Source organism: Nomascus leucogenys, chromosome 23 (assembly GCF_006542625.1).
Source record: "Nomascus leucogenys isolate Asia chromosome 23, Asia_NLE_v1, whole genome shotgun sequence".
In the NCBI taxonomy this organism is placed as follows: domain Eukaryota; kingdom Metazoa; phylum Chordata; class Mammalia; order Primates; family Hylobatidae; genus Nomascus; species Nomascus leucogenys.
Genome location: NC_044403.1, coordinates 25,762,536 through 25,874,393, shown reverse-complemented (window position 1 = coordinate 25,874,393; position 111,858 = coordinate 25,762,536). Strand labels below are relative to the sequence as shown.

General features: G+C 51.8%; 8 protein-coding genes and 1 pseudogene across 22 annotated transcripts; 7 read left to right on the top strand and 2 right to left on the bottom strand.

Moving 5' to 3' along the window:
* The first annotated feature begins 6,115 nt into the window (after positions 1–6,115).
* CD4 (CD4 molecule) lies at positions 6,116–40,005 on the top strand. 6 transcript variants are annotated; one of them, XM_004092147.2, is made up of 10 exons: positions 6,116–6,249; positions 16,465–16,581; positions 16,701–16,865; positions 33,266–33,424; positions 33,912–34,145; positions 35,207–35,554; positions 36,276–36,476; positions 37,589–37,710; positions 38,015–38,082; positions 38,478–40,005. In XM_004092147.2, the coding sequence occupies exons 2-10, from the start codon at positions 16,533–16,535 to the stop codon at positions 38,506–38,508; spliced, it is 1,377 nt and encodes a 458-aa protein (XP_004092195.1). In that variant the 5' UTR covers positions 6,116–6,249; positions 16,465–16,532; the 3' UTR covers positions 38,509–40,005. The 6 variants fall into 6 exon arrangements, with proteins under 6 accessions (XP_004092195.1, XP_003273799.1, XP_004092197.1 ...); XM_003273751.3 differs by lacking the exons at positions 16,465–16,581; positions 16,701–16,865 and having other exon boundaries at positions 33,266–33,402; positions 38,478–39,997; XM_004092149.2 differs by lacking the exons at positions 16,465–16,581; positions 16,701–16,865 and having other exon boundaries at positions 38,478–39,997.
* Positions 40,006–40,726: 721 nt separating this feature from the next.
* Positions 40,727–46,602, top strand: GPR162 (G protein-coupled receptor 162). The gene is made up of 5 exons (XM_003273754.4): positions 40,727–41,077; positions 42,645–43,942; positions 44,662–44,851; positions 45,374–45,531; positions 45,834–46,602. Exons 2-5 carry the CDS (start codon positions 43,076–43,078, stop codon positions 46,383–46,385), a joined length of 1,767 nt encoding a protein of 588 aa, XP_003273802.1. The 5' UTR covers positions 40,727–41,077; positions 42,645–43,075; the 3' UTR covers positions 46,386–46,602.
* An 812-nt stretch (positions 46,603–47,414) lies between these two features.
* P3H3 (prolyl 3-hydroxylase 3) lies at positions 47,415–59,247 on the top strand. Its single transcript, XM_003273753.4, has 15 exons — positions 47,415–47,974; positions 48,883–49,035; positions 49,379–49,580; positions 49,662–49,793; positions 50,238–50,374; positions 50,845–50,934; positions 52,613–52,665; positions 52,763–52,830; positions 52,946–53,070; positions 56,322–56,423; positions 56,762–56,912; positions 57,069–57,186; positions 57,351–57,426; positions 58,394–58,534; positions 58,691–59,247. The coding sequence occupies exons 1-15, from the start codon at positions 47,477–47,479 to the stop codon at positions 58,859–58,861; spliced, it is 2,217 nt and encodes a 738-aa protein (XP_003273801.3). The 5' UTR covers positions 47,415–47,476; the 3' UTR covers positions 58,862–59,247.
* A 94-nt stretch (positions 59,248–59,341) lies between these two features.
* Positions 59,342–66,756, top strand: GNB3 (G protein subunit beta 3). Its single transcript, XM_030804939.1, has 11 exons — positions 59,342–59,819; positions 60,268–60,420; positions 60,645–60,731; positions 60,976–61,014; positions 62,356–62,462; positions 62,560–62,623; positions 62,749–62,911; positions 63,018–63,084; positions 63,163–63,364; positions 64,951–65,167; positions 66,154–66,756. Exons 3-11 carry the CDS (start codon positions 60,675–60,677, stop codon positions 66,258–66,260), a joined length of 1,023 nt encoding a protein of 340 aa, XP_030660799.1. The 5' UTR covers positions 59,342–59,819; positions 60,268–60,420; positions 60,645–60,674; the 3' UTR covers positions 66,261–66,756.
* Positions 66,757–68,178: 1,422 nt separating this feature from the next.
* On the bottom strand, positions 68,179–71,273 carry CDCA3 (cell division cycle associated 3). Of its 5 annotated transcripts, none has more exons than XR_001114709.2 (6): positions 70,565–71,273; positions 70,176–70,352; positions 69,810–69,939; positions 68,931–69,224; positions 68,688–68,778; positions 68,179–68,564 (listed from the first exon to the last, which is right to left on the bottom strand). XR_001114709.2 is itself a non-coding variant. In XM_012502300.2 (6 exons), exons 2-6 carry the CDS (start codon positions 70,293–70,295, stop codon positions 68,409–68,411), a joined length of 732 nt encoding a protein of 243 aa, XP_012357754.1. In that variant the 5' UTR covers positions 70,296–70,352; positions 70,565–71,273; the 3' UTR covers positions 68,179–68,408. The 5 variants fall into 5 exon arrangements, 4 of the variants coding, with proteins under 4 accessions (XP_012357754.1, XP_012357755.1, XP_030660800.1 ...); XM_012502300.2 differs by having other exon boundaries at positions 68,688–68,794; positions 68,931–69,149; XM_012502299.2 differs by having other exon boundaries at positions 68,199–68,564; positions 68,688–68,794.
* Positions 71,274–71,460: 187 nt separating this feature from the next.
* USP5 (ubiquitin specific peptidase 5) lies at positions 71,461–86,051 on the top strand. 2 transcript variants are annotated; one of them, XM_003273766.3, is made up of 20 exons: positions 71,461–71,633; positions 74,732–74,857; positions 75,093–75,159; positions 75,355–75,488; positions 75,643–75,788; positions 76,045–76,229; positions 76,964–77,058; positions 77,755–77,948; positions 78,811–78,882; positions 79,475–79,562; positions 79,690–79,815; positions 80,274–80,427; positions 80,763–80,937; positions 81,766–81,854; positions 82,486–82,608; positions 83,133–83,276; positions 83,353–83,498; positions 84,043–84,196; positions 84,587–84,671; positions 85,407–86,051. In XM_003273766.3, exons 1-20 carry the CDS (start codon positions 71,523–71,525, stop codon positions 85,498–85,500), a joined length of 2,508 nt encoding a protein of 835 aa, XP_003273814.1. In that variant the 5' UTR covers positions 71,461–71,522; the 3' UTR covers positions 85,501–86,051. The 2 variants fall into 2 exon arrangements, with proteins under 2 accessions (XP_003273814.1, XP_003273815.1); XM_003273767.3 differs by having other exon boundaries at positions 82,486–82,677.
* A 791-nt stretch (positions 86,052–86,842) lies between these two features.
* Positions 86,843–90,273, top strand: TPI1 (triosephosphate isomerase 1). The gene is made up of 7 exons (XM_003273755.4): positions 86,843–87,098; positions 88,299–88,422; positions 88,534–88,618; positions 88,693–88,825; positions 89,123–89,208; positions 89,488–89,575; positions 89,704–90,273. Exons 1-7 carry the CDS (start codon positions 86,873–86,875, stop codon positions 89,820–89,822), a joined length of 861 nt encoding a protein of 286 aa, XP_003273803.1. The 5' UTR covers positions 86,843–86,872; the 3' UTR covers positions 89,823–90,273.
* Positions 89,926–97,050, bottom strand: SPSB2 (splA/ryanodine receptor domain and SOCS box containing 2). Of its 4 annotated transcripts, XM_030804937.1 has the most exons (3): positions 92,679–92,770; positions 91,670–92,418; positions 90,380–90,754 (listed from the first exon to the last, which is right to left on the bottom strand). In XM_030804937.1, exons 2-3 carry the CDS (start codon positions 92,331–92,333, stop codon positions 90,627–90,629), a joined length of 792 nt encoding a protein of 263 aa, XP_030660797.1. In that variant the 5' UTR covers positions 92,334–92,418; positions 92,679–92,770; the 3' UTR covers positions 90,380–90,626. The 4 variants fall into 4 exon arrangements, with proteins under 4 accessions (XP_030660795.1, XP_030660794.1, XP_030660797.1 ...); XM_030804935.1 differs by lacking the exon at positions 92,679–92,770 and adding an exon at positions 96,891–97,050 and having other exon boundaries at positions 89,926–92,418; XM_030804934.1 differs by having other exon boundaries at positions 89,926–92,418.
* A 7,479-nt stretch (positions 97,051–104,529) lies between these two features.
* Positions 104,530–106,324, top strand: LOC115832932 (annotated as a pseudogene). The gene has a single exon (XR_004028345.1). The product of XR_004028345.1 is annotated as a 60S ribosomal protein L13 pseudogene (transcript).
* The last annotated feature ends 5,534 nt before the right edge of the window (positions 106,325–111,858 follow it).

The following is a 111,858-nucleotide window of genomic DNA, read 5'->3' as shown; positions in this document are numbered from 1 at the left end:
GTTGCACCTGGGGCTTTCAACTTTCCTACAACCCTGGCTGCCCTAGGCCTCTCAGATCATCCAGTCTCCAGCACTCTATCTGTAGCCTCTGACACCGGCTTCTCTCTCCTCCCCATCACTTCTTCCCCTGGCTTGGCCTCCTCCCATTCTACAGCCTAGAGATGCAAGATGCATTCAGCAAAAATAGTCTCTGGAACTCCCCCTGTTCCATGCTTTCAGACATGTGATGGGGGCAGATAGCTTGACTTCCATTTCTTCTTCTGTAAAGTGAGGATAGTAACAGTAACACCTACCAAAAAGGTCCGGCATATGCAAATGAACGTGAAAGTGCTTGGAAAATGGAAAACCATTCTATAGATGTGAGGACCATGGTGCTGCTGAGCCTCAGAAGCTCCAGATGAGGGAGTGGGCCTCATACCTCCCTCCACTGCTAAGGGAGAAGACTTCTCTTAGCTGTCATCCTGGCCTTTCTTCTTCTTTTTTTATTTTTTATTTTTTTTTAGAGGTGGGGTCTCGTTATGTTGCCCAGGCTGGTGTGCAGTGGCTATCTACAGGCACAAGCCCACTACTGATTAGCATGGGAATTGTGACCTGCTGTGTGTCCAACCTGGGCTGGCTCACCCCTCCTCAGGCAATCTGGTGGTTCCCCACTCCCGGGAGGTCACCATGCTGAAGCTGAACCTAGTGCAGACACCTGACCTGCACAGTGCACCACAGCCCAGAACTCCTGGGCTCAAGGCATCCTCTCGCTTCAGCCTCCTGAGTAGCTGGGACTACAGGCACTCGGCACCACGCCCCGCCTGGACCTTCTTTTTTTGGTTTGTTTGTTTTTGTTTTTGTATTTTTAGTAGAGATCGGGTTTCACGGTGTTAGCCAGGATGGTCTGGATCTCCTGACATCATGATCTGCCCGCCTCGGCCTCCCAAATTGCTGGGATTACAGGCATGAGCCACCACGCCCGGTCCTGGACCTTCTTAATGCAGAAGAGAGGCAGTGCAATGAGGGGGACCACGCAGAGATTGGGGTCCAAGTGGGCGAATTCAAATCCCGGTTCCACCAGCTGTGGTTACTAGCTCTGAGACCTTTGACAACTGAAACTCTTCGGCTAGGCACAGTGTGACTCATGCCTGTAATCCCAGCAGTTTGGGAGGCTGAGGTGGGTGGATTGCTTGAGCCCAGGAGTTTGAGATCAGCCTGGGAAACATAGCAAAACCCCATCTCTAGGGGAAAAAAAATTTAGCTGGCTACAGTGGCATATGCCTGTAGTCCCAGCTACTTGAGAGGCTAAGGTGGGAGGATAGATTGAGCCCTGGAGGTTGAGGCTGCAGTGAGCTGTGACCGTGCTACTGCACTGCAGCCTGAGTAACAGAAAGAGACCCTGTCTAAGAAAACAAAAAACTCTTCAAGCCTCAGTTTCCTCATCTGTATGGCCTGGGCAATAATACCTATGCCTTATCACTCTCGCGAGGATTAAATAAAAGATACATCCACGTAAAGCACACAACAATGCCAAATGTTTACTATAAACTCACACTCTCTCTTCCTTTTTTCTTTCCTGTTTGGAAACCCCAGAGAGAGAGCCAGGTTCTCAGGGCCATTGACTTCCAGGCCACAGACTCACAGAGCTGGAAGTTCTCACACTGTCCATCTGGTCTGGAATCTGCAAACCGGTGGGCCCAAAGCTAGAGCCAGCCCTTGGAATGCTCTGTTTGCTCTACCCAGTGTCACAACAAGTTGAAAAAATTTGTTACCAATATTAAAATCAGGAGGTATTACATAAATGTAATATAAACATAAATGTCTGGTTTTCACCTTCTCCAGAAATTTTGGCAGAGCAGGCAACTCTAGGCTCACATGCCAGTATAGCCTCTATGGTCAAATCACACAGCTATGCAGGGAGTGGCTGCCCTTAACTAGCTGAGGCAGGTCCCCCAGTCCCTACCCTTCCCTATTGCTCACCACCAGCGTGCCTCTCTCATTTGCACTACCCAGGGGGCTCCTGTAAGCATCTAAATTTGTAGCCCTGCTCTCCTGCTCTTGTCCATACTTCTCTATTTATCCATTCAAAAATTATTTGGCCTGGTGCAGTGGCTCACGCCTATAATCCCAGCACTTTGGGAGGCGGAGGCAGGAGAATCACTTGAGGTCAGGAGTTCGAGACCAGCCTGGCCAACATGGTGAAACCCTGTCTGTACTAAAAATACAAAAATTAGCCAGGTGTGGTGGCAGGTGCCTGTAATCCCAGATACTCGGGAGGCTGAGGCAGCAGATTCGCTTGAACCCGGGAGGCAGAGGTTGCAGTGAGCCGAGATCGTGCCACTGCACTCCAGCCTGGGCGATAGAGCAAGACTCTGTTTCCAAAAAAAAAAAAAAAAAGAAAAGAAAAAAGAAAAAAAAATGTTATTCAATAGCCAGGAGTTGCAGGGGGCAAGAATGAAGAGTCAGCATTTAATGGGTACAGAGTTTCATTTGGGGAAGATGAAAAATTTCTAGATGGTCGCAAAACCATGTGAGTGTACTCAGTCCCACAGAGCAGTACATTAAAAAATGCTTAAAGTGGCCGGGCGTGGTGGCTCACACCTGTAATCCCAACACTTTGGGAGGCCAAGGTGGGCAGATCACTTGAGGTCAGGAATTCGAGACTAGCCTGGACAACATGGTGAAACCTCGTCTCTACTAAAAATACAAAAATCAGCCGGGCGTGGTGGCGGGCACCTGTAGTCCCAGCTACTCAGGAGGCTGAGGCTGGAGAATCGCTTGAACCCAGGAGGTGGAGGTTGCAGTGAGCCTAGATTGTGCCACCGCACTCCAGCCTGGGCGACAGAGCCAGACTCCGTCTCGGAAAAAAAAAAAAAAAAAAAAAGCTTAAAATGGAAAATCTTATGTTGCATGTATTTTACCGCAATAAATTTAATATCAATAAAATTTAATATATTAGGAAAATATTAAACAAGTATTAAGGGTCTTCCAGGGCCAAGGCATCTGTGAGGGTGCTGGGAGCATAGTGCTAACTAAGACAGACACGGTCACCCCTCTGGCCTGTGAGCTAGACACTAAGCAGCGAATAACTTCATTGCAACTGGAAAATTGCTACAAAGGGAGAAGCACAGGAGACTGGGAGATCTTATCACAAGGAAAACTGATTTCAGCTGAGGAACCTGAGTAGCCTCTGAGACTCTGGGGAGGAAGTCCTGTGCAGGAGGATGGTAGAGCAACAAAATATAAACAGCCCCAATCTTGGCCCTGGAGGACGGCGTGCTGCTCCCTCGCCTCTGCGCCACCCACCTCCACACTTCCTACATGTGAAAAATAACTTCAATCTTGTTGAAGCCTCTATTAGTTTGGGTTTTCTTTTGCTTGTAGCAGAACCCAGTGCTTCCTGATAGACAATTCTCCCAGCTGAAAGAAGGTTCTTTTGTGATAAGATCTCCCAGCACCTTGTGCTTTTTCCTTTGTAGCACTTGTCGAATTGTAATGAAGTTGTTTATTGTTTAGTGTCTATGTCATAAGCTGGAGTGGTGACCATATCTGTCTTATTCAGCATCACATCCCCAGCCACCTAGCAGAGTGCCTTGGGCTGGTACACGCTTAACTACACACATGAATGAATGGAGCAGGGCTCAAAATGTCAATGCCTGCCAGAGCCTGCCAGGTAATGTAAATGAGAAAAGCAGGCTGGCTGTGAACAACAGGGAGGGTGTTTGCCATAAGGAAGAAGGCCTGAGGAGGATACATTTTCCCCACTTTGAGGAACAACTCTGAGGTTGCACGTAATACTTTCACTTCTATCTATTAACCAAAATTGAGTCACTTGGACACATCCAGCTGTCAGCGAGCTGCGAAGTATTTTATTTTCTTAGCTGAGTAGCTAAGAGCTCAGCTAAAAATTGAGGGTTCTATTACCAAGAAGGAGAAAATAGACTTTGGGGACAGCTAAAGCGATAGCTGAGACCTGAAGAATGAATAAAAATTACCTAGATCAGTGGTTCTCAGAGTTAAGTGTGGTCTGCAGACCCTTGGGAGTCCCTGAGACCCTTTCAGGGGATCTTCAAGGTCAAGCTATTTTCATAAAAAAATACAGGACGTTATTTTCCTTTGTCACTATGTTGACATTGCAATAATGTTGAAAAAGCAATCTGGATAAAACTGCTGCCTTAGCATAAATGAAGGCAGTGGTGCCAAACCATATGATAGTCATTGCATTCTTCACTGCCAGGTACTTACAGTAAAAAAAGAAAAAAAATTAATGCCACTTTTACTTAAGAATGCCCTTAATGAGGCCGGGCACAGTGGCTCATGCCTGTAATCCCAGCACTTTGGGAGGCCGAAGCGGGCAGATCAGGATCACCTGAGGTCAGGAGTTCAAGACCAGCCTGGCCAATGTAGTGAAACCCTGTCTCTACAAAAATACAAAAATTAGCCAGGCATGTTGGCAGGTGCCTATAATCCCAGCTACTCGGGAGGCTGAGGCAGGAGAATGGCTTGAATCCAGGAGGCAGAGGTTGTAGTGAGCCGAGATCATGCCGCTGCACTTCAGCCTGGGTGACAAAGCAAGACTCTGTCTCAAAAAAAAAAAAAAAAAAAAGAGATCGAGACCATCCTGGGCAACATGGTGAAACCCTGTCTCTACTAAAGCTACAAAAATTAGCTGGGCATGGTGGCACATGCTGGTAGCCCCAGCTACTTGGGAGGCTGAGGCAGGAGAATTGCTTGAACCCGGGAGGCAGAGGTTTCAGTGAGCCAAGACCACGCCACTGCACTCCAGCCTGGGCAACAGAGTGAGACTGCCTCTAAAAAAAAAAAAAAAAAAAAAAGAATGCCTTTAATGAAGCAGTAAATACTAATTTTATTAAATCTCAACCCTTGAGTACGGTGTGTCATGAAATGAGAAGCAGCACACAGTGCTATATGCTACGGATGAAGTACAATGCTGTCAAATAGGGGTACTTGTGTTAATTGTTGGAGTCGCAAGCTGAACTAGCCTTTTCTTTTCTTTTCTTTCTTTTCTTCTTTTCGAGACAGGTTCTCATTCTGTCACTCAGACTAGAGTGCAGTGGCGCAGTCACGGTTCACTGCAGCCTCAAGCGATCCTCCCAACTTGGCCTCCTAAAATGCTGGGATTATAGGCATGAGCCACCACGCCCAGCCCCACTTTTTTCAGGCTGGCAAATGCACACTCACATGTGCATCTTTAAATGATCACTGGGGCTGTGGTATGGAGAATGGTGACCAATGAGGAGGCAGCAGCTGTTGTCCGGGCAAGGGATGATATTGGCGTCTTGGATTGGAATGGTGGCAGTAGTGGTAGTGCAGAGTGACTTCGGGAGATTTTGGAGCCATTTAGAAGGTAACATCCACAGGAATTGGTAAATAAATACATGGGAGAAGTTGGGTGAAGGGGGTGTCAAAGATTACACCCAATTTATTTTGCTTGGGCAAGTTGGTGGATGGTGAGCCCCTCACTGAGTGAGAAGCCTGGAGAAGCAGGTTTGGAGGGTGGTAGTATGCAGGTGGTATGCTTAGTTGGGGATGTGTTGAGTTTGCTATGTCCGGTGAGCTTCCCAGTGGAGATGTCCAATGGGCAGACGGATACTCACATCGAGAGTTCATGGTAGATATGGGCTAGAGGAAAGCACCTGAGGCCCAGCCAGAGATGCCTAGAGGAACAGAGCCTGGTTAACTCAGATATTCCCTGCTCAGCCCACGCCCTCTCTTCCACACTGGGCCACCTATAAAGCCTCCACAGATACCCCTGGAGGCACCCACTGGACACATGCCCTCAGGGCCCCGGAGCAAGGAGCTGTTTGTGGGCTTGCCACTGCTGTTTCCACACACCCCCAACTGCCTCCCCCTTCTTCTTTCCCCACAGCCTGGTCAGACATGGCAGTACCACTGATGGAATCTTTCTTGCCATCTTTTTCTTGCCGCTTAACGGTGGCAGTGACACTTTGGCTCCAGCCTCTGCTTCTGCTGAACTTTTTCCCTTGACTTGGGCATTTTCACTTTGACATGTTGCCTGAGAGCCTGGGGGCTGGGGACCCCAGCCCCACCTGGTGACGTTGGGGGCCGGCCCAGGCCCAGGGTGTGGAGGAGCCTCGCCATCGGGCTTCCTGTTTCTCTTCATTTAAGCACGACTCTGCAGAAGGAACAAAGCACCCTCCCCACTGGGCTCCTGGTTGCAGAGCTCCAAGTCCTCACACAGATACACCTGTTTGAGAAGCAGCAGGCAAGAAAGACGCAAGCCCAGAGGTAAGATGGTCAGACTCGGCTTCCTTCCCCGGAGCTGAGAGGGAGGAGAACGTGGGGCAGATGTACAGGAATGTGCTCTGCCCAGTTGTCTGCCCACAGCTCTGGCCACTTTCTCTTGCATTTCTCTTGGAACTGGTCATGACCAGCGATTTCCCACTGGAACTGTGAGCTTCCAGAGGTCAGGGACTGTGCCAGACTCCTCTCTGCAGCCCCAGTGTCCAGAGCAGTGAGCCTCAGTGTCCAGAGCAGTGGGTGCTCCTTAGAGGAGTATTGACCTAAATGGCAAGATCAGAGAGGGAGTGAGGACTGGAGACTATCCCAGGCTGGCTGGGAAAGGCGTGGAAGGCAACTAGTCGTGGGCAGTGGAGGAGAGAGGACTGGAAGAGGGGAAAAGAGGAGAAAAAGAGTGAAGAAGGGGAGGGAAAAAATTAGAAAGAATAAATAAATATAAGGTGGGAGGAAACCTATAAAAAAGAAATGATGAGGAAAAACGATAAAAGCAAGAAAAAGAGCAAAAGAAGTGGAATCCAGTCTAGAGAAAATTCTTGCAAAACCAATTTTCCTAACGGCACAATCTCCAAAAATTGACACCAAATATCATACTTGCAGCATTTCATAAGTCACATGATCTATGTAATAGTCTCTTTTAACTATCTTTTGTGTTTCTGTGTGTATTTTTTAATTTTTGTCTACTTTTTTGCTCTTTTAAGATTTTTGAACAATGTCTAAAGGCACTTCTACTCTAGTTAGCTTTAAAACGATTCACGAAATAGGAAAGCTAAAATTCTCAGAAAGTGTTGAAACTGAGCTTTTGTGTATGAATTGCCTTGAAAGTTGCAGATACATATCTTTAGATAAATATGTCATTTAAGAAATGGATTCGAAGAGAATTGGTGGTAGGGGTCTCATGAGGCCAGGAGAGTTACAGAAGGATGTGCAGCCCCTCCTGGGCCTGGCAGGGTGTGAGGGAGAGTGAGGACTCACTGTCCCTCCTGACGGGAAGCCCTGTGCCACCTCAGCCTCTTCGCCCTCAGACCTTTCCAGCCCCTGAGACCTCATGGCCTTGAAGCCGTGCTATCCCCAGTGTCCTCTGCTTTCCCCTCATAGGCTTCTTCTGCGAGAGAGGTTTCCTGGGGTAAGTTCTGATCCCTCAACATGGAAAGGCCCCATTCTCAATAATTCAAAGATTTCACTCTGAGTGGGATAGTGCTTCCTGAATGCCCTGCTCTTGTGGGGGACATTTTTATCGGGGCAAGGCCAAGAGTAGGGCCTGATGAGGGAAGTCACTGCTACTTCACATTTTGACCAATAATTCCTTGTGCTGTATCAGATGCTGTAGGCTGATACAAAATGGCCGCCGCCCTCAAGGTCAGATGAAAGAGCCCCTGAGGACAGCGTTAGAGACACTCGTTATATGAGAGGTCTATACCTAGATCAAAACTCCTCCCACCACTGGTGCTAGACAGAGCTTGGGGGCAGCCCTAGGCTCTGACTCGCAGTAATGGCGGGGTGGTGCTGAGGGCAATTGGCTAGACCAATTGTCTTGCACGTTTTATTTTTTATATTATTTTTGAGACAGAGTCTCGCTCTCTTGACCAGGCTGGAGTGCAATGACGTGATCTCCACTCACTGCAGCCTCCACCTCCTGGGTTCAAGCAATTCTCCTGCCTCAGCCTCTCGAGTAGCTGGGATTACAGGAGCCCAACACCACACCCAGCTACTTTTTGTATTTTTAGTAGAGACCAGGTTTCACTATGTTGGACAGTCTGGCCTCAAACTCCTGGCCTCAAATGATCTGCCCGCCTTGGCCTCCCAAAGTGCTGGCATTACAGACGTGAGCCACCACACTGGGCCAGTCTTGCACACTTTCGACACTCAATAAATGTTTGTTGAATGAAATAACTGTGATGGACCGGGCGTGGTGGCCCACACCAGTAATCCCAGCCCTTTGAGAGGCTGAGGCAGGAGGATGGCTTGAAACTGGGAGTTTGAGACCAGCCTGAGCAACATGGTGAAACCCCCATCTCTACAAACCTCACAAAAGTTAGCTGGGCATGGTAGTGTGTGCCTTCGGTTCCAGCTACTTGGGAGGCTGAGGTGTGAGGATTGCTTGAGCCTGGGAGACGGAGGCTGCAGTGAGGCCTGACTGTGCCACGGCACTCCAGCCTGGGCGAGAGTGAGGCCCTGTCTCAAAATAACATTGATGAAGGTGGGGAATCAGAGGTAGACGGGCAGGGGTCTGGGTTTGCAAGGCTCTGAGTTTGAGCTCTGTTCTGTACCTTTGAGGGGATGAGGGGAGGAGGGTGGGCACGGTTCCCCCGATGTGGGTGTCTGAGGCAAAGAAGAGGATGGTGGAGGTTGCAGCCACCAACCACAAGAGTTCCTTAGAGGGGTCACAGTCTCTAGGAAGTTTATAGGAAGCTAGTCAGCAGTAGAGAGGGTGAACGCGGTGGGGCACATCCCGCGGCTGGGCTTGAGTGGGCTGCTTGGGGGTTATGGGGAGAAGATAAAAGTGCCTGTGGGACCACAGACTCTCGCTGTGGTGGAGCTGGGCCCTCTTACCCTCCCAAGCCTCGCCCCTCATCCCATCCCTGGGGGCCAGGGGTGAGGGCGGCAGGAACCTCAAGGCTCTGAGAAAATGCGTGGTGTGTGTTGCCATTTTGGTCTCATCTCTTTCTCAGTCTCTCTTTGCCTCACTTTGGATCTATGCTCTGTGCATCTGTCTTGCTTCTCAAAATTTCTTCTTTTCCTCTTTTTTTGTACTACCCTGCGCTTTGTGTGTGATTGTGGATTGTGTGTGCGTAGCTGTTGCTTTAACAAGCTGCTCCAGGTCTCTCTCTCCCACATCTTTCCCTCCCCTCCTCCCTTGAGGCCTCTGTGCACTCTGGGGAACTCTGTCCATTTCCCTTTGTCCATGGTGTCCCTCCCACCCTGCAGCCGGCTCCCTCACATCCACCCTGGGCTGCAGGCGTGCTCAGCAGGCTCCCCACAGATCAAAGCTTGTCCAGGGTCTGCATTGCTGCCAAAGGCCAGGAGGCCTGTGTACAGACTGGAAGGAGCTAGAGCTTAGTGGCAGCTGGAAAGGGGAAGTTGAAAAAGGAGAATAGGCAAGGGGCATTCCAGGGGAGCCCGGGAGAGCCAGCACGGCCTCCTGGTATATGAGGCAAAGAGGAAGACAGACACAGACACAGGGAGCTGCAGGCTGGGGGCATAAGCTGGGGGCTGGGAAGCATAGATACAGAAATGCACAGATGTGAGCTGAGAAGCAAGCAGAGAGAGAGAGAGAGAGAGACAGAAAGAGAGAGAGAGACGTGCCAGGGCTTGAGGGACCAGAGAGCCCTCCCAGCCTCTCTCGGAGTGCTGGTATACAGGATGCTACCGTACTAGGGTAAGACACCTCTGGGGACGCTGAGTGTGGGAATCAAAGGCCAGATCTCTCGGGTGGCAGCGGAAGCCCAAAGCACCAAAGCAAGCATGCTGGAAACCCACAGCCTCCTCCACTTAGCAGAGCCTTGGGGTGAGATGAGGCAGAACAGGGAGCTGGAGGCAGGGAGGTGGCTGTCTGCACATACCTCAGGACCATGGAGCTGGGGGAGTCAAGACAGCCACCATATGGGGAAGGGTCAAGAATGCCTCTAGTCTTCCCCAGGCATCTTATCAGGGTAAGCTGAATTTGGACCCCAGAGAAGGGATATCTTATATGGAGACTTCCCCTCTTTCATCCCCTGCTCACCAAGGACCCCAGTCAGTCTGGGATGAGGGACAGTGGGACCCACTCTTTGGTATGAGGCTACTCCTATTCTACTCTTCTCACTGCAGCCTTCCCCTAGATGCCTCCCATGCTGCATGCTAACCTGTAAACACTTCACCATGACTGGTGGCTAGTCTCCCTTCCTCCTTTCTCAGAAACCTCCTTCCTGACCTCTTTTCTTCCTACTTCCCCGGTTTAAGCAAAATTGTTATCTCACTCTGTCGCCCAGGCTGTAGTGCAGTGGCACTACAAGTAATCCCAAGTAGCTGAGATTACAGGTGCCCGCCACCATCCCCAGCTAATTTTTTTGTATTTTTAGTAGATACAGGGGTTTCATGATGTTGGCCAGGCTGGTCTCGAACTCCTGGGATTATAGGCATGAGCCACCACACACGACACCCGGCTTCTTTCTATCTATCTATCATCTATCTATCTATCTATCTATCTATCTATCTATCTATCTATCTATCTATCTATCTATTATCTATCTATCTATCTAATCATCTATCATTAATCTATCTATCAATCTGCCTATCACCTATCTATCTAATCTATCTATATCTGTCTATCTATCTTTATATATCTATCTTATCTGTTGATCTATCTCTTTTTTTTTTTTTTGAGACAGAGTCACTCTGTCGCCCAGGCTGGAGTGCAGTGGCGCAATCTCGGCTCACTGCAACCTCCACCTCCCGGGTTCAAGTGAATCTCCTACCTCAGCCTCCTCAGTAGCTGGGATTACCCACCACCACTCCTGGCTAATTTTTGTATTTTCAGTAGAGATGGGGTTTCACCATGTTGGCCAGGCTGGTCTCCAACTCCTGACCTCAAGTGATCCACCCACCTTGGTCTCCCAAAGTGCTGGGATTACAGGCATGAGCCACCATGCCTGGACATATATCTATTTTTTTTTTTTTTTTTGAGACTGAGTCTCGCTCTGTTGCCCAGGCTGGAGTGCAGTGGCGTGATTTCAGCTCACTGCAACCTCCGCCTCGGTTCAAGTGATTCTCCTGCCTCTGCCTCCCAAGTAGCTGGGATTACAGACGTGCGTCACCATGCCCAGCTAATTTTTGTATTTTTAGTAGAGATGGGGTTTCACCATGTTTTGGCCAGGCTGGTCTCGTTCTCCCGACCTCAGGTGATCCACCTGCCTTGGCCTCCCAAAGTGCTGGGATTACAGGTGTGAGCCACTGCATCCGGCCTTATATATCTGTCTTGTCTGTCTGACTGTCTAATCTAATTCATCTATTTTATCTGTTTATTTTATCTATCATCTATTTATCTAATCTATCTGTCTGTATGTCAGTCTTTTTTTTTTTGAGACAGGATCTTGCTCTGTCGCCCAGGCTGGAGTGCAGTGGCGCGATCTCAGCTCACTGCTGAACCTCCGTCTCCTGGGTTCTAAGCGATTCTCCTGCCTCAATCTTTGGAGTAGCTGGGATTACAGGCCCATGCCACTGTGCCCGGCTAATTTTGTATTTTTAGTAGAGAAGGGTTTCACCATGTTGGTCAGGCTTGTATTGAACTCTTGACCTCAGGTGATCTACTCGCCTAAGCCTCCCAAAGTGCTGGGAGTACAAGTGTGAGCCACTGTGTCTGGCCCTAAATGTCTGTCTGTCTCTATCTATCTATCTATCTATCTATCTATCTATCTATCTATCTACCTATCATCTATCTATCTATCTAATCTATCTTTCTGTCTAACCTAATCTATTTTATCTATCTTATTCATCATCTCTCTAATCTGTCTGTATGTCTATCTAATCTATCAATCTATCATCTAATCTATCTAATCTGTCTATCTAGTCTATTTTATCTATCTATCTATCCATCTGTCCATCCATCTATCTACCTACCTGTCTATCTCAAGCACCTACCATATATTAAGGCTAAGGCCTGGCTACCTCCTCTTCCAGGCAGATGGAGTAACTGGAGGCAGCTAACAAAGATGGAGTCACTTTTCTTATCTTCTCCTAAACCTCCGTGGGAGGACCAAGCCCCCACACCTTCTGAGTGCTCCATTCCGCTCCATGGATTGTGTCTTAGTGGCCAGCAGGAAACACAGTCCACCTCCCATGGTTCAAGAGACTGTAAAAAGGGGGTTATTCACAGAGGTTAAGGGAATCAATCAACTTGTTGAAGCACAGACGCTATTAACAGCAGGAAGAGTCCTGAAGAAGTGAAAATGGTGTTTCTGGAACCCAGAGAGTGCTTGTGCTCTGGATAAGGGGCCACCCCACAGAAGCTGTGGAGGGGCAGGGCTGCAGGTGGGGATGAACACACAGCTATTGACAGAAAATATGCCCAGGGCAGGGATAGAGTAGGGAAAATATCCCAGCTTCTTTCTTCCACCCTTCCATCTCATCTCTGACAAGCACTTCCCACTGGCCAACCCCTGGTGCTGGAGGGCAAGAGAGCCTATGAGCCATGTGTGGCTGTCAGCCCCTTGGTGCAGAGCCACAGACAGGGTGGAGAGTGGCTGGCAGGGCCCTGTGGGGATGAACAGCATGGATTGGGGTGACTTGGCTTCATCCAGGCCAGGGCTGGGTGTGTGCATACACTTCAGTGACCCATTTTAGAAACAGAATTAATATGGTGAATACAGAAAGAAGAAATCAGTGACTTTCCCTCCTCCATACAATTCAATTTGGCTTAAGTTAACCAAAGCCATCCCAAGTCCTCTCTCTATGTCTCAGCTGCTGCCAGGCTTGTGGTGGCCACACAGCTGGCTAGACTGTCATCTCTGTCCTAAAGGGGCTCAAGCTGGTGGAGGAGAGTTGAGAAACCAAATCACTACACACAAAGTAGAAGGTGGAACACACCCAGGAGCATGTCAACGGGGTGCCGTGGGAATTCAGAGTAGGCAGATCGTCACCAAGCTTCAATGGCAAAGATGCCACTGAGGGAAAGAAGGACCAAGCTTGGAAGAGAGAGTAAGTCTGGAGGCAAGATCTTGTCTCACCAGCAGGGACCAGGTCCATGGTGACCCCTTCCCCAGGCAGTCACCTCTCTGAGCCCACTTTATATCCTGGGCCTGGATTCAAAGACACTTGAGCCCTGCTCCAGCCTTCCTTTGAGGTGCTATCTTGGTGCCCTTCCTATAATCACTGCTCCAATCCCATGTCATCTGGTCCCCAGTTACCACATCAAGCTTCCCAAAGCTCTACAGAGACCATGGCACATCTCTGCTAAAAAATCAGCAGTGGGTCCCATCACCTCCAGGACAAAGCTCCAGCCCTTCGACCTGCCTGTCCATATTTGCAATCACGGTCTGCAAAAATTAGCTGGGTGTTGTCATGAAAGGATCACTTGAGCCCAGGAGTTCCAGGCTGCAATGACCTATGATTGAACTACTGCACTCTGGCCTGGGTGACAGAGTGGATCTAAACTAAAAATAAAAAGATTTACAGTCAAGCCCCAAATGCTTTTCCCATACCTTCTTCCACCATCACCTCCCTGAGCCCTCTCTTTCCTCCAAAGCCTCCTCGCACATCCCTACCACCTTTGCACACCTCAGAATGGGGATGCCTCTCCCCTTTCCTTTCCATCGAACTTATGGTTTTCAAACTTGAGCATGATCAGTTACCTGGAGATTTGTGAAAACCCAGATGACTAGACCCACCCCTAGTTTCTGATTCAGCAGGTCAGGGGTGGGGCCGAGGATCTGCATTTCTAACAAGTTCCCAGGTCATGTTGCCGCTGCTGCTGATCCAGGACTTTGGGAATCGCTCCTCACATCTACAGCTGTCCATTCAGAGCCTCTCTGCCCTGCCCCCTCCACCCCCAGTCTCGCCTGTCTGCCAAGAGCACAGGAAACTCCCCTTCATCCAAACCCCAGACCAACGCCTTCTGCTTGGCCCACTGAGAGGCCTTGTAGGGTTGGTCTGATATTGGACAGAGAAATGGCCCTCTGCTCTTTCTTCCCTGACCTCTCTGAAGGGGGCCTGACCCTCCACACCTGTGGGTATTTCTCGCAAGGTAGAGATGAGAGACTGAGAAAAGAAATAAGACACAGAGACAAAGTATAGAGGAAGAAAAGTGGGCCCAGGGGACCGGCGCTCAGCAAGTGAGGACCTGCACCGGTGCTGGTCTCTGAGTTCCCTCAGTATTTATTGATCACTATCTTTACTATCTCCGCGAGGGGAATGTGGTGGGGCTATAGGGTGAAGGTGAGGAGAGGGTCAGCAGAAAAACATGTGAGCAAAGACTCTGTGTCGTAAATAAGTTTAAGGAAAGGTGCTGTGCCTGGATGTGCTAGATTTATGTTTAGCTTTACACAAACATCTCAGTGTAGTAAAGAGTAACAGAGCAGTATTGCCGCCATGATGTCTTGCCTCCAGACATAAGGCAGTTTTCTCCTCTCTCAAAGTAGAATGTATGATCGGTTTTACACCGGGTCATTCCATTCCCAGGGACGAGCAGGAGACAGATGCCTTCCTCTTATCTCAACCGAATAGAGGCCTTCCTCTTTCATTAATCCTCCTCAGCACAGACCCTTTACGGGTGTGGGGCTGGGGGCCTGTAAGGTCTTTCCCTTCCCATGAGGACATATCTCAGGCTGTCTCTGTGGGGGGAAACCTGGACAATACCTAGGCTTTCTCGGGCAGGGGTTCCTGAGGCCTTCCACAGTGCATTGTGTCTCTGGTTAATAGAGAATGGAGAATGATGATGACTTTCACCAAGGATACTGCCTGCAAGAACTTTTTTTTTTTTTGAGACGGAGTCTTGCTCTGTCGCCCAGGCTGGAGTGCAGTGGCACGATCTCAGCTCACTGCCACCTCCACCTCCCGGGTTCACGCCATTCTCTTGCCTCAGCCTCCTGAGTAGCTGGGACTACAGGCACCCACCACCACGCCCGGCCAATTTTTTTGTGTTTTTTTAGTAGAGATGGGGTTTCACTGTGTTCACCAGGATGGTCTCTATCTCCTGACCTCGTGATCCGCCTGCCTCGGCCTCCCAAAGTGCTGGGATTACAGGTGTGAGGCAAGAACTTTTTAAAAGCACATCTCGCGCAGCCCTAGATCCATTAAACCTTGATTCAATACAGCACATGTTTTTGTGAGCACAGGGTTGGGACAAAAGTTACAGATTAACAGCATCTCAAAGCAGAACAATTTTTCTTAGTACAGATCAAAATGGAGTTTCGTATGTCTTCCTTTTTCTACATAGACACAGTAACAATCTGATCTCTCTTTCTTTTCCCCACACCTCTCACACTGTATCAGGCCCCAGTCCTTGGGAATGTCACCTTAGAACTGTCCCACACATTCCCACAGCCACTTGGCTCAGGCCCTTTGCTCACCAGGATGGTTGCAGTCCTGCCTCTGGTGCCTCACCTCCAGTTATTTCACTCAGCAGCTGCCGGGGTCCTCATGGCAAATCTAATAATCTTCTTCTCTATAGAAAAACCTCTGCTGGCTCTCTAGTGCCCAGGATCCAGTCCCAGCATCTCAGCACGGCCTTCAAGCATTTCCACGTCCTGGCCTGGCTCCACGGTCTCCCCACCAATTTGCCACCTTCTCCATGCATCCTTTTCTGATCCCCTCCTCACTCATCCCAGCAAAAACCCCCTCCTGGCCTGGGCATAGCATTTCGTGGTGTGTATCTCAGAGCATCCAGTTAGGCATGTGCAAGTTTAGTTAGTTACTGGCTGATGTTGTGAAGTCCCGAATTGTTGGTGCCACAAACAAAAAATGGACATGACACACACAAATAGCAAAGCAGCAAAAGTTTATTAAGCACAGTACGATCCACTATGGATTGAGGATGACCTGCGAATGGTATCAGCATCGCTTTGCTGTATTTCGTGGCCTTTTCTATGTGTTACTATATGGGGTCATCTTGAGGATATCTTTTCTCTGTAGTCCATGCGCATCTTTTTTTTTTTTTTTTTTTTTTTTTTTTGAGAAGGAGTCTTGCTCTGTCCTCCAGGCTGGAGTGCAGTGGTGCAATCTCGGCTCACTGCAACCTCCACCTCCCTGGTTCAAGTGATTCTTCTGCCTCAGCTTCCTAAGTACCTGAGACTACAGGTGCATGCCACCACGCCCGGCTAATTTTTGTATTTTTAGTAGAGACAGGGTTTCACCATGTTGGCCAGGCTGATCTAGAACTCCTGACCGCAAGTGATCCACCCACCTCAGCCTCCCAAAGCACTGGGATTACAGGCATGAGCCGCTGCACCCAGCCTAGTATATGACCATCTCTTAGGAGCTGCTCCTAACTGGTTTGGTTTGGATCTAGCTCCTTATTCACTTATTTATCTTCTGTTTTTGCTCACTTGCCTCTTTCTCCTGCTTCTGCTCCTACTCATTCCTTCCTTAATCCAATCTCCAATTCCCTCTGCTATTCTCCTGCCTCAGGTTCACTAGGCTGGCTGCAGGGTCCTGAGGGAGAGGTTGTGTATCGCCCCTGTATACTCCGGGTCCAATAAATGTTTGCTGACTAATGAATGGTATTTCCCTCAGGCCCTGCCATTTCTGCGGGCTCAGGTCCCCACTGGCTCAGGCCCCCTGCCTCCCTCAGCAAGGCCATAATGAACCCGGGAATCCCTTTTAGGCACTTGCTTCTGGTGCTGCAACTCGGTAAGTTCTCAGACCTGGGGTCTCAATGCAGATGGTGTGGGAGGAAAGGCAAAGGTGGAGGATGGGGTAGAGGGGGACAGCGGCGGCATTGAGACCTGACTCTTTTCTTTTCCACTTAGCGCTACTCCCAGCGGCCACTCAGGGAAAGAAAGTGGTGCTGGGCAAAAAAGGGGATACAGTGGAACTGACCTGTACAGCTTCCCCGAAGAAGAGCATACAATTCCACTGGAAAAACTCCAACCAGATAAAGATTCTGGGAAATCAGGGCTCCTTCTTAACTAAAGGTAGGGTTGCCTGGCTCCCCATCCAGGGAGGAAAACACACTATGGATTGAAAGTCCTTGGTATCTGAGATCTGCTCTTAGTTAAACTCTGGGATCCCAGAGGGCTTGGGTTGACAGAAACTCAGTGGCATTCTTATCCAGAGTTTCTCTACACCAACTGCTGGTGGCCCAGGGAAAGGTGGCATGTGAATTTCAATATTTTAATATTTAATATTCATGAACTTATTTTAGTGGGTTTTAGAACAATCACTATCACTTAAAACCCATGATTTCTTGAGTATTGTTGCTACAGACCTATGTAGCTAATACTTTGCACAGTGACTCATATCTATAATCCTAGCACCGTGGGAGGCCGAGGACGGAGGATTGCTTGAGTCCAGGAGTTCAAGACCAGCCTGAGCAACATAGTGAGACTCTGTCTCCATGAAAAAAAAAAATTTTTTTTTTTTTTGAGACAAGGTCTAGTTCTATCACCCAGGTTCCAGTGCAGTGGCATGATCTCGGCTCACTGCAATCTCCACCTCCCAGGCTCAAGTCATCCTCCCACCTCAGCCTCCCAAGTAGCTGGGACTACAGGCATGCACCACCATGCCAGGCAAATTTTTGTATTTTTTGTAGAGACAGGGTTTCACCACGTTGGCCAGGCTGGTCTCGAAATCATGAGCTCAGGTGATCCACTCACCTTGGCCTCTCAGAGTGCTGGAATTACAGGTGTGTGTCACTATGCCTAGCCAAAAAAAATTTTTTTAATTAAAAAAAAAAGGCCGGCTGTAGTGGCTCATGCCTGTAATCCAGCACTTTGGGAGGTTGAGGTGGGCAGATCACCAGAGGTCAGGAGTTCAAGACCAGTCTGGCCAACATGGTGAAACCCGGTCTCTACTAAAAATACAAAAATTAGCCAGGCGTGGTGGTGCAGGCCTGTATTCCCAGCTACTCAGGAGGCTGAGGCAGGAGACTCGCTTGAACCTGGGAGGCAAAGGCTGCAGTGAGCTGAGATTGCACCACTGCACTCCAGCCTGGGTGACAGAACAAGACTCCATCTCAAAAAAAAAAAAAAAAAAAAAAAAAGCTGCAGATTTATTATTATTATTAGTTTATTTATTAATTTTTTTGAGACGGAGTCTCGTTCTGTTGCCCAGGCTGGAGTGCAGTGGCGTGATCTTGGCTCATTGCAACCTCCACCTCCCAGGTTCAAGTGATTCTCCTGCCTCAGCCTCCCGAGTAGCTGGGACTACAGGTGCATGCCACCATGCCTGGCTAATTTTTTGTACTTTTAGTAGAGACAGGGTTTCACTGTGTTAGCCAGGCTGGTCTTGATCTCCTGACCTCGTGATTCACCCGCCTGGGCCTCCCAAAGTGCTGGGATTACAGGCGTGATCACTGTGCCTGGCCCAGAATTATTTTTTCTACTTTTTTTTTTTTTTTTGAGGCAAGCTCTCAATCTGTTGCCCAGTCTGGAGTGCAGTGGGCATGATCTTGGCTCACTGCAAACTCTGCCTCCCAGGTTCAAGCGATCCTCCTGCCTCAGCCTCCTGAGTAGCTGGGACTACAGGCGTGTGCCACCATGCCTGGCTAATTTGTGTATTTTTAGTACAGACCGGGTTTCATCATATTGGCCAGGCTGGTCTTGAACTCCTGACCTCAAGTGATTCTCCCACCTTAGCCTCCCAAAGTGCTGGGATTACAGGCATGAGCTACTGCACTCGGCCTTTTCTCCTGATTTTAAAAGTATTATATGCTTATTACAAAATATTTGGTCAATGAAGAAAAGAATATGGAAGAAAATCAAATGCATGCATACTTCTACCACTCAGAGATATCCTCTGCTAACATTTTCATTTATTTTCTTCCAATCTTTTTTTCTTTTTTCTTTTTGAGACAGGGTCTCACTCTGCTGCCCAAGCTGGAGTACAGTGGCATGACCAAGACACATCGCAGGCTCAAGTGATCCTCCCACTTCAGCCTTCCCGGTAGCTGGGACTACAGGTGCAGGCCACCATGTTCACCTAATTTTTTACTTTTTGTAGAGATGAGATTTCACCATGTTGCTCAGGCTGGTCTTGAATTCCTAGGCTCAAGTGATCTTCCCGCTTTGGCCTCCCAACGTGCTGGGATTATAGGTATGAGCCACTGCATGTGGCCTATTTTCTTCCACTGTTGTTCGGTGTGGAGAATATTATATACATAATTACGTAAATGATATCATAGTATATATACCTTTTATCCTACTCCTTCCTTTAGTTATATCACAATGACACTATCAATTATTAGACTTTTTTTTTTTTTGAGATGGAGTCTCGCTCTGTCACCTAGGCTGAAGTGCAATGGCACGATCTCAGCTCACTGCAACCTCTGCCTCCCAGGTTCAAGCAATTCTGCCGCAGCCTCCCAAGTAGCTGGGACTACAGACACGTGCCACCATGCCCAGCTAATTTTTTTATTTTTTTAGTAGAGATGGGGTTCCACCATGTTAGCAGGATGGTCTCAATCTCTTGACTTCGTGATCAGCCTGACTTGGCCTCCCAAAGTGCTGGGAGTACAGGTGTGAGCCGCTGCGCTCGGCCTAGACTAACTATTTAAAGTAATCCGGCAATGTTTAATGAATACAAAACTCTAAAACCCTTAGACCTAATAATATCTATTTTGGAAAGTCTACTTGACAGAAATAAAATTGTGAATATTCTTTTTTGTTGTTTTTTTGAGACAGAGTCTCATTTGGACGCCTAGGCTGGAGTGCAGTGGCATGATTTTGGCTCCCTGCAACCTCCACCTCCTGGGTTCAAGTGATTCTCCTGCCTCAGCCTCCCGAGCAGCTGGGATTACAGGTGTGCACCACCATGCCTGGCTAATTTTTGCATTTTTAGTAGACGGGGTTTCACCATGTTGACCAGGCTGGTCTGGAACTTCTGCCCTCAAGTGATCTGCCCACCTTGGCCTCCCAGAGTGCTGGGATTACAGATGTGAGCCACTGCGCCTGACCAGTGAACACTTAATAATATCTGTGGAAAGGTGTTGTTATAAGAATTGCTTGTGGGGCCGGGCGTGATGGCTCATGCCTGTAATCCCAGCACTTTGGGAGGCTGTGGCAGGCGGATCACGAGGTCAGGAGATTGAGACCATCCTGGCTAACACAGTGAAACCCTGTCTCTACTAAAAATACCAAAAAATTAGCCAGGCGTGGTGGCGGGCGCCTGTAGTCCCAGCTACTCGGGAGGCTGAGGCAGGAGAATGGCGTGAACCCAGGAGGCGGAGCTTGCAGTGAGCTGAGATAGCGCCACTGCACTCCAGCCTGGGTGACAGAGCGAGACTCCATCTCAAAAAAAAAAAAAAAAAAAAAGAATTGCTTGTAATATCAAAGAACAGAATTCAACCTGAATGTCTATTAGTGAGGGAAGAGTTGAAGTATGGTACAACTATGGGAAATTCAAGAAAATGGAGTAGATGAATGAATTAGTCTCTTAGGAATGCCACAGCAAAATACCATAGACTGGGTGGTTTAAACAACAGAAATTTATTTATCACAATTCTGATTTCAGGATGCTAGCATGCTCAGATTATAATGAGGGATCTCTTCCTAGCTTGCAGGCAGTTGCCTTCTTGCTGTGCCCTCACATGGCAGAGAGAAAGAGAAGAAAACTTTCTTTTTTTTTTTTGAGATGGAGTTTCGCTCTGTTGCCCAGGCTGGAGTGCAGTGGCCTGATCTTGGCTCACTGCAACCTCTGCCTCCTGGGTTCAAGCGATTCTCCTGCCTCAGCCTCCCGAGTAGCTGGGATTACAGGCACATGCCACCACACTCGGTTAATTTTTTGTAGTTTTAGTAGAAACGAGGTTTCACCATGTTGGCCAGTGTACTCTAGAACTCCTGACCTCAAGTGATCCTCCTGCCTTAGTCTCCCAAAGTGCTGGGATTACAGGCGTGAGCCCCCACGCCCGGCCTCCTTGTGTGTGGGCGTTTTGTGTTTGCTTGTTTTTTTTTCTCAGACAGAGCCTCACTCTTATTGCCCAGGCTGGAGTGCAATGGCATGATCTCAGCTCATTGCAACATTCGCCTACCAGGTTCAAGCGATTCTCCTGCCTCAGCTTCCCAAGTAGCTGGGATCATAGGTGCCTGCTACCATATTGGGCCAATTTTTGTATTTTTAGTAGAGACGGGGTTTCGCCATGTTGGCCTGGCCAGCCTTGACCTCCTGACCTCAGGCGATCCATCCATCTCATCCTTCCCAAGTGCTGGGATTACAGGCGTGAGCCACCGTGCCTGGCGAGAAAGAAAGCTTTCTGATGTCTTTTCCTATAAGGACACTAATCCCATCATGATGGCCCCACTCTCATATCCTCATCTAAATTGAATTACCTCCCAACGGCCACATATCAAAATATTATCACACTGAGGGTGAGGGCTTCAACTTATGAATTTGTGGGGGTACTCAGTTTGGTTCATAGTGTTCTGCACTGCCCCCTCAAATTTATGTCCTTATTACACGAAAAATGCATTCATTCCATCTCAATAGCCCCCAAAGTCTTAACTCATTCCAGCATCAACTCCAAAGTCTAATGTCCAAAGTTTCAGCTAAATAGCATCTAAGTCAGGGCTTGGTGGCATGCACCTGTAGTTCCAGCTACTCAGGAAGCTGAGGTGGGAGGATTGTTTGAGCCTAGAAGTTCGAGACCAGCTTGGTCAACATTGTGAAACTCGTCTCTAAAAAAAAATCCATCAATAAATGGAATTTTAAAATGTCATCTAAATCAGGTATGGGTGAGACTTGAGATATGGTTCATCCTGAGGCAAAATTTCTTTCCAGCTGTGAACCTGTGAAATCAGGCAAGTTATGTGCATCTAAAATACAATGGTTGACAGCCATAGGATAGACATTCCCATTCCAAAAGGCTCACTGGGATGGCAGTGTTATCGCCATGGTTCTCCATATCATTTTCACAATTTTACTGTAAATCTAAAACTGTTCTTAAGAAGTTTGTTACAAAAAGATATCCAAATAACCCCCAGGAAGGTAGGAAAAAGAAACAAGAAAACAAAAAAAAAGCAGAAAACAACAATAAAATGACAGACTCAAGCCCTAACATATCAATAATTACATTCAATATAAATGGTCTAAATACATCTATTAAAATACAAAATTGATAGAGTGAATTAAAAAGCATAACTCAACAATATGCAGTTTACAAGAAACTCACTTCAAAGATAATGATATAGGGCAGGCCACAGTGGCTCACTCCTTTAATCCCAGCACTGTGGGAGGGCGAGGCAGGCAGGTCACTTGAGGTCAGGAGTTCGAGACCAGCCTGGCCAACATTGTGAAACCCCATCTCTACTAAAAATACAAAAAAAAATTAGCCAGGTGTGGCGGTGCATGCCTGTAGTCCCAGCTACTCGGGAGGCTGAGGTGGGAGAATCCCTTGAACCCGGGAGGTGGAGGCTGCAGTGAGCTGTGATTGTACCACTGCACACCAGCCTGGGTGACAGAGTGAGACCCTGTCTGAAGAAAAACAAACAGGTTGGGCGAGGTAGCTGACACCTGTAATCCCAGCACTTTGGGAGGCTAAGGCAGGCAGATCACTTGAAGTCAGGAGTTCGAGACCATCTTGGCCAACATGGTGAAACCCTATCTCTGCAAAAAATACGAAAATTAGCTGGGTGTGATGGTGTGAGCCTGTAATCCCAGCTACTCAGGAGGCTGAGGCACAAGAATTGCTTGAATCCAGGAGGTGGAGATTGCAGTGAGCCAAGATCACCCCACTGCACTCCAGCCTGGGTGACACAGCAAGACTTTGTCTCAAAAAAAAAAAAAAAAAGAAAAAGAGAAAAGGAAAAACAAACAAACCAATAATAAATAAAAAATAGGCCAGGCACAGTGGCTTACGCCTGTAATCCCAGCACTTTGGGAGGCCGAGGCAGGCGGATCATGAAGTCAGGAGTTTGAGACCAGCCTGGCCAACATGCTGAAACCTCGTCTCTACTAAAAATACAAAAATTAGCCAGGCGTGGTGGCGGCCGCCTGTAATCCCAGCTATTCGGGAGGCTGAGGCAGGAGAACTGCTTGAACCCAGGAGGTGGAGGTTGCAGTGAGCTGAGACTGTGCCATTGCACTCCAGCCTGAATGACAGAGCGAGACTCCATCTCAAAAAATAAATAAACAAATAAATAAAATATAAATAAATAAATAAAGGCCAGGAGTGGTGGCTCACACCTGTAATCCCAGCACTTTGGGAGGCCGAGGCAGGCGGATCACAAGGTCATGAGATCGAGACCATCCTGGCTAACACAGTGAAACCCCGTCTCTACTGAAAATACAAAAAGTTAGCTGGGTGTGGTGGCACGCACCTATAGTCCCAGCTACTTGGGAGGCTGAGGCAGGAGAATCACTTGAACCCGGGAGGCAGAGGTTGCAGTGAGCTGAGATCGCGCCACTACACTCCAGCCTGGGCAACAGAGCAAGACTCTGTCTCAAAATAAATAAATTAATTAATTAAATAAAAAGCACCAAAAAAAAACAAAAACAAAAACAAAAACAAAAGATCCACCCTACTACAACTAACATTATATTTAATGCTGAAAAACTGAATTCTTTCTCCCTAAATGCAGGAATAAGACAAAGATGTCTGCTCTTACTACTCTTATTCAACATAATACTGCAATCCCTTGCCAGTGCAATAAGGCAAGAAAATGAAATAAAAGGAAAACTGATCAGAAAGGAAGAAATAAAACTGTTCCTATTTGTGGATGACATGATTACATAGAAAATCTCGAAGAATCTGTAAGAAACTTCTTAGAATTAATAAATGAATTCATCAAGGTTGCAGAATATAAGATAAACATAAAAAAAACCATTGTATTTATATATATTAGCAAGGAACATGTGTACACAGAAATTAAAACTACAATACCATTTATAATTGCTCAAAAAGGCCAGGCATGGTGGCTCACACCTGTAATTCCTGCACTTTGGGAGGCCAAGGTGGGAACATTGCTTGAGCCCAGGAGTTCAAGACCAGCCCGGGCAACATAGTGAGACCTTGTCTCTACAAAAAGTAAAAAATTAGCTGAGCATGGCTGGGTGCAGTGGCTCATCCTGTAATCCCAGCACTTTGGGAGGCCAAGGCTGGCAGATCACGAGGTCAGGAGATCGAGACCATCCTGGCTAACACTGTGAAACCCCGTCTCTACTGAAAACACAAAAAATTAGCTGGGCGTGGTGGCAGGCTCCTGTAGACCCAGCTACTCGGGAAGCTGAGGCAGGAGAATGGCGTGAATCTGGGAGGCGGAGCTTGCAGTGAGCTGAGATTGTGCCACTGCACTCCAGCCTGGGTGACGAAGTGAGACTACGTCTCAAAAAACAACAGCAACAGCAACAACAAAATTAGCTGAGCATAATGGTGTATGCCTGTAGTCCCAGCTACTGGGGAGGCTGAGGTGGGAGGATTGCTTGAGGCTGGGAGGGCAAGGCTGCAGTGAGCCATGATCACACCACTGCTTTCCAGCCTAGGTAGCAGAGCAAGACCCTATCTCAAAAAAATAAAAATAAAAATAAAAAAGAAAAGAAAAGAAAAAGAGAGAAAGAAATACTTAGGTGTAAATCTAAAAAACATGCATAGGGCCAGCTGCGGTGGCTCATACCTGTAATCCCAGCACTTTGGGAAGCTGAGGCTGGTGGATCACGTGAAGTCAGGAGTTTGAGCCCAGCCTGGCCAACATGGTGAAACCCTGTCTCTACTAAAAATGCAAAAATTAGGCAGGTGTTGTGGTGCATGCCTGATCCCAGCTACTTTGGAGGCTGAGGCAGGAGAATTGCTTCAACCCAGGAGGCAGAGGTTGCAGTGAACCGAGATTGCGCCACTGCACTCCAGCCTGGGCAGCAGAGTAAGAGTTTGTCTCAAAAAAAAAAAAAAAAAGCATTGAATTTGTATGCTAAAAACTATATGATGCTGATTAAAGAAGTCAAAGGAGATCTAAATATATGGAGAGACATGCTGTACTCATGGATTGATGGATTGGAAGACTCAACGTAAGAAATATATCACTTTTCCCCAAATTAATATACAAGTTTAATCCAATTCCTATAAAAATACCAGCAAGAGTTTTTGTAGATATAAACAAGTTGGCCAGGTGTAGTGGCTTACACCTGTAACCCTAGCATTTTGGGAGGCTGAGGTGGGAAGATCACTTGAGCCCAGGTGTTCATGACTGCAGTGAGCTATGATTGTGTCACTGCATTCCAGCTGGTACTTCAGCCTAAGTGACAAAGGGAGACCCTGTCTCAAAAACAAAAACAAAACCAAAATAATTTTGCTTTGCAAAAACCCTATTAAGAAGAAGAAAAGAGGCTGGGCACAGTGGCTCGCCGCTGTAATCCCAGCGCTTTGGGAGGCTGAGGCAGGCCGATCACTTCAGTCCAGAAGTTTGAGACCAGTCTGGGCAACATGAGGAAACCCTGTCTCTACAAAAAAAAAAAAAGAATATATATATATACACACACATACACACACACACACACACGTACACACACATACACACACACATACACACACACGTACACACACACATACACACACACACACATACACACACATATATACACACATACACACACATACACACACACATACACACACACATACACACACATATATATGTGTGTGTGTGTATATATACATAGCTGGGTTTGGTGGAGTGCACCTATATTCCCAGCGACACAGGAGGCTGAGGTGGGAGAATCACTGAGCCAGGGAGGCAGAGGTTGCAGTGAGCCAAGATGTTGCCTGCTTGCCTGGGCAACAGAGAGAGACCCTATCTCAAAAAAGAATAATAATAATAAGAAAAGACAGTTTACAGAATATAAGAAAATATATTCACAATCCACATACTCAACAAAGGACTGGTATCTAGAATGTTATAAACAACTCTCAAAACTCAAAACCAAAAAAAAAAATTCAATTAGAAAACAGGCCAAAAAGGACATACAGTTGGCAAATAAGCACATGAAAAGTTGTTCAACATCATTAATCATTAGGGATATGTACATTAAAACCACAACAGGCTATCACTAAACCTATCAGAATGGCTAAAGTAAAAAATTGGAACACCACCAAATGCTGATGAGGATGTGGAGAAACTGGGTCATTCTTCCAGTATTGGTGGGGGCCTAAAATGGCAAAGCCACTCTGGAAAACAGTTTGATAGTTTCTTATACAACAAAACATGCAACAACCCAGCAATATTGCACTCCTAGGCATTTATCCCAGAGTAGTGAAGACTTATGCCCACACAAAAAGCTGCACACAAATGTTCATAGCAGATTTATTCATGGTAGCCAACAACTAGAAGCAATTTAGATGTCCTTCAACTGGGGAATGATTATATCCATACCACGAAATACTTTTTAGCAATAAAAAGGATGAATTATAGTACACACCACAACCTGGATGAATCTCCAGGGAATTATGCTGAGTGAAAAAAGGCCAATCTCAAAAGGTCATATACTGTATTAATCCATTTATATAACATTCTTAAAATAACTAATTATACAAATGGAGAACAGATGAGTGATTGCCAGGGGTTAAGGGGCTCAGGCATGGGGAGGGGAAGGGGTATGGCTACAAAAAGCAACAACCTTATGGCGCAGGAAATGTTCTGTATCCTGATTGTGTCCATGTGAGCATCCTGGTTGTGATCTAGTACTGCAGTTTTGCAAGATATTACCATTAGAGTAAACTGGATAGAGGGTACAGAGGATTTCTCTGTATTACTTCTTACAACTGCAAGTGAATCTACAATTATCTCAAAATAATAAGTTTAATTTAATGCCAGACGTGGTGGCTGACATCTGTAATCTCAGCTCTTTGGGAGGCTGAGACAGGTGGATGGCTTGAGGCCAGGAGTTCAATGGCTTGAGGCCAGGAGTTTGAGACCAGCCTGGCCAACATGGTGAAACCGGTCTCTACTAAAAATACAAAAATTAGCTGGGCGTGGTGGCACGTGCCTGTAGTCCCAGATACTCGGGAGGCTGAGGAAGGAGAATTGCTTGAACCTGGGAGGTGGAGGTTGCAGTGAGCAGAGATCACGCCACTACACTGCAGCTTGGGCGACAGAGTGAGGCTCTTTCTCAAAAAAAAAAAAAAAAAAAAAAAAAAGGCAGGCAGGCAGGGCCAGGAAAGTATATAATTTTTGTAGTTCAAATGACTACCCTAAAAAGTGAAGACTGGCCAGGCGCAGTGGCTCACGCCTGTAACCCCAGCACTTTGGGAGGCCAAGGCGGGTGGATCACGAGGTCAGGAGATTGAGACCACTCTGACTAACACAGTGAAACCTCGTCTCTACTAAAAATACAAAAAATTAGCTGGGCGTGGTGGCACCTGGCTGTAGTCACAGCTACTTGGGAGGCTGAGGCAGGAGAATCACTTGAACCCAGGAGGCGAAGGTTGCAGTGAGCCAAGATCACACTACTGCACTCCAGCCTGGGTGACAAAGTGAGATTCCGTCTCAAAAAAAAAGTGAAGATTATCTTTTTTTAAAAATTTTTATTCTTTTCCTTCCCTACTTTGTGAGATAATTTTCTTCTTTTTAAAAAGCCGAGAGCTTACTTCTGTAAGTAAAGATTATCTTAAAACAACTTAGAAATGTATATTACTAGTATTTTCTATTTCATTATAAGTTATTTGTAAATATTGATTTTGGTGCTAACCTAGAATTCCATCAAATTCATTGTCCTGTAATATATGGCCATTATCATTTTGTCTAACATTGTATCCTATTAACAATGCTATAAGTATTATTTTTGTACCTAAATTATGGTTTGCATTTTAAAATTATTGTTTTAAGGATAAAGTTCTGGCTGGGCGCGGTGGCTCACGCTTGTAATCCCAGCACTCTGGGAGGCCGAGGCGCGCGGATCACGAGGTCAGGAGATCGAGACCACGGTGAAACTCCGTCTCTACTAAAAATACAAAAAAATTAGCCGGGCGTGGTGGCGGGCGCCTGTAGTCCCAGCTACTCGGAGAGGCTGAGGCAGGAGAATGGCGTGAACCCGGGAGGCAGAGCTTGCAGTGAGCCGAGATTGCGCCACTGCACTCCAGCCTGGGCGACAGAGCAAGACTCTGTCTCAAAAAAAAAAAGATAAAGATCCAGAAATGAAATTAAGGATATGAACTTTTTGAGCACACCTTGTCAGTTACTGAGTAGTATTATTTAAAACTTTTGGGGGGGGCAATTTTATAATTGAAAAATATATCATTGTTTTAATTTGCATTTCTTTCACTGCCTATGAGATTAAAACAATGCGCCACTTTCTAAAAATTCTTAAGTCTTTTGTGTTGATGCTTTTGTTCTGTTTCTATGGATCTCATCTCCCTTCAGAACAGCTCCCCGTCCCAACTGCCTGATTTCTAACAATGACAGTATCACCCTCCTTATTCCCCCAATTTCTGAAACACAGAGTCATGTTTTTTTCTCTGCTTCAATCCCTGGTTTCCCATCGTCATCAATTATGACTATTCCTTGCTTTCAAAGTGTTTTGGGCCGGGCATGATGGCTCCCACCTATTGTAATCCTAGCACTTTGGGAGGCTGAGGCCGCTGGATTGCTTGACCTCAGGATCTCGAGACCAGCCTGGGCAACATGGTGATACCCCACTTCTACAAAAAATACAAAAGTTAGTCGGGAGTGGTGGCACATGCTTGTAGTCCCAGTTACTTGGGGGGCTCAGGTGGGAGGGTCTCTTGAGCCCACGAGGTAGATGTTGCAGTGAGCCGTGATTGCGCCACTGCACCCCAGCCTAGGTGACAGAGTGAGACCCTGTCTCAACAAAAAAAATGTTCTAGTTTCATTCTCTTCTTTGTTCCCATGGGAATGCCACCATCACCAGCCAAGGCTCACATACCTCCCACCTGGATTACAGTGAGCTTCCGGGTAATTTGGTCTGCTACTAGTCTCGCCTACTTGGATTTGCCTTCCCCCTGCTGCAGCATTGCCTTCCAAAGCCATGCTTTGCACATGCCACATCCTAGCCCATTAGACTAAGCCTGGAAGCCTCTGCAGGACGTTCACCCTCTCAGCGCCACTGCTCAGTTTCCCAGTGGAAACCTCTGCACCCAGGAGGTTTCCCCACAGCTTGCCTGTGCTGCCTTTCTGGAGCTTTTCCCCCTTCCTGTAATGTCCTTGCTGCTCCCCATCTCTAGTCCATTGCCTATACCTCTTTTTTTTTTTTGAGACGGAGTCTCTCTCTCGTCCAGGCTGGAGTGCAGTGGTGCGATCTCGGCTCACTGCAACCTTTGTCTCCTGGGTTCAAGGGATTCTCCTGCCTCAGCCTCCTGAGTAACTGGGATTACAGGCATGCACCACCATTCCTGGCTAATTTTTGTATTTTTAGTAAAGACTGGGTTTCACCATGTTGGTCAGGCTGGTCTTGAACTCCTGACCTCAGGTGATCCACCTGCCTCGGCCTCCCAAAGTGCTGGGATTACAGGCGCGAGCCACTGCACCTGGCCATAGGCCTATATCTCTTTTAAGTCTTCATTCAATACTGGTTGTCCCATGAATTTGTCCCAGACTTACTCATATGCTTAGACCTTTCATATTATCTTGCCATAGCTTTTTCAAAGTATGGGACAGCATGGACAAGCAGGCCATGGTTTTCTGTTTGAGAGAAGCAAGGAGGCAGAGTTATTTTAGGAGGAGGGTTATACATTTCATTTTGAACCAATTGCGTTTGGGGTGATGGCAGGATATTAACATAAACTTATTTCTTGGACCATTGGAAATGTGTACCTAGAATTGAGGAGAGAGGTCAGGGCTGGCAGTAACAACTTGGCCACCATCTGCGGAGCTGACTGGGGATGCGGTGGAATTTAGAATGTCTGTAGAAACGGGGAAGAGAACCAAAGACAGAGTCTGGGACAACACCTAAATGTAGATGTCAGAGCAAGAGTTCAAGACGAAGAAAAACGAATCATACTTAGAAATGGAGGGGAGGAAGAACAGAGGCAGAGCAAAGTGGGGCAGAACCAGAGTAGGCCACGCTTTTAAGAAGTTTGGTAAAGGAATTGTGAAAGGAATGTAGTTGAATTTCAGGGTAAGCAGGGGAATTAAAGCAGTGTGTAGATCCAAGGGAAACAGCAAGTAGGGCAGGAACCACTGAAGGAACAAATAAAGGGGGAGGTTGGGTCCAGGTTGTCTTGAGTAGGGACGTTTTTTTAAAAAGTGTGAAACTGAAGGTGGATTGGGTGCCTGCCGTGCTCCGAGGAAGCTTGGGGCAACTGTGTGCTGAGGCTGCGAGGTTGTCTGGAAGGGGCTCCTGGACAGTAAGGGCTGAGCAGTGGGGAAGAGGACTGTGTGGTCTGGAAGAGGAGAGAAAGTAGAGTGAGTGGCTGAACTGGTATCCAGGCTCCCACGTCAAGGCAGAAAGAGGGAGAGGGCCTGGGCATCTCAGAGAGGCAGAGGCAGTACCAAGCAGGGTGAGAGGCTTTAGTCTTAGCCACCTTTGCCCCATTCCTCCAAATATACATTCTAAAGTAAAAACAAAACAAAACAGAACTGTTTGCTATGTAAATTTAGCTTCTAAAGCCCTGTTCTACAGAGATTTTGGAGCTTCCACTGCACCCAGAAAATGCACAGCTAAAGAGAAAACTTCCCTTGGTGATGGTTATTAGATTTTACAAGAGGCCAAAGGAGACACATACTTATGCCAGAAGAACTTTCCAGAGATAGCATTGCATAGCGAAACAGCCTGAATTATTATTTTTTTAAAACGATTTTCTTTTATTTTCTTTTTTTTTTTTTTGAGACAGAGTCTCACTCTGTCACCCAGGCTGGAAGTGCAGTGGCGTGATCTTGGCTCACTGCAATCTCCACCTCCCGGGTTCAAGCAATTCTCCTCCCTCAGCCTCCTAAGTAGGTGGGATTACGGGCATCCGTCACTATGCTCCGGCTAATTTTTTTTTTTTGGTATTTTTAGTAGAGACGGGGTTTCACCGTGTTGGCCAGGCTGGTCTTGAACTCCTGACCTCAAGTGATCCACCACCTTGGCCTCCCAAAGTGCTGGGATTTCAGGCGTGAGCCACCACACCCGGCCAAAAATTTCTTTTCTTTAAGATGAGGCCTCACTCTGTTGCCCAGGCTGGAGTGCCACGTCACAATCATAGCTCACTGTAACTTTGAACTCCTGGGCTCAAGCGATCCTCCTGCCTCAGCCTCTCAAGTAGCTGGGATTACAGGCATGTGCCACCACACCCAGCTAATTTTTTTAAAATAAATTTTTTTAGAGACAAGGGTCTCGACTGGCTGCCCGGGTAGGTCCCAAACTCCTGACAGGCTGCATTTTAATCCTAGCTCCACCACTTAAGGGAGTCAAAATTCAAAAGGTAGAAAAGGGCATATAGGCTGGGCGCAGTGGCTTACACCTGCAATCCCAGCGATTTGGGAGGCTGAGGTGGGCGGGTTGCTTGAGGTTAGGAGTTCGAGATCAGCCTGGGCAACATGGCAAAACTTGTATCTAGTAAAAATACAAAAATTAGCCAGATGTGGTGGTGTACACCTGTAATCCCAGCTACTCCGAAGGCTGAGGCAAGATAATCCCTTGAACTCAGGAGGCAGAGGCTACAATGAGCAGTGATCGAACACTCGACTCCATAAAAATAACAAAAAAGAAAGCAAGCTGGGTGCGGTGGCTCACGCCTGTAACCCCAGCACTTTGGGAGGCCAAGGTGAGCGGATCACCTGAGGTTGGGCATTCGAGACCAGCCTGACCAACAAGGAGAAACCCTGTCTCTACTGAAAATACAAAATTAGCCGGGCTTGGTTGCGCATGCCTGTAATCTTAGCTACTCGGGAGGCAGAGGCAAGATAATTGCTTGAACCCGGGAGGTGGAGGTTGTGGTGAGCCAAGATCGTGCCATTGCACTCCAACCTGGGCAACAAAAGTGAAACTCCATCTCAAAAAAAAAAAAAAAAAGCAAAGGGCATATAGTGAAAAGCTTTCTTCCTACATGAGTATTCACTTCCTCTTCCTGGAGGCAACCAAGGTTGTGTGTGTGTGTGTGTGTGTGTGTGTGTGTGTGTGTGTTTTGAGACAGAGTCTCACTCTGTCACCAAGGCTGGAATGCAGTGGTGCGATCTCACTGCAAACTCTGCCTCCCAGTCTCAAGCGATTCTTGTGCCTCAGCCTCTGATTTTTTTTTTTTTTCTTTTAAACAGGGTCTCATTCTGTCGCCCAGGGTGGAGTGCAGTGGCATGATCATAGCTCACGGCAGCCTCGACCTCCCGGTTCAGGTTATCCTCCCACCTCAGCCTCCGGCGTAGCTGGGGCTACTGGCATGCACCACCACACCCAGTTAATTTTTCTTTTTTGAGACAGAGTCTCACTCTGTCACCCAGACTGGAGTACAGTGGTGCCATCTCATTTGTTTCACTGCAACTTTTGACTTCTGGGCTCAAGTGATCCTCCCACCTCAGCCTCCCAAGGCGGCTAATTAAAAAAAACTTTTTTTTTTTTAGAGATGGGGTTTCGCCATGTTGCCCAGGCTGATCTCGAACTCCTGGGCGCAAACAATCCTTCCACCTCGATCTTTCAAAGAGCTGGGATGAGAGATTTCCGCCATGCCTGGCCTCCTTTTCTTTTTTAGTTTTTTTTTTCAGACATTATAGCTCTTTTTAATGGCCTCATTTTCTTATGTTTAATTCGAGAAATATTCTTTTCAAATATAAAGAATATACTTTCTCCCCCTTTAAAAACAATTAGTAGACTATTTAATATCTTGCTTTATTCAGTTCGTGATGTTTCTTAGATACGGTTCCAAGTTAGTATACAAAGCACTTCCTCATTCTCTCTTATGGCTACATAGCAATCCACTGAATGGGTGAGCTATGATCTATTTAACCTATTCTTTATTGATGGACATTTGGTTTTGTATATACATTTGTAATTCTGATATATATTACAAATCACCCTCCAAAGAAATTGTACTGGTTTATTCTCCTACAATGTGTGAGAGTTGGGTAATTACTTAATCTCAGTGTGTGAGAGTTTGGGCAATTACCTAATCTCTCTGAGTCCCAGTTTCTCTATCTGCAAAATAAACAAAACAGTGTTGACGGTATCTATTTCTCAGAATTATTGTGGAGATTACTGAGATGATGCATGTGAAGTATTTGGCATATAGGAGTTGGTGCTCTCCAAATAAGGATATGATTTTATTTGTATTTGTGAGCTACTGTCCCAGCCAGGTAAATGGATATGATGAGACCTCCTTGCCAGACCGGGTTTCTCTGATTAGAACGAGGAGCAGATGTTGCAGGAAATTAGCAACTGATATCAGAAGAGCTGTGGGCATTCTCTTGCCAGAGATGCCCTGTCTCCAGGGCACCTCAGCCTCCCCCATTATGTCTTCTGCTCCCAGGTCCATCCAAGCTGAGCGATCGCGCTGACTCAAGAAAAAGCCTTTGGGACCAACGAAACTTTCCCCTGATCATCAAGAATCTTAAGATAGAAGACTCAGATACTTACATCTGTGAAGTGGAGGACCAGAAGGAGGAGGTGCAATTGCTAGTGTTTGGATGTGAGTGGGGCAGGTGGGGATGAGCATACCTCCTGCCTAGTTCCCTTCCTCACTACTCCCACCCCTGCACCAAATCCAGCCTAAGCTGGTGATACCGCAGCAGCCCCAAGAGGACCAGGCTGTCAAACTGGCCTCCAAATCTCTTAAAACCCTTCTTGATCAGGTGGGGGATGCTGGTGGGCGGAGGAGGGAAGAGGCCTTGGGAAAAGGAAAGAAAAGGGAAGGAGGCAAGGGAAGGAGGGAGAGAGACTGGGGAAGAGAGGATGAGGGGAGAGGAGGAAAGAAGAGAGAGAGGAGGGGAGAGGAGGAAAGAAGAGAGAGAGGAGGGGAGAGGGAAACCCTATCTAGGCTGGGGGTGGGCAGCTGGGTGCTGGGAGGAAGGAGAGGCTGGGACGGGGATAATGAAGAGATGTTCTTGGTTTCCTGTCGTCTGCCCTTCTCCTTGGGGATGGTATGTGTGTGACACAGCTGGCCTTTCCCTCCACAGTGACTGCCAACTCTGACACCCACCTGCTTCAGGGGCAGAGCCTGACCCTGACCTTGGAGGGCCCCCCTGGTAGTAGCCCCTCAGTGCAATGCAGGAGTCCAAGGGGTAAAAACATACAGGGGGGGAAGACCCTCTCCGTGTCTCAGCTGGAGCTCCAGGATAGTGGCACCTGGACATGCACTGTCTTGCAGGACCAGAAGAAGGTGGAGTTCAAAATAGACATCGTGGTGCTAGGTAAGGGAAGCCCCTCTTCCCGCAGCCTCCTCCCTGCCCCGGGGGGCTGACAGCCCCTCCCTCTGCTCTGACTGCCCTGCTTCTGGGTCTGGCGCTGGGAGGTCAGCAGTGGAGAGGACTAGGTCCCTAGAGCTGAGGCCTGTCTCGAAGACTCACTGGGGCCCTCATCCTCAGGGGGCTGATTGACAGCCACCCCTCAGTGTGGTGGACATGGAGAAAGGAAAGGCTGGGGAAGGTAAGGATGCTAGAGGCCCGAGTCTGCTTTGGGGGCCCCAAAGGAGGAATGTCAGGGAGCTTGCTTTCTTTGTTGCCTCAGCTCCCCACCCCTCCCAAGTTGGCAAATCCACTTACTCAGGGACACTAACACCAGTAAGCCAACCCTGATGATGTTTTATGTTGTACCTCTGGACCTCTGAGCCAGGCCACTGTGGGGAGATCAAGGTCCTACCCCAGATCCTGTCCCCTGGGTGCTTATGTGACTTAAGGTAGACATAAGGTACTGTACCAGTTTAGTGCATGTACCCTGATTGAAATCCTGGTTCTGCCACAACCATGTGACCTTAGGTGAGTTACTAAACCTCTCTGCACCTTGGTTTCAGCCTCTGTGAAATGGGGATGATGTAACTGCTATAGTGCCTACCTTGTATTAAGTTGAGGACTGATACACATAAGGCACTGAAAATGGTGCCTGGCACAGAGTAAGCCCTAGTTAAGTGTTCGCTCTTATTTTGTGAAGGGTGATGAATATGCCTCTAAGGAGTGGAAGCCAAATGGCTTCTGTAGTCCAGGAATCCTAAGGACAGCAAGGATCCCCTGTGGCTGGGCTGCTCTGTGATGGCTTCCGGGAGGAGGGAGGTGGTCCGCTGTAGGAAAATGCTGGGTGGAAGAGGGGAGAGAAGGCTGGAGAGGTAGGAAGGAACTGAAGTATCTGAAATGACAAGGTGGGCGTCTGAACTCGTCAGGTCCCCTTCCATCTCCCTGCTGCCCCCGCATGCAGACCCCACTGGTGCACCCTCATCTTCCTATCTCCTCACCCAGGGTCTCTCCCTTCCCACCTCCAGCTTTCCAGAAGGCTTCCAGCACAGTCTATAAGAAAGAGGGGGAACAGGTGGAGTTCTCCTTCCCACTCGCCTTTACAGTTGAAAAGCTGACGGGCAGTGGCGAGCTGTGCTGGCAGGCGGAGAGGGCTTCCTCCTCCAAGTCTTGGATCACCTTTGACCTGAAGAACAAGGAAGTGTCTGTAAAACGGGTTACCCAGGACCCTAAGCTCCAGATGGACAAGAAGCTCCCGCTGCACCTCACCCTGCCCCAGGCCTTGCCTCAGTATGCTGGCTCTGGAAACCTCACCCTGGACCTTGAAGCGAAAACAGGAAAGTTGCGTCAGGAAGTCAACCTCGTGGTGATGACAGGTGAGGGGCCAGGCCAGGGAGGGGTGGGCAGGGGAAGGAGGTGGAGGGGCCTGGCCCAGGGCTCCCTCTGAGGCAAGCCAGGCCCCAAGAGGCGATGCCTAGGCCCTGGTCACCTGGATGAAGTGAGGGAGGGCCCTCTGGATTTGGGGCTGGTTTTGAACTGAGACATCCATGAGCCAGCCTGGAGCTGGCTTCACTGAAGATCCCCAAAGCACTTGGGCTAAGAACCAGGGTTCCAGTTCTGCCTGTGACCAACCCTCTGTGACCCTGGCTAAGCCCCCTCCCACTTCAGGCCTGCTTCCTGTCAAATAAGGATAATGAAATCTGCTCTCTGTATGATAGTAATGATGATGATGTCAAGCTCCAAATTGAGTTTCTGGCTTCCTTATCTCCTTATCGTCATAACAACTCCACAAATAATAATGGCTAACACTTCATGCTCAGCACGTGCCGGGCCCCATCCAAACACTTTACATGTATGCCTGCCTTTACTACTATCCGGGCGCAGGTTGTTAAGTCACTTGCCCAGAGACACACAGCTGCTAAGCAGTGGAGCTGGGATTCAAATCCAATACCACTGGACCCCAAACGCTGTTTTTCCTCATATGACTGCATGAAAACCTGCTCTAAAAGTCTAAAAGAAGGCCACCCATATACAGTATCATTTTAATTGTTCTGCTGAATCTCAGGCCTTCAATCTCAGCCTCTCGTTCCTCTGCAGCCACTCAGCTCCGGGAAAATTTGACCTGTGAGGTGTGGGGACCCACCTCCCCTAAGCTGATGCTGAGCTTGAAACTGGAGAACAAGGAGGCAAAGGTCTCGAAGCGGGAGAAGGCGGTGTGGGTGCTGAACCCTGAGGCGGGGATGTGGCAGTGTCTGCTGAGTGACTCGGGACAGGTCCTGCTGGAATCCAACGTCAAGGGTAAGGACGCAGGTTCCAAGGCCTCTGCCTCCTGCACTGCGGGACCTTCCTGTGGTTGGCAGAGACCACCCAGAGTCCCGGCCTCCCAATGCCTGAGTTGGGGGGTTATGGGTATGGTGTCCTCTGTGGTCCCAGGGTGCTTTGGAGGCCCCAAAAGAAGGCATAAAAGTGATGAAGTGAGGTGGGGTGTGGTCCTGGGCTCTAGGCTGCCAATTGTAGTTCTACGAGTTCCCACTCCCTCAGGTCTACAGCCTAGGAATGGGTCCACCTGAGCAAGAGCCCCCCTCCCTGGCTCCTGGCTTTTCTCCAAATCCAGACGCACTTACACACACACTCACACACACACTCTCACACACGCACACACTCCCATACACTCTCACACACATCACTCACACACTAACTTGCACACACTCATACACACACTACACACACATCCACACACACACACCCACACACTCCCATGTACTCATACACATGCACTCACACACATACCTCACACACTCATACACTCACACACGTACTCACACACACTCATACACACTCACACATGCACACACTCTCACACACACATTCACGCACATACTCTCACCCACCCACACACTGTCATACATGCAGGCTCACACACTCTTATACACTCACACACATCCACACACACATGCATGCATTCACATGCACACACATTCACACACACATGCACACACATATGCATGCACAGTCACACACGCACACACATTCATACATGCACACACACTCACACATTCACACACACATGCACACTCACATACATGCACACACATTCACATACACGCACATATTCACACACAATTCACACACATGCACACACACACACGCACTCACACATGCACTCACACACACAGCCCAGGGTCTAGACCACTGCTTCCCTCTCTCCAGAGTGCCCTGGATATGGATATGCCCAAACATAAAACCGATTCCCCAGCACTGGCGGCCTTTGAGAGCCCCCAGGCACCCCGCCCCTCTTCCCCAAGCCCAGGATCAAACCAGAGACTGGCCAGGAGGGGTTGCGGGGCAGTCCTCAGTCCCCTGGCCCGTGGAGGAGGGTGGTGCATTGAGCACATTTCTCTCCCTTGCAGTTCTGCCCACATGGCCCACCCCGGTGCAGCCAATGGCCCTGATTGTGCTGGGGGGCGTCGCCGGCCTCCTGCTTTTCATTGGGCTAGGCATCTTCTTCTGTGTCAGGTGCCGGCACCGAAGGGTGAGTGACCCCACACCTGGTCCCCACAAGGCCCTCAAACCCCTGAGTCCTGTACCAGGAGATCCTGTATATGGGACCTGATTTTGGCCCAGCTCCCTCTGCCCACCCGTAAGTTCCCTTGCTGCCCTGTCCCAGATCCCACTCGAGGGAGAGACAGGAAGGAGCAGAGAGTTAATTCCAGGATAGATGGCCTGAGCCATGTAACTGCTTCTCCTGTCCCAGCTTCCCCCACTCCCCCCGCCAAGGGGCACCTCCCTTCTGGAGGCCTGGGACCCTCGTGACTCCCTTTCTTGTCCCTGGACAGCGCCAAGCAGAGCGGATGTCTCAGATCAAAAGACTCCTCAGTGAGAAGAAGACCTGCCAGTGCCCTCAGTAAGGATCTGGGAGGAAGGGTTGGGAGAGGGGAAAGGGGGACAGGGAGGGAGTGAGAGAGGAGGGGGAGGAAGGGGAGCAAAGGGGGGCAGGAAGGGAGGATGGAGAGGAGGAAGGAGTTGAGGAGGGAGAGTTGGGAGGGGTGGAGGCAAGGAGATGGGGGCTAAAGGGGTGTGGCGGAGAGAATAGAGGGGTGGGAAAAGATGGCCAGGAGCTAGAAGAAGGCAGAAGTGGCAGGGTGGAGCTGAAGGAGCAGCAGGCCAGGGCCTTTCTGGGCTAGTTCTGCAGCTGTGGCCCAGAGGCTAGCACTGCGCTGGAAAGGCCATTGGAGGTGCTAGAACACAAAGGGGTTGCAGTGGGGACAGACCTGCTCCCCTTCTTCTTTGTCCCTGCAGCCGGTTTCAGAAGACATGTAGCCCCATTTGAGGCACGAGGCCAGGGAGATCCCACTTGCAGCCTCCCCAGGTGTCTGCCCCGCGTTTCCCGTTGGGCTCATGGCCTGCGGACCAGATGAATGTAGCAGATCCCAGGCCTCTGGCCTCCTGCTCGCCTCCTCTACAATTTGCCATTGTTTCTCCTGGGTTAGGCCCCAGCTTCATTGGTTGAGTGTTGCTCTCTATTTTCCAGAGCCTTAATCACACCATTCTCCCCGCCGTTTCCTTTTTCCTTCAAGCCCTAGCCCTTCTCTCATTCTTTCTCTCTGACCCTCTCCCCACTGCTCATCTGGATCCCAGGGGAGTGTCCAGGGCCAGCCCTGGCTGGCATGGAGGGTGAGGCTGGGTGTCTGGAAGCACGGAGCATGGGACTGTTCTTTTACAAGACAGGACCCTGGGACCAAGAGGGCAGGAACTTGCACAAAATCACACAGCCAAGCCAGTCAAGGATGGATGCAGATCCAGAGGTTTCTGGCAGCCAGTATCTCCTGCCCCATGCTGCCCGCTTCTCACCCTATGTGGGTGGGGCCACAGACTCACATCCTGACCTTGCACAAACAGCCCCTCTGGACACAGCCCCATGTACACGGCCACAAGGGGTGTTTCACATCCTCTGTCTATTTGAGACTTACAAAAATCCTACAAGGCTGGCAGTGACAGAACTAAGATGATCATCTCCAGTTTACAGACCAGAACCAGAGCTCAGAGAGGCTAGATGATTGATTACCAAAGGTCATACAGCTAGCAAGTGCTGGAGTCGGGACTAACCCAGGTCCCTTGTCCCAAGTTCCACTGCTGCCTCTTGAATGCAGGGACAAATACCACACGGCTCTCACCAGTGGCTAGTGGTGGGTACTCAGTGTGTACTTTTGGGTTCACAGGAGCACAGCACCCATGGGAAGGGCCCATCTCAGAGAATTTATGAGCAGGCATGAAGGCCTCCCTGTCTAAAATCCCTCCTCCATCCCCCGCTGGTGGCAGAATCTGTTACCAGAGGACAAAGCTTTTGGCTTTTCTAACCAGAGTGCAGGCTGGGAGCACAGGCACTGTAGGAGAGAACGCCCAGTGACCAGCCACTGACCCTGTGCAGAACCTCCTGGAAGCGAGCTTTGCTGGGAGAGGGGGTAGCTAGCCTGAGAGGGAACCCTCTAAGGGACCTCAAAGGTGATTGTGCCAGGCTCTGCGCCTGCCCCACACCCTCCCTTACCCTCCTCCAGACCTTTCAGGACACAGGGAAATCAGGGTTACAAATCGTCTTCTTGATCCACTTCTCTCAGGATCCCCTCTCTTCCTACCCTTCCTCACCACTTCCCTCAGTCCCAACTCCTTTTCCCTATTTCCTTCTCCTCCTGTCTTTAAAGGCTGCCTCTTCCAGGAAGACCACCCTATTGCTGCTGGGGCTCCCCATTTGCTTACTTTGCATTTGTGCCCACTCTCCACCCCTGCTCCCCTGAGCTGAAAGAAAAATACAATAAACTTACTATGAAGAAGATGCTCTGTGTGTGTGTGTGTGTGTGTGTGAGAGAGAGAGAGAGAGAGAGACCCCTTCTCTGGGGACCAGGAATCTTCTGGTCTTTGGGGTCGGACCCAGAGGAGAGGTTGCTGGGCATGCCCCAGGAAGGAGATGAAGTTTCCCTGGAGAGGGAAAAATTCTGTGGAGGCTGGCTATCCACCTCCACAACCCACAGGGCTCTGTGTGGGCCTGTGTGTGTGTGAGGCTGAGACTCTGTAATTACACGTGTGTGATATATCGTGGGGGAGAGACTCAGGGTTGTGTGAGCTCTCCTGGTGTATGTGTGTGGCAGAGAAAAAGGACTATGAGAAACTGTAACATGTGTGTGCAAATTGTATCCCCAACATGTGTGTTTGTGTTCCAGGAGGAGGAAGCAGAGTGTGTGTGTCTGTGTGCATGCATGCGCCCACATCCTTTTAGCTTGTGCACACCCACCCCCAACTCCACAAGCAGCCCCAGTTTGCACCACAAGCCCCCTCACTCCCAAACCCAAGGCCCAGCCCTCACACAGATACACACAGTGACACACGCTTCCTCCTCCCCGAACAGCTAGCTCTTCAGTCCCCAACAACACCAGCTGCCTCTTGGAGCTTGTGTTCGTGTTGAAAAACGGGAAGGGGTGGGGGTAGGACATGAACCATTTCACCAATGAAGCTGGTTCCCAGCCATCCTCCTCACCGCCCTCCCTCTCAGCGCCTTCCTTGCCCCTCCTCCCCGAGTCACCACCGTCCAGTTCCCCACCCTACACTCGTTTCCTGCCCCCCCCACCCCCCACAAAGCTGTCCTGCAGTCCCTCTAGCCTGGGCTCACTGGCAGGATGACCCAGGGAGAGAGGGTCCTGGAGAGTGACAGGGGCAGAGACCGAGTGAGCCTCTGGCTGAGCCTGGGAGGCCGGGACTGAGGGGGAGGAGGGAGGCCCGGGGGAAGGGAGGGAGGGAGAGAGGAAAGGAGGGAGGAGGGCGGGCGAGCTGGAGCCGGCAGGCAGTGGGAGCCCGAGAGAGCCGCGTCGGGAGTGCGGTCTCCATGGCAGTGCTGGGCGCAGTCAGAGGTAAGACGACCCCTGCCCTGTCCCCCCGTGTTGCCTCCCTTTTCCCCCCAAGCTGCCTCCTCTCCCCTAGGCCGGCCCCTCCTCCCCAGCCACCTGCTGTTTCTGCCCTGGAGAACCTGGAGGGGGACAGGAGGGAGGAGCCGCCTGACCTTACCCCTTCACCCCAAAGGGCGAGGGACCCCGTTGGCCAGGGAACCTCCGAGATCCCTCTTCCCACCTTCCTCTGATCTCTCCCTGTCCTTCACCTCCCTCTCTCTGTCCTTCACATCTTTCCTGCCTCCTTCCCTCTCTGATTCCCTATCTCTTTCGTCCTGAGCCCACCAGCTGGGCCTGGGTGGAGGTGGGTGGGAAGGGGTCCAGGGCTGTAGGAGAGGACACTGGGGGCTGCTCTTGGCCAAGTCCTTCCACCTCCCTCTGGCTGGCCATTGCCATGGCAACTAGGGTGTACTGGGCTCCGGAGGGAAGCCAAGGGTGGGGGTGGACCAAGACCTCTTGGGGAAAGCAAGGGTCTGAGCTGCTTCCATGGGAAACAGACCCTTTCACTGCTGTGCCCCATTTTTACCCCACTTACCCTAAAGCCATCATGTGCTGCCTTACAGCCCCACTCTGTTCAGGGTTTCATCCGATTCCCTTACCCCCCTTCCCAGGGCTCACTGAAGCTCAGCATCACGCACTAAAACTGGGACCATCCTTCCTCCCATGAGAGGGAAACTGAGGCTCTGGGCCAGGGAGGAAGAGTCAAGGTCTCCCGAGGGGAGTCAGCACCTTATTGAACATTTGGCTTTTCTTCTCAGCCTCCTATTCCCTGCTCGCTCCCTCCCTCCCTCCTCCAGTCCCTCCTCCCACCAAAGCCTCCTCTCCAGGGGGTTTGAGCTTTTCCTGCTATTTTCAGATACTACCACTTTGCCCCCTCTTTCTCTTCTGCTCAAACTCTCCTCCTTCTCCCTAGTTCCCCCTCTTTCCATTTCTGGATGCTTCTGATGTCAGCGGTTTCCCCGCCTTCAGGTTCCCTAGCACCCTCTTCGGTCCCAGACTCCTTTCTCCCATTTTCCCAGATCTGGGTAGCTGGAGGGTGATCACCCAGGTTTGGGGAAGTAGGGGCTAAGCACCAAGACCCCCACATCCAGGAGACCGGCAGGTAGGGGAGGAAGGCTGTAATGCTGTATCCCAGTTCACTGTGAACGCTCAAGAGGAAACCAGTCATGTGTCTCCCATCAGTAGTTCTGAAGAGACATTTAGGGCCTTGAAAATAGGGGTGGATTAGTGCTGAGCAGGGGATGTTCTAAGAAGGAACCTGGGGGTTCCAGCGGGACGAGAAAGGGCTAAAGGAGACAGGGAGGTGGGAATGAATACTTTCTTCCCTAGAGGTCTGGAAGAGTGCGGCTCTCATCTGTGTGGGGTGTTTAGCTGTCAGATTTAAGGCAAAGGAATGTTCTGAATGACCCTCAGGGCCCTAGTCATCAGTCATGCCTATAGTTTCAAGAAAGGGGGCACAGGAGCCTGGTTGGAGACCAGCCCAGGCCCTACCTTTGCCCTCTCCCTCCCACATCTCATCTTTCCCTTGCAGCCTGTCCAGGGGGCTGAGCCCCACCCCCAAATCCCTGGGACATCCAGAAGATTCCTGACTGGTCAAGAACCAGAGAAAAAAGAGACCTGGAAGTCCCAGCATGGGGACCAGAACCCCCTAGCCAGCCTCATAGTTGGGAAAGTAGCCAGCTTGCCTGCCCCGTCAATTGCAGGGATGCTTAAGGAAGGCCCCGCCCAGTATGAAAGCTGAGGATTGCCTCTGCTGACCCCCAGTCTCCTCCCCTGCCCTCTACATCTGCCCTCAGCTGGGTCGATCATGCAATGCTGAGCACTGGGGTGAGCCTGGGGGCGGCCTGCCTGCCGACAGGGCAAGGACTGTGGGGATCATGGGCGTATTTGTGAGTGGGGCTCCTGGGTGAGACCTAGCCCCCACCCCCACGGAGCTCAAGGGGGTGGGGGGCTGAGGATAGGATGGCTCGGGGTGGGGCGGGGGCAGAGGAGGCCTCCCTGCGCTCCAATGCATTGTCCTGGCTGGCCTGCGGGCTCCTGGCGCTGCTGGCCAATGCCTGGATCATCCTCAGCATCTCGGCCAAGCAGCAGAAGCACAAGCCACTGGAGCTGCTGCTCTGCTTCCTAGCGGGCACACACATACTCATGGCAGCTGTGCCCCTCACCACCTTTGCTGTGGTGCAGCTGCGGCGTCAGGCTTCCTCCGACTATGACTGGAACGAGAGTATCTGCAAGGTCTTCGTGTCCACCTACTACACCCTGGCCCTGGCCACCTGCTTCACGGTCGCCTCACTCTCCTACCATCGCATGTGGATGGTGCGCTGGCCCGTCAACTACCGCCTCAGCAACGCCAAGAAGCAGGCACTGCATGCCGTCATGGGCATCTGGATGGTCAGCTTCATCCTCTCCACACTGCCCTCCATTGGCTGGCACAACAATGGCGAGCGCTACTATGCCCGCGGCTGCCAGTTCATTGTCTCCAAGATCGGCCTCGGCTTTGGCGTTTGCTTCAGCCTCTTGCTACTTGGGGGAATTGTCATGGGGCTGGTCTGTGTGGCCATCACCTTCTACCAGACACTGTGGGCCCGGCCCAGGAGGGCTCGGCAGGCCCGGAGAGTGGGGGGTGGTGGGGGGACCAAAGTGGGTGGGCCAGGGGGCTTGGGTACCCGGCCAGCTTTTGAGGTGCCAGCCATTGTGGTGGAGGATGCCCGAGGGAAGCGGCGGTCCTCGCTGGATGGCTCGGAGTCTGCCAAGACATCCCTGCAGGTCACCAACTTGGTCAGCGCCATCGTCTTTCTCTATGACTCACTCACAGGGGTGCCCATCTTGGTGAGATCGGGGTCCTCCCCACCTGTTCTCCCCAATATCCAGGCCCCAGCATCATCACCTGACCTCCAACTTCATCAGCCATACAGCAGCTCCGTCATCTCTCCTCCAGTTCCATCATCCATCTCCCTCTCCTCTGTCCATCCCCCACTCCATTTGTGGCCCCCATCTTGATCATCTGTCTTTTAGTTCCCACCACCCTGTCTACCCCAGCTCCAGCATCTGCTTCAGTTCCCACTCCTCAGCTCCATCACCGTCCTTCAGTTCCACTACCCGTCCTCCAGCTCCGTCATCCATCCTGCAGCTCCACGGTTCCGCCGCAGACCTCTCATCCAGCCGCTGGGCTCCACTCTCCATTCCCTCCTTCCCTCTGGATGCCACATGGTCTCTGAGCACTCTTGGGTGGAAACTCCACAGGGCTCACCCCACCACCCCATCTAGTCACTGTTCCTGGGTTCCCCTCTGTCTCTACGCTTCCTGGTCCACCTCTGTTCCTCTCCCTCCTGACCGCAGGTCTTTGTCTCCAGCACTCTCCCTGACCTTCCTCTGAGTCAATCCCTTCCCTCTGTTCACTCCATCTCCACCACCGGCTTCACCTCTGTTGGAGCACAGGGATCAGGCATTACTTTCTGAGGTCTTGCCCACCAGCTGCACTAGGATATGGGGTTCAGGTGGGCTCCTCAGCTCTGGCCCTGACCCAGCCCGCTCCCGCCCTTCCCCAGGTGGTGAGCTTCTTCTCCCTCAAGTCGGACTCGGCGCCCCCCTGGATGGTGCTGGCTGTGCTGTGGTGCTCCATGGCACAGACGCTGCTGCTGCCCTCCTTCATCTGGTCCTGCGAGCGCTACCGCGCCGACGTGCGCACAGTGTGGGAGCAATGCGTGGCCATCATGTCTGAGGAGGATGGAGATGACGGTCAGAGGAGGGGCTGGGCTTTGGCTTTCCTGGACATCTATCTATTCCCTTGTCTGCCGCGCCTTCTCAGCCAGAGGATGGGCTGCCCTGGAGTGCCCCCTACTGGACAGAACCTGCACCACCCTGGGCTCCCCTTTCCCTAAGCAGGCACCCTGCTGTCCACTCACTGCTTCCTGCAGCACTCAGGGCTCCCTTCACTGGGCCTAGGCTCCCCTCCAGAAGCCCACACTGCCCAGCTCTGGCACTATGGGCAACCTGAGCTTCCCGAGAGAGGCCCCCCAGCTATAGGGACGGCTCTTGGGGGAGTGCAGGTAATTGTTTCAATAACTTCATCTATATGTATGAAGCACTCCACTCAGGATTTAGCACTGAACGCAGCAAATGCTAGCCACTCTCACTGTCCTCTTGGAACATACGCGCTAATGGGAACTAAAGGGGTCTCTGGGAGCTTATAAAGGCAGTGGCGGGAGGCCGGGGTAGGCATTCCCTACCTGTAACCACTCTGCCCATTTTCTCTCCTAGATGGGGGCTGTGACGACTATGCAGAGGGCCGAGTTTGCAAAGTTCGCTTTGATGCTAATGGAGCCACAGGACCAGGGAGCCGGGACCCTGCCCAGGTGAAGCTGCTGCCTGGAAGGCACATGCTCTTCCCTCCTCTTGAGAGAGTCCACTACTTACAGGTATGGAACTGGGGGATACACCTCCTACCCTTGGTGCCCCTAATCACTTTTCTCCAGTGTCTGTTATGCACCCCAATCCCCGCTTCCCTAGCCCTGGCTTTCAGGGCACCATAGAGCTGGGTGAAAGAAAGCTATAGCAAGAGAGGCATCCCTTCAGACCTCGTGGGGCCAGGTTTGCCCACCGGAGCAAACGTTTTGAAGAAGGTTAAGAAGGTGGCACCATCTTCCGGAGTCCCCACTTGGTTCCTGCATCTGCCTCTGTCCCTGCAGCACCTTCAGGTCTCACCCGCTCCTCTTCCCAGGTCCCCCTATCCCGGCGTCTGTCCCATGATGAGACAAACATCTTCTCTACCCCTCGGGAACCAGGCTCCTTCCTGCACAAGTGGTCATCCTCTGATGACATCCGGGTCCTCCCAGCCCAGAGCCGGGCCCTCGGGGGTCCTCCTGAGTACCTGGGACAAAGACACAGGTTGGAGGATGAGGAGGACGAGGAGGAGGCTGAAGGTGGGGGGCTGACCAGCCTTCGCCAATTCTTGGAGAGTGGGGTTCTGGGGTCAGGTGGGGGACCCCCACGGGGTCCTGGCTTCTTCCGGGAGGAGATCACCACCTTCATCGATGAGACACCTCTGCCTTCTCCGACTGCCTCACCGGGGCACTCTCCTCGTCGGCCCCGGACACTGGGCCTCTCACCCCGCCGACTCTCCCTTGGGTCCCCAGAGAGCAGAGCCGTTGGACTTCCTTTGGGACTAAGTGCAGGGAGACGCTGCTCCCTGACGGGGGGTGAAGAAAGTGCAAGGGCTTGGGGAGGATCCTGGGGCCCAGGCAACCCCATCTTTCCCCAGCTGACCCTGTGAGGCCAAGCAGGCCTGCTGAACTCAGAAGAGGAAGCCTGAGTGAGTAACACCTCATTCTGGCCGAGAGTAGGGCAGCTGCCTCCAGACTCTGGGGAGACGGGCGCTAGATTTGGGGCTCAGAAGGCCCTGCTCTCTCCCATCCAAGTGACCAGATGCCCTACTCACCTTCCATCACCCCTAGCAATATGTATTAAAGTCTGAAGTGTTGCCATGGGAACCTCAGTGTCCAATGTACTGCGGTGGAAAGGGGCTTGGAGGGTGGAATGGCTCACAGAGGACACGACAGAGCAGGGGCAGCAGACAGAGGCACAGAAGGACACATGGAGAAATGATCACATGCTCCACCAGGCAGCCTCGCACAGGGAAGGCTGGGGGGACATATCCTGCTGGGGGCGAGGCTTGAGGATACACATGTCTTTGCTGGTTTGGGGTGTGAAGGATCTCTGTTCAGATTTGTTGAGGTGGTTTTAGAGCGTGGCTCCAGCCCCAGTGTCCAACTCTCCTTCTAACCCCAAATCCATCCAGGGGCTCACTTTATGGGCAGGAAAGGGTTTGGGGCTGACATAGTGTCCCGGGCCTGGACACCTCCTCCTTGCTGCATTTTAAAGCTCTTTCTTCAAAGCAGCGCAGGGGTGGATGAGTGTGTGTGGTGGGGAGTGGGGGGGTCGGCGTCCACACTCCTTTTTCTGGACCCAGAAGCGTCTGTGGAGGGAACACAGCCCCAGTAGTTACCTCCAGACCTCAGGGGCTGAAGTCACCCCTGCTCCTCCATGGATGCCCAGGCCTGCTCCAGTTCCCGCCTTTTGCCCTCCTCCTCCCAGTTTCTCCCTCTTATTCCACACTAGACCAGCTTTGTCCACTCAGCACTCTTCTGTCTCCATCTTTCACATGGGCCTCTCCCACCATCGGGTCTCACCCCATCTCTCTCTCTCTCTCTCTCTCTCTCTCTCTCTCTCGGCCTCCCTCATTATTTCTCCCTCTCCCTCCGCCTCTCCATCTCTCCTTCCTTCCCCTCCCTCCCGCTTCCCCCCTTTCCTCTCCCTCCCTCTCGGCTCCCGCATTTCCCCTCGGCGGCCGGCGGCTCCGACACCATGCTCCGGCTCCTCCGGCCGCTGCTGCTACTGCTGCTGCTGCCTCCCCCGGGGTCCCCTGAGCCCCCCGGCCTGACCCAGCTGTCCCCGGGGGCGCCCCCGCAGGCTCCCGACTTGCTCTACGCTGACGGGCTGCGCGCCTACGCGGCCGGGGCTTGGGCGCCGGCCGTGGCGCTGCTGCGGGAGGCGCTGCGGAGCCAGGCGGCGCTGGGCCGGGTGCGGCTGGATTGCGGGGCGAGCTGCGCGGCCGATCCGGGCGCCGCGCTGCCCGCCGTGCTTCTCGGGGCCCCGGAGCCCGACTCCGGGCCGGGACCCACGCAGGGGTCCTGGGAGCGACAGCTGCTCCGTGCTGTGCTCCGCCGCGCAGACTGCCTGACCCAGTGCGCAGCACGGAGGCTGGGCCCCGGGGGCGCGGCACGGCTTCGCGTGGGGAGCGCGCTCCGGGATGCCTTCCGCCGTCGGGAGCCCTACAACTACCTGCAGAGGGCCTATTACCAGGTGGGGAGCGGGCCGGGCAGCTCCGAGGGTCCTAGCCCTCACCACGACGCTGTCCTACTTTGCGTTGCCCAGGAGTAGGCGGAATGCTGTTGCCCGGGGCTGGGGAGCGTCCGCGGGCCTCTGCGTAGGAGCTGGCTAAGCGACCGCGAGGACCTGTTGAGATCGCAGAGGAGCAGCCGAGGGGGAGTGCGAGCAGAGTGGGAATGGGGCGGGGAGGTGGTGAGGCGGGACGGGAGCAGATCGAAGATGGAGGGACAGGGCCGCCTCTTCCTAGGAATGAAGCGGAGGCGGTGGGGGCGAAACCGGCTCTCGTACTGGAAGTGTGCGTGGGTGTGTGTGTGTCGGGGGTGGTGGTGAGTGTGAACCTTCGCTTGGGGCAGGAGGTAGCTTCGGAAAGGAAGGAGCAGACGGAGGCAAGGTTGGGGGCCTCCGAGGCCAGACCTCTGCGGGCGGGGAGGGGACAGCACGCGCCGCAGCCGCCGGTACCGCAGCAGTTGCCTACGTGGCTGGGGAAGCGGGGCGCCGGTTGTACTCACCTCAGCTCAGGGTCCTAGAGACCTGCGGGTTTTGCTGGTTGCTGAGGTCTCCCCCACTTCCCCACCTCACTTAAGCCATCACTTCCACCTGGTCTCCCAAATTGAGGTCCTGAAGTCCTGAGGCCCATGTCCCACCCAACTCCGACATCTTTAGACCCCCTTTCCTTTGGTGCCAGCCTTCTGAGAGTCCCAACGTTCTGGCCTCTAGGGGGTCTGCAGTTTGGGCGGTGGGCGGTTCTGATTGGCCAGTCTTCCATGAGGCTCTTGGGCACCCAGAGTGTGTGTCTGGGGTAGGGTGGGCAGGCTGGCCAGGGGTCAGAGGTCTGCCCCCCGTCCCAGGGCTCTGATGCCCTCCTCCCTCTGCCTCCTCAGTTGAAGAAGCTGGATCTGGCAGCTGCGGCAGCACACACCTTCTTTGTAGCAAACCCCATGCACCTGCAGATGCGGGAGGACATGGCTAAGTACAGACGAATGTCGGGAGTTCAGCCCCAGAGCTTCCGGGACCTGGAGACACCCCCACACTGGGTGAGACCCCCAGCACCACCCCTGTCTTGCCCCCAGCCTTTTCCTGGCTGGATGCACAGGCCTCACTAAACTGCGCGTTGTGCTGCTTGAGCATACAGAGATGGGGTAATGATCCTCAGCGACCCTGGCTGGGAGTCCCTCTCTAGGACTTCATTTCCTTCCTGGATGATCACTGAAATCTGATGTTCCAACATTATGACTCTGAGGCCCACCCTTATTCTTCTCCACGGTGAAGAGGGACATGGAGTCCTTGCCCCAAATGAGACCAACACCCCTCTCCTCCCTACCTCCCAGTTTGGCAACCCCTGGATCTCAGGTGACTGACTGCTGCCTTCCCCAACAGGCAGCCTATGACACTGGCCTGGAGCTACTGGGGCGCCAGGAGGCAGGACTGGCACTGCCCAGGCTAGAGGAGGCTCTGCAGGGGAGCCTGGCCCAGACGGAGAGCTGCCGTGCTGACTGCGAGGGGCCTGAGGAGCAGCAGTGGGCTGAAGAGGAGGAGGGTGGGGCTGGGAGCCAGGGGGGCCTCTATGAGGCCATTGCAGGTAAGGGTCCCGTGTCGGTGGGGGGTCGGTGCCCAGGGAGGGGCATGAACAAGCTGAATGGCTTATGGGTTTCCTCTGCAGGACACTGGATTCAGGTCCTGCAATGCCGGCAACGCTGTGTGGGGGAAACAGCCACACGCCCTGGTCGCAGCTTCCCTGTCCCAGACTTCCTTCCCAACCAGCTGAGGCGGCTACATGAGGCCCATGCTCAGGGTCAGTTGGGGAAGGGTGGAAACGGGGAGTGAAGATTTGCCTCTGCTGCTATCCTGAGCTCCATCTCTCTATCCCTCCCATCTGTCTCTGGATTTGTAGTTTCACTGTCAGGGCTGCATGGGAACCATCACTTCACAAGGACTCTAATTTGCCCTCCTTTGGCGCCTGTGACAAGCTCAGGAGATGGGCTTCCTTCTGCCTTGCTGCTTCTCACCTTCTTTTATTTTCCCCCCTCTTGCTCTTCTTTGAACTCTCCAGCTAAGGTATGTTTGCACCAGTGTTTGAAAGAACCGGCAGCTGAACTTGTCTGCCAGTGGGAGGGGACTCTTGGAGTTGGCTGGCTGGCCTCTGGAGACCACCTTCTCCAGCACTGCCTCTGCCCCAAGGATCAATGTGCTCTAAGTCTTCATCCCCCGACCCCTGACCTTGTCGCTCCCTCTCCAGTGGGCAATCTGTCCCAGGCTATAGAAAATGTCCTGAGCGTCCTGCTCTTCTACCCAGAGGATGAGGCTGCCAAGAGAGCTCTGAACCAGTACCAGGCCCAGCTGGGAGAGCCAAGACCTGGCCTCGGACCCAGAGAGGTAACCCCCCTCCACACTTACCTGGGAGGTAGCCCCAAATCAAACGAATAGACCTGAGAAGTAACCTGGACCCCCACCCCCCGCTGGCCTCTTACCCAAGCACTCTAGCACCCAAAGGACTCCAAGTCCAGCATCCGACTTCCGTCTCCACTCTCTGCTCCCCACGGCAGCCTGGAGTTCTGATTCCAGCCCTCAGCCCCAGCTCTCTTGCCTTTACTTCACTCCTGCCTGCCACCAGCCCCTGAACTCATGCACACACACATCCACACACTCACACACACTCCCACCCCTTACACCCTTTCCAGTTTAAGTCCAGATGCTCTGAAGCTGCTGAGGGGGAACGTTGAACAGAGGAACCAGGGGGCATGGTGCCAGGTTCAAGGAGCATGGAGCACCCAGGCAGTGCCCTAGAGCGCGGGCTTCCCTGCCCTCCTCCAACCCCTCTTCACTGCTCATCATCTCACCCTCAGGACATCCAGCGCTTCATCCTCCGATCCCTGGGGGAGAAGAGGCAGCTCTACTATGCCATGGAGCACCTGGGGACCAGCTTCAAGGATCCTGTGAGTCACTCCACTTCTATCCCATCTCACCCCTCCGCACTCCCAGGAGGGATGGCACTTTGGTTTGCAACAGTTTTCCATTTTTCCACCATGAGGCTTGGAGAAGAGTCTGCCATCCCAGTTTTACAGGGACGGAGACAGTGTGCCTGTAGTTAGCGTGGCTTTGGGGTCACGCAGGCCTAAGTGTCAATCCTCCTCTGCCCCAAACATCTCTGAACTTCAACTTGCCTCTGCCTCAATTTCCTTACCTGTAAGTTGGAATAATCACATCTATTTCACAGGGCTGTTGAAACCACATCATTTGATAACAAAATACAGAAAGCTCTGTTACTGCTGCTTTTATTTCTCTTCTTGTAGTTATGAGAGGAAACTGCGGGGCAGAGGTTATCTATGGCTAGGACTAGGGCATAAAGCAGGCATTCTCAGTCTTCCTGGCTCTACTCATATTTTGGATCTGACATTTTGGATAATTCTTTGTTGGGGCAGAGGGCAGGGCCTGTCCTATGCCTTGGAGAGTGTTCAGCAGCTTCCCTGGTCTCTACCCAGTAGAGATCAATAGCACATTGACAGCCCCTGAGTCATGGCAATCAATAATGTTTCCACACTTTGCCTAATGACCCCTGGGGGGGCAGAAGTGTCCTGCTTGAGAACCACTGGCTAAATGTGAGAACTCTGAAGCTAGTTTTTTTTATTTTTATTTTTAGAGACAGAGTCTCACTCTGTCACCCAGGCTGGAGGGCAATGGTGTGACCTTGGCTCACTGCAACCTCCACCTCCCAGGTTCAAGTGATTCTCCTGCCTCAGCCTCCTGAGTACCTGGGATTACAGGTGCCTGCCACCTTGCCTGACTAATTTTTGTATTTTTAGTAGAGATGGGGTTTCACCATGTTGGCCAGGCTGGTCTTGAACTCCTGACTTCAGGTGATCCACCTGCCTCGGCCCCCCAAAGTGCCGGGATTACAGGCGTGAGCCACCGCTCCTGGCCTGAAGCTGGTTTAAAACCTAACGCTGCTTTGGGAGGCTGAGGCAGGTGGATCACCAGATCAGGAGTTCAAGACCAGCCTGGCCAACATAGTGAAACCCTGTCTCTACTAAAAATACAAAAAATTAGCTGGGCATGGTGGCAGGCACCTATAATCCCAGCTACTTGGGAGGCTGAGGAGGAGAATCGCTTGAACCCGGGAGGCGGAGGTTGCAGTGAGCTGAGATCGCACCATTGCACTCACAGTGTGAGACTCCGTCTCAAAAAAACAACAACAACAAAAAACAAAAAACAACAACAACGACAACAAAAAACAACTATGTCACTTCTAGTTGTGTGATCTTGAGCATGTTACTTTACCTCTCTGTGTCTCAGGGCTCTCAATTACAAAATGAGCACTTTAATATTGTCTGTTTCATGAGACTGTTGTGAACTTTAAAGGATAAATTCCATTTCCATGAATAAAGCTCTTAGAATAGCCCCTAGCAGATAGTAAGTGCTATATGAGTTATAGTTGTACTTGTTGTTACAGTTTGGTCCACTGCCCAGGGCTCCTGACATTGAGTCCCGGGCTTTTCCTACCTCCGTCTTCCTCTCTGGAAACAGGGGGACCTTAATGAGATATTTCAGCTCTAATGTCAGGGATTCCAGGGGCTGACCTTCGTAGGTGATGATGCTTTTCTGGACTGTTGGCAGGACCCCTGGACCCCTGCAGCTCTCATCCCTGAGGCACTTAGAGAAAAGCTCAGGTAGGAGATGCCCTGTGGTGGGAGGGGCTTGGCCCGAGCTGGGAGGCTGGGTCTGGACTGTCCTGTGCACCCACTGAGCACATCTCTCACCCCTGAGAGAGGATCAAGAGAAGAGGCCTTGGGACCATGAGCCCTCGAAGCCAAACCCCTTGACCTACTGGAAGGGTGAGTTCCTGGGAGGGAGAAGGCAGGAGCCTGGAGGGTCTGGGGGCTGCCAGCTACTGCTCTGCCCGCCCTTAGGGGATGCTCAGCCACCTCTACTCTGTCTTTTCCCTGGCAGATGTCCTTCTCCTGGAGGGTGTGACCCTGACCCAGGATTCCAGGCAGCTGAATGGGTCAGAGCGGGCAGTGTTGGATGGGCTGCTCACCCCAGCCGAGTGTGGGGTGCTGCTGCAGCTGGCTAAGGTAGGAAGACCTGCAAGTTCATCAGCTCGTTGAAGACTCTTGGATACAATCGCCTGTTCCCTTGCTGTTGGCCTGCCCCCTTCATTCTGCCTGTCCTGATTATCCAACCGGGACTGTGCTTACCACTGCCTCTCAGCTGCAGATAAGTTCCGTCTCGTCTTAATTTAGCTGACATAGGTGGATGTTCTTTACAAATGAATTTTGCTAGAAATTGATAGGAAGAACAAAACAAAAACCATAAAGGCATAAAAATGGATGAGTGTGCAGGTAAGGATTGCATGGTTAGCCAAGAGTTTAGTTACTGGCTTGGCTGATGGCTCAGCAGACACGCAGACCTTTCTTTCCCTCCTTCTAGTTTGGGTTGAATGACTCATAGTCACCAGGTTGAGGCTACCATTTTATGAAGCTTCAACCCTTATCTTAGGTTAGTGCTCATTCAGTAACATACTCACTGAGCAGCTGCTATACACTAGAAACTGCTAGGTTCTAGGGAGAGGAAGATGATTATAGACTCTGCCCTTTGGGAGCTCAAGTGTAGAGGTGGAAACAGACAAGGAAATACATAATATAAGCAGGTGATAAGTTTGGTAAAAGAAGTATGTACTTGGGCCGGGTAAGGTGGCTCATGCCTGTAATCCCAGCAATTTGGGAGGCCGAGGCGGGTGGATCACCTGAGGCCGGGAGTTCGAGACCAGCCTGACCAACATGGAGAAACCCCGTCTCTACTAAAAATATAAAAAAATTAGCCAGGCGTGGTGGCACATGCCTGTAATCCCAGCTACTCGGGAGGCTGAGGCAGGAGAAGCGCCTGAACCCGGGAGGTGGAGGTTGTGGTGAGCTGATATCTTGCCATTGCACTCCAACCTGGGCAACAAGAGCGAAACTCCATCTAAAAAAAAAAAAAAAAAAAAAAAAAGTATGTCAAATAGAAGTGCTGAAATGCACAGTTATAGAAGGCTTGCTGGAGAGGTGGTGTTTGAGCTCAGTCTTTTTTTTTTTGAGACGGAGTCTCGCACTGTGACCCAGGCTAGAGTGCAGTGGTGCAATCTCGGCTCACTGCAAGCTCCACCTCCCGGGTTCACGCCATTCTCCTGCCTCAGCCTCTCCGAGTAGCTAGGACTGCAGGCGCCTGCCACCACGCCCGGCTAATTTTTTGTATTTTTAGTAGAGACGGGGTTTCACCATGGTCTCGATCTCCTGACCTCGTGATCTGCCCGCCTCGGCCTCCCAAAGTGCTGGGATTACAAGCCTGAGCCACCGCGCCCGGCCTGAGCTCAGTCTTAAGGATGAGTTAGCCAGGTGATTGGGGGTGGAATCAGTCTAAGAGGGAGAAGAGCAAGGTGCATTCTGGGAACTGCAGTCAAGCACAGGGGTGAGAGCAGGGCAAGCTCCAATAGCCATTACCTGTGTGATCTTGGGCAATTTATTTTAACATCTCTGAGCCTAGTTTGCTCATCTATAAAATGGGGATAATAATAGTGTTTTTGTCATAGTGTCATTGTGAGGATTAAATGAGTTAGCACATGGTAAAGCTCTTAGAACGCAGAATCATCACTGGCTGGGTGTGGTGGCTCATGCCTGTAATCCCAGCACTTTGGAAAGTCAAGGCAGGTGGATCACTTGAGATCAGGAGTTCAAGACCAGCCTGGCCAACATGGTGAAACCCGGTCTCTACTAAAAATACAAAAAAAATAGTGGGCATGGTGGCAGGCGCCAGTAATCCCAACTACTGGGGAGGCTGAGGCAGGAGAATCGCTTGAACCCAGGAGGCGGAGGTTGCAGTGAGCCGAGATCGCACCATTGCACTCCAGCCTGGGCAACAAGATCAAAACTCCATCTCGAAAAATAAATTTTTTTAAAAAAATTGATTAATTAATTAATTAAAAAAGAACATAGAATCATCAGGGTGTATGTTACCAAGAGACAGTATAGGGGAAGAGGGAGACAGCCCAGACACGAAGGCCCAGGGACAGTGAGGGTCTTCTGTGGCCTCCCAAGGAGTTTGGACTTTATCTGTGTATGCTAGACAGCTATTGAAGGATTTTAGGAGGGGTTGACTTTTGCCTTCCTGTAGAACCTCCAAGTGCAGGGTCTGGGGTCACCTGTAGAAGTGGTAGAGCCCTCTAGTGGCATTGTGTAGAATGCAGTGGGAGAAAAGACCGGAAAAGGGGAGTAATTGACGAGTGCCGCTGTTGGCTGGCGAGGTGGCTCACACCTGTGATCCCAGCACTTTGGGAGGCTGAGGCGGGCGGATGGCTTGAGCTCAGGAGTTCCACACCAGCCTGAGCAACGTGGTAAAACCCCATCTCTACAAAAATACAAAAAATTAGCTGGGCCTATGCGCCTATATGTTCCCACCTACTTGGGAGGCTGAGGTAGGAGGACTTCTGGAGCCTGGGAGGTGGAGCTTGCAGTGAGCTATGATCGCGCCACTGCACTCCAGCCTGGGCAACAGAGCAAGACCCCGTCTCGAAAACAAAAAACGAAAAACAAAAAAACCCCCAGGTTAGATGGCTTGGGTGACTAGGTGTCTCTCAGAAGTGAGATTTGTATGCAGGGGTAACTAGATAGTGGTGCTTAAATTCAAAAAGTAGACAAAAAATGGGTGTCAGAAAAGGGAAGGATTCCAGTGTAGACATCTAAATATTAGGAAACCCCCTGGTAGTGAGAGTGGTTGCGTAGGTGGCTGGGTAATTGTGACTCAGTATCAAGGAGTGGGGGAGCCACGGAGTCCACAGTTTCTCCGAGAGAATGTCAGGTGGGAAGAGGTCAGAGAGGGATAGCCCGCTGCTGCTGTCTCCCTACCGCCAGTCAGCTTCCTGCCAGGACCTGGCCTAACTATGGAACTTCCTGTTAGGGTCCCGTTTCCAGAGAGACTCCTCTATTCTTGGCTCATCAGGGATTAATGATCAAGCCCTTCCTGCCTAGTTCCCAGCTCTGCCCCACTTTCCCAGCTGTCCCTACCCTCTCAGAGGCCCCCTTACTGCTGTAGGAAGCTCTCCCGAGTTCTGTCCACAGTCCCCTTGGTAAGCGGGATTCCAGCCTGTACCAGAGAGGGGCAGTCGGACAGCCGTGGCGGTGGGCACTCTCCGGGAAAGAGCAGCAGCTCAGGAAGAGGGGCCACGACAGAACTGTGGGAGCGTCTAGCTTCTTCTGGAGGGAGAGCGGGAGGGCCGGAGGGAGGGTCTTGCAGCACTGCGGACAGTGAGGGGCTGGGGGAGTGACTCCACGGTAAACTCCTTCCTATTTAGGATGCAGCTGGGGCTGGAGCCAGGTCTGGCTATCGTGGTCGCCGCTCCCCTCACACCCCCCATGAACGCTTCGAGGGGCTGACAGTGCTTAAGGCTGCACAGGTGAGCACAGGAGGCACCCGGGCCTGTCTGATGCCCAGACCTGGAGGAGAGGCTGTGCAGGAAGCCGGGCCCCGGGGCCTGGGCTTTTGTGAAGGAGCTTTCTTGGGACTGAGACTACCTGATAGGACCCAGCGTGGAGAAAAGGGATGTTCTGAGAGCTGGGGCCGGGGTGGTTGTCCTGGGGAGATAGAAGGAGCAGTTTGGGCTGATGGGCAGAGCTGGATGCTGACAGACTCCAAACCCACGGGTGGAGAGCAGCAGAGTTGGGCAGGGGCTAGGGCCGAGACCACCCTCCCATTGCCTTCCTCCGTTTCTGCCCTGCCTTTCACTGCCTGCAGCTGGCCCGGGCTGGGACAGTGGGCAGTCAGGGTGCTAAGCTGCTTCTGGAGGTGAGTGAGCGGGTGCGGACCTTGACCCAGGCCTACTTCTCCCCGGAACGGCCCCTGCATCTGTCCTTCACCCACCTGGTGTGCCGCAGCGCCATAGAAGGTATGACAGGGACCCCCCACTGCTCTTCTCCAACCTCAAGCCCTGCCCCCAGGACACTGCCCCCAAGAGCCCCGGGGTGGATGTGCACGGCATGAGCCCACAGGGTGGCAGATGGGCACGGGCACAGAGGTACCCCCAGGCCCCTTTCTGTCCTAGGAGAGCAAGAGCAGCGCATGGACCTGAGTCACCCAGTGCATGCGGACAACTGCGTCCTGGACCCCGACACGGGAGAGTGCTGGCGGGAGCCCCCAGCCTACACCTATCGGGACTACAGGTGGGCAGCCCCTCTAGCGGTCAGGTAGGTGGGCAGCCCCTCTAGCGGTCAGGCAGGTGGGCAGCCCCTCTAGCGGTCAGGCAGGTGGGCAGACAAAGGTCATCCCACCGCCGGCCTGGGCCTGGGTTGGGGTCTCACTGCCTCTTGCCTTTTTCCCTCCCCAGCGGACTCCTCTACCTCAATGATGACTTCCAGGGTGGGGACCTGTTCTTCACGGAGCCCAACGCCCTCACTGTCACGGTGCGTGGAGTGGGGGGGTGTGACGGTATGACAGAGGGCCCAGCTGTGGGGTCAGGATTCAAAACAGAAGGCTCCAGAGGCAAATGCAGGGAAATGGCCAGGGCTTTTAACCCTTTCACTTCCCCGCCTCCCCAGCCCTCCCGCTGCTTCCTCCGTAGCAAGGTCTCTAAGTGGCCCCATCAACCCTACCGTCAGTATTTGTCTCACCTCCTAAAGAAGGGTGAATGAAGCACCGCTTGCAGGTGCCTCCAGGACTCCATGGCCCTATTCTAGGGATTTGGGGAACTTGAGGTAGTCCTTCCTCTTTGCAGCGAGATGAGCACAGTGGCTGGTGCTCAGATACCAGGGCCACCTCGACTGGGGCTCGGATTCTTAACTTTTCTGAGGTTTAGTTTCCTAGACTGGGGTGATAATAATAGTGCGTATTTTAAAGGGTCATGGTAGGAAGTAATTTAGGTAACGTACCTAAAAGAATGAGGCAGCGCCTGGTAATAATAAGCAATTAATAAATGTTAGGTGGGAAATTTCCAGACACCAGGGGCTAGGATTGGGTAGGAGGAGAGGGGCAGTGATTTTTCATCTGGGTGTGGGGTGTGAAAATGGCTCCAATATCTGTATCCCCTTCTATGTAGAGTCTGGTACTGCGTGCACAGCCCCAGATTGCTTCAAACCCTGGGTTCAAAGGGCTAAGTGGGAAAAATCAGGGTACCGGGGGTCAGGAACCAACAGGAGGCCTTCCGTGGAGACCCCTTTTTCCTTTGGTTCCCAACTCCTCTTGCATTTTTGCTCTGCAAGTTGAAGCTGATTTCTCATTTGCCCCAAGCTAGTCCCTGAATTAAGGAGTAGGAAGTGATAGCGAGAGAGCTGACCCTCTCTGTGCCCCTGTCCCCATCCTGCTCTAGGGAGTGAGGGCCAAGTTCTCTGAGAGAGCCAATCCCTGGAGCTGAACCTGCCCTCATCCCCCCAGGCTCGGGTGCGTCCTCGCTGTGGGCGCCTTGTGGCCTTCAGCTCCGGTGTCGAGAATCCCCATGGGGTGTGGGCTGTGACTCGGGGACGGCGATGTGCCCTGGCACTGTGGCACACGTGGGCACCTGAGCACAGGGAGCAGGTAAGTAGTGCGGTAGGAAGGGACGTGGTTCTCCTGTTGCGTGAAGGGTGGGCAAGCAGCCACTGAGAAGGCTCACAGTAGGTGAGGGTCAGGGGCTGAGCTGGCCCAGGGAAGGTGGGTGCAGGGAACTGGCCACACTCTCCTCCCCAACCCCAGGAGTGGATAGAAGCCAAAGAACTGCTGCAGGAGTCACAGGAGGAGGAGGAAGAGGAAGAGGAAGAAGAAGAAATGCCCAGCAAAGACCCTTCCCCAGAGCCCCCTAGCCACAGGCACCAGAGGGTCCAAGACAAGGCTGGAAAGGCACCTCGGGTTCGGGAGGAGCTGTGAGTGGCTGAGCCAGCTCCTTGAGGATGTGGCCACTTGACTTGTGGAAGGCCATCATGATGCCAGGACCCACAGGAAGCCCCTGTGTGACATCAGGAGCAGAACAGCAAGCTCTCTGTCCCTGCACCCCCACCATCTTGGGGACCTACAAGGGCCTGGACTCAGAGGACAATGCACAGGCTAGCCTGGAGCTCACCAGGCCTGGGGAGCCAGGACTGGGCCCAGCTGCCGGACCTGCAGCCCTGGACAGATGGGGAACACTGTGCCTCCCTGAACGGAAATGGCAGGGGAGGAGGCTGATGCTTTAAATGAAGAGGATGGTGGAGTTGGGGGGTATAACCCTGCTCCTCTCTCCCAGTCTGTGCAATAAAGGTCGTGAAGATCTCTCAGCCAGGGGCCAGTCGAGTGTATCACAGATTCTGTGATGGCTGGAGGTGGGGGTGGCTCTGGCTGGCCTGGGAGGAGACAGGTGTCTTTGGGCCTCGCAGAGGCGGGGCCCCTGGAGCCTGTGATTTGTCAGGGAAATCTCAGCCACCTGCTCCCCTCATGCAAATGACCCAAACCCCTGGCAGCTGCTCCTTAGGCCTCCAAGTCTAAGCCCTATCTTCCCTCTCTGAGCTTTGCTGAGACTTAGGGCCGCCTGCTTTCTCTCTGACTCCTGCTTTTACAGCCTCGAGAGGGCAAGGAGGGGGCCAGACCCCAGCCTGGGAGCAGGGTGCGGGGCTCCCCTCCACTTGAAATCCGTTGCCCACCCACAACAGGGGCAGACCTGTCCATCCTTCTCTGTGGGTCCCCTGTACCTTTCTTCCCCCACGGGATCAGACCCAGAGGCAGCTGGTTGGGGTTTGTCGAGAAGAAGGATTATCCAGATCAATCCTTTCTAATCTCAGCTCCTGCCTCTACCCTCCCGTACTCACCAAACCCTCTTCCCCACCACCTGAGCTAAGGGGCACAGTTTGAGGTACTGACAATGGGGCCATCTATCACCCTTATATCCCGCCTCCTGGCCTGGTTGCTAAGTGGCCCTGACTGCCAAGATCATCACCATGGTTGGGGGCCGGGACCAGGGGGGCACTGGAGCTGTAGTTGCCTCTGCTCCTTTGCACCCCTCCCAAACCCCAACCCTTAATCCTCACAGCTTTGCTCTAATGCCATGGGGCCTGATGCTCTTATCTCTGCCTGCAGAGACTGACCAGGGAAGCACCCCTTCACCCGCTCCTCTCTCAGGGCTTGTGGTGGGGGCCGCTCCTCTCTATGGCCCCACACTCCTGCCCCCAACCCTCCTCCAGGCTGGGCCCAAGTCTCTCTGGAATCCGTACACCTCCCTCCCTCCCTGTCCTCTTCCCCCCACCCCTGCCAGCTGATTTCATTTGCCTGACGTCGTGGTTGGCTCTACCCTTCCCTGTCAGGCCCCCCCAACCCCCCGCCGGTCGGGGCCAGGCCACTCTCTGGCAGCAGAGCCTGGGCAGGTGACGGGCGGGCGCGGGCGTCACAGCTGAGGGAGTAAGGAGACTCCCAGGAACCGGAGCTGGAAACCCGGCCGAGGTCCAGCCAGAGCCCAAGTAAGAGGGAGCTGGCCTGGGCTCTGCTCTCCTGGGCTGGGGAGCAGGCAGGGCTCAGGCAGGCTGGGGCTGGATGCAAAGGACCCCAAACTTGGAGGGCCTAGCTGGGGAGAGGGTGCAGCCACCCAGTCATTTCCCTGTGTCTTGGAGTCTGGTGTGGGCACGAAGGGCAGAAGCACAGCCTGGTGGGGGGTTCCTCAACACCAACCGCATGTTCCTGGCAGGAGCCAGAGCTACCCTTCGACCTGTCTGCCATGGGGGAGATGGAGCAACTGCGCCAGGAAGCGGAGCAGCTCAAGAAGCAGATTGCAGTAACTCCAGAGCCCTCCCACTGGGGCCCCAGAAAACAGAGCTGGGGACATGAGGGAGTGTGGCCCAGGGAGAGGGGGCTGGGTTTGCTCTTGAGTGACTACAAGTGACCAGGGACTTTCTAAACTTGGCTCGCATATTTGAGACCCCCAAGCCCCAGAGCCCCAAGTCTAACCTGCCTTGAAGGCCCATGCACCCGCCACCCCCACCTCGCCCTTGCTCCCCTGATGTCTGCTTTCCCTGCAGGATGCCAGGAAAGCCTGTGCTGACGTTACTCTGGCAGAGGTAAGACCCCCTGTCCCCCTGAAGGCAGGGCATGGGGGGAGGGGAAGGGAGCTCCCTGACCCGCAATAGCCCGTTGCTCCGAGCATTAGTACAGCATGTCCTTGGAGTGAGGAAGCCCATTAATTAATTCATTCGACCAACATTTAGCGGGACCTGCTCTGAGCCAGGCACCGTATTGGATGCAAAAGATGGAGACGCGGTTCCTATTCTCATCCGTAGAACAAGAGTCACCACGGCCCCCTCCCAGGGCCTTGAAGATGAAGAGGCGATAGTACTTTGTAAATTATAAAGCCCTTGTAGACTCTCGTTGCTAGTTTTCTATACTGTATTTTGTCAATTCTAAGATGCACATTTCTTCACATTTTGACATCTCTGAAATCAAGGTGCATTCAATAGTGGATCATCGTTTCAATTAGAATTGACAGCATCTTTTCTTTCTTAGTGATGCATCTTAGATTGGATTAAATATGTTAATAGTGAACACTTTTTATGAGCCAGATACTGGGCTAAACTGCATAAATACCTAATTTCATTGAATTTTCATGATATCTCTGTAAGGTAGGTGCTATGATAAGCCTCATTTTACACCTTGAGTAAACAGACTCAGGGAGGTGAAGTAACTTGCCCGAGATAACAAAGCAGGCCGGGCGCAGTGGTTCACGCCCGTAATCCTAGCCCTTTGGGAGACTGACATGGAAGGATCGCTTGAGCTCAGGAGTTTGAGACCAGCCTGGGCAACATAGTGAGATCTCTTCTTAATATATAAAAAAATTGTTTTTAACTGTTTTTAAAAAGATAGCAAAGCAAGTGATGGCAAATCAAGTCTGTTCACTCTGGACCCCCAGCCTAAGTCTAAAATCTGGTTAGAGGTCAAGGGGCATAGTACCACAAATTTCAGGAGGTGCAGTTCAGGGTCATGGTGATGCCCAGGCACCCAGTTAAAAAGCTAGCCATGCTGCAGTGGTGGGTGAAAGCAGGCTCCTCTCAGCTTGGGAGAGCCAGCTGTGTGCATCTCTTCCCAAATCTGTTTCCAATGACCTCACACTGGCAGCTGGAAATTGGTCAAAGTGCAAGTATTCGGATCATGGAAATCACCTTCCCACCTTCCTCACCAGCACTGGAGAAGTGCTTGTTAAACACTTAGCAACACACCCCTGGCCATGCATGCAGCTCTTTCCCACATCAGTCTAAGACACTCCAGGACAGGGACTTATTTCTCTAAGGCTGGGGGCCTGACCTAGAGCCTGGCACAGAGCAGGAACTTGTATAGATCAGTGGCAGTGACAGACATCTGGGCATGTAAACTGCTCACCCTGATATTCAGTGCCCCTCTCTCTGCAGCTGGTGTCTGGCCTAGAGGTGGTGGGACGAGTCCAGATGCGGACACGGAGGACGTTAAGGGGGCACCTGGCCAAGATCTATGCCATGCATTGGGCCACTGATTCTAAGTGAGGCTTGGGGGGGAACCGAGAATGGGAGGGCGAGAGCGGGATTGAGGAAGGTGGGAAGGAGAGGCTTGCATGATATGGGATGCCCTCTCCCCAGGCTGCTGGTAAGTGCCTCGCAAGATGGGAAGCTGATCGTGTGGGACAGCTACACCACCAACAAGGTACCAGCCCTGCCTCCCCGAGCCTCCACCACCGCATCCTTCCTAGGGACGCTATGCCTACCCTCCTCTGCCCAGCTGGGAGCTTGGCTCCAGTCCCATCTCTGCTCAAACCACCCTCCCTGCAGGTGCACGCCATCCCACTGCGCTCCTCCTGGGTCATGACCTGTGCCTATGCCCCATCAGGGAACTTTGTGGCATGTGGGGGGCTGGACAACATGTGTTCCATTTACAACCTCAAATCCCGTGAGGGCAATGTCAAGGTCAGCCGGGAGCTTTCTGCTCACACAGGTGAGGGAGAGACCCTCTCCTCCCTTCCTGAGGGGTTCAGGGAACCCTGGGTTTCCAGTGGGCTGTGGCTCTGCAGCTAGGGCACTGTCCTTCTAACTGCCTCCAGGTTATCTCTCCTGCTGCCGCTTCCTGGATGACAACAATATTGTGACCAGCTCGGGGGACACCACGTGGTGAGGCTGAACGTTGCTGGTGTTGGGGCTCGGGAGTGGGCCTGGCCTTTCTCTAACAGTCTCCCTCCCTTTTGGCAGTGCCTTGTGGGACATTGAGACTGGGCAGCAGAAGACTGTGTTTGTGGGACATACGGGTGACTGCATGAGCCTGGCTGTGTCTCCTGACTTCAATCTCTTCATTTCGGGGGCCTGCGATGCCAGCGCCAAGCTCTGGGATGTGCGAGAGGGGACCTGCCGTCAGACTTTCACTGGCCACGAGTCGGACATCAATGCCATCTGTGTGAGTGCGCCCCCCACCCCTGCTTCACTCCAACTCTTTCCCCCACACTCCCCACAACACATACAATACACATCCTCTGCCCCTCCCATAGCTTCCCTAGCCCCCCACCTTTTTTTTTTTTTTTTTGAGACAAGAGTCTCACTCTGTTGTCCAGGCTGGAGTACAATGGTGCAATCTTGGCTCACTGCAACCTCTGCCTCCTGGGTTGGAGCAATTCTCCTGCTTCAGCCTCCCGAGTAGCTGGGATTACAGGTGTGCGCCACCACGCCCGGCTAATTTTTGTATTTTTAGTAGAGACTGGGTTTTGCCGTGTTGGCCAGGCTGGTCTTGAACTCTTGACCTGAGGCGATCCTCCCACCTCAGCTTCCCAGAGTGCAGTGCTGGTATTGCAGGTGTGAGCCACCATGCCCACAGTCTTCCCTAGCCCTTTCTTTCTTTCCTTTTTTTTGGAGACAGAGTCTCACACTGTTGCCCAGTCTGGATGCAGTGGTGCGATCATGGCTCACTGCAGCCTCAACCTCCAGGGTTCAACCAATCCTCCCACCACAGCCTCCTGAGTAGCTGGGACTACAGGTGCGTGTGACCACGCTTGGCTAATGTTTTGATTTTTGTGTAGAGATGGGTTCCCACTATGTTGCCCAGACTGAGGTGGAACTTCTGAGCTCAAGCATTCCTCCTGCCTCAGTCTCCCAAAATATTGGGATTACAGGCATAAGCCACCACGTCCAGCCCATTTTATCACGTTTGCTTTATCATTTTTTCTCTGTAGAGAAATAGCCATAGATACACACACACACACACACTTAGATGTAGATACACATTTTCTGTGTCTTTTGAAAGTAGGTTGCAGACATCATGTTTCTTTATCCCTTAAGTACTTCCTAAAACAAAGACCTTCTGTAACATAATCACAGTATGAGTCTTAAAATCAGGAAACTTAACATTGACACAATACTATAGTCTACAGTCTATATTCGAATTTCACCAATTGCCGCAAAAATGTCCACGACAGTTAACCTTTTTTTCTGTCCAGGATCCAATCTGGAAACGTGCATTACATTTCCTTGCCATATCTCTTTCGTCACCTTTAAACTGGAACTGTTTTCCCACCTTTCATTGTCTTGTATGTCATTGACATTTTTGAAGAGTACAAACCAGTTTTTTATAGACTCGCCCTCCGTTTGAGCTTATCTGACATTTCCTTGCAATGAGATTCAGGCCTTGCACTTGTACTTGATCCTGTTCTTGCACACCCTGATCCAGCCCACTTGTGTAGTCTAGGAGTCTGGGACAACCTCCGTCTGCCCTTCTAGGCAGGTCACTGCAGGCAGGCCTTGGTGCTCTTGCCTGCGACATGGAAATGATGCCTGCCTGCAGCGCTGTACAGTGCAGAGCGGGTGAGGGAAGTCACTGGCATGTGGTACGTGTTGGCAGGGCTGCTTCTTACCCCAAACCAAGGAAGGGACAGGCAGGGGAGGCTGAGAGCAGCGGCTTGGCCTGGAGCTGTCAGGTGGGAGGCAGAGGGCGGGAGAGGCTGTGGGCTGCCCAGGTCTGATCCCTGACGCACTTGCCACCCGTGCCCTCAGTTCTTCCCCAATGGAGAGGCCATCTGCACAGGCTCGGATGATGCTTCCTGCCGCTTGTTTGACCTGCGGGCAGACCAGGAGCTGATCTGCTTCTCCCACGAGAGCATCATCTGCGGCATCACGTCCGTGGCCTTCTCCCTCAGTGGCCGCCTGCTATTCGCTGGCTACGACGACTTCAACTGCAATGTCTGGGACTCCATGAAGTCTGAGCGTGTGGGTAAGGGCCAGCCCTGGCTGCTGCTTCCTCAGCTGGAAGGACCCTCCCCAGCCTTCCCCCCCCCATTCTCTACCCCTCTTCAGCTCCCATTTCAGACTCTCTTACTGCTGTCCCTTGTCACTGGGTGACTCCACCCACGGAATCCAGTACCCCTTGGTTCCCAACTAAGACTGTCTTCCCTCAGTGTTGCTCTAAGCAGCCTCTCTCCACTGCCCCATGCCATGGCTGCTCCCTGCCCTAGGAGATCCGTGGACCATGACTGTCCGGTCAGTTCTGGGTTCCTGGCATTTCAGGGGCACCCACTGAGAGGCAAGACAGCCTCAGGGAAACATGAAATCAAGGCAGAATCAAGGAGATCTGGAGTGGCCCGAGGGCCCTGACTGCAGCCTAGGGCTCATCTAAGACTAGCCTGAAGTTGGTCAGATAGGATGGCTTCTTCTCTATCAAGAGGCCAGGTGCTGATGAAAATAACACTGGCCGGGGCAGGATCCAAATCCTAATTCTGTTGCTCACTTTCTGAGTGACCTTGCACAAGTCACTCCTCCATGGGCCTCAGTTTCCTCATCTGGAAACAAAGAAATAGGATAAGCGGTTGCCTTCTGTTTTCCAGCACCTGTCAAGGTGCCCTCGCTTTTTTTCATAGTACACAGATGCTTCCAGCCTTTCTCTGTCTGACCCCAGCCCTCCCCCAACCAAAGCTCTTGACAGAGAACCCCCTGCCCTATGGCTAATCCTCTTTCAGTTTCTTAGCCTTCTTCAGGGGTTGAGCCCAGCCTACCGAGTCTAGGATCCCTGCATGCATGTGCTCAAGCACACATGCACACACACACGTACACACACCCACACATGCACACACACACATACACACACCCACGCACACATACCCCCCACACCCACACACACACACACACCCACGCACGCATACACTTGCATGCATGCACAAATCAGCTTGGAGAGACAGGCTGACTCCTTTCCCTCTTCCTCAGGCATCCTCTCTGGCCACGATAACAGGGTCAGCTGCCTGGGAGTCACAGCTGATGGGATGGCTGTGGCCACAGGTTCCTGGGACAGCTTCCTCAAAATCTGGAACTGAGGAGGCTGGAGAAAGGGAAGTGGAAGGCAATGAAGACACTCAGCAGCCCCCTCCCTGACCCCATCTCATTCAGGTGTTCTCTTCTATATTCCAGGTGCCATTCCCACTAAGCTTTCTCCTTAGAGGGCAGTGGGGAGCATGGGGACTGTGCCTTTGGGAGGCAGCATCAGGGACACAGGGGCAAAGAACTGCCCCATCTCCTCCCATGGCCTTCCCTCCCCACAGTCCTCACAGCCTCTCCCTTAATGAGCAAGGACAACTGGCCCCTCCCCAGCCCTTTGCAGGCCCAGCAGACTTCAGTCTGAGGCCCCAGGCCCTAGGATTCCTCCCCTAGAGCCACTACCTTTGTCCAGACCTGGGTGGTATAGGGCGTTTGGCCCCGTGACTATGGCTCTGGCACCACTAGGGTCCTGGCCGTCTTCTTATTCATGCTTTCTCCTTTTTCTACCTTTTTTTCTCTCCTAAGACACCTGCAATAAATTGTAGCACCCTGGTACATCTGTGATGTTTGCCTTCCACTCTCTTCTGTTCCAAAAAGACCCAGGTCCCATTTAAGGGCAGTAATGTGTTACAGGTGCTGTGATAAAGGCTGGGTACTGGACAGCTTGTGGGCTTATGGGAGGAGGCCTGAGATGGGTCAGGGGAAGAAGGTATTCAGCAGGTGGCTGGGGGACTGTGTGCAGCAGTTCGCTATGGCTTGCCTGTGGTGCCCATGTGTTTGTACGGGAGGGTTAGATTGAAAAGGAATCAGATTATAGAAGGTCTTGAATGCCAAGCCAGAGAGTCCAGACTTTTTCCTAAGTGCAATGAGAAGCCACTGAGGAGTTCTGAGCAGAGTAGTAACACGATCAGTTATGCTTCTCAGAAAGATTGCTCCAGATCTTTCAGAAAGCAGCAGTCTAGTTTGATGAAAGGGAGGGCCTAGCACTAGGGAAACAAGGTAGGAGGCAGGTGGCAAGAAATGCAAGAGCGACAGGACAGAGGGGTTAGGGAGAGGGATCAGGAAGAGATTAAAGACGTGGAATCAGCTGGAACAGTGGCTCATGCCTGTAACCCCAGAGCCTTGGAAGGCTGAGGCAGAAGGATCTCTTGAGGCCTGGAGTTTGAGACCAGCCTGAGCAACATAGTGAGACCCTGTATCTACAAAAAAATTAAAAATTATCTGGGCAGGCTGGGCATGGTGGCTCATGCCTGTAATCCCAGCACTTCAGGAGGCTGAGGCAGGCAGATCACTTGAGCCTAGGAGTTTGAAACCAGCCTGGGCAATATGGCAAGACCTCATCTCTATAAAAAAAAATACAAAAATTAGCCAGGTGTGGTGGCTCATGCCTATAATCCCAGCTACTCGAGAGGCTGAGACAGGAGGATCGCTTGAGCTCAGGAAGTTGAGGCTGCAGTGAGCTGTGATCGCGCCACTGCACTCCAGCCTGGGTGACAAGAGCAAGATCCTGCCTTCAAAAAACAAGCGAACAAACAAAATGTGGAATCACCAGGATTTAGTGACCAAATGCTAGGATATAGGATATTGGAGGGGAAGGATTCAAGATAATGGCCAAGGTTTGGGTTTGGTGGCTGGGTAGATAATGCTGTCATTCACAAGGATAGGGAAGAGGGAATGAGAAATAGCTTTTGGGGGAAGATCATAAATTCAGTTTTAGACAAACTGACTTTGAAGTACTTATAGGGCAGGTGGATAAAGGTCAGGGTTAGAGAGAGAGACCTGGAAGTTACCAGAATATAGGGAAGTGATAGCTAAAGCCCTAGAAGTAAACACCTAGGGAGAGCAGGAGGAAAGGGCCAAGGACAGAGCCACTGGGACACCATGGTTTAAGGGAGATGTGCAAAGGAGGCTCAGAGCATCAGTGGGCTCAGGCCAGGCAACACAAGCTCTCTAGGCTGCCATTCTACACACAGAAAACTCGGTGCAAGGTTTACATATACTTTTTTAAAGTAACATTTAAAATTACTTCCTTTAATATAAAAGAAACACACAAGACACAAAGAAAGCCCCATAAAGCTGAGTCCCAGTTTGGTAGTTGAGGAGTCTAAGGAAACAAGCCTTTCCTCAGGATCCCTGGGAAAGAAGGGCTGAGAGGACACAGATACCACCAGGCCCTGGGTGACTGCGTTGCTGGGGCCATGCAGGGCCTAGCTCTCCACCAAGGGAAAGTGCTGATTTTCCTTGTCATGGTCCTGGCCTGGCTCCCATGCTCGTCCTCCAGTTTTCAGAAGTCGTCCAGTTCCAAGAATGGCTCCTTCCTTTAGTTCACTAACATTTTCACTTAGGGGTGAAGGCCGCTTACCCTGAAAACGGCAGTGTATGAGTTGGGGGGGTTGCTGTTCAGGAGAGGGAAGATCTGGGCAAAAGGGTCTCCCACCCTCTATGTTGGATATCCTAGTAACAGCTTTCACCTTCTCTTCCCTTACCTGTCGTAGTGTTAGGGTGCCAGGGGAGTTGTCATCCTGCAGGATGGTGAGGGGGGATCTCCCTAGTACCTTGCTGCTGTTTGGCTTCCATCTATTGCGCATAGAACCTGGGGTGGGTAAGGAGTTAAAGCAAGGACCCAAAACTAGGACCTATAGTTTATTCCTCCCACACTCACCCATGGACCTTATCCCAAAACATTATCCTAGTTTATCTTCCCTGCATCTTGCCTTTAGATTCTGTACCTGAAGATCTGGGAGTCTCAGGGTCCCTTGAGGGCTTGTCGGAGCTCTGGCTGGCCACAGGGGTTTCTGTGGGCTGTTTTGCTTCCTCCTTGGAAAACACCTGTTTGGAGGGGAACTCAGTCTGGTTCCAAGGTGGCATCTGTTCCTCAACAGATAACTGGGTACCCAGAGGCAAGTCCAATTCAGAAGATAAAGGTGCCTCTGGGGGCAGAACAGGCTCTGGGGGAAGATTTGATTTAGAGTCTTCAGTTTCAAATACTTCACTCAGCTGTTTCACCAGTGGGCTTGGGGGGTCTAGAGGAAGAAAGTGAAGTGAACAGTGACCTTGTGATACACAACATTCAGCAAGGAGCAAAACATACAGGAACCTTAGGACTCATGCCCAGGTGGGTGAGCAAGTGGGAAGAGAGAAATCAAGGAAATCAAGGTGAAAGGGAGCAATTTTTTTTTTTTTTTTTTTGAAATGGGGCTTGCTCTGTCCCCCAGGCTGGAGTGCAGTGGCGTGATCACAGTTCACTGCAGCCTTAACCTCGTGGGCTCAAGCAATCCTGAGTAGCTGGGATCACAGGCCCATGCCACCGTGCTTTTGTGTGTGTGTATGTGTGTGTGTGTATTTTTTGTAGAGATGGGGTTTTGCCATGTTGCCTAGGCTGGTTTTGAACTCCTGGGCTCAAGCGATCTGACCGCCCCGGCCTTCCAAAGTGCTGGGATTACAGGCATGAGCCACCGCACCCAGGCTGGGAACCAAATATTGAGGTAAGAGTGAGATGGGTCCGAAGCAGGAGGATGGAGGCCCCTTTAAGGGAGAATGGCTTCATGGACCCTACCCAAGAATAATAGATGACAGCTTCATCAGCATTCCCTGGGCCCAACACTTACCTCCACTGCTGGTCTTCATAGGTGTCCGTGCAATACCAAGAGTAGGAGAGCGGGGATCTGAGTCCTGGGCATGTTTAAGACCCTCCAGTTGCTCCCCTGCTGGTAGGCCTGGCTGTGGAGAGCTCTCCACCTGTCAAGACCATAGGCTAGAACAAGTCTGGGACCTGACTCTTCTCTCCTCTCCTCCCCATATTCCAGGAAGGAATTGCCAAGGCCCTCAGATATCCAGCCTACCCCACACAGATTGAGATTGCAGAAAATAAGGCCAGGATAAGGGTGAGGGCATGAGGGCTCTCTCAAAATCAGGTTAGGAAGAGGCCCAAGAATTCAGACATTCTCTGCCTTTCCCACGCTGGCCCAGAGTACCTGGATGGGAGTGCGCACGATGCCAGCACTAGGTGAACGGGGGTCCGCCACTCGAGCCAGATGTTTGTTGTGCGGCGGAGGCCGCGCTGGTGTGACTGGGACGCTCTTGGCTGAGCCCATCTCAACCAGGAGTTGCAGGGTGGGGGCAAGGGCCAGCCCGGGACGAGGAGGGAATGCCTGTGAGAAGTGACTCAGGTCTCAGCCCTTATCTCTTCCACGTCGGACCTTCAACCCTAAACCACCCTGTCTTCCCAGTTTCCAGTGAAGAAACTTCCCGGCAGGGGACCAGAGGCCTCTGCGGAGTTAATGACTGCTGCAGCTGACAAAATGGCTCGTTCTGGGCCTGCCAAGCCCTCTAACTTATTTATTAAATTATTCAAATCACTTACGTGGCCCCAATTCCACCTCTGGATGCACAACAGCTCGTGGCTCAACTCCCGAAGTTACGAGTTTCAAACTTCCCGCCACGCCCCCTGCCCTGACCCTATTGGCTGAGCCGGCGTAGATCCCATAGGCCCTTCACGTAAGACCCGCCTCGAACCAAAGAAAGCTGTTGGTCTGGGAGAACGTCTATCATGGTGACTGTGGGTGTCAATGGACTGATGCTAGGCTTGCCCAGGGGTGACGCCTCCTTGATAAGGGTACTTCTGTTCAGTATCGGCCTGCGAGCCGTCCGTGGCAGACTGAGGAGTGCCAGTCTTCGCTTTCGAGACGTCTAGTCTCAAGAACGAATTATTAAACAAAATAGAATCATGAGTGATTACACTATTATGCGCACATCCAGCTGGAGTTGTGATGATTTTCCTGAGGAGAGCGATAGTAGCCTTATTGGTTGACAGCTGTATCAATCACTCGACACAACCCCCCTCAAGCTCCGCCTCACTGGATACCCCCTTTTCAAATACAAGACAACTGCCCCTCGACTTTCCGACCGGACAGGTCCCCAGGAAACTTTCTGGAATTGAGAGGCCTAAAACAACCGTCAGTTCCTGCTCTTCAATAGAAGGCACGCGAAGGGACTCTAAGAGTCCCGGAGCCGGAGCAGCTGCGGAGCCGCAGCACCTGCAACTCCGGAGCCCACCTAGCTGCTCTACGTGCGCTCCCGCCCTGGAGGAGTGGGATTGGTTCTTTCAACCATCAATTGCCTTAGGAGCGCTTCTCATTGGCGTCAGTCAAGCGCGGGGCAGGGGCGGAGCACCGGCAGGCAGGCTCCGTCCAACTGCCATTCTCGCGCGTCGTACCCGCGGCGCATGCCCCTAACGAGTGGTGCTCATTGGACGGGAGGGGCAGGGGAGGGGACTGGGAACGGTGGGAGCCGCCGTGTGTGGAGAAGCTGCTGCCGGTGTCATGGCGGAGCTGAGTGAGGAGGCGCTGCTGTCAGTATTACCGACGATCCGGGTCCCTAAGGCTGGAGACCGGGTCCACAAAGACGAGTGCGCCTTCTCCTTCGACACGCCGGTAAGCCCATTCCCCACGTCCGCAACGAGCACGACTTCCTTCCATCGCCCTGGTCATTCCGCCGGGGCCTGCAAGGCTTGGGCTACCGCCTCCCTGCGATGCACCATGGGACTTGTAGTCTCCCACGCTCCACTCTGCCGTTGCCTTTCATTAACTGCGGTTGTCGTGTGACTACCGTCCCCGGAAGCCGCCGCGCTCACCTTTCCAGCTCCCCGCTTCGTGGAGCACTGTGGGCATTGTAGTCACTCACTGCCTTCGTTGCCGTTCTAAGCTAGGGGCGCAGCCCGACCGTCGGACTACATCCCCCAAGTGGACCCTTGAGAAAACCTGGCAGTCGGCCTTGTCTGCCGCGCACGGCTCTCTGGGTTTTGTAGTCTCATGTAGGAGTGATGGGGACGACTCCCCACTGTTCTCGGCCGGGGTTGGAGTTGGGGGGTGGGGACTGCAGTTCCTAGGCGGTTAATAGTTTGGGAGTGGGCTCTCAAGAAGTCCGGTTCTGAGAAAGGCAGAGTTAGAAAGCCTCCACCCCGTGGTTAAAACGGACAGGGGGCGGGGAGGGGAGGAAAGAGGAGAGGAAAGCTCTAGTCGTTTCTCCTTTGAAGTGAGCAATGGCCGCAGCCCCTACCCTTCCCCCGCCCCCCAACCTATCGCAGACAGCTGAGATAACCCCTTTTAAAGTATTCCTAGAGAGGTGGTTTCTTTCTCAGAGGATGCTAAGGCCTCTTTCCCAGCCCGCTCCCACTCTTGGCTAGTTACACAAAGCCACCTCCCACACCATGCTTCACGTTTTGCGGGCTCCACCTGGTACCTCCCTTCCTGCAGTTCTGCCTTCCCTATGTCACCCTCAAGCCGAGGCTCTTTGGGGCCTGAACTGAGAAGGCAGCAGCTTGGTTGGGATCCGCCCCCCTCACCACCCCTCCCCTCAAGCTGCTGGGCCCTGCCCAGGGTATTCTGCCAGACCAGCTCATGGCCTGAAAACTGCAAGTCAGAGTGGAAAGCCTTCATTACTGCATCACCAGTACTGAGTAGAACAGCATGATGTGAGGCCCAGTTCAGGATCATCACTGTGATTTGTGGTTTGCCTGGTTTGCTAGGCTTTCAGCTGGGCCTCAGACAATGTGCTGCTTCTCTGAAGTCTGGCTTTGGCAGAGGTAAAAGAGCACTGCGCGGAGTAGAGCTCCAGGGTTCCCAGTCCTTGGTGAAATCAGCATCTTTAATTTCCAACAGAGGAGTTTAATCACTTCAGAGCTCCCACATTCTTCCCAGGAGGGAAGGGTTTTTCTTAAATTACCAGCAGGTGGTAGAAGTCAGTGGGTCCCTCTTTACACTTATATTCACTCTTGTCTCTCTCCTTAGTAACTGCTTTGAATAATCCAAAAAGGGTTTTTGTAATCTTCTGACACTTTCCCTCTTTCACCCCAAGTCAAGAGATTGTCAGTGTGCCCTAGTTCTTTGCTAACCAACTTCCAGCATATTTGATTACCTTCAAATTGGGCTCATGGTAGAAAGAGCTTAGTTGACCTCCCCGGTGAGAAATGCTCTATTTGTTCATGAACTTGCAGTACACACTGTTCTAGGAAGTGGTACAGAGCAATCTATGGGACCAAGAACTACCTTAGACAGTGCACTATTCTTCATATCACAGTAGAGAAATGTTCAAGGCCACTGAGACTTTTATTCGTGGAAGAGGATGCCTGTTGTTGCTCAAAGACTTGAATCTGAGGGAAGACCCTTATTGTCTCCAATTTCCTCCTCCACCTTCTCCATCACTCTTTACAAAGTCAGTGGAAAACTTGATCAGCTTTGGGGGAAGCCCATCCTCCGTTCTTAGCTGTGTTTCTGGGTGGACACCCGTCTGTCCCTGTTTTCATGGGTTATGTGTGTTCGAGCTATCTCAGCAAGTGTTGTGAGATTGTTGTCGGACGGGGATGGCTTTGAGATTTGTGATTGTTGGGACTTCAGCAGGGATCTTACTGGTCAGAGGGGAGGCAGAGGGGAGAGTGTGGTGGCTATGGAATGCTGGACTTCATGACCCTGCCAGACTGGGTGCAGGTTTAGCTGTGAGTCCCTAACAAGTCATTGTTCCCCGGGAAGCCACACTTCAGCAGGAGAGGAGGGAGAAGACTCACAGTGTGGACCAGGGTTCGACTACCTGGTAGAGTGTGGTAAAAGAAAGGTCTTTTTTGCTGGATGTTTAGTCTCACCGCTGTAATCCCAGCACTTTGGGAGGCCAAGGTGGAAGGATTGTTTGAGGCCACAAGTTAAAGACCAGCCTAAGCAACATAGCGAGACCCCACCTCTTAAAAAAAAAAATCTAGGCATGGTGGCATGTGCCTGTAGTCCCAGCTCCTTTGGAGACTGAGGCAGAAGGATCACTTGAGCCTGGGAGGTTGAGGCTGCAGTGAGCTATGATCGTGCCACTGCACTCCAGCCTGGGCGACAGAGTGCAGTGTCTCTAAAATAAATTTTTTTTTTTTAAAGGAAAGGTAATTTTGCTTGCTGGCACACTCGGATCAGATATACTGTCAAGTGCTGGAATCTCTGCTCCTCTGCTCTGGAAGGTTTTCTGAATCATGGAGATCAGACAGGGTTTGTCTTAGGTGTCCCTGGTTTGGGTTCAGTGTCTGACATGAGAAAGTCTTTCCTCTCCTATGAAGGGACCCTTTTTCCCTTTGAATGTAATCTCCAGCACTGGAAGTCCACAGTATTTGATCCCCATTTACTTTCTGGATTTGTTAGCCCCAGGAAAGAGGTGAAGGAAGTCCTCCGTGATTGATTAAAGAGCTCCAAAGCCCGAGAAGGAGCAGGTGGAAAGATAAATGGTGACTGGTGTTGCTGTTGAATGGCGAAGATGAGCTGGTGTTCCTCAGCCCCCGATGTCCTTGTTGGTTGTTATCAAAGTCATGGGAGGAAATGGGGAGAATCTTAGCTATGTCCCAGGTCCTAAAAGGCTAAATAACTTGCCAGGGGCCACCCAGTGTTAGAGAACACAGCATTTCTTCTGGAACCCAGCAGTTTCTGACTCCAGGTTTTGGTTTCCTCACCTCGCCAGGCTTCATAACATCCTCGTGTTTTCACCCTTACCTCTTGTCCTACAGGAGTCTGAGGGGGGCCTCTACATCTGTATGAACACATTTCTGGGCTTCGGGAAACAGTATGTGGAGAGACATTTCAATAAGACCGGCCAGCGAGTCTACTTGCACCTCCGGCGGACCCGGCGCCCGGTAGGGACAGGGCTGGGGCAAGGCCTGGGTACATTCTGTTCCACTCTATCTGTTCCATTCTGACCTCCTATTGGACTCAGTTTCTTTTTTTCACCTACTTCTGTGTCATTAAAGCTTGGCACAGATGTTTTTTAGCTTTATTCTGAGATGAACCACTACCTCCTTCCCTCCCTCCTCCCGACTTGTTCCTTCGCTCGTGCTCATTGCTGATCCAGCCCTTCCTGCTTCTTTGCAGAAAGAGGAGGACCCTACTACAGGCACTGGAGACCCACCCCGGAAGAAGCCCACGCGGCTGGCTATTGGTGAGCACCACTGCAGTCCTGTTCTTCTCCCTGAGCTGGTCTTTCTGGCTCTCAGCAGTACCAGGAAAGCCCCAAAGAGTGGGCCTGATTGATGGCCCTAGAACTCTGGATGGGGCAAGTGAGGTGCTGGCTCGGAGGAGGGACATTGACCTGTTGTCATTGCTCTACTCTCCCTTTTCTTCCCTATCCTTCCAGGTGTTGAAGGCGGGTTTGACCTTAGCGAGGAGAAGTTTGAATTAGACGAGGATGTGAAGATTGTCATTTTGCCAGATTACCTGGAGATTGCCCGGGATGGACTAGGGGGACTGCCTGACATTGTCAGAGATCGGGTATGACTCCCCCGCAAGCTACCCAAGATTCTAGAGCAAGATGGGCCAGGGTAGTGGTGTCTTAGGCAAGCACTGACAAAGCTGAAGGCCAAGGGGAAGAGGGGCATGTGGGGCAGGGGGTTGGGTATTGCCTCTGACCCTCTGCTTCCCCCAGGTGACCAGTGCAGTGGAGGCCCTACTGTCGGCCGACTCAGCCTCCCGCAAGCAGGAGGTGCAGGCATGGGATGGGGAAGTACGGCAGGTGTCTAAGCATGCCTTCAGCCTCAAGCAGTTGGACAACCCTGCTCGAATCCCTCCCTGGTGAGGCCTGGCCCCTCTGCCTCGGGCACCACCCCCAGAGCGAGGACAAGGAGCCCACTTTTCTGGGGGATCTGGTGGGAGAGAGGGTAGGGAGCAGGACAGGAAGGGAAACTTGGAAATGAACAAGACATGGGGATGGCCAGAGGAGAAGAGAGAGATACCTTGGATTGGCAGGGGGCCTGCAGAGCCCCCTCTCTCTGCCACTCCCTCAAATCCCCGACCCACATTTCCGCTGATTCTCTTCTCCCTGGGTTAGTGGCTGGAAGTGCTCCAAGTGTGACATGAGAGAGAACCTGTGGCTCAACTTGACTGATGGCTCCATCCTCTGTGGGCGACGCTACTTCGATGGCAGTGGGGGCAACAACCACGCCGTGGAGCACTACCGGGAGACAGGCTACCCGTTAGCTGTCAAGCTGGGCACCATCACCCCTGATGGAGCTGGTACAGCCTCCCCTCCTCCAGCCACTCTCGTGCTTAAATGTATTTCATTTGTTAGTAATTTCATGTGACATGTATAATACACGAATGCATTATCTTGATAAGAAAGGAAAATAGTCAGGTGCGGTGGCTCATGTTTGCAATCCCAACACTTTGGGAGGCAAGGCAGGAGGATTGCTTGAGCCCAGGAGTTCGAGACCAGCCTGGGCAACATAGTGAGACCTCATCTCTCCAAAAAAAGAAAAAAGAAAAATTGGCTGGGTGTGGTAGCTCCTGCCTGTAGTCTCAGCTACTCAGGAGGCTGAGGTAGGAGGATTATTTGTGCACCCGGGAGGTTGAGGCTGCAGTGAGCTATGATTGCACCACTGGACTCCAGCCTGGGCTACAGAGACCCTGTCTCAAAAAAGGAAAATACTGCAGATGAGACTAAATTTTCGATTACTCCCCACTCAAATCCTCATCCCTTTCCTACCAAGCCTGTCTTACCTTATCCTATACAGCTAGAATCAGTATCACGATCAATTCCAACCCTCACCCGGTTTCATCTGTCTTCCCTGACCGTCAGCCCCAGAAGGGCCATGACCTCACTCATATTACTCATATTCAAGGGAACTAAGAGGGTGGACCTTACTGGCTCTCCTTCTGTCCCCTCAAGTCCCTTCTGTGCAAGGGATGGGATGGTGGCCAGGCTAGTCCTGAGCCACTTCCCCTGATTCTCTTCCTGCTTCCTGCTCTAGACGTGTACTCATATGATGAGGATGACATGGTCCTGGACCCCAGCCTGGCTGAGCACCTGTCCCACTTTGGCATCGACATGCTGAAGATGCAGAAGGTGAGACCCCCTTCAACTTCACATTCTTCTACTTCCTGCCCCTGTGAGGGCCCTTCCTCTTTGCCTGAGGCTGACATAGGGTTTTGGAGAAATCTTCTAGTTAACCCCATCCCCAAGATCCACAGGCTTCTTTTAAATATCTAAAATCATTTATTCAGTGAATAGTACTGAGTACCTACTATGTGCTAGATGCTGTGTGAATAAGACAGATGTGATTTTTGCTTATAAGAGTTCTACTCTAGAAGAAAAGGCAGACATTAGTCACATTCCCAGATAAGTGAATAGTTGCAGACTATGGTGGGCACTATGAAAGGGAGGCAGAGGGTACTACAGTAATTAACAGCAGGGTGACCTGGCCTAGTTTAAGGATCAGGGACATTTCCCTGAGGAAGTGATGCCTAAGTGACAATGTGAAGGAGGTTAGGGGTACCTTAAGGATGGGAAAAACATTTCAGGTAGAAGGAATTTGTATTCCTCATTCAAGCAGAGGCCCTGCTGACTAACGGGCCTCTGGGACAATTATGTGTGGCCTTCCAGGACTTGAACTGGACGATACTCAACATACCTCCCATATTTGAGCCTGTAATTCCGCAAATGCTAGGCCACGGTTGAGTATCATTCTAGACTCTGAGAGATCAAGGTAAAAACTACAGGGTTGAGTTTCTCACTCAGCCTGAAGTGCCCCTTCTCACACAGACAGACAAGACGATGACCGAGTTGGAGATAGACATGAACCAGCGGATTGGTGAATGGGAGCTGATCCAGGAGTCAGGTGTGCCACTCAAGCCCCTGTTTGGACCTGGCTACACAGGCATCCGGAACCTGGGTAACAGCTGCTACCTCAACTCCGTGGTCCAGGTGCTCTTCAGCATCCCTGACTTCCAGAGAAAGTGAGTAGTGCCCTCTCCTTCCCCAGGCCCCCTCCTGGTCAGCACCCTCTGGGCATACTCCTCCTTCAGCTGCCCTCGGCACCTCTGTGTTTGATTCTGGTCTTAGAGTAGTTCCTATCGACTGGGTGTGTTGGCCCACACCCGTAATCCCAGTACTTCGGGAGGCCAAGATGGGAGAATCGCTTGAACCCAGGAGGTTGAGACCAGCCTGGGCAACATAACGAGACCCTGTCTTCTCTTTAAAAAAAAAAAAAAAAAAAAAAGAATAATTCGTGTCACACTCTGGCTGACATGCTGTGAGGGGAGCAAGTTAGGGAGCTGTACCACCAGCACCCCAACACACAAACCCCACTGATAGTGCAGAGTGCCAAGTCCCAGGGCTCTGTGGCCTTCTGACAGACTCAAGGGTTAGCAGATGGTCCTTATTTTAGGGCAGTGACATCAGATGAGCACCTAACATGGACATGTAGCACTCGGGGAGGAGGGGGGCTTGGTACACTAAAAATAAAGGCAGGTTCTCAGCAGAAATGAGTTTACTTTCAAATTTGGGGAACAATTAGAATGTGAATGCTCAGAATATGTCAACAGGTTCTGTCCAATAGAACGTGAACTGCACTTATCCTAATCCCGGCTGCCTTCCCCCTCCCTGGCTCCTGTGCCGCCGAGTGTGCTTGCACATTGGACATAGTTGAGAAGGGGAGAACAGGCAGGTTGCTGGAGAGAAGCGACTCCAAGGTTCACCCACAGCAACTCCCCACTCTTGAGGGGAGCCCGTTCACAGAGTTAGTAAATGTTTGCTCCCTTCCCTTTTCCTCGGAGCTCAGGCCAGAGCCCCTCCAACTGTCCTTCCCTTGACTTTTAGGTATGTGGATAAGCTGGAGAAGATCTTCCAGAATGCCCCGACGGACCCTACCCAGGACTTCAGCACCCAGGTGTATGTAACCAGGTCCTATGTAGGAAAGCTGTTGAGAGTCACGGCTGTATACCTTCCTCCTCCATGACCTCCTGGGGGCACAGCACTTTAACCCCTGGCTTTTTTTTTTTTTTTTGAGACGGAGTCTTGCTCTGTTGCCAGGCTGGAGTGCAGTGGCGCAATCTCGGCTCACTACAACCTCTGCCTCCTGGGTTCAAGTGATTCTCCTGTCTCAGTCTCCCAAGGAGCTGGGACTACAGGCACAAGCCACCATGCCCAGCTAATTTTTTTTGTATTTTTAGTAGAGACGGGGTTTCATCATGTTGGCCAGGATGGTCTCGATCTCCTGACCTCGTGGTCCGCCTGCCTCGGCCTCCCAAAGTGCTGGGACTACAGGCTTGAGCCACCACGCACGGCCACCACTGGCCTATTAGGAGCATTTGGGTGACTGCCCTCTGGCATGTTGTCTGTCTTGAGCTGGGTTCCTGTAGAATCTAAGGTTTTTCACATTGTTGAGAGTTAGCTAGGGAGAGCCATGAGGAGGCGGTTGAGTTGGGGACACACAGGGTCGTTAGTTGACTGAAGCGAAATGTTTTCTTGGATATTAATGCAGGGCCAAGCTGGGCCATGGCCTTCTCTCCGGGGAGTATTCCAAGCCAGTACCGGAGTCGGGCGATGGGGAGCGGGTGCCAGAACAGAAGGTGCGTCTAGGACTCTGTCCCTTTCAAGCCCTGGGATTGTGGGGAAGCTGAGGTCTGGGAGATGTCTAAAGAAGGCCCCTGGATGGCCACTGAGCCCCAGCTGAGTCCCTGCCCTGACTCTTCCCAGGAAGTTCAAGATGGCATTGCCCCTCGGATGTTCAAGGCCCTCATCGGCAAGGGCCACCCTGAATTCTCCACCAACCGGCAGCAGGATGCCCAGGAGTTCTTCCTTCACCTTATCAACATGGTGGAGGTAAGGGCTGGGAAGATGGCACACCCCCATCTTCCTGCAATTTACTCACTCTCCTTGCCCATTTCTCCCTCTATCAGCCCCAACCCAGTCCCATCCCTGAACCCCAACAGTCTGTGTCCCTGTGAACAGTGCTTGCACCTGAGGAGGAGAGTGAAGGTGATGATCCTTACCCTTGATGGGCTCGAAGCCCAATTCAGATTACCGCCAAAGACAATGATAAGAGAATACTTACTGCTTATAAAGAAAAATACAAGCGTGTTCCAACACAGTCCCTCAGTGCAGGGATGGGGCCAGAAATGGGGAGGGGTTGGTGAATTAGGGAAGGCTTCTGCTCTGCTCTTGTGTCCCTGAGTTCTGAGTGGTAGTCTGCCTTGTTTCCCTGACTCTCCCATGAACCTTTCAGGCCCCATTCTGTTCCCTGGCTGCCCAGACATCCCTACCCTGCCTCTTTCCCATAGAGGAATTGCCGGAGCTCTGAAAATCCTAATGAAGTGTTCCGCTTCTTGGTGGAGGAAAAGATCAAGTGCCTCGCCACAGAGAAGGTGAAGTACACCCAGCGAGTTGACTACATCATGCAGCTGCCTGTGCCCATGGATGCAGCCCTTAACAAAGGTAGGTTGCTCCATCAGCAAGGCCTTGGCACGGTGGGAGGCTAAGGTCTAGGAGGAATGCTTGGGCACCTGATGGGAGCACAGCCCATGGAATGCCCTGCTCCACCAGCCAAGGTTCCAGTCTGGGCCACCAGGAGTAGATAGGATTAACCTCGCGCAGTGGATACAGCTTGTTAGCAGAGCTGCGTGGGAACAGGCGAGATATATTGGACATGTGTCAGGGGTGCTTTGGAAGGGTAGAGGAACCAAAATACGGACACAGAGCCAGTAGGGAGAGGCTAAGGAGGCAAAGAAGCAGCACCGTCCGAAGGATCCACCAACCCATTCTGTCACCAGAGGAGCTTCTGGAGTACGAGGAAAAGAAGCGGCAAGCCGAAGAGGAGAAGATGGCACTGCCAGAACTGGTTCGGGCCCAGGTGCCCTTCAGCTCTTGCCTGGAGGCCTACGGGGCCCCTGAGCAGGTTGATGACTTCTGGAGCACGGCCCTGCAGGCCAAGTCAGTAGCTGTCAAGTAAGTCCTCTGGTCGGGGCCTGAGGCTGTGGGTCTATGGCAGAGCCATCCCACAGGATATTTCTGCCTCTTCCCTGTTCTTTCATCCCTTTGTGGTTGGAATCTCAGGGTTGAATCAGTTGGGCTGGTAATCTGGCCCTGATGGAACCAAGGGGCCCTGGTAGGGGGAGACATGGGTGCTGACTCTATCTGTCACCTTGTCCTGCCCCAACCACTCTCTCTTCTCCTGTGGCACAGGGGCTCTTTGTAGCATAGCCTCTCTTCACTCCCCCTCAGTCATGGCTGAGCACAGGTACTTAGGATCAGCTGTGGGCAGAATTTGGATTTTCAGCAAATAGCCCCACTTTGTGCCTAGCCATTGGCACCTGGCATGGGTGTGAGACCTGAAAGGGGGCTTTGGTCTCGGGGAGTCAGCTGCCCAGCCCTTTGCTGCTCCTGCCAGTGAAACAGCTCTTCCTCTGTGTGTGGGTTTTTTTTTTTCTTTACATAGAGACGGGGTCTCGCTATGTTGCCCAGGTTGGTCTCTTAACTCCTAGGCTCAAGCAGTCATCCTGCCTTGGCCTCCCAAATTGCTGGAACTGCAGGTATGAGCCACCACGCCTGGGCTTTTTTCTTTTTCTTTTTTTTGTTGACAGCCTTCCTTCTGGCCTCTACTGCTCCTTGTTGGCTGAGGACAGGCATTAGACACCTGCCCAGGGAAAGAGAAGAATATGGAGGATCTTCTGGGTTATTGGGACTTCTACATGAGGGGCTGAACCCCAGGTGCGAGTTTCAGGAGAGGAAAACCCTGGGGATTCTCTGGGTACCAGCACATTCTCTCTTCTCTAGGACCACGCGATTTGCCTCATTCCCTGACTACCTGGTTATCCAGATCAAGAAGTTCACCTTCGGCTTAGACTGGGTGCCCAAGAAACTGGGTATGGCTGCTGGAATGAGGGAGGTTACGCAGAAAATGCTAGAAAAAGAAGGGGCTTTAACACATATAAACTAGTGTTTCTCAAAGTTTCCTCTGAAAGGGGAAAAAAAATCACCTTCAATGTTTCAAAATGTATCTAGTTTGAAAGCACTAACTAAAAATATTAAAAGACTTCTTTGATTGTTATAGGGTATGATTTACAACCAAAAGTGATTTTTGTAGTTTTTTTTTAATAATTGGTAAGATGTTTTCATTTTGATAATCTTGAAACAATTAATTCTCGTGAGTCCTACAGGTCCCGGACTGTCATTTGAGAACTCGTGATGTACCTTCATTTTCTAGATAAGGAAGCTGAGACTCACAAGAATATAAAATCATTCTGTCTCACGAGTTCTAGGCCCCCTGCCCTGTCCATAGATTATTTGTGGTAGATCTAGGACCAGCATCCTGGCCTCCCGACTCCCAGGCTTAGTATTATTTGTCTTATACTGGGACCCCTATAAGATGGGTGCCGTGCTTTTAGCAGCTCCTCTTTACAGAACAGTTCTGACATAGGGGGCAGGGGATTGAGGTTCCCGAATCACTTTCCAGGTGGGCCTCCGGGAGCTGCTGAGGTGACCCTTTTCCCACAGATGTGTCCATCGAGATGCCAGAGGAGCTTGACATCTCCCAGTTGAGGGGCACAGGGCTGCAGCCCGGAGAAGAGGAGCTGCCAGACATTGCCCCACCCCTGGTCACTCCGGATGAGCCCAAAGGTAGCCTTGGTTTCTATGGCAACGAAGACGAAGACTCCTTCTGCTCCCCTCACTTCTCCTCTCCGACATGTTAGTGACTCTTCTTCCTGCCTGTCTCTCTCCAGTGCTGATGGGGGCCTCTCTGCCTTGCATCCCCTGCCCCTGTCCTTTGTGTTTCTCCTGTCCTCCCTTTCAAATTTCCTCTGCCCTCTTTGATTGACATGGGGCCTCACCAGAGCACTCCCAGCCACCTTCTGGGTGTGGATGGCAGCAGTACCAGCTAGTGGCCTCTCTGTCCTTGTTACCTCCCTGGTTTGGGTAGGGTGGGGGTATCATGCTCCAGAAACGGCCCATTCTGTGAGAATGGGCAGGGACCCACATTACAATTGTGTGGTCATTTTAGTTTTGGGATAAGGTGCCAATCCATGGGAGAAAAATGCATGGAATGGGTGATTGGAAGAGGGCTGGGTCCTGGCCTGTGGGAGGGAGGAGGAGCAAACAGTGGCCCAATCAGTCGGTCCGTGTACCCACAATTCCCATTACAGCGCCCATGCTGGATGAATCAGTCATCATCCAGCTGGTGGAGATGGGCTTCCCTATGGACGCCTGCCGCAAAGCTGTCTACTACACGGGCAACAGCGGGGCCGAGGCCGCCATGAACTGGGTCATGTCACACATGGATGATCCAGGTAGGCTGGGGTGGGGAGCAGGGTGGGGCAGGGCCTCCATCCTCCCCCAAACACATCAACCCCTTCACATCCACAGATTTTGCAAACCCCCTCATCCTGCCTGGCTCTAGTGGGCCGGGCTCCACAAGTGCAGCAGCCGACCCCCCTCCCGAGGACTGTGTGACCACCATTGTCTCCATGGGCTTCTCCCGGGACCAGGCCCTGAAAGCGCTGCGGGCCACGGTATGGGCTGCCCCAGCTAAGGACATGGGGCCAGTGGGGAAGAAGGGGGTGGGAATGAGGGGCCGTCCTTCTTGAGCAAGACCAAAGACAACAGGTGTGGTCTGGCCAAGGCTGGGCACCACTCTTGTGGCTGCGATGAAGGACCTGAGGCCTGCGTTCACTGCTGGGGTTTTTTTGCCCCAGAAGTTGTTAAAAAAAAAAAGTAATGCTTCTGTTTGGCCGGGCGCGGTGGCTCACACCTGTAATCCCAGCACTTTGGGAGGCCGAGGCGGGTGGATCACGAGGTCAGGAGATCGAGACCATCCTGGCTAACATGGTGAAACCGTCTCTACTGAAAAATAGAAAAAATTAGTTGGTCGTGGTGGCGGGCGCCAGTAGTTCTAGCTACTTGGGAGGCTGAGGCAGGAGAATGGTGTGAACCCGGGAGGGAGGCAGAGCTTGCAGTGAGCCCAGATCGCGCCACTGCACTCCAGCCTGGGCGACAGAGCAAGACTCTGTCTCAAAAAAAAAAAAGAAAAAATGTAATGCTTCCTTCCTCTCCAAGAACAATAGTTTAGAACGGGCTGTGGACTGGATCTTCAGTCACATTGACGACCTGGACGCTGAAGCTGCCATGGACATCTCAGAGGGCCGCTCAGCTGCTGACTCCATCTCTGAGTCTGTGCCGGTGGGACCTAAAGTCCGGGATGGTCCTGGAAGTGAGTATCCCCAGGAAGCAGGACAGGTTTGGTGGAATCTGGTCAGTCTGCTACACCAGATCCCTCATTCAGGCAGCTCTGCCCTCCTCAGGAGTCAGGGGCTTCTCTCTACCTCAACGTGGCATCTGAGGGTGGGGAGCAGGGTGGGGCAGGGCCTCCATCCTCCCCCAAACACATCAACCCCTTCACATCCACAGATTTTGCAAACCCCCTCATCCTGCCTGGCTCTAGTGGGCCGGGCTTGTCTGACATGGAACAGGCTCTGGCCCAGTACCTGCCTCACATTCCCTGAAACTCCTGTCCTGAGTCTGAGCTGTTGCCTGGATCTTTGGGCTGTCACTCAAGCATTCCCTTCTGTTTCCTTCTCTGACCCCCTCTCTCCTTCCCTAGAGTATCAGCTCTTTGCCTTCATTAGTCACATGGGCACCTCTACCATGTGTGGTCACTACGTCTGCCACATCAAGAAGGAAGGCAGGTGAGCGCTGGCCACATGCGTTTTGAATGGAGAATGGTGGTGGGAATGAGGAGGGCCATTTGGAAGTCCTTGGGATAGCCGTGGGAGAAGGTGAAGGGACTGCCTGATGGGGAGATAAAGTGCCAGAGAGTGACAGAAGGTCTTGCAGCAGTGATTGGCCCAAGGGCTGGATCTGGCCACCAGCTTTTTTTTAAAATAGAGATGGGATCTCACTATGTTGCCCAGGCTGGTCTTGAACTCCTGAGCTCAAGTGATCCTTCTGCCTCGGCCTCCCAAAATGCTAGGATTACAGGCATGAGCTACCGTGCCTGGCCAGGTCCCCTGCCTTTGTAAATAAATTTTCACTGGAACCTGGACACACTTGTTTATGTGTTGTTTGTGCCTGTTTTCATGCTGCAGCAGGAAAGTTGAGTCGTTGTGTCGGAGACCAGAGAGAGGGCCTGCAGAACCTCAAATACTATCTGGCCCTTGCCAGAAAAAGTTTACCAACCCCCTGCCTCCCTGGAATGGGTGGGGGGTGGTTGTAAAGGTACTGGAGGATCTGAAGACATAATAGGGTCCGTGACCCTTGTGAGGTTGTGAAGCTCCCCTAAGGCACGTGGTGGCTGGGCTGTGGATTTGGGGTACGGGCAGAGAATGTGGAGAGCACTTCCAGGGGCCATGTCTGAGAGACTACATGGTGCCACTTGGAATGCCCAGTTTGTTCATCCTTTTCTGTTTTCCCCACTTCCCCAGATGGGTGATCTACAATGACCAGAAAGTGTGTGCCTCCGAGAAGCCGCCCAAGGACCTGGGCTACATCTACTTCTACCAGAGAGTGGCCAGCTAAGAGCCTGCCTCACCCCTTACCAATGAGGGCAGGGGAAGACCACCTGGCATGAGGGAGAGGGGCTGAGGGATGGACTTCAGCCCCTCTGCTCTATACCCTTTTTCCTTTTGTCCCCAGCAGCAGGGAAGAAGCTGGAGGCTGTGGGAGAATGGCTGGGCAGAGCAGAGGGGCAGCGATAGACTCTGGGGATGGAGCAGTTCGGGGACGGGAGGGGCCAGCCACCTGTCTGTAAGGAGACTTTGTTGCTTCACCTGCCCCGGGAATCCACAGTGCTCTGCTTCTCTGTGTCGACCCGCCCAGCCCCCTGGTGTGGAGGGAGGGGTCTCGTTTGTGCGCGTGGGTGTAGCTTTGTGCATCCTCTCCCAGTGGAGCGATCACCTGTGCCTCCCCTCCCCCTTTGTTTGCCCCTGTGTGGTTGGTCAAGGAGGGATGTGAGGGAAATAGGGACCCCCCCCCCACCCTCCTGCCTCAGTCTTTCCCCCACCCTGTCTCTTCCTTGTCCTCTGGAAAATGCCAAAATACACGATGTGAATAAAAGTACAACGGCTAAATTGTGTCCTGTTTGATACCTTGGGAGAGGCTTACCTTCCTGGGGTTAGCAGGAGGGCGTTTCAGAAAACTCCTAACTCTGGCCACCTACCCGCCAAAGGCAAATCTCCACTTTTCCCTTGTTCTAGAGCTCTAGGAAAATTGGGGTTGGGTGGGGAGGTGGAGTAGAGTGACTAAATGCCGACACAAAGCCAAGGAAAGATGGAGTGAAGAGCCCTTCCCTCTCTTCAGTCACACAGGAGTCGGAAGATTTCCCAAATGTCCCTAGTGGCTAGCTGGCTTCAGACTGGGACTCAGTCCCTGCAGTTCCTGTCAGGCCTTGCCAGCCGGGGCGAGGGTTGGGATACTCCTGGCGGCCTATGCCTCTGTGAGCTGCCTCTTCCGCTGTGAACCCTGCATTTGTCCCGCAGGTTTTGACTCCGGTAGACTCCCTGGGTAGAAGGGTGCCTGCTCAGCAGTCGGGCATGAGCTGCTCCGATGGGGGAAGGAGGTTGTCTATCCCACAGTTGGAGAGGGGCCCTCTCTGCCCCAGTGGGCGATTTGGGCTACGGCCAAGTTGCCACCAGCTAGTTCCGCTTGAAAACCACTTCTGGCCCCGTGGGGGACTCAAGTCGCCAAGCGAGGGTTCCCCTGAGCGCCGGAGCCCACAGGTCTCGCCTTGTCCCGAAAGCCCCGCAATCGAGGCGGAGGCGACCGAGCCCCCGACGCCCCTAGAACGTTGCCACAAGAAGGGGGAACGTCGGAACAGTGCAACATCGGGCGGCGGCCGGGGCGGCGGCAGGAGGGCGGGCAGGGGGCAGGGCTCCGGGGGACTGGGCGGGCCATGGCGGAGGACGGCGAGGAGGCGGAGTTCCACTTCGTGGCGCTCTATATAAGTGGGCAGCGGCCGCGGCTGCGCGCAGACACTGACCTTCAGCGCCTCGGCTCTAGCGCCATGGCGCCCTCCAGGAAGTTCTTCGTTGGGGGGAACTGGAAGATGAACGGGCGGAAGCAGAGTCTGGGGGAGCTCATCGGCACTCTGAACGCGGCCAAGGTGCCGGCCGACACCGGTAAGCCCTCGCAGAGGAGGGGCCTGGCCGGGCCGGGGCCGGGGCAGGAGTGGCAGCGTCCTCCCCCCAGGCCCCGAGGCCGGTACCCGCGCGGACCTGATGCAGGGCTGTGGGACGAGGGCCGCTGGGGTCCGGGCAGGGGCCTCGCAGCCGCAGCCCCGTCGGTGCGTCGAGGGGGCAGGGCGGAGCACATGATGCCCCTTGGACTATGGGGCAGGTAAGGACGTTTTGGGTCTCCTGGAGGAAGGTGGCCCCGGGGCGCGCACTGGGGCTGTGTCCGCCAGGCGACGGGGTTAGGAGCGGAGCCTGAGGCTCTGCGGGAGACCGGGGGAGGCTGACCGCAGCCCCCGGGGTGGGGGAGGAGGCTGGGCCGCGTGGGCTTCGCGCTACCTGCCCCTCGGCCTCCCGCGCCGTGCGCCGCCGCACGTAGCCCCAGGCTCCTCCCCCTCCTTGCCGGCGGCCTCGTCCCCGCGCCGAGCTGCTCGGGGTCCCTGAGCCCCCATATCTGACCCCTTCCCTTCGGCAAGCTGAGCGACTCCCGCCTTCCACGGAAGGGACCGAGCCGGTGACAAACAGGCTGAGCGATCTGGGAGTGAGGAACCATCCTACCGCTTTCCCCACTGGAAACGGCAGAGCGCAAGGCCTCTGAGTCAGTTAGGTCTCTGCCACCCACGGGCAAAGGATGCTCTCCTCCATCCTCCTTCCTCCCTCCACCGAAATCGGAGAGCCGCGGGCCTAATCCAAATTGGCATCCCCTTCTCGTTCATTCCCCAGAGGCCTCAATACAAACCCCAGGAGTTGGCCCCTCTCCTTTTGCTACAAATCCTTGCCTTGCAAAGGGGAGGTGAGGATGCGCTATTTTAGAAGGGAAGCAGGGTTGGCCCCTAGAGAATGCTGAGTCTGTGAGGTGCCTATGCTCAGAATAGCAAGAGGAAATTGGAGCCACAGCTGTTAAAAGAGCAGAGGGCAGGGTGAGGGCCGTGGCCTCTCAGGGGTATCTGGAAGGCTTTTCAAGTTGAGTGCAGACCCAACCTGGGCTGGAAAATGGACAAAGGTCATCTTGCTGGGGTGAAAAGGGGAGGAGAGCAGAACTAAGAAGAAGAGGGTGAGGGCTAGGGGGCTCCAGGGCACTGGTTAGGAATTGTGGGGAATGAAGGCTTTCTTTAGTCTCATCCCCCTGTGGTACCATCTTGTCCTCAGAGGTGGTTTGTGCTCCCCCTACTGCCTATATCGACTTCGCCCGGCAGAAGCTGGATCCCAAGATTGCTGTGGCTGCGCAGAACTGCTACAAAGTGACTAATGGGGCCTTTACTGGGGAGATCAGGTGAGATCGAGGTGGAGAGCGGTGTGTGGGACCCTTCCCTTGCTTTCCTCGTTGAGGGGAAAGCCACAGGGTGGGCTCCCTGCTGAACCTTGGCTTCATCTCTTCCTTTAGCCCTGGCATGATCAAAGACTGCGGAGCCACGTGGGTGGTCCTGGGGCACTCAGAGAGAAGGCATGTCTTTGGGGAGTCAGATGAGGTTAGTAGCCAAGAGAGAAGATAAGGGATGTCTTTTTCCAAGAAGGATGTCTCACCAAGAGTGTTTCTTAACAGCTGATTGGGCAGAAAGTGGCCCATGCTCTGGCAGAGGGACTCGGAGTAATCGCCTGCATTGGGGAGAAGCTAGATGAAAGGGAAGCTGGCATCACTGAGAAGGTTGTTTTCGAGCAGACAAAGGTCATCGCAGGTATCTCTGGAGAAAGGGACCTTTGAGCCTATCCAGGGCCACAGAGACTCAGAGGGTAGGGTCAGGCCCTGGAGCCTGTCTTGGTCCCCATGCTGATCCAGAAAAGGAAAAGGGGGAGGGGGAGTGAGAATCTTTGCTTGGGGCCTATCACTTCTCCAGCCCCAAGGTAGATGCCACCTGGAAATCCCCCAGTGTCCACCAGGGGGCAGTAGGCCACTGTTCTTCATACTCCGGAGAACCTGGCTGAAGAGCTCTTTCTTGTTCACCCTTCCCTCCATCTGTATCTCTGCCCTGCAGATAACGTGAAGGACTGGAGCAAGGTCGTCCTGGCCTATGAGCCTGTGTGGGCCATTGGTACTGGCAAGACTGCAACACCGCAACAGGTAACCGAGCCCAGGAGCCCTGCCCTCATCCCAGCCTGCCTCAGTAGGTTTGGACAGACACAGACCATCTAGGGCAACCCCTTATTTCAAAGACATGGAGACCTTGAGCCCAGAGACAGTGAGTTGTCCAAGGACATCCAATCCAGGGCCTGGCTTGGATCGGAGCCCTGGTACTCTTGACTCAGTCAGAAACCACACTAAGTGTCCACTGGTGCCAGTAGTGATTTTTCCTCTTAGAGAGGCAGAAAAGGTCTTACTTAGGCCGGCTTCTTGTTCTAGGCCCAGGAAGTACATGAGAAGCTCCGAGGATGGCTTAAGTCCAATGTCTCTGATGCGGTGGCTCAGAGCACCCGTATCATTTATGGAGGTGAGTGGCTTTGATTCCCGGCTGAGGTGGAGTGGGCTGAGGACTAGACTGAGCCCTCAGACATTGAGGTGGGGATGGGGCAGACTCATCCCATTCTTCACCAAGCCCTTGTTCTGCTCCCTTCCCAGGCTCTGTGACTGGGGCAACCTGCAAGGAGCTGGCCAGCCAGCCTGACGTGGATGGCTTCCTGGTGGGTGGTGCTTCCCTCAAGCCCGAATTCGTGGACATCATCAATGCCAAACAATGAGCCCCATCCATCTTCCCTACCCTTCCTGCCAAGCCAGGGACTAAGCAGCCCAGAAGCCCAGTAACTGCCCCTCCCCTGCACATGCTTCTGATGGTGTCATCTGCTCCTTCCTGTGGCCTCATCCAAACTGTACCTCCCTTTACTGTTTATATCTTCACCCTGTAATGGTTGGGACCAGGCCAATCCCTTCTCCACTTACTATAATGGTTGGAACTAAATGTCACCAAGGTGGCTTCTCCTTGGCTGAGAGGTGGAAGGGGTGGGATTTGCTCCTGGGTTCCCTAGGCCCTAGTGAGGGCAGAAGAGAAACCATCCTCTCCCTTCTTACACCGTGAGGCCAAGATCCCCTCAGAAGGCAGGAGTGCTGCCCTCTCCCATGGTGCCCATGCCTCTGTGCTGTGTATGTGAACCATCCACATGTGAGGGAATAAACCTGGCACTAGGTCTTGTGGTTTGTCTGCCTTCACTGGACTTGCCCAGATAATCTTCCTTTTTGAGGCAGCTATATAAATGATCATTTGTGCAAAAAAAAAAAAAAAAAAAAAACCAAGAACAGGTTTCTATAACAACATCTCTTACTATTTTTACTTGAAAAAATGTTCTGTGTAGCAGACTGTCATAGCCTTGAATGCCGGCTCCCTTTCTTACCCCCTCTGAGTGGCTCTGGCGCTGCTGATTTCCCCAGAGCTTGGGTTGGGGTAGGGGCTCAGCCTCACCAGCTTTCAGCAGCTGGTCTAGGCCAGCAGTGCCTCCCCAAGGGGAGGGGTGGTGGCAAGGCCTCAGCAGTCTGTGGTATCACAGGGCTCACTGGTAGAGCAGGTAGCGCTTCATGGCAGGGGGCAAGGGCAGGGCAGATACCTGGCCGAGCCGGGTATCCCCCAGGGTGTGGCGCACACACAGGCGGCTCAGGTGCAGAAGGGAGTGTGGCTCCGCTGGGGGAGAGAAGGAGGGGAATGTAAGTATGGGTGCAGCCACCAGCCAGATGTCCTCAAACTACAGGGTCCTGCCCAGATGCCTTTCTGCTGTCCTGCTTCGAGTGTGCCCACCTTGGCTGAAAGGGGAATTTGAGATGCCCAGAAGTTCTGCTTCCCAGATAAGATTTCACCCATCCCTAGTCAGAGCTGGGGGTGAAGAGCTGGCTAAGGCCCTCTAAGCGACAGGCCAAGGTGGCTCTGACAGTGGTGGAGCTGGCCCAGGCTTTGACTCCAGAGGCTTGGGAGCTGGGGCTGAGGTGAGGAAGGATGGCCCTCCACTCTACAGCTCACACAACTGCAGAGAGCAGCTCCAAGCCCTGGCCCCAGTCAGTTCCTGGGGGGGCTCCTCCACTGCTGCCCCCACCCTAAGGCCCTGCCTCCTCCACTGCTCTCCTCCCTGGTGCCCAGGGCCCCAGTGTCTCCATCCTGTGGTTTGGCTGAGGAAGGAAGTAGGTATGTGGCACAGAGACAGGTTAGAGCCCAGGGAATCCGGTATACGGTGTGGGTACCTGGCTCTGCCCATCCTCCTTTTGGACCTGTACATCAAACCTAGTACCTAACCCTTTGTACCTCTTGCTCAGGGGTTGATATCTCCTGAATTCTCTCATCCCTGGAGTTCCTCCCTCCGTTCTGAAGGTTCACCATTTACTAGCCAAGAGAACTTGAGAAAGTTGCTTTCTCAAGCCTGTTTCACCTCTATTGCTGTTGGATTAAATAACAGCTGTGAAGACCCCTAGCCTTTCCCAGCACTGAACAGAGGTGGAGGCAGGCTGGATGAAGGTCCATCCCCTCTGCTCTCATCAGAAGAGTTTCCATCCCAAACCGCTGCCACCAGGGACAGAAAGTTCTCCCCACCTCTGCCCCAGGCCTCACCTCTCCTTTCGCCCAGGTAGCGGATGCGGACCTGGCACTGGCCCCAGACAGCGCTTACTGCCGGATAGAGGGTCCTGCCCTTCAGTCCGCGGAATGCTGGCCCCAGGTAGGTGCCCCCAATAGCGTAGCCCAGAGTTCCCTCCTCCATGTCCAGAACCACCAGCAGCCTCTCTGGCACCTCCAGCTGCTCACCCTGAGTTCCCGCTGGATACTGGGGGGCTCCGGGCCCCTTGCTCTGATGGTACAGCTTCCCCCGCCCGATGTCCCAGCCCCACGACTCGCTGTTGCTGCCCAGCAGCGCCGCGTAGTGGTCAGTCTGCAGCGGGGCGAGGGCCGTGGCAACGCCCACCACGGCATGCGTGCCCCTCTGCTCTAGAGGCCAGCTGATCTCCCATGCATGCAGGCCCCTTGAATAGCCCCTCTTACCCCGGGCCCCATCAGTGCTCTGGGCCACGGGCCGCCGCTCAAAGTACAACCCTCCTTCCTTGACCTCGATGTTCTCTGAACAGTCTTTGGGGTTCCAACCGTGGCGCCGTTGGGCCCCCAGGTCAGGAGGGGGTGCAGACAGCAGCTCTTCCAAGCCCTCGGGACAGGAGAGGTCAGGGTACAGGGCCTGTGGGGTGGGGGTGCTGCTGCTGCCCCCCGCCAGGGCTGTCTGGCCCATGGAGGTGAGGAGCTAGAGGACTCCCCGAAAGAGGCTTGCTGGGGCGTCTTTCTCTTCTGCAAGTTGAGCTCCAGTTGGGATTGACCTGGAAGGGAGTTAGGAGAAAAGGGATGTGAAAAGCAGAATCCTGGCGGAGGCTTGTCACCCAGGTACCCCGTCCTTTCACCCAAGTTTGCCAACTGACCCGCTCCTCCCTCCTCGCTGCCCCAAAAGCTCCTGGGCCCCTCATCTGCCCTCGCCCCATCTGATCCCGGTCGCCCGTGACTCTCGCGAGTTCGCCTCCTTTGGGCCTCAGCATGGACCATCCCCCTTACTCGCCCCGAGCCCTCGCCGCTGCCCCCGAACCTCGGTTGGCTTCCCAGCCCTGGAGGTCGCCGGGCCTCTGCAGGAGCCGGGCGGAAAGAAGCCGAGGCGCGCCGGGCGCAGACCGCCGGCCGCTTCCGCCCCCAGCTCCTCCCTCGGGCCGCGCCCGCCCCGCGGCCCCGCCCCTCCAGGGCCCTCCGGGGCTTAACCCTCTCATCGCCGCCCAGGGCAGTGCAGCCCGGAGGCCACGCCCCTGCGGGGCAATTACCTATCTATACCGGCAGCAGCCGCGGAGGGCATGCCCCGCCCCCGTGGAGCTCACCCCGGGCTGTGACCCTCCCCGAGGCCCCGCCCCCACGGCGAAGGCCCGGGGCAGTTAACCCTTCTCTTGCTGCGGCAGAGTCCGCACCCGGGCAGGCCCAGCTCAGAATTAACGCTTTGATGGCATCACCGCCTCGGGAATCCCTGGGGATGGTGTTCTCCACCGTCCAGACCTTTGAGCCGCCTGAGCAACTAACTCCTGCGCCCCTGAGGATAAGGAGCATGGGGTCAAGAAGGGGCTTCATTGTGCTGAGTCCCATTTCTACTTCCTGTGATTCTGGGTCACTGTTTCTGGGCTGGTCCCTTTCCTCCCCCGGTTGTGAGTCAGCCTGTGCCACCTCTGAAGCTGTGAAATCTGCTTCAGGCTCTGGGCTGTACGCATCATGGTTCTCCTTGCTGGTCCAGTCTTCATACTGGATGCCAATCCATTACTGAGCCGTTCATCTCATTTGGTAGAGGGTCCTGACTAAGACTTCGAGTTTGAGTGAAACTATGCCACTAGTTAACTGCGTGATCTTGGAGAAGTTGCCCGATTTCTCTTTTTTTTTTTTTTTTTTTTGGAGACAGGGTTTTGCTGTCACCAAGGCTAGAGCGCAGTGGCGCCATCACAGCCGCTGCTGCCTTGACCTCCTGGGCTCAAGTGATCCTCCTACCTCAGCCTCTCAAGTACCTGGGACTACAGGCATGTGCTGCCACGTCCAGCTAATTTTTTAAAAAATTATTTTTATTTTTATTTTTTCGAGACGGAGTCTTGCTCTTGTCGCCCAGGCTGGAGTGCAGCGGCACGATCTCGGCTGTCTGTAACCTCCGTCTCCCAGATTCAAGCGATTCTCCTGCCTCAGCCTCCCAAGTAGCTGGGATTACAGATGCCCGCCACCACGCCCAGCTATTTTTTGTATTTTTAGTAGACACAGGGTTTTGCCATGTTGGCCAGGCTGGTCTCGAACTCCTGACCCTGTGATCTGCCCGCCTCAGCCTCCCAAGTGCTGAGATTATAGGTGTGAGCCACCACATCCGGCCAAAAAAAATTTTTTCTGGAGACAGGGTCTCCCAAAGTGCTGGGATTTCAGGCATGAGCCACTACGTCCAGCCCCAGATTTCTGTAGTTTTCTGTTATGTAAAATGGGAGCAATGATGGTAGTTACCTCACAGGGTTGTTGTGCAGTTGAAATAATCCACGTAAAGCATGTAGCACAGAGCTGGGTACATAGTAGGCACTCGCCAAGCATAGCTGTCAATGTGCCAATTACTGAGTGCCGACACTATAAGGAGGCAATATAATATAATGGCAAACATGCCAACTGTGGAACCAGACTCCCCGGGCATGAATACCTGAAGGCCAGTGTGTGTATGACCTTGGGAAAATTACTGAACCTCCCTGTGCCTGTTTCTTCCTCTGTAAGACAGAGATCACATTAGTATCTATTGCATGGGGTTGGTAGTGAGAATCCAATGAGGTTATAGATGTAACACATTTGGAACAGTTTCTGGTTCGCATTTAATGATTTGTGCTAAGCACTGGAGATTAAGCAGTGAATCCTTAAGGAGGTTACAAAGACTTTTATAAAATAATGTATCATGTAGTAATAGTAAATAAAATTATGGAGATATAAAGAAAGTACTATAGGAGTAAAAAGAATAGGACTCCTATCTGGGGTTCAGGGAGTTAGGAAAGGAGCATCTCCTAGAAGAGGTTCACACCTGGGCTGAATCTTTTCATGTCCTAGAAGAGGTTCACACCTTCACACTGGGCTGAATCTTTTTTTTTTTTTTTTTTTTTTGAGACGGAGTCTGGCTCTGATGCCTAGGCTGGAGTGCAGTGGCGTGATCTCAGCTCACCTCTGCCTCCTGGGGTCAAGCGATTCTCCTGTGTCAGCCTCCCAAGTAGCTGGGACTGCAGGCACACACCACCATGCCCAGCTAATTTTTGTATTTTTAGTAGAGACAGGGTTTCACTATGTTGGCCAGGCTGGTCTCGAACTCCTGACCTTGTGATCTGCCCGCCTCGGCCTCCCAAAGTGCTGGGATTACCGGCATGAGCCACCGCGCCCAGCCTGGGCTGAATCTAAAGGCTGACCAGGAATTGGCCTGAGACGAGCCAATTCTCTGCAGTATGGAGGCTGGGTTAGGGTTGCTGCATGTAGAAGATATTCCAGACAGAGGAGTCTGCATGAAGAAAAGCAAGAAGCAGCAGGTGGGTTTGGGGAAGTACGATATCTTCAAGGTTGCTACAGCCAGGAAGGAAGCATGAGAAGGGCCAGAGAAGTAGACAGCAAGTCACAGAGGCCTTCTAGGCTGAGTTAAGGAATGTAAATGTTTTCCCATAGGACAGGCCAGTGATGGGGAGCCACTGTAGGATAGAAGCCGGAGAGGAACATGGTCAGATAGGCATTTGATTTACTTATATATTTTGAGCCAGGGTCTCACTTTGTCACCCAGGCTGGAGTGGAGTAGCGTGATCATGACTCATGGCAGCCACAACCTCCTGAGCTCTGGTGATCCTCCTACCTCAGCGTCCTGAGTAGCTGGGATGACAGGTGCATACCGCCATGCCGAGCTAATTTATTTTTATTTTTTAATTTATAAATTATTGTTTTTTAATTTTTAAAATAGAGACAGAGTCTCATTCTGTTGCCTAGGCTGGTCTCGAACTCCTGGGTCAAGCGATCCTCCTGCCTCAGCGTCCCAAAGTACTGGGATTACAGGCGTGAGCCACTGTGCCTGGCCAGATCTGCATTTTAGAAAAACCACCCTGGCAGCAATGTAGAGGAGGCTTCAAGGGAAATAGAACTGGAAGTTGGCTGGGCGCGATGGCTCATGCCTGTAATCCCAGCACTTTGGAAGGCCAAGACGGGTGAATCACCTGAGGTTGGGAGTTCGAGACCAGCCTGGCCAACATGGAGAAACCCCGTCTCTACTAAAAATACAAAATTATCTGGGCATGGTGGAGCATGCCTGTAATCCCAGCTACTCAGGAGGCTGAGGCAGGAGAATTGCTTGAACCTGGGAGGTGGAGGTTGCGGTGAGCCGAGATCGCGCCATTGCACTCCAGCCTGGGCAACAAGAGTGAAACTCTGTCTCAAAAAAAAAATAGGGACTGGAAGGCAAAGACACCATTTCCAGCCGCCCAGGTGACAAGTGTCAAGAGCCTGAAATAGGACAGTAGAAATAAGGATGAAAATAATTCAAGAAACACTGATGAAATGGCAAGATTTGGTGACTGATTAGATATGGAGTTGAGGCTGGGCACAGTGGCTCACGCCTGTAATCCCAGCACTTTGGGATGCCAAGGCAGGCGGATCACCTGAGGTTGGGAGTTCAAGACCAGCCTAGCCAACATGGTGAAACCCTGTCTCTACTAAAAATACAAAAATTAGCTGTGTGTGGTGGTGGGCACCTGTAATCCCAGCTACTTCAGAGGGTGAAGCAGGAGAATTGCTTGAACCAGGGAGGTGGAGGCTGTAGTGAGCCGAGATGGCGCTACTGCACTCCAGCCTGGGCGACAGAGCAAGACTCCATCTCAAAAAAAAAAAAAAGAGAAAGGGAGAAAGGGAAGTTTCTAGCCTGGAAAAATTGATTGGAAGGTGGTGCCACCAATCAAGATGGAGATGACAGAAAGAGGAGTAATTGAGGGCAGGGGCAGGAGGGTGGGAGAGGGAGATGGTGAGTTCAGTTTAGGATATGTTTTTGAGGTGTCTGAGCCACAGGCAAATGGAACTATCCAGAACACACAAGAAAATGGCAGGTCTGGAGGCAGAATGAGAGGCCTGGGGGGGAGACAGGGATTTGGGAGGTGTGTCAGCCTTTAGTCAGGAGTTGAACTATGAGAACGAGTGAGTGAAATATGGGCGATGGGGACAAAGAGAGTGTGCAGAGCAACAGAAGGGTCAAGGAGAAGAGAACAAGGTAGAAAATTCAGTTTTGATTACTTACAAGATTGTTTTGCTCAGAGGTCACTGGCAACCTTGGTGAGAGACAGCACATGTGGGGAATGGGAGGTGGGACTCCAGGCTGAAGGGACTGGACTGTCACAAGCTTTACATTTTGAAGGAATAAAAAATGAGGAGAAGTAAATTACAATTATGTCACATAGTTAAAGTAACTCGGCTGGGCGCGGTGGCTCACGCTTGTAATCCCAGCACTTTGGGAGGCCGAGGCGGGCGGATCACGAGGTCAGGAGATCGAGACCACTGTGAAACCCTGTCTCTACTAAAAATACAAAAAATTAGCCGGGCGTGGTGGTGTGCGCCTGTAGTCTCAGCTGCTTGGAGAGGCTGAGGCAGGAGAATGGCGTGAACCCGGGAGGCGGAGCTTGCAGTGAGCCGAGATTGAGCCACTGCACTCCAGCCTGGGTGGAAAATGTGAGACTCTGTCTCAAACAAACAAACAAAAAGGAACCCTTGAAAATCCCTTAGTAGGCTGGGTGCAGTGGCTCATTCCTGTAATCCCACCACTTTCAGAGGCTGAAGCAGGAGCTTGAGCCCAGGAGTTTGAGACCAGCCTGGAAGACTATTGAGACCCCATCTCTACCAAATAATAATAATAAAACAGGCCGGACGTGGTGGCTCACGCCTGTAATCCCAGCACTTTGGGAGGCCGAGGCACGTGGATCACCTGAGGTCAGGAGTTCAAGACCAGCCTGGCCAACATAGTGAAATCCCATCTCTACTAAATATACAAAAAAAAATTAGCCAGGTGTGGTGGTGTACACCTGTAATCCCTCAGCAGGAGAATTGTTTGAACCCAGGAGGCGGAGGTTGCAGTGAGTCAAGATGGTGCCACTGCACTCCAACCTGGGCAACAGAGTGATACTCCATCTCAGAAAACAAAACAAAAAATAGGCCGGGCATGGTGGCTCATGCCTGTAATCTCAGCACTTTGAGAGGCCGAGGCAGGCAGATCACCAGGTCAGGAGATCGAGACCATCCTGGCCAACATGGTGAAACCCCGTCTCTACTAAAAATACAAAAATTAGGTGGGCACGGTGGCCTGTGCCTGTAATCCCAGCTACGCAGGAGGCTGAGGCAGGAGAACCTGCGAGGCGGAGGTTGCAGTGAGCCAGGATCCTGCCCCTGCACTCCAGCCTGGCAACAAAGCAAGACTCCATCTCAAAAAATAAAGTAAAATAAAATAAAATAAAAATAAAAAAATAATTGAGGACCACAAGAACTGGGAAAAAAAAAAGAAAGGCCGAGGCAGGCAGATCACCTGAGGTCGGGAGTTTGAGGCCAGCCTGACCAACATCGAGAAACCCCGTCTCTACTAAAAATACAAAAATTAGCCGGGCGTGGTGGCACATGCCTGTAATCCCAGCTACTCGGGAGGCTGAGGCAGGAGAATCGCTTGAACATGGGAGGCAGAGGTTGCAGTGAGCTGAGATTGCGCCATTGCACTCCAGCCTGGACAACAAGAGCAAAACTCCATCTCAAAAAAAAAAAAAAAAAATACCTTAGTTACTGCATCTGTTAGGTACAGCATATGTTTGTTTGTGTAAAAATCACTATGTGGCAGTATATATATATATATAAAATAATGTACAAAATATTTTATAGTGTTTTAAAGAGGAAGAAAAAAGCATACTAAGAAGTAACTCAGGAATGGAAAACCAAACATCATATGTTCTCATAAGTGGGAGCTAAGCCATGAGAATGCAGAGGCATAAGAATGACACGATGGACCTTGGGGACTCAAGGGGAAAGGGTGGGAAGAGGTGGAGGGATAAAAGACTATAAATAGGATTCAGTGTATACTGCTTGGGTGATGGGTGCACCAAAATCTCACAAATCACCACTAAAGAACTTACTCATATAACCAAACACCACCTGTTCCCCAATAACCTATGAAAATAAAAAAATAATAAAAAGAAGAAGAAAGCATACTAAAATAAAGATATGAACCTGAAACTTGTCATCCACCCAACCTGGATATGCTTGCCAGTATGGGACATCAATAATAACATCATGACTGTAAGACCAGGCACAGTGGCTCACACCTGTAATCCCAGCCCTTTGGGAGGCCAAGGTGGGCCGATTGATTTGAGATCAGAGGTTGAAGACCAGCCTGGGCAGCATGATGAAACCCCGCCTCTATAAAAAATACAAAAAATTAGCCAGGCTTTGGTGGCTCGCGCCTGCCATCCCAGCTACTCTAGAGGCTGAGGCACGAGAATCCCTTGAGTCCAGAAGTGGAGGTTGCGGTGAGCCAAGATCATGCCACTGCACTCCAGCCTGGGTGACAGAGCGAGACCCTGTCTCAAAAAATAAATAACATCATGACTGTGGATGGCAGCCTATGATGAATTTAGTGAAGGACCCGTGTGATAACCAAGGCCTGGGGACAGAGAACGGTGCCTGCCCCATGGCTAGCTCTAGATCAGCTTGAGAATTTAATCACGCCTGTGCTGCTGCTGCTGGTTGTTTAACACATGGTTGTTGGCCAGCCACAGTGGCTCATGCCTGTAATCCCAGCACTTTGGGAGGCTGAGGCAGGCGGATCATCTGAGATAAGGAGACCAGCCTGGCCAACATGGTGAAACCCGTCGCTACTAAAAAATACAAAAAAATTAGCCAGGCCTAGTGGCGCGTGCCTGTAGTCCCAGCTACTCAGGAAGCTGAGACAGGAGAACTGCTTGAACCCAGGAGGCGGAGGTTGCAGTGAGCCCAGATTGTGCCACTGCACTCCAGCCTGGGCGACAGAGCGTCTTTGTCTCAAAAAAAAAAAAAAAAAAAAAGGTTGTTTTAAACAATTCATCAGTTGGTACCACTGAATCTTGAGCTGGTCAAACATTTGTTGCTAAAAGGTAAAAAATTTCATAATGCTACAAGTAATTTAAATTTTTTACTTAAAAATAAAAAAAAAAATTGGCTGGGCGTGGTGGCTCACACCTGTAATCCCAGCACTTTGGGAGGTCAAGGCTGGCAGATCACAAGGTCAGGAGATGGAGACCATCCTGGCTTTAGTAGAGACGGGGTTTCACCCAAAAAAAATTAGCTGGGCATGGTGGCGGGTGCCTGTAGTCCCAGCTACTTGGGAGGCTGAGGCAAGAGAATGTCGTGAACCTGGGAGGCAGAGCTTGCAGTGAGCCAAGATCGCGCCACTGTACTCCAGCCTGGGTGACAGAGCGACACTCCGTCTCAAAAAAAAAAAAATTATAGATGAGGTCTTGCTATTTTGCCCAGGATGGACTCAAATTCCTGGGTTCAAGTAATCACCCCACCTCAGCCTCCCAAGTAGCTGAGACTACAGGCATGTGCCACAATGCCTTTTTACTTATTTTATTATTTTGTTGAGACAGGGTCTCACTGTACTCCAGGCTGGAGTGCAGTGGCACGATTATGACTCACTGCAGCCTCACCGCAGGCTCGGATGATCCTCCTACCCCAGCCTCCCGAGTAGCTAGTGAGAGGTGACAGCGTGCTGGCTGTCACCCTCGCTTCCTCTCGGCGCCTCCTCTGTCTGGGCTCCCACTTTGGCGGCACTTGGGGAGCCCTTCAGCCCGCCACTGCACTGTGGGCTGGCCAAGGCGGGAGCCGGCTCCCTGGGCTTGCAGGGAGGTGTGGAGGGAGAGACGCCAGCGGGAACCGGGGCTGCGCACGGCGCTTGCGGGCCAGCTGGAGTTCCGGGTGGGCGTGAGCTTGGCGGGCCCCCCACTCGGAGCAGCCGGTCGGCCCTGCCCACCCCCGGCAATGAGGGGCTTAGCACCCGGACCAGCAGCTGCGGAGGGTGTACTGGGTCCCCCAGCAGTGCCAGCCCACCGGCGCGGCGCTCAATTTCTCACCGGGCCTTAGCTGCCTTCCCTCGGGGCAGGGCTCAGGACCTGCAGCCCGCCATGTCTGAGCCTCCCATCCCCTCCATGGGCTCCTGTGCGGCCTGAGCCTCCCGGACGAGCGCCACCCCCTGCTCCACGTCGCTCAGTCCCATTGACCACCCAAGGGCTGAGGAGTGTGAGCGCATGGCGCAGGACTGGCAGGCAGCTCCACCTGCAGCCCTGGTGCAGGATCCACTAGGTGAAGCCAGCTGGGCTCCTGAGTCTGGTGGAGATGTGGAGAACCTTTATGTCTAGCTCAGGGATTGTAAATACACCAATCAGCACCCTGTGTCTAGCTCAGGGTCTGTGAATGCACCAATCGACACTCTGTATCTAGCTGCTCTGGTGGGGTCTTGGAGAACCTTTGTGTCCATACTCTGTATCTAACTGATCTGATGGGGACGTGGAGAACCTTTATGTCTGGCTCAGGGATGGTAAACACACCAATCAGCGCCCTGTCAGAACAGACCACTCGGCTCTACCAATCAGCAGGACGTGGGTGGGGCCAGATAAGAGAATAAAAGCAGGCTGCCCGAGCCAGCAGTGGCAACTTGGTCCGGTGTCCTTCTATGCTGTGGAAGCTTTATTCTTTCACTCTTTGGGTCCACACTGCTTTTATGAGCTGTAACACTCACCGTGAAGGTCTGCAGCTTCACTCCTGAAGCCAGCAAGACCACGAGCCCACTGGGAGGAACGAACAACTCCAGACGCGCTGCCTTAAGAGCTGTAACACTCACCGTGAAGGTGTGCAGCTTCACTCCTGAGCTAGCAAGACCATGAACCCCCCAGAAAGAAGAAACTCTGAACACATCTGAGCAACAGAAGGAACAAACTTTAGATGTGCCACCTTAAGAGCTGTCACACTCCCCGCAAGGGTCTGCGGCTTCATTCTTTAAGTCAGTGAGACCAAGAACCCCCAATTGCAGACACACTAGGACTACAGGCACGTGCCACCAGGCCTGGCTAATATTTAACTTTCTGTAGAGACGTGGGTCTCTGTTGCCCAGGTTGATCTCAAACTCCTGTACTCAAGCAATTCTCCTGCCTCATCCTCCCAAAGTACTGGGATTACAGGCATGAGCCACCATGCCTGGCTGTTTTTACTTTTTAAAATTTTACATACATTTTTGAGACAAGGTCTGGCTCTTGCCCAGGCTGGAGTGCAGTGGTACAATCTCAGCTCACTGCAACCTCTGCTTTCTGGGTTCAAGCGATGCTCCCGCCTCAGCCTCTGGAGTACCTGGGACAACAGGCGCCCCGCCACCATGCCTGGATAATTTTTTTGTATGTTTTCGTAAAGACAGGGTTTCACCATGTTGCCCAGGTTGGTCTCGAACTCCTGGGCTCAAGCAATCCACCTACCTTGGCCTCTCAAAAGTATTGTGATTACAGGTGTGAGCCACTGCGATCGGTCCTTTAAAAAAAAAAGTCCCCTCACACCACTGCCATTTTTACTTTTTTATTGAGATGTAGCATATATAAAGTACACTAATCTTAAATTGCCCAGTGAACTTTTACATATGTATACACTTGGGTGACAACCACCAAAAAGATCAAGATAAAGAATCTAGCTGGCTGGGCATGGTGGCTCACCCCTGTAATCCCAGTACTTTGGGAGGCTAAGGCAGAGATCACTTGAGCTCAAGAGTTCTGAGATGAGCCTGGGCAACATAGGGAGACCTCGTCTGTACTAAAAATTCAAAAAAGTTAGCTGGGTGTGGTGGTGCACGCCTCTAGTCCCAGTTACTCTGGGGGGCTGAGGTCGGAGGACTGCTTGAGGCTGCAGTGAGCCCTGACCATGCCACTGCACTCCAGCCTGAGTGACAGAGCTGGATGCTGTCTTAAAAAAAACACACACACACAAACACAAAAAAAGAATTCAGCATCTGTCTTGCTCTTTCCCTGACGATACATTCCCAAGGGTAGCTCCTATTAGACCCCCTATCAGTATAGATTAGCATTGTCTGTTCTTCAATTTCATATAAATGGAATCATAATGTCAAATGCAGTGGCACTTGCCTCTAGTCGCAGCTACCTGGAAGGCTGAGATGTGAAGACTACTTGAGCTCAGAAGTTCCACTGCACTCCAGCCTGGGTTACAGAGGGAAAACTTGTCTCTAAAAAAAAGAAAAAAGAAAGAAAAAGAAAACATAGTATGTATTCTTTTGTGTCTTTCCAACATTGTATCTGTAAGTCATCCAAGTTCTTGCATGAAATAGCTCATAATTTTCATTTTCATATAGTATTCCATCATCTAAATATGCCACAATTTATCTATTCTACTGTTGATGGGTTTTTTTTTTTTAAGACAGTCTTGCTGTGCCACCCAGGCAGGAGTGCACGGAGTGCAGTCATGGGATCTCGGCTCACTGCAACCTCCACCTCTCAGGTTCAAGCAATTCTCATGCTTCAACCTCCTAAGTAGCTGGGACTTCAGGCAGGTACTACTACGCCTGGATAATTTTTGTATTTTTAATAGAGATGGGGTTTCACCATGTTGGCCAGGCTGGTCTCGAACTCCTGACTTCAGGTGATCCATCCGCCTCAGCCTCCCAAAGTGCTGGGATTACAGATGTGAGCCACTGCACTGGGCCTGTTAATGGATATTTAAATCGTTTCCAGTTTTCCACCATTATAAAGTTGCCATGTACATTATTGTACAAGTCTGTTAACAAAAGACCATGAGGCCTGCAGAAGAAAAACAAAGGAAAGCTTTATTTTTTGGAAAAAAAAAATCTCCAAATTGAGGAATGCTGCTGGTTTACACACTGTTCACTGGAATAAAGTCTCTTTCCTCCGAATTCCTTTACAGCCTATGATCTCAGTACTTTGGGAAGCTGAGATGGGAGGATCAGTTAAGGCCAGGAATTGGAGACTAGCCTAGGAAGTATATCAAGACCTCCTTAGCAAATAATTTTTTTTCTGTTGCCCAGGCTGGAGTGCAATGGCGCTATCTTGGCTCGCTGCAACCTCCACCTCCCGGTTTCAAGTGATTCTCCTGCCTCAGCCTCCCGAGTAGCTGGGATTACAGGCATGCACCACCATGCCTGGCTAATTTTGTATTTTTAGTACAGACAGGGTTTCTCCATGTTGGTCAGACTAGTCTCGAACTCCCGATCTCAGGTGATTCACCTGCCTTGGCCTCCCAAAGTGCTGGGATTATAGGCATCAGTCACCGGGCCCTGCCAATAAAAAATGTTTTTAATTAGTTGGGTGTGATGGTGCACACCTGTAGTCCTAGCTACTCAGGATGCCGAGGTGGGAGGATTGCTTGAGCCTAGGAGTTCAAGGCTGCAGGGGCTGCGAATGTGCCACTGCACTACAGACTGGGCAACAGAGTAAGACCCTGTCTTTTAAAACAAAAAAACTAATAAGCAAAACAAAACCAAATTCCTTTTCAGAGAATTTTTTTCACAAGTCGTTGGTGGAGCTAGGCATGCATTTTTCTTGGGTGCAAACCTATGTGCAGAGTTGCTCGGTAATAAGGGATTACAACATATAGATTTAACCACATGCAATTTTCCGATTTCTTTCCATAGGGACATTTTATTCAGAAATTAAACCATTCAGAGTTCCAGCACTGTCGGGGGTCATCGGGCTCTGTCCACCACCATAGGCCTAGCATTGTCACCAGCGGAGCTATGGAGGGACCTCGGCCCAAGCTGGGGCCTCTTCATCATCAAAGAAGGCTTCTGGCCAGACCAGGCTCTGTGGGCGCGGCCAGGCTGGAGGACTAGGGCGGTGGCAGTGGCCAGGTGAGTGCACATGGCCGTGGGTGGTCCCTCACTTGCTCTCCTCCTCTCTTTTGCTACCCCCTGGGATGTAGGGAGCCAGGGCACCCAGCCGGAATGGCATGATCCTGAAGCCCAACTTCCACAAGGACTGGCAGTGGTGCGGCCATGTGGCTCAGCCAGCCCATGGGGCAGATCTGCAGAAGCAAGGTAGCCAGCAAAAGCAGGCTGCATGGCTCACTCGTATGGGCCCATCCACCCATAGTAAGGTGCCCCATGCTGAGGCATCACTACAAAGCACGAGCTGGCAGGGGCCTCAGCTTGGAGGAGTTAAGGGTGGCTGGCATTCATAAGAAGGTGGCCCAGACCATTGGCATCTCTGAGGACACAAGGAGGAGGAACCAGTCCACCGAGGCCCTGCAGGCCAAGGTGCAGAGGCTGAAGGAATACCGCTCCTCGCTCATCCTCTTCCCCAGGAAGCCCTTGGCCCCCAAGAAGGAATACAGTTCTGCTGAAGAACTCGAACTGGATACTCAGCTGACAGGACCAGAAGTGCCCATCGGCAATGTCTACAAGAAGGAGAAAGCCAGAGTCATCACTGACTAGGAGGAAAACTTCAAGGCCTTGTTAGTCTCTGTATGGCCCATGCAAATGCCCAGCTCTTCGGCATATAGGCACAAAGAACCAAGGAAGCTGTAGAAGAGGATGTTTTTAAAAAAAAACGGGTAGGCTCGAGCCGCTGCATCAGCTCCGTGCTGGGTCTCTCGGTCCCGCAGCCATGAGGAGGACGCTCCCCAGACTCACTACCCGCCGGCTCCCTCCCCCGCGTCCCTGCGGTGGTGGGCCAAGATGACCTGTTGTGCATCAGATGCCTTTGAGACATACAACTGGAGATGTGAGATAGGAAATTGAATGTAAAGACTGGAAGCTTGGAAGAGCAGAACTCTGAACAACGTGCCTCAGGAGTGCAAGCTGCTGATGAAGTATGTCGCATTTTTTATGACATGAGAATTCGTAAATGCCCCACACCAGAAGAAATCAAGAAAAGAAGAAAGGCTGTCATTTTTTTTTGTCTCAGTGCAGACAAAAGTGCATCATGTAGAAGGCAAAGAGATCTTGGTTGGAGATGCTGGTATAACAGCCTTTCAAGCATTTTGTGGGAATGCTTCCTGAAAAAGATTGTCGCTATGCTTTGTATGATGCAAGCTTTGAAACAAAAGAATCCAGAAGAATTGATGTTTTCTTGTGGGCACCAGAACTAGCACCTCTGAAAAGTAAAATGATCTATACAAGCTCCAAGGATGCAATCAAAAAGAAATTTCAAGGCATAAAACATGAATGGTAAACAAATGGACCAGAAGATCTCAATCGGGCTTGTATTGCTGAAAAGTTAGGTGGATCCTTTTTTTTGAGATGGAGTCTTGATCTGTCGCCCAGGCTGGAGTGCAGTGATGGGATCTCAGCTCACTGCAACCTCCGCCTCCCGGGTTCAAGCGATTTTCCTGCCTCAGCCTCCTGAGTAGCTGGGAATATAGGCGTGCGCCACCACACCTGGCTAATTTTTGTATTTTTAGTAGAGTCAGAGTTTCACCATATTGGTCAGGCTGGTCTCGAACTCCTGACCTTGTGATTCGCCCTCCTTGGCCTCCCAAAGTACTGGGATTACAGGCGTGAGCCACTACACCTGGCCAGTGGATCATTAATTGCAGCCTTTGAAGGATGCCCTGTGTAGATCATCATTCAGTGCCACAAATTGAAAGCTTCCAGGTTTAATGTTATCCTCTTGCTATATAAATAGAGCAAATATATTTAGGCCAGGGTCTCACTGAGGGGAGCTGTCTTGTCATCTTTTAGAGTAAACTAAATACTCTACAAACATAAGCAAACAGCCCTAAATAAATCTAAAGTCTAAAGTTGTTTGTTTGTTTTTTTAAAAAAAAAAAAAAAAGAAAAGAAAAAATAAAATAGCCAAGTGCAGTGGCTCACAGCTGTAATTCCAGCACTTTGGGAGGTGAGGGTGTGTGGATTGTTTGAGCTCAGGAGTCCAAGACCAGCCTGGGCATCATGGTGAAACCCCATCTCTACTTAAAAAATACGAAAAATTAGCCAGGCATGGCGGCATGTGCCTGTAGTCCTGGCTACGAGGGAGGCTGAGGCAGGAGAATTGCTTGACCCCGGAAGGCAGAGGTTGCAGTGAGCCGAGATTGTGCCACTGAACGCCAGCCTGGGTGACAGAGCAAGACTCCGTCTTTAAAAAAAAAAAAACAAAAAAAAAGGAAAAAAAAAAAAAAAGCCCTGTTGAGGACTTGTAATATATCAGCAATAATGCAAAAAAAAAAAAAAAAAAAAAAAAAAAAATTCAGATATTTTGCAGCATGAAACACTCTAGTAAATTTATAAAGCTTTAGATTGGTCTTTTCCTTTTTCTCCTGAGGGTGATTTTATCAGTTCCTCAAGATTTTTTATTAGTGTTTCTCTGTGGCTCTCAAAAACTTCTTTATTTTTAGGATTATTTCCTTATTTTTTAGAGACTGGGTCTTACTCTGTTACACAGGCTGGAGTGCAGTGGCAAAATAGCTCACTGTCACCTTGAGCTATGATCAAGGGATCCTTGGCTTCAGTCCCTCAAAGTGCTGGGATTACTGGCATGAGCCACCATACCTGGCCAGGCCAAGGAGTTCTTTACTTTCTTCCTCAATGATGTATAAACAAAGCCATTACGATCCACTTGCTAGGCGACTTGCACAATGAGTTTCACTTCTTTGTCAATAGAAACCCTTGGCCAGGCGCGGCAGCTCACGCCTGTAATCCCAGCACTTTAGGTGGGTGTATCAGTTGAGGTCAGGAGTTCAAGACCAGCCTGGCCAACATGGTGAAATAATACTAATAATACAAAATAATATCTCTACTAATAATACAAAAATTAGCCGGGCATGGTGGCACATGCCTGTAATCCCAGCTACTTGGGAAGGTGAGGCAGGAGAATTGCTTGAACCTGGGAGGTGGAGGTTGCAGTGAGCCGAGATCACACCACTGCACTCCAGTCCTGGTGACAGAGCAAGACTCCGTCTCAAAAAACTAAAAACAAAAAAAAAGAGAAAGAAACCCTTAAAATTCTGAACACATTCTTTCCACATGCATTGACTGTCAGGCTTCCTTGCTTCCATTACCTGTTTGTTTGTTTGTTTATTGAGACAGGGGCTTGCTGTATTGCCCAGGCTGGAGTGCAGTAGCATGATCACGGCTCACTGCAGCCTCGACTTTCCCAGGCACAGGTGATCCTTCTGCCTCCACCTCCTGAGTATCTGGGAATATAAGTGCGCACCACCACGTTCAGCTAATTTTTTGTGGAGTTGAGGTCTTGCCATGTTGCCCAGGCTGGTCTTGAACTCTTGGACTCAAGGGATCTGCAGCCTCCCAAAATGCTGGGATTACAGGTGCGAGACACCACACCTGGCCTCCCATTGCCTGTTTAAATAGAAATGATGCAACTAGCAATATGGAAGGACTTCCAGATCTTTACCACATTAAGATTAGGGTCAGCATCCATGGCTCTGGGAGTCAAGGGAGAATCTCAGCCTAATGTACATGGCTTTGAAAGAGCAAATAATGCTTAGATCAGCAGAGTAAAGGATGGAGTAATGTTGGGACAGGAAAACTTTATTCAATGCCTTCATGAGCACATTCATAAAGTGTGTGGTACATCAGTGTGGTATTGTGCCCTGCAGCACAAAGCCACATTTTTTCTCTTTGAGGTCCTGCTTGACTTCTAGAATGAAGATATTTGAAACTGAATCAGGGAAAGTACTACAGTCACCCAGGACTTTGCAGCATTTGATTGCTAGAGTACAGGCAGGTTTTTTTGTTTTTGTTTTTTTTTGTTTTTTTGTTTTTTTTTTTTTTTTTTTTTTTTTTTTTTTTTTTTTTTTGAGACAGTCTTGCTCTGTAGCCCCGGCTGGAGTAAAGTGGCCTGATCTCTGCTCACTGCAAACTCTCCCTCCCAGGTTCAAGCAATTCTGTCTCAGCCTCCCGAGTAGCTGGGATTACAGGGGTGTGCCACCATGCCTGGCTAATTTTTGTATTTTTAATAGAGATGAGGTTTCACCGTGTTGGCCAGGCTGTCTTGAACTCCTGACCTCAAGTGCTCTGCCTGCCTCAGCCTCCCAAAGGCTGGGATTACAGATGTGAGCCACCATACCGCCATTTTTTTTTTTGTTTGTTTTGTTTTTTTAAAGGGCACCACGATTTGTAGAATGACAGCCCTGCAGAACTACACTGCCACTGCACTTGGGGGCAAGGGCAAAGGGTGGAGGGGAATAGCATTCACAAGATCATGAGTTGCTTTCAAACCAGGGCCTTGTGTTTCTAGCTTGGAAATATTAAATGCAGTTGGGCATCTTTCCCCAGAAGATACCAACCACCAACCTCATGGTATTCTTTTCCCCAGTAATTTTCCCCAGTAATTCCATTTTCTTTTCCCCAGTAATTTTCTTTTCCCCAGTAATTCCACCAACCTCTTTTCCCCAGTAATTTTTTTTTTTTTTTTTGAGACGGAGTCTTGCTCTGTTGCCCAGGCTGGAGTGCAGTGGCACGATCTTGACTCACTGCAACCTCTGCCTCCTGGGTTCAAGCAATTCTTCTGCCTAAGCCTCCGAATAGCCAGGATTATAGGTGCCCGTCACCATGCCCGGCTAATTTTTGTATTATTAGTAGAGACGGCATTTCACCATGTTGGCCAGGCTTGTCTTGAACTCCTGACCTCATGATCCGCCTCCCTTGGCCTCCCAAAGTGCTGGGATTACAGGCGTGAGCCACCGTGCGCGGCCTATGCCAATAAACCTTTCTAATAGCTCTGAGTGGGTTGTGCTGTCTGTTCCTCTACAGACACACCTCACCAATAGTTTGTGTGTTTTTGAGGTTTAAATGGCTTCTAAAATCATTATGCCATCCTTGGCTAGTTTTGAAATCTTTCCATCCAAAGGCTAACTTCTCTAGTAGGAGGTTTGAACTATGACTTGAGATGAAGAGCTTTTTCTTCTCTTTTTTTTGCCACGTCTTGCCATTGTAAGGCGCATATTTCTTTTTGGTTTTCTTTCTTTTTAATATATAGACGCAGGGTCTTGCTCTGTCGTCCAGGCTGGAGTGCAGTGGTGCAATCATATCTCACTGCAGCCTACAACTCCTGGCCTCAAGAGGATTAGCTTCTGGTCTTGCCCTCCCAAAGGGCTGGGATTATAGGCCTGAGCCACCGCACCTGGCCCAGACACATATTTCTGGTTCTTGTCTTTCAGTAATGTTTAGTGGCCTTTCCATTTCCTTTTTTCTTTTTTTTTGAGACGGAGTTTCGCTCTTGTTGCCCAAGCTGGAGTGCAATGGCGCGATCTCGGCTCACTGCAACCTCTGCCTCCTGGGTTCAAGTGATACTCTTGCCTAAGCCACCTGAGTAGCTGGGATTACAGGCGTCCGTCACCACGCCCGGCTACTTTTTGCATTTTTAGTAGAGACGGGTTTTCACTGTTTTAGCCAGGATGGTCTTGAACTCCTGACCTCAGGTGATCCACCCACCTCGGCCTCCCAAAGTACTGGGATTCCAGGTGTGAACCACCACGCCCGGCCTGCGATTTTCATTAACCACGTATCTTCGTTGTCACTTTAGCAGTTGTAGGAGAATCTGCTGACCTCGCTTCACAAATTTTTTGAATCTTGATTGAATGTACAGATTTTTTGAGGCCGTATTTTTTTTTTTCCACTTTGGAGATAGACGTGTATGCTAGCGTGGAAGGGAATTGTTTCTACGGTTGAGTGCCTAAAGAAGGGCTTGATGGCCTTTCAGATGGATCATGTTATACAGAAAGGAAGTATCTTAAAACACTGCAATCTAAATTAAGACATAAAACAGTAGAATCGCTGTCAGCGTCACAAGATACACACGAAGGGCTCAGAACTCGGACCAAGAGAACATAGTCTCCCATCTTACACTCGCACGGAATGGGGCCTGGCCCCACTCTGCTGTATTTAATCTGAGCATTGTCGAATGAATCTGTGATGAAACTCCACATTTCCTTTAATCCTCACAACAAAGATAAACCAATTTTCAGATTGGTAAACTGAGGCTTAAAGAAGTTAAAGGCCTTGTCCGAGACTACAGAACTGGAAAATGGCAAAGTCAAGATCCAACTCCGAAGAGGTTCCCCTGCCCACTAGCGGGGAGGAAATGGCAAATGACACACCAAAAATTTTTAAAACCAGGATTCTCGGTCGCCGCCCCGCCCAGCGCCAACGCTCCGTCCCGCCTCGCATCAACGCCTCGCTCCTCCCCGCCCAGCGCCAATGCCCCGCCCCGCGCAGCCGCCCAAGTGCTAGTTGCGTAACCGCGGCAAAGCTCGCGGCAGGGGGCGGGGCAGACGCTGACTGTCGCTGGGCGGCGCTCACGTGAGCGGGCGCGCCGGAGGCGGGCGGTCCGAGTGCCTCGCGCGCGCCCACAGCGGCCGCACGCGTCGCGGGACCTCCTCCCAGCAGTTCACGCCTTAGTCGCTACAGAAACTGGAGCCCGCGGTAGGGCTTTCCCCTGAACTGCATCTGCCGTCCCAGCCAATCTCTTCCCCGGCCCCAGCGCTGACGTTCACGCGTGGAACATTCTGGCCCGGAACAGAGATCCCAGGGCGGAAACTAGGGCCCGAGGCTGAAAGTCTGTGCTCGGCGGCGAGGGCCGCTAAACTGGCTGCTGAGGGCGTCTCTAGCCCGGGTTCCAGAAGAGAGTGGAATGGACTGAGTGCTTGTGGGAAATTTCCTAATTGAGGCTTACCTACTAAAGTTCTTTACGTTTTAAAAGGTTCCATTGCATCAGCCCTCAAAATGTTTCTTTCCCCATCCCTCTTTCTTCTATCATGGTGGTTATGTCTAGGGACTCTCCACTGGGAGAGAATCATTTTGTTCTCCCTAAGGAGGGAGGTCAGAAGTGGGAGACACCCAGGTTGCGTTAGAAACTGTATGGTAGCTGGGGCGATGGCTCATTCCTGTGGTCCCAGCGGCGGGAGGATTGCTTGAGCCCTGGAGGTCGAGGCTGCAGTGAGCTATGATCGCGCCTGTGAATACTCTAGGAGGATGGGTGACATAGCAAGACCGTTTCAAAAAGAGGAGAAAGAAACTGCAGCATAAAGTAGCACACCTGTTACAAAGGTAAATGCTCTTTTGTCTATCCTTGCTATTTTTAAAAATACTCAATTTTTCCTACTTTTCCTTTTTTTTTTTTGAGACAGTCTCTTTCGGACGCCCAGGCTGGAGTGCAGTGGCGTGAACTTGGCTCACTGCAACTTCCACCTCCCAGGTTCAAGCGATTCTGTTGCCTCAGCCTCCCGAGTAG

Excerpts from the sequence above, each read along its gene's own strand:
- CD4 (XM_004092147.2), top strand. The coding sequence starts at position 16,533 with ATGAACCCGGGAATCCCTTTTAGGCACTTGCTTCTGGTGCTGCAACTC. Across the intron at positions 35,555-36,275 it reads CAACCTCGTGGTGATGACAG|CCACTCAGCTCCGGGAAAAT; the intron begins GTGAGGGGCCAG and ends GTTCCTCTGCAG. Across the intron at positions 38,083-38,477 it reads AAGACCTGCCAGTGCCCTCA|CCGGTTTCAGAAGACATGTA; the intron begins GTAAGGATCTGG and ends TTGTCCCTGCAG.
- GPR162 (XM_003273754.4), top strand. The coding sequence starts at position 43,076 with ATGGCTCGGGGTGGGGCGGGGGCAGAGGAGGCCTCCCTGCGCTCCAAT. Across the intron at positions 44,852-45,373 it reads TGAGGAGGATGGAGATGACG|ATGGGGGCTGTGACGACTAT; the intron begins GTCAGAGGAGGG and ends TTTCTCTCCTAG. Across the intron at positions 45,532-45,833 it reads AGAGAGTCCACTACTTACAG|GTCCCCCTATCCCGGCGTCT; the intron begins GTATGGAACTGG and ends TCCTCTTCCCAG.
- P3H3 (XM_003273753.4), top strand. The coding sequence starts at position 47,477 with ATGCTCCGGCTCCTCCGGCCGCTGCTGCTACTGCTGCTGCTGCCTCCC. Across the intron at positions 53,071-56,321 it reads TGCTGCTGCAGCTGGCTAAG|GATGCAGCTGGGGCTGGAGC; the intron begins GTAGGAAGACCT and ends CTTCCTATTTAG. Across the intron at positions 57,187-57,350 it reads TACACCTATCGGGACTACAG|CGGACTCCTCTACCTCAATG; the intron begins GTGGGCAGCCCC and ends TTCCCTCCCCAG.
- GNB3 (XM_030804939.1), top strand. The coding sequence starts at position 60,675 with ATGGGGGAGATGGAGCAACTGCGCCAGGAAGCGGAGCAGCTCAAGAAG. Across the intron at positions 62,463-62,559 it reads CATTGGGCCACTGATTCTAA|GCTGCTGGTAAGTGCCTCGC; the intron begins GTGAGGCTTGGG and ends CCCTCTCCCCAG. Across the intron at positions 63,085-63,162 it reads AGCTCGGGGGACACCACGTG|TGCCTTGTGGGACATTGAGA; the intron begins GTGAGGCTGAAC and ends CCCTTTTGGCAG.
- CDCA3 (XM_012502299.2), bottom strand. The coding sequence starts at position 70,295 with ATGGGCTCAGCCAAGAGCGTCCCAGTCACACCAGCGCGGCCTCCGCCG. Across the intron at positions 69,225-69,809 it reads TATGAAGACCAGCAGTGGAG|ACCCCCCAAGCCCACTGGTG; the intron begins GTAAGTGTTGGG and ends TTCTTCCTCTAG. Across the intron at positions 68,795-68,930 it reads TGAGACTCCCAGATCTTCAG|GTTCTATGCGCAATAGATGG; the intron begins GTACAGAATCTA and ends TACCCACCCCAG.
- USP5 (XM_003273767.3), top strand. The coding sequence starts at position 71,523 with ATGGCGGAGCTGAGTGAGGAGGCGCTGCTGTCAGTATTACCGACGATC. Across the intron at positions 74,858-75,092 it reads TCCGGCGGACCCGGCGCCCG|AAAGAGGAGGACCCTACTAC; the intron begins GTAGGGACAGGG and ends GCTTCTTTGCAG. Across the intron at positions 80,428-80,762 it reads GGATGCAGCCCTTAACAAAG|AGGAGCTTCTGGAGTACGAG; the intron begins GTAGGTTGCTCC and ends TTCTGTCACCAG.
- TPI1 (XM_003273755.4), top strand. The coding sequence starts at position 86,873 with ATGGCGGAGGACGGCGAGGAGGCGGAGTTCCACTTCGTGGCGCTCTAT. Across the intron at positions 89,209-89,487 it reads AGACTGCAACACCGCAACAG|GCCCAGGAAGTACATGAGAA; the intron begins GTAACCGAGCCC and ends TTCTTGTTCTAG. Across the intron at positions 89,576-89,703 it reads CACCCGTATCATTTATGGAG|GCTCTGTGACTGGGGCAACC; the intron begins GTGAGTGGCTTT and ends CTCCCTTCCCAG.
- SPSB2 (XM_030804935.1), bottom strand. The coding sequence starts at position 92,333 with ATGGGCCAGACAGCCCTGGCGGGGGGCAGCAGCAGCACCCCCACCCCA.